A 143,305-nucleotide genomic window follows, 5' to 3' on the forward strand; every position below is an offset into this window, starting at 1 on the left:
CTGTGTAGGTAGGAGCCAATTTCTCAGTCCTCATGTGCTTCTGACAGAGTTCTAGCATGTGGTTGTATTACCCTTTGGACCCTGGTCCCTCAGGGAAGTTCAGATGTCCTCATATGTCACTTACATATGGGCCTGGAACTTCTGGAGCCTTAGGGAGCTGCCTTGTCCTGGTGTGGAGCCCCAGGGCTGTGGCTTTGTGGGGTGCCTTGAGAGCCGGCTCCTGGGCACCTGCGGCAGGGCCCCACCTGGGGTTTTATGTTTCTACCTTGTGCCTATAGCTTGCGGGCAGGCTGCCGCTGAGAGGTGTCACCGCCCTTCCCCGTTTCTAGTGTTTTCCTTGAGTGTAAGGACATGGACGAGCACTCCAGCTACAGGGTGACTAAAGCACATGGTCATTCCGGTCTCAGGACCTGTTGCCCTGCTCTTGAGTTACACTCATTCTGATTACCTTCCATCCTAAACCGTGGGCCCCTCACTGGGCTCTGAGCAGGCCATGCCCTCCCTCAGCCCCCAGCTCCCTTGAAAGAAGGCTTTTGGTTCATGTGAGCTTTCTGTTGTTCCCAGGTTGAGCCAGACCCCGAGCCGGGGACCGAGCAGGAGGTCTTTGCTCCTGTGGAGGAGGATCTGGGTACTGAGGAGACACCTTCAGACACAGATTCTCCAGAAGTCCTGGAAACGCAGCTTGATGCCCACCAGGGGCTGTTGGGGGTGAGCCACCAGGGTGACATGGTGGACTTCATGGTGGCTGAATGCCCCGAGGACCTGAAGGCTCTGAGCAGTGAGGAGGAGGAGGAAATGGGGCCAGCCCAGGAACCTGAGAGCCTCCTGCCACCGTCTGTGCTAGACCAGGCCAGCGTCATTGCTGAGAGGTTCGTCAGCAGCCTCTCTCGGCGGAGCAGCCTGGCACTGGAGGATGGCAAGTCCAGTGGCTTTGGGACGCCGCGGCTGGTCAGCCGGAGCAGCAGCGTGCTCAGCCTCGAGGGCAGTGAGAAGGGCCTGGCACGGTGGGCCAGCACCACGGACTCACTCAGCTCCCAGCCTGCCCCAGAAGCGGACATCAGCGCCAGCGTGGCCACAGAGAGTAGTCCTTCTGTCAATGGGACAGAACCCCCAAATGCAAGCTGCCCCGTGGAGCCTGATAGATTATCCTGCAAGAAGGAATCAGCTCTCTCTACCCGAGACCGGCTGTTGCTGGACAAAATTAAGAGCTACTATGAAAATGCAGAACACCATGATGCGGGCTTCAGCGTCCGGCGCCGGGAGAGTCTCTCCTACATCCCCAAAGGACTGGTGAGAAACTCTGTTACCAGGTTCAACAGCCTTCCCAGGCCAGACCCGGAGCCAGCAGCTCCGATGGGGTGCAAGAGGCAGGGGGGTTCCCGACCGGCCTCATGGACCCTGTTCAACCTCCCAGGACCCAGCCAGGCGGGCACTGGGGACCCAGCTCCTATCACAGATGCTGAGTTCCGCCCATCTTCCGAAATTGTGAAGGTGTGGGAGAAAATGGAATCTTCTGAGGGGAGCCCCCGGACGGGGCCAGGCCAGGGCCAGGCCAACGGCTTCGACTTTCAGGAGCCACTCTTCATCTTGGAGGAGCACGAGCTGGGTGCTATCACAGAGGAGTCGGCCACCGCCTCCCCAGAAAGCGCCTCCCCCACCGAGCGGCCCAGCCCGGCACACCTGGCCCGGGAGCTGAAGGAGCTGGTGAAGGAGCTGAGCAGCAGCGGGGCCCAGGGGGAGCTGGTCACCCCGCTGCACCCCCGCATCGTGCAGCTGTCCCATGTGATGGACAGCCACGTGAGCGAGCGCGTCAAGAACAAGGTCTACCAGCTGGCCCGCCAGTACAGCCTCCGGATTAAGAACATCAAGTCAGTGACCGCCAGGCCACCCCTACAGTGGGAAAAGGCAGCTCCCGAGAGGGACGGGCAGAGCCCTGGCATTCCCAGCCTGCGGGAGGAGGCTGGAGACCTATCAGGTGACAAAGGTATGTGGGTCTGGGGCCCAGGGGGTGGAAGTGGTAGGATCCAGTGCTCCCGGGGGTGGGGGAGTGACTTCTAAAGAGGCCATGCTGGAAAGCTGGGCGCGGTGGTGTACGCTTGTAATATCAGTACTTGGGAGGCTGAGACAAGAGGATCGCGTGGCCAGCCTCAGCTACTTAGTGAGGCCCTCCACAACTTAGTGAGATTCTGTTTCGAAATAAAGAATAAAAAATAGGGCTGGGGATGTAGTTCAGAGGTAGAATGCTCCTGGGTTCAATCCCCAGTCCTGCAAAAAAAAAAAAAGCTATGCTGGAGAGAGGGCTGGACCCGATAGTACGGGGATAGGATAAGCCATAGAAGCCTGTCTGATTCTTTGAGGCCAAGCTGCATTCCTGGTTGATGTGTTTGGTGCCCAGCACTCACTGTGGGGCAGAGGAGGCTGAAGGTCAAGGTGGGGCCCCTTCCCTACAACCCTACCAGGATGAGAACTCACTTTTTTGACTTCTGTCCCCTTCCCCCGTTGCCTGTCTTCATTCTTCCCATTACCCTTTGATAAAGGGAAAGTAGATGGCATGGGGTTTCTCTTCCACCACACCCCACATTCCCAGCGATCAGCCTCAACCACAAAGCCTCAACCACAAAACGAGCTAAGGCTGGTGGGGAGCCCTCCCCTCCTGGCCCCGCCTTCCTGCACAGAGTTCAGACAGCCCGCTCTCTCCTCACAGGGAAGAGGAGGCCCTTGCTTTCCCTCTTCAGCTACGAGCAGCCGGAGGCCCAGGAGCACAGCCCACCCAAGCCCTCCTCCACTGGGGAGACTTCGCCGCGGTGTTTCTCCTTCAGCCCTTCTGCTGGCAGCCCGAGGACCATGTCTCCTGGGGCCCGGCACTCCTCCCGGAGCCCCCTCAGCCCCTTCAACACTGAGACCTTCAACTGGCCCGATGTCCGCGAGCTGTGTTCCAGGTATGCCTCCCATGACGAGGCTGCCCAGGCCGAGGGAAGCCGGCCTCGAGGCCCGCCAGTCAACCGGAGCCACTCTGTGCCTGAGAACATAATGGAGCCTTCCATGTCGGGCAGGGTGGGCCGCTGCTGCAGCCTGAGCACCAAGAGGAGCCTGGGCGGTGGGGAGGCTGCCCACTCCCCACCTCCTGCACCAGCGCCCCAAAGTGGGCTGAATGGAGGCGAAGCCCTGTATGTCACCGCAGACCTCACCCTGGAGAACTACCGGCGGGTGATTGTCATGGAGAAGGGGCCCCTCCCCAGCCCCACTGCAGGACCAGAGGAGGGCAGCGGGCAGAGACCAAGCTACCCAGCAGTCACAGTGGGGCAGGGCCAACATTTCCAGGAGTCTGCAGAGTCCCGGCCGAAGGAAGAGGGTGCCAGGGACCCGGCGGACCCAAGCACGCAGAGCAGAGTGAGGAACCTGAGAGAGAGATTCCAGGCCTTGAACTCTGTGGGTTGACTCACTCCTGCGGGAGGGAGGAGCCATGTTGGGGTGGGGGAACGCCTGGCATACTTCCCCCAAGTCTGGGCTCCAGTGGGCCCAGGACCCTCCCAAATGCCACCTCTCTGGTCTCCTGGAGGAGTGTTCCAGCATGACGCAGGGACGCACCTGTGACCTGTCCTATGCACTGGTGGTCCCCTGGGGAGGAGGCCCAGATGAACCGATGTCTCCTCTGAGACTGGCATGGCCACCTCTTCCTCTTGTAAATAGTTCCTCTCTGGTGGGAAGCCACATATTTAAGCTCACCTCTGCCCAGGGAGAGCACATCTGCACAGGCCTCCTGCACCGGCCGGTCACTGCCCAGCCAAGGACCCAGCACGGGGAGACCCAGGAAGTGGCCTGGGCAGGCTTTGCTCTTTAACTGTGCCTTTTCTTAGCACCCAGGCAGGAATGAGACCAATAATTTATTGCTTTCCGTCCTGTGGTATGTGTGTGTGAGTGAGTGTGCACCCTGTCGTTTATTACCCTCCCGTGAAGAATGTAACTGACTGAGCGCAGGTACTTTTGGGGGTTGTCGCGCTGCCCTGTGGTTGTCGCTAATGTACACACATTTTATTATTTGCCAATGGTTCAATAACCACTGCTGACCAACCGACCTGTGTGCAGCCTCCTTACTGGGCCTGGCGGGGTGGGGAGGGTTGTTCGCCGGCCAGGGATGTCTTAGGGGAGGCAGGGACAGGGGGACGTTCCCTACACACACTCGTGAACCAGGGCAGGAAGCAGAAGGCACCAGGGTGCTCTTGGGGCTGGAGGGGACAGCAGGTTGTGCAGGAGGGAACTTGTTCTCCACTTTTATTTCCATGCACTTTTGTGTCTGGGGCAGGGGGCTCCACCTGCCGGCCTTCAGCTGGCTTTCTCAAGGGTTAAAGTTGTACTCAAAAAAGAAGAGTGGCCACCAGGTGTGGTAGGGTATACCTATAATCCCAGTTACTTAGAAGGCTGAGACAGGAGGATCACAGATTCAAAACCAGCCTCAGTAACTTAGTGAGATTCTCAGCAACCTAGTAAGACCCTGTTTCAGAATGAAAAATAAAAATGGAGGTCAGGTAGCTTGGAGGTAGAATGCCTAAGTTTAATCTCTAGGACTTCAACTTGGAGCATAGGGGATATTTTCCTTTTGCATTTTTTTTGTGTGCTTTTATTAGCACATTATAGTTTCACATCATAATGTAAATTATGTTGACAGTGACATACATGCACATATTCTTGGTGCCCCCCTTACCATTTCCTCCCTCCCAACAGAGTCCCCAGATTGACGTTTGTATATATTCACATGTATACACATAGTCTGTGGTAGTATTTCTATTAATGAACCTAAGTCTTCCTCCACCCCTACCCTTATAGCTCCTCCCTGGCTCTCCTGAGGTTTTTTCCTCATCATCTGGAGTCTCTCCTATATCCCAGTTACTCTCTATCCTGCACATATTAAAGAAACATATGACCCTTCACTTGCTGTGATTGGCTAATCTCACACAAATAAGATATTTTTCTAATAAGCAGATATTACCAATGTTTGGTGCCTTTTTTTTTTTTTTTTTTTTTTTTTTTGTACTAGGGATTGAACCCAGGGGCATTCTGCCTCCAAGAGATACCACCAGCCCTTTTTTTAATTTTTGGGTTTTTTTGTTTTTGTTTTGTTTTGGTTTTTTTTGGTGGTACTGGGGTTCCTGGAAGCCCTTCTACCTCCAGGCTACACTCCCAGACCTATTTTTATATTTTTATTTGGAAACAGGGTCTCCTAAGCCAGCACACGCTGTCTGCCTCCCAAGCGTGGGGATTACAAGCGTGCGCCACCACGCCCGGCCCTTTTTTTAATTTTTGAAACAGGGTCTCACAAAGCTGCTGAGGCTGGCCTCAAACCTGTGCTCCTTCTGTCTCTGCCTCTGAAGTACTGGGATTACAGGTGTGCGCCACCACCTTGTTGTCTGATGCTTTTTTATTGGTCTTTCCCTCTTTGGCTTCTAAACTCCAGCCCAGCAGTGTCCTGGAGTGGCTTGCCGCATGAGATGAGAAGCGCAAGTATACTTGGCTGGGATGGCTCCTCTGTTTTCATTGCATTATCAAGAGTCTTGATTCCAAAGGACCAGGAGTACCTCCCATTTCTAGCTAGGTTTTCTGCCTTTCTCCGTGGTGGACCATTCTTTTTTTTTGCCCAGTGTGTTCTGGCTGGGGCTGGGAAGAAGAGAACTGCAGGACCTGTATGGTAGTGGATCTGCAGGGTCAGGGCCGTGGGTCCTCTCACCTCGAGGGAAGCCCTCCACCTGAACATGGGTCTGCTGAGTCACATGTCCAAGGGACAGCCAGGTGAGTGAGAAGCAGGGCCGGGCAGTTAGCCCAGGTTCTGTCAACGGCCCTGCATCTTCTGCGGCCACTTCCACCATCACTGAGGGGAGAGCCAGCTCCTGCTAGGCCAGTCCCAGCATCTGATGCTGAGTAGCCTCGGTACACTGGACACTTGCTAGCTGGGTCACCCCAACGCTTGCCCTTCCCTCATCTGTAAATTGAAAGAGCTAGAAGAGCTCCTGCTTCTCGAACGCTCTGACTGGACTCTTGAGGGTGAGGGCTCTGGCACTTGTAACTAACCCTCCCCTGGGCAGTCCTTGCACCCTACCTGGGAACCTTGGGCTGGGGCAGTGGTTCCCCTTGGGTAGACTGAGAATCATCTAGGGCCTTTTGAAATCTGGCAGTGCCAATGTCTCATCCACCCAGACCAAGTAAAACTGCCTCTCTGGAGATGGATGGATCCCCGCACGGAGGTTGGAGACTCTGCCCTGAGCTCTGTGGTTAAAGGCCTGGATGGATCTTTGCTTAGAACTGATTTTGCCCTGCAGCAGGCCTTCCAGTTGATTGGATGCAGAGATAAACAAACTGGGTGGGGGGGATTGACTGCAGAGATGAACAAGCTGTGGGGGGTGGGCTCAGAGCCACAGTGTCATCAGACTCAGCCCATTAAGACTCCCAGGGATGAGCGAATCCTACGGTCTCCGCCTCCCCCCAACCACTGTGGTCCTTCTCCCCCCCCCCACCCCCGGTATTCTATCTCCCCCCACTGCTGTGAGATTGAACCCTGGGGCATTCTATCTCTGAGCCATACCCCAATCCTTTATTATTTTGAAGAAGGGCCACGCTGTTTCTGAGGGTTGCTGAGGCTGGCCTTGAACCTGTGACCCTCCTGCATCACTGTGTGTCTCCTGGGATTACAGGCATGTGCCACCACACCCGGCCTGGCCGTTCCTCTTTGTTTCCATGGTGCCAGCTCTCTGAGGCCCAGTTCAAAGGGGAACTGGGCTAGACCAATAAGAAACGGACAAATGTGGAGCATTGTTGATTTATTAGAAAAACTAGTAAATGGGTTTCCTCTGGTTGGTGGAAGCACGTTGAGCAGGTGGAGGACAAGGCCCAGCCGGCCCCAGGGCCAGCCCCAGATGGCATGGTCTGTACCCAGCAGGTCGCCTTCCTCTGCAGCCACCCCTCGCCTGCGTCCTCCCTGAGCTTGCTTGTCCAAGGGACCAAGCCGTGTGGCCTGCTGGCCTCTTCCTCCTCTGGATCGCTTTCACCTCCCACTGAGGGCGGAAGGGGATCCAGGACCAGCCTAGGGGACCTGATACCCTCCCATAGGCAGGAAAGAGGAATGGAGGGGAGGCCATGCCTAGCACAGGCCTCCTGTTCTGGGTGCTAGTGAGGGGTAGGGGAAGGACCCTCCATCCCTCTCTCAGCCAGGGACAAAGGGGAAGGAGAGAGGGAAGGAGGACGGGACCGCCCAACCGTGCCCAGAAGGAGCTTCCTCTGAACCGCTCTGGAGAACAAGCTTGTTATGCTGGTGTGGACCGGAGCTGTGTCGACCTAGTTCGAGAACACTGTCAAGGAAGACTGCAAAGTAGAAAATGTAAAGGGGGGAAAGAAGAGACTTCGCCAGGGCCTGGGAGAACTTGGCCCTGGATTGCCCAGGGGCTCCCAGAACTGGGCACCTGCAGTGTCAGTCCAGTCGGTGGAGAATTTGGGGGCCTGGCTGACGTGGGCGAGATGCGTGGGGAGCTGGCAGTAGGTGGTGGGTCACATGCAGCTGGCTGTCCTTGCCCGATCCCGGGGAACTGGGTGGTGAAATCCTAGCCCCTCCCTTGTGGCCCTTGCTTTCTGGGCTCTGTGGAGTTAGTTGCTGGAAATTCTTCACTTCAGGTGCTACTTGGACATGTGGGGAGGGGAGAGGATGGACCCTAGTCACCTGGCTCCCTAAAATCTTGGCCCAGGGAAACCGTTGAGAGATCGTCTTGCACTTTGCCCTTTGGCAAGGAGCCTGCTCTGTGCCCAGAGGTGGGTGCCCTAGACTGCTCAGAAGCTCCTTTATGGCTAGGTGGTTGGAGTCCCCTCCCCACCTCCTGCTTCAGATTCCTCACTTAGAGGCTGGTGAGTGCTGTACGCTACGCTCCCCATAGAAGCAGAGGGTTACAGGGCCCCCTGCACTGAAGCCAAATGACCCTCGCCACAGAGGCAAGACTCCTGGTCTGAGAATAGCAGGCTCTACTGTGTAACTTCCTCTGGCCCGAGTTCCTGTCTGCTGGAGTTGGCTTCACCCCAACATGATGTTGGGGCCACAGGGCAGAATTGCTCTCTGAGCTGTGCCTGCCCTGGTCAGCACTGGGGTTTCTGGAAAGGACTTGAAACTCTGGATACTCACCCCTCTGGGCTCCCAAGCCTCACTGTATTCACCCACTTAGCCAAGGCTCCTTCCCATGGGGAAGGCAATAGAAACAGTGGCTGTGGGCCCTGGGGCCTTTATGGCCTCTCTAGGAGAAAACAACTGCCACCCCTACTTGGCCTCTTCTTTTTGGCCTAATCCCAGTTACGATGCTGGGTTGGAGCTGTATTGCTTTTGGAGTGGATGGCAGGGGAAGTCCTGTAGGACTGGAGGGCTCTCCCCTCTGGAAGTGTGGGGAGGACTTCCTGGGGACAGGAGTTGCAGAGCCCCTTCTCATGCTTGGAGGTGGGTGTGGTAGAGGTTTGGCAATCTCTAGTTCTATGGGACCCCCCAAGCCTATGCCCAAGGCCAGGCCTTCAGAGGAAGCTGGTCAAGAGGGACTGTGAGTCTTTGTGGCTCTGGCCCCACAGTTCCTTCTGGCTATCCATGGAGAGTTGTGTCATGTGGTGCTAATACCTAGGCATGGCCACGTTTGCCGTGCCACGGAAAGCTTTGCCCTCATTCCAGTTGGCAGTCTGGAACGGCACCAGATGCAGACGGAACATGGTGGGCATTTGGCTTCGGCTGCTTTACTACAGGTTATGGGGTATCCCTCCTGTATCTGGGGGCCCACACTGGCTCCCCAAGGGGCCTGCAAATGTCAGATATTGCTGGCTTGGTTGCTACTGGGAGCAGGGGAAGGGTCCCAGCATGGAGCAGCGGAGCCTTAGGCAGTGTGGGGACCTGTCTGTCCCTCCAGGAATGAGCTCTAAGCTCTAGCTAGAGTGGGTGGTCTGCGAGCTGGTCCTTCACCTCTGCTGCTAGCAGAGGGTGCTGGGCAGCAGGAGGCTCCCTCAGGACCCACTCAACCTGGGGGCAGGGTGGGTTCTGGTGGGAGGAGGACAGAGGAAGGGACCAGCTGGCCCTGAGGAGGGAGTCCCAGTTCTGAGAAAGCCCAGTGGAGAGGAGGCTAGGGGTACCCGGGTCCTGGGTCCCTTCTCTCCCTATCAGTTCCCCAACAGCCCCTTGCCAGAGCTGGCCTGGATCCCAGCCTAGCTCCTTCCTGGTGCCCCTAAGGGGCAGGTCGGGCCTAGCCAGCGCCCTTCTTCCCTTTCTCTTTCCCTGGCAGGACTTGATGAGGGAGTGGGCAGCGCTGGAGGAACCTGGTGGGCTCTCTCCATCTTTTGTGGGGGTCAGGAAGAGGAGGACATGCGCCTCGGAGAAGGTTTTCCACCCCAGCGAAGTGGAGCCGAGCCTGGTGCCTGGTGCCTGGAGCCGCAGGGCGGCAGAGGGGCGTTGGCTGGCGAGGGGCGAAGGCAGCTGCTGCAGCGTGGCCAGGGCCGGCGCGGGCGGAGGCGGGGGCTGCGGTCCCGGCGTGACCCGGCCCCCACCCGCGGGGCCACCCGCCGCTACTTCTTCTTGGGGAAGAAGCTGAACCTCTTCTCCTTGTCCTTCTTGCCGAGGCTGGTGTCGGGGCCACTGAGGGAGGGCAGGGGCAGGCTCTGCGTCTTGACGCGGATGCTCTGGGACTCGTTGATGGCTGTGCTCACGCCTCGAAGCCAGGACAGCATCTCCTCCTGTGGGACGGGAGTATGCTGAAGAAGCCGTGCCACAATGGCCACCCTTTGGAGGGCTCGGGTCTCGCCACCTGCCCTTTTGGTAGCCACCTCTGTGCGGGGCCACCCTCCACTTACCTCATCCTTGCCATGGAAGAGCCACTCGCTGCCATTACTCAACCTGTGAGCGCAAAGGGTTTCTTGTCACGTGGTTGCCCCCCCCCCCAGACATCTTTACCTGCGCTGAGGGCTGGTTGGGATCCCACAGCCACCGAACCTAATATCCAGAACCGTGTCAGGCAGCACGGCACCTGGAAGGTCAAAGTCTAGACCATGACCCTCTGGATTTGAAAAACTCCCCCGGGAGTGGTCTGGGCTTGGAGCTGGTCCCAAGAGTGGGCCTCCGTGAGGCCGCTAGAGCCAAAGCCAGGGGGGCCTGCGGGGCCCAGGTGAGGGCCTGGCAGGAAGTCTGACCTCAGCTTGAAGACGTGTTTTTTCTTCTTGTAGTTGGCAGCAATCTCGCAGATAGCGTGGCGCAGGGCCAGGGGCTCCTCCCCATGGTAGGGCACCCCCAGGGCCAGGTTCTTGGCATCCTTGTAGAAGGTCAGCTCACTGTTCCTGAGCACACAGTACAGGTGGTTCCAGGACCTGCGGAGATACGGACGGGAGGTCACCCTGGGCCTCATGCACTATCCCCGGAATCAATTCCTACAGCAGTACTGACCCTTTAAACGCACCATTTGTTTGCCCTAATAAATAGGAACAATTTTGTTTTAAAAATGATGGGGGGGGGTTTAAAATCATCTGCATGTAATTCCACTACTGATAGCTGATTATTGTTCATATTTTGTATATTTCCTTCTAGTTTATTTTTGTGGAACTAGAGATTGAACCCAGGGGTGCTTTACCAATGAGCTACATCCCCAATCCCTCCGTGTGTGTGTGTGTGTGTGTGTGTGTGTGTGTGTGTGTGTGTGTGAGACAGACAGAGAGACACTAGGGATTAAACTAGAGCATTCTAACTCTGAATTATACTCACAGCCCTATTTTACTTTTTATTTTGAAACAGCATCTTACTAAATTCTTAAAGACCCCACTAAGTTTCTGAGGCTGGCCTTGAACCTGTGATCCTCCTGTCTCAGCCTTCCAAGTCCTAGGATTACAGGCATGAACCAACATGTCCAACCTCAGCCCTTTTTAATTTTTATTTTGAGACAAGATCTTGCTAAATTACTTCCCATCTTGCTGGGATTATATCATTTTAGAATTGCTCTTCTAGTCTTTCTAAATTCATATTATTTTCTAGATACACGGGTAGCTAAAATTAGATCATACTGTATATTACACACACACACACACACACACACACACACACACACACACACTTTTTTTTCGGTACTGGGGATGGAACCCAGAGGCATTCTACCTCTGAGTTACACCCCCAGCCCTATTATTTATTTTTTTGAAACAAGGTCTCACTGAGTTGCAAAGGGCCTAAGTAGCTGAAGCTGTCCTCAAACCACGATCCTCCTGTCTCAGCCTCCCAAGTACTGGGATTACAAACATGTGCCACCACGCCCAGCCAGGGCTTCATGCCTACTAGTCAAGTTCTCTATCAACTCTGTATCCACAGCCCTGTACATTCAGGTTTCTTTTTTTTTTTTTTTTTTTTTGGTGGTACTGGGGATGGAACCCTTTTACCTCTGAGCTATACTCCCAGAACTATTTTATATTTTATTTGGAAACAGAGTCTCTTAAACCAGCGAGGCTGGCTTCGAACCTGTGCAATCCTCCTGTCTCCACCTCCCAAGCCCAGGGATTACAAGCGTGCGCCACCATGCCCGGCTACATTCAGTTTTACATCCTGCTTTTAAGCTTAACAATATGACTATTTCTCCATAAACTTAAATATTTCTAATATTTCTTAAAACCCACACTTTTAATCCCAGTACTTGTGAAGCTGAGACAGGAGGATCACAGGTTCGTGGACAACCTCATCTACTTAGGCCTTTTTGAAATAAAGAATAAAATAGGTCTGGGAGTATAATCAGAGGTAGAATTCCCCTGGGTTCAAACCTCAGAACTATATATGCAAAAACAATAACAATTTTGAAAACTGCTTCACAATCATATTTATATACAATTCCTTTACTAGTAGACCTTTTAATACTGGAGAATTAATCCACAATTTAGATTGTGTGTGTGTGTGTGTGTGTGTGTGTGTATGTGTGTGTGTGTGTTATTGGGGATTGAACCTGGGGCATTCCACCACTAAGCTATACCCCCAGTCCTTTTTATTTTTTGTTTGGAAATAAGATCTTGGTAGGTTGTTACGAATCTAAGTTTTTGAGGCTGGTTTGAACCTGTGATCAACCTGTCTCAGCTTCCCAAGTACTGGGATTACAGGCATGCACCACCATGTCTGGCTTAAATAGTAATTTAATAAATATCCTTATGTATAAATCTTTACTTATAATCTGATCTTACTTTGAGATACATTTCTAGAAGTAAAATCATTGAGTCTCAAACCAGCAGTGTAAACTTAACTTTTCAAAGCATTTCCATATCATTAGTGTGAAGTGAATTAATTGGGGAAGGATTTTTTGGGGGGGGTTGTTTTTGTTTTTGGGGTTTTTTTTGTTGTTGTTGTTTATCTGGTGGTGCTAGAGATTGAAGCCAGGGACATTCTACTTCTGAGCTGTATCCCCAGCCCATTTTAATTTTTTATTTTGAAACAGGGTCTCACTAAGTTGCGGAGGGCCTCATAAGGTTGCTGAGGCTGACTGTAAACGCGAGATCCTCTTGTCTCAGCCTCCCAGGTACTGGAATTACAAAGCGTGCGCGATCACGCCTGGCTGGGAAGGGTTTTGATTTGGTGATTGTTTTTTTTTTTGTTTGTTTTGATGATCTATGTACAGTTTACTATCCTAGTACTTTTTATTTGGCGTGTGTGTGTGTGTGTGTGTGTGTGTGCGCGCCTGCAGGGGACTAAGAATTGAATTAAGCACCTCGTGCATGCTAGACAAATGCTCTACCACTGAGCCGTATATATCTCCTTTTTTGAGGGTAGGAAAGTGAAGAAATAGGAGAAAGAAAGTACCAACAGGTGAAAGAGGGAACTTGAAGTCAGGCGTGGCGGTGCCTGCCTATAATCCCAGTATTTAGGAGGTCGGGTCAGGAGGAAAGCATGTTTGAGGACAGCATGTGGTAATTTCATGAGTCCTTGTTTCAAAATAAAAAATAAAAAGGGCTATGAGTATAGCTCAGTGGTAATGCACCCTGGGGTTCAATCCCCAGTAACCCCCCCCCCACACACACACACAAGGGAACTTGATGTCTACAAAGAGGCTGCAGAGCCATCTTCGAAGCCCAGGTGTCTGACTTGCAGCTCAGGGTTTTTCCTCCAGCAGAAGAGCAGTTGCTGAGAAGGACCTGGGCCTTTGGTGTAAGGTGGAGCCCGCAGCAAGTGACTTCACTGCCGTGAGGCTGCTTCATCATGGAAATGGAAGCTTCAGTACCATGGGGCAGTCGTGAAGAGTTTATCAGTCCTAACATAACATCTGGCATATAATCGTGCTGGTAAATGTGAATTTTCCCTTTCCTGGTGGGCTGTCCATTTAAGCAATAAACTTCTTTAGGGCAGTTAGGTCCCCAATTTTGGAATTTGAGATAGCTTTGTTGAAGCCAGGCGTGGTGGCACACCTCTGTAATCCCCGTGCTCGGGAGGCTGAGACAGGAGAATTGCAGGTTTGAAGCCAGCCTTGGCAATTTAGCAAGGCTCTCAGCAACCTAGTGAGACCCTATTTCTGAATAAGGAATAAATTGGGCTGGTTTATTCCCCAGTACCAAAAAAACAAACAAAAAAAACTCCCAAGACAAGCTCTGTGTGCTTTCAGCTGTCCCTGGGAATATGGCTTTCATCAACCTCTCTATGCTACCAGTTTCCCTGCAGCCCCAGACTGCTGCTAGAGGAGGAGGCCCCCAGGGAGCCAGGCAGAGCAGCCCCATATAGACAAATCCAAGGTGAGGACCGGCTGGGCATCAGGAAAGGACACAGCCTTCGAGTCCATCTCTCAGGGCCATGGAGTCTCTGAATGGCAGCATTGGAGAGACCTCAGAAGGCAGCAGGGCTAGAGACTCAGTCATCTCTTTCCCATTTCACAGCTGAGAAAGCTAAGGCCCAGACCAGTGAAAGCAGGGAGTGGCAGAGCCTTGTCATTGGCACCAAGACCACCTGCTTGCTGCCCTGCGCTGGGATAACGAGCATCAGTGGCCAGTGTTCACTCTGTGCCAGGCACAGTGTCCCAACCATCATTATTGTCCCATTTTACAGATGGAAAACTAACTTAGGGAGCTTGGGTAGTAGGTATGAAGTCATAGAATTTGGACCCCCTGGCTTCTGGATCAGAACTCAGATAGGCTTTCCCATCAGGCCAAGTGGCCTAGGCTGGTCCCCAGGGGTGCCCAGACATCTGCTCTGCCCAACATATGCCAGGGTGGCCAGCGCTCTGCTGGGGACACCCCTGGAGGCACCCTGACTCCCACACACCTGTTGGACGCCTTCTTGTTGGGCCCCTCCAGGTCGTGCTTGCGGCCGAGGTAGCCCTCCATCTGCACGCTGTGCCCGTGGTCCCGCTGGGCCGGCAGTGTTGTGGGCTCGTCGCCCTCGCTCAGAGGTGTGTCCAGGACCTTGAACAGGGGCTCTGTGGCAGGCCCCTCGTTCCCACGGGGTTTCTCCTCCTGCCCCGGCAGGGGTGGCGGCTGCGGGTCAGGAGGCCACGGCCTCTCTTCTTCCCTCTGCTCAGGGGCACAGGAGGAGCATGCCGTTCTAGGGGTTCAGCTCTAAAAGCAGCCTTTCTCTACAGGGCCCCCACCTGAGCCTTCTTCCCTTCTGCTCTGAGCCACCAGGCCTGCCCAGCTGGCATCCCCACAACCTGCCATGGGTACCCACCCACATCTGCCCATACTGCTGGCTCTATCTTCAGCCTTACAGAGCAGTGCCCTCCCTCCCTGCACCTAACACAGAAACAGAAGGCTCTTGGAGGGGCCAGAGGAGTAACTGCATCCAGGGCAGCTTCAGGGCTGCTGCAGAGCTCTGTCCCTGTCCCTGACACTCCACCTGCATGACACATGGGCTCTGGCAAGAGTTCATTTGAAGAGAGGTTCTTCTGCTAGACAGATTTGCAAATCACTCGTATCAGGGAGTTGAATGGGAATGCTTCTGGTACCTTCAAGTTGTCATCAAAGCCCTAAAGCTAAGGGTACCAGGCCCTAAGTCTCCCCCTACCCCACTTCCTGGCCTTAATCAGGTCTAATACTCCCCTCCCCACACCCATCATTTAATGGGAATCTGTCAGGTAGGAAAGTGGTTCCCAGCACTGGCTGCCTTCAAAGTCACCTCTGGAGCTTTGCAAAAATACCCTCACGCCCCTTCTTAAAGATGCTGCATTAACTGGGCTGCAGAGGGTCCTTCCTTCCTTCCTTCCTTCACCAAGGGTATCCCAACTCTGAACTACACCCCCAGCCTTGTTTTATTATTTTTTTTATTATGAAACAGAGTCTTGCTAAGTTACCACAAGCTGGCCTTGATCCTGCAATTCTTCTGTCTCAGCCTCCCAAATACTGATATTAGGCAGGTGCCAATGTACTCAGCTAGCACATTAGCATTTTGTGGGGGTTTTTGGTGGTACTAGAAATTGAACCCAGAAACATTCTATCTCCCAGCTACACTTCTAGCTCTTTTTTAATTTTTTGTTTTAAAATAGGATCTTGCTAGGTTGCTGAGAGTGTTGCTATATTGCTGAGGCTGTCCTGGAACCTGCAATGCTCCTGTCTCAGTCTCCCAAGGGCTGGGATTATAGCTATGCACCACCACGCGTGGCTACACTGGTGTTTCTTAATAAGCATTTCATGACTCCGATGCACAACTAGGGTTGAGAATTGCCCACGTCATGAGTCGTTGCCTTGGGGACCTGCTGTGGTTTCTCTCTCCCTGTGGAGGCCTGGGGTGATCCCTAGCCCCTGCCTAAGCCAAGTCGAGGGCCACTGGTTGTATGGACAGGTGCTGTGAGCAGGGGAAGTGGCGCTCCTGCTCTGGGCTGGGCATCTCCTCATGCAGAGGCTTCCCGGATCTGCCTTTGTGCCTGATGAAGCAGAAGAAAGGGCAGGTCAGATTGCGCAGGGCAGCCGCCTCCCCTGCCAGGGGGAGCCGAGTGGGTGGGTCTCAAGGTGCCAAGAGAGCACCAAGGCCGCCAGCCTCTCTCAGGCCATCTGTCGACATGCTGTCCCGAGGCCTGGCCACCATGGACCTTATGACAGAAGAAGGGAAGGTTCCTCAAGCCACCATGTCTGGATGCCTGAAGGACAGCCCAGGAGGACTAGAGCCACCCTGAGCGGGGCCTGCAGGAGAGGGTCGGGTCGGGGGGAGGGTGTGGGCACCATGCCAGACACTGGATCAGCTCTGGGCAGCCTTTCTGACAGCTGAAGCGACCACGGTCTGCCTGAGGGGGCACTAGGGATGGGAGGGAGCTCAGTGGAGGAGAAAGCAGTAGCTGGGAGAAGGGTAAAGCTGATTGTGTATGCTGCCCATCAAATTAGGAGCATTCAATAAACAGGTTGCCAGTAGGGGTCCTGGTAAGATTTCTCTTAAAGAAAGGGCGATGTGGCTGGAAAAGTTTGAAAATCACAGACCTAGTCTAACACTTTCTATGCATGATCAGAAGACCAGCGCTCCGAGAGGATGAGGATTTGTTCAGATCACATAGCTAAGAGGCGTAGGGGCAGGTAGGAGTGTGCGCTCCAGAACTGGGCGGGTCTCATGCCATCTTGAGGGTGCTCATCTTCTTCCCCAGAATCCCTTGAGGGTTGGAGCTGGCCACTTTCATCTTGGCATTGTTTGTAGTATTTGTTTCTTAGTGTGTCTGCAATGAGCCTGCAATGGCCATGACATTCTGTAAGCCCCGAAGCTTTGCCTGATTCATCCTCTAACAGGAAGGAAGAGCAGGAGTAACAGATGGGACCTGCAGCCTGGATTTGGAGCCTTTCTGTGGCCCCAGTCGGGCCAACCCTCTGCCTGGATATAAAGCTCGGGAGTGGATTTTTGTGCCTATGTGTGGGACTAAGGATTGTGGTACTCAGGGGGCGCTACCACTAAGCTATATCTCTAGCCCTTTTTACATTTTCTTTTGAAACAGGGTCTGGCTAAATTGCCCAGGTTGGCCTCAGACTTGGATCCTCCTGCCTTAGCCTCCAAGAAGCTGGAATTTCAGGTGTGCACCACCACACCTGGCAGGAGTGGATTATTAAAGCAGAAAGAAGAACTTTGTTCTCTTCCTACCTCTTCCAGCCTCGCTGGGCCTGCCCTTCCTCCAGAGGACTGGGCACAGGCACACTCCACACCCCAGCCCTGGGCTCTGGGAGAAGACGCTTAGCAGCTAGGGAGGGAAGTCACCGGCCTTCACAGCAGTGTCGGCCTCTCTTACTAGCCTCTTCCCTACTGGGACTGGTTTTGCTGGGGACCTCTGTAGCCATGTTTGCTTTTTATACTTTTAACTCTAGCCCCCTCCCTTTATGGTATTGGCCTCTGAAAATGATGATGTATTAGCTAAGACTGACTCCCAGTATAGCCCGCCTCCTCCTAATGAGTGCCGGCCCTCACGCTCCAGCCCCTCACTCGTGACTGTCGCCGATGTGTTCAAACGTAACATGACCAGATCACGGGCTGGCTTTGACGATGGGGGTCTCCCAACCTATGCAAAGATTTCTTCTGTGTTCCTGTGTATGTGGAGATGATTGAACAGATTCCTGCCTCACACCCTACCCAAAAGTCAAGACCTGAGGAGGGGGAGTCAAGAATGAGGGTGGGGATGGGGGCTTTGCTTCTGCAGGGCTTCCTCCTTCCTGGGCTGGGGGAGGGACTTGGATGAGGAAGACAGTGGTGGAATGAAGGTGGGTGCAGGAGCCTCTGTGGAGGGGGAAGAAGATCAGGGAGGAGGAGGACCAGCACTATCCCCAGGCTAAAGCCCCGGTGTCGGATTGGACAGGCCTAGAGTGCAGTCCTTGGGTATCCGTAAGGGAAGGGAGAGTGTTTAGCAAGTCACCAAACCTTCCTGAGGCTGTGGTGGTGGCAGTCGCACCAATACCTCCATCCCAGATGGTTTGGAGAACTTCTGAATGTGACAGTGCCTGCAGCTGTCGGCTGTTACAATCTGTCTCCTCTCCTGACCTACCCCCTCCCTCTGTGGCTTTGCTGAGTGATTGTGCCCCCTTCCCTGTGTGGCCAGCGTGACCAGCTCAAACACTCATTTGCCTGCAGTGTGGGATACTCAGGACTGAGAAACGGGGCCTCTCTCCCTCCTTCCTCTGCCATTTTCTATTGGAACATTCTGAGACTCCGGGGACAAGAACAGGTGAATGCTGTGAACAAGCAGGCCCTGTGGGGCTGGACAGCGGTACCCACAGCCCCACCCAGCCTCGGGGAGGTACCCATGTAAAGAAGAAGTTCACAGACTGGGTTGAGGCCAGCCAGGTACTGCTTAGGGGAAGGTTCTGGTAATTCAGAATTAGATTTTTTTACAAAGAGCTCACATCTTTGTAAAGGAAAGACTTTGAGGAAGACTATACCTAGACATATACTCAGGTGGTCAAATCTTTTTTAGAAACAAGACCAGTTTTGTCAGATGTGGTGATATATGCTTGTAATCCCAGCATTCGGGAGGCTGAGACAGGAGGATCATGGTTCGCGGACAACCTCAGCTACTTAGTGAGGCCCTTTGCAACTCAGTGAGACCCTGTTTCAAATAAAGAATAAAATAATTGGGCAGGGAGTGTAGCTCAGAGGTAGAATGCCCCTGGGTTTTGTCCCTGGTACCACAAAAAAGAAAGAAAGAAAGAAAGAAAGAAAGAAAGAAAGAAAGAAAGAGAAAGATGACCAGTTTTACAAAATTACTCTTGGGGTTCTGATCTGCAGGAAGAAAGTTCACAAGACAGTGGATAATGAGCCCAGACAAAGGGGCCTGCTTCCCTTCTCCCCTAGGGAAATCCTGTACAAGGCCTCCAGGGAGCAGGAGCCTTATAGGCATCTCTATTTTGAAATTCTTAAGAAATAAGAGATTTCCCAGGGCCCTTTATTTGTAAGAGGACCATATGGGTAGGACCAGTAATAGGGACCTTATTTCGGAAGCAGGTCCCCTGGGGGAAGGCTGGGGATGACATCTGATATAAAGAGGGGTGGAAGAAGCTCAGGCAGGAAGAGATTCTGGAGCTGGAAAAAGGCCCAGGGATCACTGATACAGCCTCTCCTATTATAGATGGGAGAATCTGGTTGCGGAAGCCCAGGCACTGGCTGGGATCTTTCAGCAGGAGGTAGTGAAACCAAAGTTTCAGCTTCTGGTCCACGCAGTACCTTTTGAATCTGGAGGGGATGTAGCCCGAGACTGCTGGCTGGTGCCGGCATGCAGGGTGGTTGGGAAACAGGGAGCCCGGGGTCTGGGCAGAGACTACCTATACCCTAGGCTGCTTGCAGAGGCCTCTTTCTAGGTGGGGTCCATCAATGGCTTCCCAGCTGTGATGGCCCATCCCTGGGAAAGGGGGAGCAGGATTGGGCTAGCAGGTGGGAGCTTGCCAGGGGCTGAGCGGAGCTTTGCTTCACCTGAAGGAATCTGTGGTTGGAGAGTGCCTGCCGAGGGGTCCGCACGCGGGTGAGGGGTGGTCGCAGGGACAGACAGGTTTTGCTGACAGGGTCTGGCCAGGAGAGGTGACCTGAGTCCCCTTTCACCCTCTGCACTCTGGGATAGAGGGTCTCTAGGTGCTGGGAAATTAATGGCTGGTGGGGCCAGATCCTAGGAGGGCAGGGGACAGGTGGAGGGGTTACTGGCTGAGGGACAGGAGAGCTTTGTAGGACCTCATGGGATTGAGATCAAATGGGGAAAGGGGATAATGGCCTCAAAGTCTTGGTGGAGACTTGCAAAGTCACACAGGGGTCATATAAGCTTGGCTTTTAAGGATCCTTCCTTTTAGGAGCTGGCTTGAGTGAAGGAAGCAGGTGGAGGGTGCGGGTGGGGGACTCCTCTGCAGACAATGTTCAAAATGGGGAGAGGGAGGTGGGCTGGAAAGGTAAAAATTTCAGACTAAGGAGTGTATTTCCATGGTCAGCCAGCAGGTGGCGCAGGGGACTGCACAGACGGCTACCTCTCCAGGCCCTAATGACCCAGCTCACAAGCAGAGTCCCAAAGCTGCTCAGTGAACCCAGCTACATTCAGAAGCAAAGAAACATGGGCAACAGGGTCTCCTCTCTAAAAGTACTGCTGGTAATAAACCAGGACACTGGGCTGCACCTCAGAAACAGACGGTTCAAACCTAGCCGTGCAATGAATTAGGTGACATGAGCTCAGAGGTCACTAGAGGGGTCTCAGGGAGGGGGGGCTCTGGCAAGCCGGCGTGGGAGGGACCACTAATGTCAGAAATCCTACAGGGGATGGTTCTTTTAAGAGCTGGGGGCAGAGGTGGGGTTGGAGAACAAATGGAGGGACTTAATGGTCTCCTGCTAAGTGCCAGATGGTCTGCCCACATTCTCTCTTCCCGTCCCCAGTCTATGCACAGCAGGCACTGTCGCTACCTCTGTTTTCAGATGAGGGGAAGTGGGGGTCAGAGGAATGAGTGACTTGCTCACATCCACACCCAGTGACAGAGGAGAGGATGGGGATCCGTGCCCCAAGTCCTGCTGCAGCAGGAGAGCACCTGTCCAATGGGGCTCGCGGTCTAGATGTGATGTGTCCTGCTTATGTAACACATGTGGCTGCTCCGCGGAGGCTGCATGACCATGTCAGGGCCACACGGGAAGGGGCTGGGAGAGGGGTTCGGGCCGGACAAGGCTTCAGGCAGTGGCTGACGCCTGGTGACAGTGAGGTGGGCAGAGCCGGTGCCCTGAGCCCAGAATGTTTACCCACCTCAGCGTCTGATGTCTTGGCTTCTGAGCTCTGAATGAGAAGAGCCGTCTAGATGAGTTAGGAAGCCTGTTCAGAAAACAGTTGTTTGCAAGAGAAGAAGAAAAGGAAATGGTTTGCTGAGTTGGAACCAGCCAAAGATGAAGAGCTGACAACCTGAGGTGGGCAGAGACAAGTACCCAGTCGAAAAAGCAGAGACTGAAGAGGAAGCAGAGCCAGGAGGAGCAGGGGCTGGGGCAGGTGGATTATGTGCTGGGGGATGGTGAGGGGCTTGCGTAAAAAGCGAGATAGGGGGAGCAGAGCAATTTAGTATGGCCCCCCAGGGTCCAGATATGGCCACTGGGAGCTTGGGCAAGATGAGAAGAGGGGTGTAGGGCAGAAGGTGACAAGGTCAAGGAAGAAAAGAGGAGGGGCACTGTAGTCCGCAGGCTTCCCTCACTGGCAGAAGGGAGACCTGGTCCTCTGCCACCAGTGCCCAGAGAGCGAGGCTCATCAGGCGCTGTCTCCACCATGCCCGCCCTGTGTGGACTCTCGTGGGTCCCTGTCCTGGAGAAGCTGGTGGCCGCCCAATCTCTAGGGGATCTTGAGCAGACACTTAACATTAAAAAGATTAGAGAGAGAAGACATCATCTCTTGCATCTAGATCTGCCACCCAGGGGCCAAGTTCCCAGCTTCAAACCTATTTCTGAGATGCTTCCAGTGTTCACTGTTAACTGAGTTTTCTCCTGAGTCCATCAGTGTCTGGGATGCTCTGAAATACACAGCTTGAAAGAAAGGACTTAGGATGAGCATAAGAACGTCCTAAACAGAGAGGCTAGGAAGATCACACCATAGCAGAGAGCTGGGCACACCCAGCAGTGGGCAGATGTCCAGAGAGAACCTAGAGCGGGTTTCTCCAGGGAGCCGGCTTGGTGCCAGACTGCAGGCAGCCACACCCTGCCAGGCTGACTCGGCCATCCTGGGGAGACAGGGACACACCCAGGTTTGGGGGAAAGCTGACGTGCTTTTCCAGCTGGGTCTGCCCATTGCCAACAAACATAGGATTTGCATTTGCTGCAAAATGTCTGGGGGAAAAAAAAAAGACTGCTGTTATGGGGGAGGGCAAAAGGACTGGGGAAGCTTGTTCAGGCATGAAGAAACACAGATGCTGTTTCCACACCCACATTGCTCCCTTCCGAGACGTCACAGCCCCACCACTGGCTGCAGATTAAAGCTCCCAGCTGCCAGAGGCTGCTGTGTGTGTGTATGTCGTGAGGGTGGGGGGAGTGCCCAGGTTGCTAAGGGGATGACGGCAGCTGGAGCCAGCCATGATCTGGATGAAAGGTGAAAGCCCAGTGCCCACACAGCCCCTGGGTGCTGCCTCTCACATTTCCTGGGGCTGGCAACTTTCCCAAAGCCACACAACCTCTGAGATGGTGAAAGGAAGAGGCAAGGGACCCAGGAGTGCTGAGCCCCCATGTTGGGCTCTAAGGAGCTGCTAAGGCCCCTCTCCTGGGAGCTGGCTGTGCAGGCGATGCCCTTGGCTGAGAGTTTGTCCTGCCGACCTGCTGAAGGCTGGTCATGAGTGGCACTCAGGCAGCTGCTCTTGGGAGTGGCACAGGGTCCCCCTGCACTGTTGACTGGATCTAGCCTAGGGGCTTAGAAGCAGACAGGGTGTGTGTCCAAAACAGAGATTCTTGCTGTCACAGCTCGTGAGAGCATCAATCAATCCCTTTGAGGGACTCATGTTGTCACTGCAGCCCTGTTGGGTGAAATCCTAGAGAGGCCATGCCTCCCACCCCAAAGCCAGCACACAGGCCCAGTGTGTGGGTATGTGTCCTGCGGCTACAATCCTCTTCCATTCTGTAGGGATCCGCCTCCTTCCCACTCAGAAGAAAAGGACATCTCACTATAATGCTGCCTCGGGGAGCTGAGGCATCCCAAGCCTGGAAGACGAGGGGCACGCAGCAGAACCCTGGCTCTTCTTCGAGCCAGTCACCCAGGTGAAGGGAGGTGCATGGTGTAAGGTGCTGGGTGGGGGCAAGGCTGCCCTTGGCCAGGATTCCTCATGCACTGGGCTCTGGGCAGGTCTGTCTGTCCTCTGCTGCCACAGGCACAGAGAAGAAGCCAGCAGGTCCCTGCGGGGCACTGTCCTTGGCAGCAGCAGAGGCCCAACCTGGCCTTCCTTCCCCTAACAGGGAGTAAGACAAACATTCAACGCTTTACCTCTTCTCCCCCACCCCAGGGTTGGCAAACCAGCGGGTCCCTGAGACCAGAGGAAGTAAGAAAACCACCTCATCCAGCCCCTCCCTCAAAGTGCTACACTGCCAACATACAGGAATGTCCTGGACTGTCAGTAATGCCAGAGAGAGAGGCCTTTATAAGGGCAAATGACTCCAGGAGATTATCTCAAACCACGTGGAAACTTCCAACAAAGCAAAGGACTAGCGCCCAGACGTCCTGATGGCCACCCTTTGCGGTATGGGCCACACCTGGTCCCTTTTGTTTGGCCTTCTCTGTACTTACCTGGAGGAAGGGGTCGATTTTTACCAGAACACTCTCTGATGGGGGGGTCAGAGGGCGGGAAGGCAGCGGTGTTGCACAACCACGGATGGCAGCCAGTCAGCACACGTGCATGTGTGCAAATGCACACATAGGGGAGGGCTGCCCCGTGGCACACAGCTGTCTGGGGGGCCAGGGCGCCTGGTCCCCTCCCATCTGCCCCAGGCAGGAAGCGACATGCACTAGTACAGGGTTTTACATGAAGCAACACAGCATATTTCTATTCTACAGGCGCCAACACCAGACAGGACCAGCAGGAGAGCCCGGGGCCCCAGGCCCATCCTAAACAGCGGTGGCCAGGCCTTCCTGGGATGGGCCAGGGGTGCCGGCAAGGCGCAGGCTGGAGGGGTCAGCAGCTGGCTCTGCAAGGAGCTTCCAAAGCCGGGTTGCTCTTTCTCCAGCCTCCCGTCTTTCATATCGGAGTCTGATTAGGGAGCAGGACCCCCCTCGGTGTTTCACGGATCCTCATGAAAACTTAAAGGCTCAGAAAGGAGAAGCAGCAGGAAGTCTGTTTCCAGGAGGCCCTGGGCCTGGCGTTCGTTTGATTAGCCATCTGGTTTCTTTCTGGTAGCAGGCACAGGCCCGTGTGTTTCCATCTGGTGGGATGGCCAGCTCCCTGGAAGGGTCTCAGATGCAGGCCCACTCCTCCTCACCCAGAGAGACACTCAGGTCCAAGCAGGCTTTATTCCCCCCAGCCCGATGACGTTCAGGTGTTGGATGGAGGCGGCTCTGATGCACATGGAAGTACACTCGCACGGACGTACACGACACGTAGTGGTAGAGTGGCTCAGGAGCACCAGGGAGCCCGCACACCAGGACACCATGGCATGCAGACACACAGGGGTGCAGGGCACAAGCGCAGGTGGGAGCAGGAGGTGGCGAGTCTCAGGCCATGTCCACAGTCCGCCTCAGCCCCCAGAGTTGTCTCTCCCCCCAATGGGGGCTGTGCTGGGAAAAAGGGCCGGACACAGGCCACCACTGACCGGGATGATGGGAACTTCAGGGAGAGGCCCTCCAGCGCCCTCTGCTGGGGATGATGGGCTGGTACCGCTCAGAAAGGGAACCAGAGGGAGCTCCAGGAGTGTGTGTGTGTCTGCTGGCGGGTGTCTTTGGGGATAGGGTGGGCTAAAATCTGAGCCTAAGAGGGATTCCACTCAGAAAGGGGTGATTTCATATGTCCTTTCTTTTTTCTTGTAGTACTGGGAATTGAACTTAGGGCTTCATGCATGCCAGGCAAGTTGTATATGCAAGTTTTTTTGTGTGTGTGTGTCTATGTGTGTATGTGTACTGAACCTATGAGCATTCTACCTCTGGGCTACACCCTCAGTCATTTTATTTTTTATTTGTGTCTTGCTAAGTTGCTGAGGTTGGCTTGGAACCCATGATCCTCCTGTCTCAGCTTCCCAAATCCTGGGATTATAAGCACCATGCCTGGCCTTGTGTGTGCATTTTTTTTTTCCTGGAGTGGTGTATATACCAGAAATTTCCAGATAGGATACTAATATTTCTAAACCCCCACTCAGAAGTCAGAACAGACTCCCCTGGGCACCTGGAGAGGCGGGCACAGTAGGCTGCGTTGCTCGTTGACCCCAGAGCTGCCCCTGGAGGCCCGTGCAGTGGTGGGGCCATGCGAGCTGCGTGCTGAGGCTGGTCTCTCCTTGGTTTACTGCTCGCCAGGGTGTTTCCTCAACATGGTGGCTCCACCAGCAAGGTCAGAAGCCTCATGCCCCAGACCTCTGGCAGCCAGTCTCTCTGGGGCCTTCCAGCCCCTCCTCTTAGTCCTCCGGCATACCCACCGTCTCTACACGTTGGGGGCTAGACCCTGATACCCAAAGCCCTGAGGTTCCCCCTCACTCCTTGGGACTCCTTCAAGTCTGTTCTTGCCTCAGAACCAGCTGCATATCTCAAACTTGCCCACAGTAGGTTGGTAGAAAGGGGAGAGGGGTCCACCTAGGAGAGAGAACCTACTGGAACCTACTCAAAAGGTGGTAGCTCTACTTCACTGCTGAAAATGCCTGTGGGCGGGGCGGGCAGGGTGGGGCAGTCTATTGGTGTGTGTGTGTGTGTGTGTGTGTGTGTGTGTGTGTGTGTGTAGCAGGTGCGCTGTTGAAGATGGAGTTTGGAAGGAAATTGGGAAAAGGGCAGTGTATAAACATGCCCCTCTCTGTATACAGTGCTTCCCTGGATGTAAATGGTGGTGATATTCGTACAATAAAATTTATTAGACTAGATAAAAAACCAACTAATAGAGCCATGCCAGTGGGCTGGCATGTCAGTTTCTTCTGGGTTGAAAGAAGAAAGGGAATTATTTTAAGAATTAAGAAAACCCAAGTAAAAAAGTAGCCTTCTCTGGATGCGGTCTCTGGGGGAGGGTGGGGAGCAGGCAGGTGCGCCCCGGCAAGCCTAGTAGGGATGCGCAGGCTCTGGCAGCAACGACTCCCAGGAACTAGACAAATGGGACAGGAAACTGACCGGGGACGTTCTCTCTGTGGCTGCACGGTGGGGGACTCGGGGAGCCTCCCCTGCTGTCTCGCCTTCCTCCTCTTGAGGCCTAAGGAAGATAGGGGCTCTCTTTAATGACAGGCACCTTGCTCCAGGGCCTGGCTTGCACCTGCTCTGCATACAGGGAGCATGTGCACCGGTGTCTCCCCGCAGTCCTGGCAGGTGCTCAGTGAGGAGCCGCCAAGAGGCTTGACTAGAAACATGAAGGTGGATGCCGCAGGAGTCGACAAGCTCCATGTAAGAGGGGCTGGGGAGCAGTGTTCAGGGGGTCCCCAAGGGATGGCCCCAGCTCAGGGGCAGTCCCTGCTGGCCACCCCTTCCTGGGCAGGGCTTCAGGCCACCCACGACAAAATTCTCTGCCTCAAGCTCCATGTACTCTGCTTTTCACTGACAAGGGGCTTGGGGGTGAGAGGTCAAGGTGTCTTGTTTAGATGACCAGTTTTTATGGGATGCCGCCTCTTCTTCCTCCTCCTCCTCCTCCTCCTCCTCCCCCTCCTCCTCCTCCTCCTCTTCCCCCTCCCCACCCCTCAGCCACAGGCCACACTCACCCAGGCTCCTCTGCGGGTCTCTCTGGGGTCTGGCGTTCTTTCAGCTCAAGCTGAGGGAGGGAAAGGCCGAGGGTCAGGCCATCACGGAGGAGAGCTGCATTCTCAGCTGAACACACCAGCATCCCAGCATGCTCTAGTGCCCCCACCCCGTCGCCCCTTTTCATCTTTAGTGTTCGGGGTCAGAACTTCCTACTGCGGTCCTTCCTCCTCGCTCTCACTTGGGCCTCAGCGCCACCCCGGGCGCAGCCGCCGCCCGCCTGGCCTCGCCGCCGCCCCCAGCTCACCGTGGTGGGCTTCTCCAGAGCAGCAAAGCGCTCCGCCCAGGTGGCCGTTGACTTCTCAAAAGCCTCGTGCCTCTTGATCAGCTTCTCCACGCTGTCCACCGTGTGTCCAAAGTCCCGGCTGGCCAGGTAGGGCTCCTGGGCGATGAGCCATGCCTCGGCTACAGAAGCATCCCTGGAGAACTGGCACACCTCCAGCACTGCCACGAGAACAAGCCACAGACTGTGAGCACTCAGCAGCCGCCTCCTGCAGGGCGCTGGGGCCGCTCAGCAGGTGTACTTGTGAGCCAGTGGCCAGCGGCCAGCAGGAGGGCCACACATGTGTCCCTAACCTGCACAGACATGTAGCTCAGTGGGGGTCTTTTGCCCAAGGCTGTTTTATCCCACACTGGGGTCCTACTCCATCTCCTTCAGTATGGCTAATATTTTAAAAACATACTCACTGGAACAAATTCCAATTTGAAAACAAAATGCAGTTTACATGCCTTTTTTTGTGTGGTTGGGGTACTAAGGATGGAACCTAAGGCATTCTACCTCCAAGCTATACCCCCAACCCTATTTTATTCTTCATTTTGAAACAAGGTCTCACTAAGTTGCGGAAAGCCTCACAAATACCTGAGGCTGACCTCGAACCTGTGATCCTCTTGTCTCAGCCTCCCAAGCACTGGGATTACAAGTGTGTGCCACCACGCCTGGCTAGGTGCCTCTCTTTGAGGACAGCTGTGCCCTGAATTCTCCTCCCAGCCCTTGTCTGTCCCATGTAAGCATGGACAAACAGCCATGGGAATGGCTAGACCTCCCTTCTTGGCTTCTAGCGCCTATCTGAAAGGTGAGATTTTCCCCGCCTCTCCCCAACCTCCAGCCGCTGAAGGACAGAGCTCCCGACCCTCTTGGAGTGAACATCCAGGGCACACTAGAGCATAGGGGGTACCAGCTCCCCTGAGGCACGAAGGGCAAGCAGGGTGTGGGGGTACCCTGGCTGACGAAGGGGGGCTTCCAGAGTATGTCCACTTGTTTTGCTCAAACCCCCGAGCTTTGCTGATGAGAGGTGTTATGGGGAGGGGGTCTTTCTGGCAGTGGTGGAAAGCTGGCCGATTGTAGCATCCCCTCCCCTCCCCTGGTCCAGGGGTCTGGCCATGCCCCCAGGTCCCCTGGCCCCTGCGCGGCACTCACGCATGTGGAGCCTGTCGAAGCGGGCCTCCCACTTATCATCCATCTCCTTCCTCCTGGACATCACCTGCTTCAGCTTCTCCCGGATCTGCAGGGAGAAAAGCTCGGGCTTGGGTAACCCTTCCCTCGGTTTGAGGCAGTGCACAGCTGGTTGTGGAGAATGCCAGGCGTGGTCACAGAGGCCTGGCCTCAGATCTTGGCCCTGCTATTGGTCAGCTGTGCAGCTTTGGGCAAATTAATTAACTTCTCTCGGGCATCTATTGATGCCTCCACCTATGAGATGGTATTACCAGGTCCTAAGCAGGCACAAATGTTGGGTAGATAATGTGCCTGCTTTCCTTTAATAAGCAGCCAATTCCTTAGGGCAGGGAATGTTGGCTTGGTGTGGCTCTGATTCTTGGCCTGCTTGCTGACAGCCCTGATATCCCAGAAATAAAATATAAGCTCCCCAGAAGCTCCCACCACCCGCTAGGAGGCTGCCTGGCCTGCAAGAGCAGGGATGAGGTCACGGAAGGGCCCACCTCCTCCGAGGCCTGGTGCTGCCGCTGCAGCAGCGACTCCCCGAGCTCCAGGCAGGTGCTGAAGTTCTTGTCCCGGGTGCTGATCTCTGCCTTGATGCCCTGGTGGTACTTCAAGAGCAGTTCCACAGAGGAGACATCCCTGGGACAGGAGGACAGGGCAGTTGGGAAGAAGGTAACCCTGGTTCACTGGCAGAAGGGGCTGCCTCCCCCCTGGCTCTGGCCATCCAGGAGGTCCTCTGCTGGCCCAGCCCCAGCACGAACACTGACACCCTGGTGTCATTCATTGGCCAGTGGCCGGGACATGGGCAAGGGGTGCAGCGACAGGGACACCAAAAGAGGCCTGGGAATATTACTCCACAATGAAAAAGGGAATGACCTATATTCAAGATATAACATGGATGAGCTCTGAAAACAGACTAAGTTAAAGAAGCCATTCATAAAACAATATATCAGATTTCATTTATATAAAATTTCCAGAATAGGCAAATCTAGAGAGCAAGTAGAGTAATGGTTCCAGGGGTTAGGGGCGACAGGCCCAGGGAGCAACAGCTAATGAAGATGTTTTCTTTTTCTTTTGGTAGAGGGTGATGAAAATTTTCTAAACTTAGATTGTAGTGATGGCTGTATAACTAGGAATATATAAAAATCATGGACTGGTACACTTTAAGCATGTAAAGTCTGGTATGTGAATTATATCTCAATGAAGAAATTAAAGACAAATAAATGTGTGGTCATCAAGGTAGGCACTTTGGGGGCAGAGGGACAGAGATGGGACACCAACAATCACTTAACAGATACAAACTGGGTCTTGCTTATGCACATGACCCTGCCTCTCATGGACAATAAGCTCCATCCTGAATTTGGGAGAATGCCCCTCCCCATATTCTAGTGCTGGAGGAAGAGTGAGCAGCCTTGGACCTGCTCAACTTTGAATGTGTGAATTGCTTATTTTTACTAACAGTAAAATAAGTCACTGTGCCCGTCTGGAGTATCTCAGTGATTTCCCCCCTTACTCTGAAAGAGTGGGTTCTCTTTCAGAAGATGAGCTACTTAGGGCTGAGACACCCTTCAGGGATCCCCCTACAAACCAAGACTGTCTCTCCAAGGAGGAGTTTAGTGCAGCACCCTCGTCTGCCATCCCGTCCTGGCATGGCATGGTGCTGTCCTGAGGAAGCCCCCTCACCTGGGCCTCTCCTGGGTCTCAATCTGCCGGATGATGCTCTCCATCCAGGAGAGGAGGTCCCGGACCATGCTGAAGAAGCGGAATTTGTCTGCCGTGTCCACAAGCTGGGTCCGGCGCCCAGCACAGGCGTCGAGCAGCGCCTGCCAGGCCGCAGACACCTCCTGCTCCTTGCTCTGGATAGCATCTGCCTTCTCCCCTGCATACGCCATCTGCAGGCGGGTGGCCACATCCTGAAACTGCTGAACCTGAGGTCAGACAAAAGCAGACATAGTTCCTGGGACAGAGGCACCTGGGGCTTGGTACTGGAAGGGCATCTGTCTCCTGCCACCCCCTCCTGGCACGACTGAGTGGCTCCAGTCTCCTGTAGTGGATGTGGTAGGAGAAGCCCCCTGCTTGGCCTCCTCTGTCTGCTGAGGGACCCCTTAGGATTGAGGATTTGGGAGTGAGAGGGACTCAGTAGTCTTTGAGCTCCTCAGAAGTAAGTACAAGGAGAGTAACTGTGGGCCACGCACTGTTCTAGACAGTTTATATTAACATTCCCCATCTTTAAGCCCCATGGAAGAGGTGCTGTTATAACTCCTGCTGTTGAGGTTAGGCAGGGAGGCACAGCGAGCAGCTGGCCCAGGTCCCTCACACTAGTCAAGGGGAGAGCTGGAGTGAGAACTGTGCTCCTGGGCTCTTACCCACCCTGCAAGCCACATCTTCGAGGACGCAGCTGGTCCCAGGGACAATGACGCCCCAGTTGTGAGGCCTCCAGTGGGGTCACACCTATCTCAGGGGCTCTGAAGCCCCAAGCACAGTAGCTGCACACCAGGCCCCACCTTTGGCTGGAGGATACACCCTTAAAATGTCCACTTCTTGGTGAACCAGGGCCCAGCCTGAGTCCCCTGAGCTGGCCTGGACTGCACAGCCAGCCCACCTGTCTCTATTTCATTGGAAGCCTGGAAATCCCCAGCAGCTGGAGTTCCTTATCCTTGTCCTTTCTATCATAACAAGCTCTGGGGAACCATAGGGATCTGCAGATGTGCTTCAGTGGGGGGTCTGGGCAGCAGATCTTGGGGACCCCCAGCTCCCACTGGAAAGGCTGGGCTGCCTAGGGGCCTGCATGTGGGTTTACTACAGCCAGACCACCAGTGTCTGAATCCTGGCTCCCCTACATATCTGCTACTTCGCAGACAACCTATTATTTGCAGGAGTGGGGATAGATAGAACCCAGGGTGCTCTACCATGAAGCTACATCCCTAGTCCTTTTTATTTTGAGACAGGTTTTTTTTTTGGGGGGGGTACTGGGGATTGCATTCTGCCTTGGACCTATACCTCCAGCCCTTTTTATTTTTTTCTTTTGTAACAGTCTAAGTTGCTAAGGATCTTGTTAAACTGCTGAGGCTGGCCTCAAACCTGTAATCCTCATCTCAGCCTCCCAAGTGCTGGGATTACAGGCCTGTGCCACTGCACGTAGACCAGGCCACTTACTGACTCTCTGTGCCTCGCTCTCCTCACATCCAAAATGCAAACAACGTGAGTACCTGTCTCAGAGGATGGCAATGAGGACCCAGTGACCTGGCGCTAGAAAAGTGCCCTACATTAGCTAATAATATTGTCCAAGCAGAGAAATTAGACTAAGGTATTTCATGCATTGACTTTTTGTGGGGATTCAGTTTATACAAGTATTTTGAAATTTAAAGAATATCTGAAAGCCACTGCTCCCTGCTCTGAGCTGTTGATTCTCTAAGAGACATCTCCTGGGCTTCTCTGCAGAAGTCAGGCGGGGCCCGGGCACCCAGGGACCCCAGGAAGGTGGTCGTGGTTGTGGCGCTCGGCGCACCTGAACGCCCAACAGGTGCAGCTCCCGCTCGAAGGCCGTGTGCACCCGGTGGAAGGACTCGGCCGTGCTGGCGTCCAGCCCTACGTCCTCAGGCAGCTCGCGGTGCTTCTCGTCAATGAGGCCCAGGATCTCGGTGCCGGTGTAGAAGTAGCGGTGCAGGTCATAGGAGGCAGCCAGCAGCTGCATTCTTGTGTCAATGAGCTCTAGCAGGTCCGCCCACAGGTCATTCAGGCCATCCTTCCACTCAGCAATGGTGGCCGCCTCGCTGTGGCCGGCATCGATGAGCTGCTCAATGATGGCGTTCACGTTGTCCACCCGCTCCTGTCCAACGGCTCCAGTCTCCCGGGCAAAGTCCCGGAACTTGTCCCGGAGCATCTGGACGTGGGGCGGACAGAAAGGTGGTTAGCGGGGCTCAGGGACAGGTGGGTGTCAACATACTCTAAGCTGCAGAGTTCCCGGGCAGCCACACGACCACCTGGAGCTGGCCCCCATGTTCCCCCAGGAGAGGCTGGCCGCTGGCTGCACCTCACATGGGTGTGACTGCACCTACGAGTAACACTGCAAACTGGCAGGGCGTCGTGTGGGTCTGGAATGAAGGCAACCGTGTCTACTGCATTCGAGGTAGGCAAAGCCAGAGCTGAGGCTACTCACAGTCACGTGGTCAAAGTCTTGCCCCATTTCTTGGGAGGAGGCCACCACCTCCTTCTCTGTAATCCACTGCTCCAGGTCGTCGGCCTCCCTCTTCAGCTGGAACAGGTGGTACATGTTCTCCAGCTTGCGCCTGCGCTCCTCGGCCATGTCTTTCAGCCCTGCGTACTGCTTGTCCACTTGCCCCTGAAGTCTGATGATCTGTTCCCTGGAATTCAGGCCGAGAAATCCTTTAAAGATGGCGATTAAGAACCCAGAGCAGCTGAGCTACTCCTCCCCAGGACCTCAGCAAGGACAGGTAGGGGAGTGAAGTACAGGGGAAATGACAGTGGCTTCTCCTGGGAAAGGAGGGATGAGCCCTTAGGCCATGATGCTGAGAAGGACGGCAGGATGGTGTCCTGGAGCTCAGTCCTGGTGCTGCCTCCTGAACGGCCTCCAGAGGAAGCTCCTGGAGGCAGTGAGGAGGGCAAACTCCACCACCCCCTCCCTGGAGGCTGGGGCAGGGCTCTGAGTGGGGCGTCAGCAGAGAAACCCTGCTTAGCTCTTCAGGGAGGGTGAGAACTGGGGCTCAGTCCTTGGAGCTCTCTAGGGGACGTGTGGGGTGACTGCTGAGAGCCTATGGTGGCGGGCGCCCTGAGGGCAGCTCAGGACAGGGCCATGCATGGGGGATCCTGGGGGGAGTCTGGCCACTGGGCTTCCATTTAGGTAGAATCCGGGCAGCTCAATGGTTCAGATGGCTATAGCTTTTCTACATGAGGATTTTACGGAGGATTTTATGAGTTCCCAAAGAACCTTCTGACCCATAAAAAGAAAAGTGAAATTAGCCGTCAGTACCTCTTAGCATATTCTAACACTTCAAAAGACTGGAGCTCTAAGTTTACCAGGAGGATGGTTTTGTGATCTTTTTGCAAACCAAGCCTCAGGTGGCACACTTGGGAGCTCCTCACACAAAACCGAGGCATAAAATGGCCTTGGGTTGACAGTCCAGAAGGTCCTATTTTGGTGGAAAACTGTCGCCATCTCCCCTTCTCAGACCTGAAGGGTCTGATGCCGAGTCCCCCTGGAGGCACACGCACCCCTCAGGGTGGCCTGCGGACAGCAGGTTCTGGGCCCGGCTGGCCAGCTGCTTCATGTTCCTCCCGTACTCCTCCACCGTGCGTTGCTGCCGCAGGTGCCGCTTGAGCATCACGATGGCGCCCTCTTCATCCTGGAAGGCAGCAGAGGTCAGCCCAGAGCCTGCCTGCACGCGCTCCCTTCCCTGGTGAGTTTCCCCAGCCCCTGGGGTGCCGTGTTGGAAGGAGAGCTACACACTCGGCTATCCCAAGTTCCCGGTGACACCTGTGCCCTCCCTCCCTCCCTCCCTCTCTCCTGTCATGAGCTTAACCTGCTCCCTGCTCTTCGTTGTAGACCCACCACCAACCTTCTGTCTCCATCACAACTTCCTAGGTCACGCCGGCTTTGTAAGACTCCCTCACCCCACCCCTTACAGAAACCTGGCTGCGGTAGCTGCACTGTAGGTGTGTTCTCAAAGAGGTGGGGTGTCCTAAGGATGAGGCATCATGGAGAGCAGGGAGATTCTGTGGGCTCCCCATTCCCCGCCCCACCTCACTCCCCACACGCCTGGACTTCCACGGCTCCATCCTGATGCCGCCCCAGCTCCGCCCATCCACCTGGGCACCCTGGCTGGCAGCCCTGCCCCGGCACACCTTGGGGGGCTCGTCAGAGAAGACGTAGAGCTCCTGTTCACCGATCCAGGCCTCCGCCTCCCCCGCGTCCAGGTAGTACTGCTGGGCCTCGTGGGCGTCCCGCAGGCGCTGCAGCCGCCCAGCTGCCGCCTCCCGCAGCTTGTCCCACGAGCTCTGCAGGTGGCCCAGGCGCTCCTCAACGTCCTGGCACTCGATCTCCGCCGCCTCCACCAGCTGCTGCCCCCGCCGCAGCACGTCCTCTACCCGCGGCGCATGGCCCACGATCTCATTCTGCAGTGTCTGTGACCAGAGAGAGGGCTCAGGGCAGGGCCTTCCAGCCATGTAGGGAGCCTGCTTCCGCAGGGGCGGGGCGCATCTGGCACCCTTGGTCTCTTTCTCCCCATCCTGCTATGGCAGAGCAGGCAATGGAGAGAAAATCTGCCAATGACCGCTGACCTTTAACCCTCAGGCAGGCTCTGAGCCACCTGAGGACTGGCACAGCAGCGAGGGACTTGAGCACAGCTCTACCTGATTTCAAAGCCTGAGCTCTTGACTCAGCCCAGTTCTATCTACGCACTGACGGAGTTTGATCTCAGAAGTATGGACTGAAGAAAAGGAAAAAAATTATAAATGACCATCTGAGATCTTATTTTAGCAGGTATTGCTCCAGATAAAAGAAGAGTTGCCAGCTGCCCCTTATGTAAAGTTTGGGGCTTGTTTTTGTTTCTCCCCATTTTTATTTCTCAAATTCTTTATGAGCTGTGCATTATTTTCTGCTTGTGCCTCTGGTTTCCAAAATGACCTTTTTGTTGCCTCTGGAGACTGGGTCACCTTTGTCTTCAGGAGGCCTGGCAGATGAACAGGATTCTTTCTGAGTCCTCCAGGCCAAAGCAGCCGAGTGTGGACTCATGGGCTTCTCCTACCTCAAGTCCTCCCTCTCTACAATTTCCCCGTGGTCTTTACAACCATCCAGAAGGCAGAGGCAAGACTGTGTACACAAAGCCAGCCATGGTGGTGCACCCTTGTAATCCCAGCATTCGGGAGGATCGCGGTTTGCGGCCAGCCTCAGCTACTTAGTGAGGCCCTCTGCAACTTAGTGATACCCTATTTCAAAATAAAGAATAAAAAATAGGGCAGGAGGTGTAGCTCGAAGGTCAAATGCCCCTGCGTTTCATCCCCAGACCCGCAAAAAGAGAAAAGAAAAAAAGATTGCATACACAGAAAAGTGACTGCCAGGACTTAAAATACTTATGAATAGTACCATTTATGAGGCACATAACCTGCCAAAATGCATTTTGTACTTTATACCTAAAATCTTGATTTAAACAATTTTCTTTTCTTTTCTTTTTTTTTTTTTTTGTGGTACTGGGGTGGAACCCAGGGGCATTCTACCTCTGAACTACACCTTCAGCTCTATTTTTTATTCTTTATTTGGAAACAGGGTCTCACTGCATTGCAAAGAGCCTCACTAAGTAGCTGAGGCTGTCTGAAAACCATGATCCTCCTGTCTCAAGCTCCTAAATGCTGGGATTACAAGCATGCATCACCACACCCTGCTTGATTTTGACAATTTTCTATGACATCTACAATTTTATTCAAACAGCTCATGTTGTAAGATTTCTTCCACCTCTTTACTTTTCATGAGATCTTCTGACCTCTACATGGTACCCTAAAAACATACTTTCCCCTCTTTGTGGTACTGGAAATTGAACCCAGGGACATTCTACCTCTGAGGTCCATCCCAGCCCAATTTTTTTATTCTTTATTTTGAAGCAGTGTCTCACTAAGTTGAAGGGGGTCTCACAAGTTGCTGAGGCTAATAGCGAACCTATGATCCTCCTGTTTCAACCTCCCAAGTACTAGGATTATAAGCATGCGCCACTATGCCTCTCCCTCTCCCTTCTCTCGCTCTCTCTTTCTTTTGGGGTACTGAGGATAAAATTCAGGAGCATTCTACTTCTGAGAGACACCCAGCCCTAATTTTTTATTCTTTTTATTTTTGAAACCGGGTCTCACTGAGTGTGAAGGACCTCGCTAAGTAGCTAAGGCTGTACACAAACTGTGATCCTCCGCTCTCTGCCTCCTGAATGCTGGGATTACAAACGTGCACCACCACGCCTGGCTTCTCTTCTCTCTTTTTAAGCCATTATTTTCTAGTCTCCTGTGGAAAGTGTTTCTCTATAATGTTGCCATTTAATTAAGGTATCATCTACATACAAGTATCTGGTTCTAGATACCAGAGACAAAAGGGAAACAAGATAAAGAAAGCCCCTTCCCCATCAAGCTAACAGTCTAGTCGAGAAAGAGGTGGTAAGCATGGCAACAGATGAAGGCTGGGCTGTCTTGCCTGGGTACCAGAAGGAAAGTGTACAGTGGCATAAAGAATGTCGGTCAATGCGTGGTACTGGATATTTTAGCTAGGAAAGTCAGAAAGGGCTTTGCTTGCCTGCCTTCTCCCTCTCCTCTCCTCTCCTCTCCTCTCCTCTCCTCTCCTCTCCTCTCCTCTTCTCTTCTTTTCTATCTCTCTTTAGTGGTATTGGGTATTGAACCCAGAGGTACTCTTCCACTAAACTACATTCAAGCTCTTTTAAATTTTTATTTTGAGCCCAGGCTGGCCTCATACTTGTGATCCTTCTGCCTCAGCCATCTGAGTTGCTGAGTAGTTGGGCTTGGAATGATCTTCCTGGGAAGATGACATTGGAATGAGATGCGACAATGAGCAGGTCCTCATGGGATCTGGAGTGAGTGAGTGTTCCCGGCATAAGGGAAAAGCACATGCAAAGGCCCTGTAGTATGTGAAAGAGAGAAGGCCTTACGAGCTGGAGAACAGCTAGTAAAGAAAGCTTAAAATGCTAGGGTATGGCTTAGAGGTGGGCAGGAGCCACATCAGGCTAGGCAGTGGATCTTAACCCTGACTGCACATCAACTAATTCAGGAAAACAGGCACCTCAGGGTCCCTCTTTCAGAGCTCCTAATTAATTAATCTGAGGTGAGACCTGGGCATCTGTGTGCTAAAAGTTCCCCAGTGATTTTAAAGTGTGGCCAGCGGTGAAAACCAGTCACACAGCACCTTGCAGGATTTCTTCTAATTGTGACGGACAGTCACTGGAGCAGAGGTTCTCAAAGCAGCAGCCCTAATGGGCAGCCTTTGGGGTCTCGCAAGAAATTCAAATTATCAGGCTCCACCCCAGAGTCTGAATCAGGAAATCTGGGGCAGAGCCGGGCAACTGTGTTTAACAAGCCCTCTGGGTAAATGTGCGCTCAAGTTAGAGCTGCTGAGATAGAGGGCTTTCAGGGAGGAACCGATATAGTTGGATGTATGCATTAGCCCCATTAGCCTAAAATAGCCTCTACCAGGAGCCATGCTCTCCCAGGAGGTTGTCTTTCTCTTCTAGGTTAGGGGAACCCCATCCATATTTGTCTTGCCCTTCTCCTGAAATAGTAACTGCCAGCCAAGGGGTTGGGCACTCCTACTTACTAAGGCTCCATAGACTCAAAAGTTCAGTGCTGGAAAGACTAGGGTGGGGCATTTTACAGTTGAGGCATCTGAGGCCCCAAGGATACTGTCTCCCACCAGCCTTCCTCCTTTAGCTGAGGCTTCTGGCCTTCCCTGAGCCCAAATCTCTATCATCATATGACGAGGTCCCTGCAGGAGGCCTCTGTAGCCTCTGTGACTAGATCATGTCAACTGGAAGCACAAGGTCCAAGGAAGCTTGGAAGAAGCCTCTTTGAATAGAGACCAGCCTCTGCACAGCTCCTGGCCCCCACAGTCCTATGGGCAGATATCAGCTACAATCATCCTGGGGCCAAGACTTTCCTTCCCCAAAGAGTAGCACTGACATGGCACTCTGGGGCACACTGCTCTTCTCTGGTAGCTAAGTTCCTGGGCTCTCTTTGTTGACCCTGAGAGCTGACCGGAAGGAGGACTCTCTGTCCAAGAGAGAGGCTGAGGCCAGCTTCTGGCCTAGCGTGAAGCCACTGTGACCCCACACAGCTGACTTCCTTGAGGATTCAGGATCCCCCTACAGCCTTGACACAGAGGAAAAATTTGGCATCAGCCATGTCCAGGATTCTGACCAGGGCCACAAGAGCTCACATGCTGGCCCAAGAGCGAGCCGAACAGCAGATGGATGTTGACTTCTAGGGCTGAGAGTCCAAGTTCAGTTAGTTTCTGGGATTTGAGCCCCACAAGGATCCTCACATATACACAGAAATGGGGCCAGTGTGTCCCGAGGATAGCATACATGAGGATAGCTCAGCCCTAGAAGGGGGGCAAGGTGAGAAATGAGGAAAGAAACACGACGTTACCAGCTTCTTTTCAAAAGGAGGTGGCTGGCTACTGTACTGTGAAAGCACATTAAAGCCAGGTCAGCACCTTTGGGGTCCTGCACTCACCTGAGCCTGATGGAGAATGAATGGCTTCAAGTCCCCAAGTCCCACAATTCCTCCCTCCTCTGGGATCCTGCCAGAATTCACCAATGCCTGCTCTTCATGCAGAGACTTCAAATACAGTTTTTGTTTTTTGGTGTGTGTGTGTGTGTGTGTGTGTGTGTGTGTGTGTGTGTGTTACTGGGGATGGAACCCAGGGGCATTCTACTTCTGAGCTACACCCCCAGCCCTATATTTTGTTCTTTATTTTGAAACAGAGTCTCACTGAGTTGCAATGGGCCTCACTAAGTAGCTGAGGCTGTCCGTGAACCTTGATCCTCCTGACTTAGCCTCCCAAGTGCTGGGATTACATGGGTGTGCCACCACGTCTGGCTTTAAATACAGTTTGGAGACTCCAAAGCTACCAACAGGAACAAGGCTTGGCGGTCGCTGGCGTTTGTGACCCGGGATGGTGGGAGGGGGGCTTACCTGGTTCTTCTTCATGAACAGCTGCACAGTTTGCAGATTGGTGCCATAGTCGGCAGACTGGGCCAGTGGCAGCCTTTCCTCCACCCAGAGCTGCAGAGACCAGAAGGCAGAGAGACAGCTGATGACAACCACAGCCACTCTTTCCCAAGTGGCCACCAAGGGCCAGCCAGAGCATTGCCAGTAGTGTCTCCCTGTTGCGTCCACCACCCATTTTACAGATGGGCCTATTTTGAACTGAGGTTCCAAATAACCCGCTCCTGGACACACCTTGGGAAAGTATAGCTGGATCTGGAACCCAGGGTGTGTCTGGCCCCAAAGTCCATGCTCCTCACCGTCAGTACCAGCAAGTGACCAGTGAGGCAGCACTGCTTGGCTTTCCTATTTAATGCACTCATCGTGGCAACCTCACGAGATAAGTGGGTGAGATGACCAGTCATTCGCTGTCAAGAATTGCTCTGGACAGCGGCCAGTTATCCCGATGGCAGCTGGCGGCTGAGCCCTGGGGGTGCAGAGGGCACAGCCCACGCACCGTCTCATCCTCTAAGTCCCGGCTGATCTGCAGCTTGGCTCTGGATAATTCCAGCTGCTTCCTCCTCTGCCCCAGGGGCTCCAGGAGGTCCAGGAACCTCTTCTCGATGCTCAGGTCTGTGTCTCCTCCCTCTTCTTCTAGCGAGGGCACCTGGGCAAACAGGTCCTCCAGCTCCTTCTTCCGCACATTCACTTGGTCCTCCACTCGCTGAAACACAGGGGACAGCATCAGCACGAGCCTGGGCACCTGGGCAGCTGTCCATCCATTTCCCAGCCATCCTTTAAGGGCCTGTTTGAACCCAGCCTCCTACGGGAAGTCTCCCTGGGTCCTCCCACTCATCCTTCCCTCCTCAGAGTGCCTGTCCTGTATTTCTCTTGCATTCTTTTATTGGATTATTTTCCTACCCACTGAAAAAGGGGTAGGAGATAGATCGTGAACCAGGAAGGTTTTTTTTTGTGGGGGGGGTCTAGGGATGTAACCCAGGGGCATTTGACCTCTGAGCTACACCCCCTGCCCTATTTTTTATTCTTTAATTTTGAAACAGAGTCTCATTAAGTTGAGGAAGGCCTCACTAAGTAGCTGAGGCTGTCCTCGAACTGCGATCCTCCTGTCTCAGCCTCCCGAATGCTGGGATTACAAGTGTGCGCCACCATGTCCTCCGCCATGAGGCATTTTTGCATGATAAAAGCAAGTCCACTAAGAGAAACAGAATTTCTTACTTTCAGGTTTTGGGTTTTCTTCCCAAACAAAGTCCCCTCTAGTTTAACCCTCTGAGTCTATAATGGGCTCACGTGCCTTCAGCTTTGCCAGCATCCGGTTGACACTGGTCAGGTCCTTGCCAGGGTCATCTGACCGCAGCTGGTCCTCCATGGCGCTGATCCACTTGTTAAGGTCAGCGTGGGTCTGCAAGCGCAGGTCAGAGCTCCTAGCTGCTGAGAGCTGTTGGGTCTTCTCCTTGGTGGTGGCCTGTAGCTCATCCCAAAGCCGGTGCAAGGCGTCCAGCCGCTGGGACACCACAGCCTCAAACTGAGGCTTCTCCTCCTTCAGCTGTCTTCCTTCCTGTGGAGGAAGGGGAGAGCTCACCCTGTGAGGTCTCAGATCCTTAGAAGCCTGTTTTCAGGTTGTTGTAAGACAGGAACTCAGGAGAGTCAGCACAGAACTTGGGCGATGCACTGCCCCAAACAGGCCCTACTTAATTTTTTTTTTCTAATACTGGAATTGAACTTGGCCTCGTGTGTGCTAGGCAATCATTCTACCACTGAGCCAGGTTCCCAGCCCTTCTGTTTTAATTATTTTTTTCAGACTCGGAACTCCTAGAGTTATTTGCAGGGGAGGGCAGGGCATGGAGAGCAGTGTTTGAGACAAATGACTCAGGGAGACCACGGCATTCAGGGCTGCAGACAGGGGTGGGCTGGTACTAAAAAATTCAAGATTTGAGATCCATCTAGGTATGAGCAGCAGAGAAACCTCCCTGTGAGTGCCAGAGGTTGTGCACTAAGAATAGTTACCTCCTTGGTTGCTTTGTCTGGTTTTTATCTGTAAATATACAGCTTTTGGGTATAAAGAATGTGAAAGGACTTGGGCCTAGGAATATATGCTACTAACAGTAGCTGGTGTTTATTGAGGACCTTATAATTGTCGAATACTATCCCTTATCTGTCTTCAAGTATTCAGGGCTCACAACTTCACTGGGTAAGTGCTATTAGTTACCCTGATATTGGAAAGGAAGAGGCTGAGGCCCAGGGAAGTTCTGGAGTCAGTCTGGCTCTGGCGGCTGCAGCCTTAGCCACTATGCAGCATGGCTTTATGTGGACACTGGGCCTGCTTCTTCTTGGACAGCCAGGAGAGCAAAGGGATGTGATTCTCAGATCTAATCCCTGCTAATTTCTCCTCACCCTCCTCCTCTTCTTCCTTTTTCTCCTCCTTCCTCCTCCTTCTCCTCCTCCTCCTCCTAGCCCCCCTGCCACATTTTGACCTGTGCTACTGGGAAAGCCCATTACAGAGGGGTCCCCTGGCTCCCCATCTACAAGAACTGTGAGTGATTGCTTCTGGGCAGTGTTGTCCATCAAAATGATGAGGGAGAATGGCTTCCCTGGACCACTCTGGTCATCTCATGTATTCCCCTGGCCCTGGGCAGGGCAGTGCTGGGTTCCCGGTATGGATTATAGAAGTCAAACAAAACTGCTATCCTGCTACTGGGTGCAAAAGCTGTCATTGGGATGTCCTCAATATCCTGGACTATCCCCAGGCTCAGATGAACCAGAAGAGGTACTAAGTCTGATCAAGTTTAACAAGACTGGCTGTATCAGGAACCCAACGACTACTTAGAGAAGTTTTTTCACTTCCAAGTCCTATACTGTCTAGCAAGCTTCCAGACAACGTATGCCACAGGTAAAGCCTCTTTCACAGATGCACAGCTGAGCAGAGATCTGCCCACCACCCCACTGCTCTACTTACTGCATCAATGTTCTCCAGCCACCCTTGGTGGGACGCCAGCTCTGCCAGAAATGCTTGGTGCTTCAGCCATTTGTTGTGAAGGTTGCGTGCTTCATCAAAGGAGACGTCTGGAGCTGTCAGCAACTTGTCGTTGATCCAGAGAGTAAGCTATGGGCACAAAGAATGAGTCTGATGGCAGCTGAGTGTACCCCTCTGGCAGGCCAGGATCTGCTGCCCATCCCAGCGGCAGAAGGAGGTGGCCAAGAGGAGGAAGTATGAGCACAGAAGAGAACTAATCTCCAATTCTGAGTCCTTGGGTGCCAGCATCATGCCAGGGCTACAATGTAGGCACAGGGGTGTGTCTTCCCCACTTTAGTGTGTGTGGTGTGAGATTAGGGATGGTTTATTCTTCTCTTCGTACTTCCAGGAGGACCTAGGACAGAGCCTGGTATAGTGTAAGAACTCAACAAGCTTTCATTGGGTAGATGGTTAAATCTATTATTTGGCAATGGGGTAAGAAATAATTAATAAACACAGAAAATGTTATTGGAGGAAGAGGACAAGGGTAGATCCTATAATTAACAAAGATGGAAGAACCGTGATGAGCATCTGATGTTTCTAAGATGTCCCGGCACCATACCAGGCCCAACTTGTGCCAAGGGCAGAGGTAGATGAAAAACAAAATTGTCTGGGCTGAGAGAAAAGGGGTAAAAAGAGAAGAGTGGGAAGAAGTCAGAGAAAGCCCCATTCCACATGGGAATTCCGCTGGCAGGAACCAGGTGGGCAGATTAAAGACCTTCCTTTTTCAGTGGGCCCCAGATGAGCAGGGAACTTCTGAGCCAGTAGTTCTCCAACTGAGAGGTGTGTTTAAAACACTTCTCTATTTGCACATGCTCAAAGTTCTGAGTCATCCATGCCCAAGACGGGCTTTGGAGTCTGCCTTAACTAAGGCCAAGTCTATTTCTTCAATTTGCAGGGTTCAGGGCAAAATGAAGATGTTCAAAAGTATTATGCATTTCAAGATGACAACATCGGGGCATTAACCCAGGTACAGGGCTCTCTGTGGACGGATGCACAGGTCATACACACTTGAAGCCAGCCCTGTTCAGGTCCCAAGTAATTACAATATTGAGGGTTCTCAGACTACTCTTTGAGAAACTGTTCTAGACCTGGAAAATCAAAGGATGACTTTTCAGAGTGTGTGTGTGTGAGGGTGTAGAACCAAAGATGTAGAGGATGACCCAAGCTGCTGCGTATCCCACTCATGAAACCCTGTGACCTCCGACTTCTAGGGCACTTTACTGCTAGACAGGAATCTGCTGGAAAGCGACCCCTGGCCGCTGGCCTCACCTCCTGGCAGTTCTGGAGAAAGTTCTGTAGCTCCAGGTTGTCTCTCAGAAGGACCGAGGCCTCCTGGGCCTTCTCATTGTTCTTCCTGTGCCTGGAAGGGGAGACAAAGCCATGTCACAAGAGCATGGAGCCTGAGGCCCTGGCCGGCAGCCCCAGCCCCTCATGGTGGTATAGGGCCGTGACCCTAGGGGCAGGAGCACCTGTCTTCGATCAGCTGCACCTTCTCCTTGATCTTGTCTGAGTACAGGTTCCCCTCAGCCACCAGCTTGTTTCCAGAGTCCACAGGACTCAAGACCTTATCCCGGTTGTTCTCCATAGACACCAAGAAATCCTCAAACTTGCGGATCCCGGCCTCCGCAGCCCCTAGGGAGTCTGGGGGCTCCAAGTGAGCCAGAGTATATTCCTGTTGAAGAGAGTTTCCAGACAAAGCGTGAAGACAAGCGGAGGAGGCAGCGAGAGCACCTGCTCTGCAGGAGTGCCGCACAGCCACACAGGCGTGGTGTAAATGGCGCCGCCTTGAGGGAACGCCACAAATAGTCTAAAGCCACGTGGAAGGGGGGGCAGGGCAAGAGTCACTTCCCTAGCCTCTGACTGACCCAAGAATGGGACGAAGTTTGGAACACAGGACTGGAAAAAAGCATATGAGAAGAATAAGAGACCCCCACCCCCACATTAGTGGCTACAAAGAGTTTGAGTCTGAGGACTCGCCACTAGTGCCACTGCCCAGAGAGACCCTGTACCCCATCCCTGCATGTGTCTACCTGGTTGCTGAGGATGGCTTCGGCCTGCTTGGCATCCTTCTGGAACTCCTGGAAACCAAGGCACTGGGCGAGGGAGCGGCCGCGGCTCTCCCACATCCTGCACAGGGCATCCCAGCCGGTGTCCAGGCCCTCCAGCCGCTGGCCCAGAAGCAAGTACTCCGGGTCTGTCTGGCCTTGGATCACCTTCTCCCCAGAGGCCTTGACCTGCTGGTAGCTCCCTTGATGTCCGTCGATCTCATCCTTGATGGCCGTGTGCTGCTTCAGGAGCTGCTCGGCCTCTGGGACTGACTCGGGCATGTCCTCAGAGGCCACGGCCTTCTGTGCCATGGACAGCCAGGCCTGGAAGTCATCCAGATCCTGCAGGAAGGCCTGCAGCTGGCTGGCTTCACCCAGGGAGGCCTCCTGGCCCTTCAGGGCTTCTTGTAGACCCTTCCACAGCTCCTCAACGTATGCCTGCCGCTGACCAATGTCCTCCTTCAGCTCGGGGTGTGACTCCATCAGCCGCTGCGACTCACGCTCCAGGGCACCCACGCGGGCCTGGATGGCAGCCACATCACGCTCCAGCCCTGACAACTTCCGCTGGATGGCGATGACACCTGCCAGGTCCCGCCCCAGGTCCTTTGTAGACTCCACCACCTTCGTCTTGTCCGTGATCCACTTGCTGGTCTCCTCACAGTCCACGCAGTAGTTGTGCACCCGGAGGGCCGAGTCCACCGCCTCCCGCCGCTCTGACACCATAGTCTGGAATTTCTGCCATCTGCAAAGAGGGAGATGTGGCCCCAGGGCAAACAGAGACCTTATTCCTTGACTCTCCCCATAGGGCACCCCTTCCCACGTTTCCCACACGTGTCTCCATAGACCTTGTATGCTGAAAAAAATGATAGCCCTAACAAACAAAATTTGTGGGCGAGCAAAATTTACTTTTCCAATTTTACTCAAGACAATCTGATCTCTCAGTCAGCAGGAGGCAAGTGGTGATATAATCCCAAACACAAGCAAGGGAGCAGGCAAGTAAAGGCTGCATGTGTAGCTGACCTCAGGGAAATGTGAACAGCTTCAGGTTTATGATAGTCCACCTTTTCAGTGGTGCATACAGTATGCACTGAATATAAACCATACTTTCTTTGGCATGGGGGATTGAACCCAGGGGCATTTTACCTCTGAGATATACTTCCAGTACTTCCTGTCCCCCCCCCCTTATTTTTGTTTTTGAAATGATGAGGTTTTGAATGATGAGGTCTGATGAGGTTTCTGAGAGTCTTACTACATTGCTTAGGATGTCCTTGGAATTGCAACCATCCTGTCTCAGCCTTCTAAGTACTGAGATTACAGGTGTGCACCATGGTGCTCGGCTGAACCCATATTTGAATGTGATCTTTTCCTGGGCTAACAATAGGTGGTGAGAAGCAGCAGCTATGGGCTGTGTCTCCCAGTCAGCCATGAGACCACAAGGGGAAACAGATGCTCTGCAGGGAGCTGCGTTGCTAAGTCAGGATGTTGGGTAGGTTAGGTGTAGAAACTCATATCTCTCTCTCTCTCTCTCTCTCTCTCTCTCTCTCTCTCTCTCTCTCTCTCTCTCTGTGTGTGTGTGTGTGTGTGTGTGTGTGTGTGTGTGTGTGTATCTTTGTGCATCTTTCCTCTTCATTTGAGACAAAGTCTCAGTATGTTACCCAGGTTGGTCTTGAATTCTTAGGTTCGATGGATCCTCTCACTTCAACCTCCCAAGTAGCTGGAACTAGAGCCACCATGTCCAGCTGTAAATGCATTTTCTATTTATGCCAGCTTACAAAGGGCTTATCAAGATGAATAGTATATAGTTTCTCCATCAAGAAGAAGCTGTATACTATTCCCCAGAATTTTTAAAATGTCAAAAATAATTAGAAAACTTACATGGTTAACTTCAAGAACACTGGACATAGACTCTGCAACTGCCCTAGAGGAATCTTATAAATTCTTAAGGCCAAGTACCCTAGAGCCTGAACAAATTTACCTTGGGTAGAAAATAAGAGGCCTGGTGGGGCAGGGGGAGGAGGAAGAGATAGAGGAGAGAGAGGAAACATCAGCTGAGATTATAATTAAAATGGGTAACATAATCTTAACCTCTAAGTGCAGTGTTGCTATGAAAAAAAATATACTAAGGTCTGGACAGATGTCCCAGGAGCCTGGGGTTGGTCCATAGTTGTACAATCAGCCTTTTTTAGAGCTACGCATGCTAGGTGTGGTGGTACACACTTGTAATTCTAGTACTTGGGAGGTTGAGACAGGAGGATGGCAGGTTCAAGGCCATCTTAGAAACTTAATGAGACCTTATTTCAAAAATAAATTAAGGCTGGGGTTGTGGCTTGGAGATAGAACCCCCTGGGTTCAATCTCTAGTATCAAAAAGTTGCCCATCAACCAGGCTAGACCACCAGAGACCCCCCCACACCCCAAACGTATTCATTCTGCATCGTTGTAATAAATAAGCACACAAGAATATGTTGAATATTCGTGCACTAATTGAACCTTATATAGACCTTGGGAGAAAACTGACAAAACCAGATCTTGCCCTATGGAGTATATTATTTAGGGAGAGATTAAGTCAAGGTCACAAAATAACTCTGATATAAAGTACTTTGCACACAGAGCACAACGGCAGAGAGGACTAAGGCAGCTGTGCGGTGTAATCCCCGACGCTAGTTGGCTTTGAAAGACAGGTCTGCAGAGAGAAGCAGGAGGGATGGGAAAGACCATGAGAGGGAAGAGGGAGGGCTTGAGGATTTCTTAGCTCTCCACCTATATTGTGAAGTCCCAGCACTCTGGGGAATTCTGAGCCCAGCATGCAGATGCTGCTCAGAAGCTGGGAAGTCAGGAGAAAGGAGCTGAGGGCTTTCTGGACTTTCTCCAAGTTGGCCCGAAACCATGGTGAGCTGACAGTGAGGTATTCTGGCAAGAGAAGCTGGCTGTGCCCCTAGGCAAGAGGCCCCAGGGTGACTTTCCAAGTCTTTCCTGTGTGGCCTCAATGCAGCCACCAAGTGGAGGTCATGCCAGGAGATGGGCTGAGGTTGGGTCTAGTCTTCCTCCCAACCCCACACTTTCATCCTACACTGCTCCGTCTCTAAGAAGGAGGAGTTGTTGGAGCCAGTCTAGTTAGCACCATAAGGCAACATTGGGAGCCCACATTTGGTCCTGGGCCCAAGATTTTTAGAAAAAAGTTGGTTAAGTAGAATTCATTAAGTCAAAGATGATCACACATTCCATAAGCATTTGAATGACTCATATGTGCCGAGTTGGCAGGATAATTTCCATTTTGTCCCTGTTCACTCATTCATGAAGCATTTGTCCTACAAATATCAAGTGTCTTGTGTTGGACACCAACCTGGGCACTGGGGATATGACAAAGAATAGAGAAAAATGCACTTCTACTCAAGTGGGCAGAGACAAATAAATGCATCTATAATCCATCAAGTGGTGACAAGTACAAAGAAAAAAATTAGGCAAGATTATGCAACAGAAGCTGAGTGGGTGAGAGGGAGGGAACTGCTTCTTCCAGTGGGGTGGTTAGTGAGCTGGCATGTGAGTGGGACCTGGATAGAGTAAGGGAGTGAGCCAAGCGGGCACTTGGGAAAAGAAGATTCCAAACAGAGGGAACCTCAGACCACAACATGCTTTGTGCAAAGCAGGTGGGGAGTAGAGAGAGAGAGCTCTTCATTTGCTTATAGGAAAAGTAAGAAAGTCCTTCAGCTCAAAGGTACAGTCATGCACACATAATAAGGTTTCAAAAAATGATGGACTGCACATAGGGCTGTAGCCCCATCAAGATTATCATGGACCTGGGAAAAATTGCTGTCACCTAGAGATGCTGTGGCCATCATGAAGACACAGTGCAAAATGTTTTTCACACATTTGTGGTGGTGATGCTGGTGTTTTAACCCATTGCACTGACAACTGTATACAAGTATAACACAGACAGGCATGGTGGCACACGCCTGGAATCTCAATACTTGGGAGGCAGAGACAGAGGGATTACAAGACCAGCCTCAGCAACTTAGCAAGGCTCTCAGCAACCCAGTGAAATCCTGTTTCAAAATAAAAAGGGCTGAAGGTATAGTTTGGAGGTAGAATGCTTCTGGGTTCAATCTCCAATACCACACACACACACACACACACACACACACACACACTCTCTCTCTCTCTCTCTCTCTCTCTCTCTCTCTCTCTTTCTCTCTCAAAAAAGTATAGCATATGTAAAGTATGTACAGTACATAATTGATAATGATCAATGACTATGTGTGTGTGTGTGTGTGTGTGTGTCTGTGTGTGTGTGTGTGTGTGTGTGTGCGCGTGTGTATCTGCTGGGGATGAACCCAGGGTCTTGTGCTCTACCACTGAGATACAGCCCAGACCTATGTAACGGACTTATATATTTACTACATATACTTCTTACAGCTATTTTAGAGTCTACTCCTTCTACTTATAAAAAAAAAGAGTTTACTGTAAACAGTGCTATTAACCAGTAGCAGCCTCAAACATCTCATGTTTACCATCTATTTGACTGAATAATTTTCCCTCATGCTTGATTTAATCTCATAGCTCTAGAAACAACAGACCATAATATACACAGGCACACACATACATACACCGTGGTCCTACAGCCTAGATGTGTGGTTGGCTATACCATTTAGGTTTATGTAAGTATACTCTGTGATGTTAAAAAATAACAAAATAGCCTAATGATTCATTTCTCAGAATGGATTCCTGTCGTTAAGTGATGTGTGACTATAATTCTAATCCAATGTAGGATGTGAGGCTTGAAACCAGTACAAAAAGAGAGAAAGGTTGGTAAGCAATTGGCTGCACCAAGATGAAGCTGCATATCTCCTTCCAAGCCAGTGGCTGCCAGAAACTCGTTGAAGTGGATGATGAATGCAAACTTCCTGCTTTTCACGAGAAGTGTGTGGCCACAGAAGTTGCTGCTGACACTCTCGGAAGGGTTATGTGGTCCAAATTAGTGGTAGAAACGACAAACAAGATTTCCCCATGAAGCAGGGTGACTTGGCCCAAGGCCATGTTCACCTACTACTGAGTAAGGGGCATTCCTGTTATAGACCAAGAAGAACCAGAGGGAGAAAGCGTAAGTTTGTTTGGGTTGCATTGTGGATGTCGATCTGAACATTCTCAATTTGGTTAGTGTAAAAAAAATGGAAAGAATGATATTCATGGGCTGATAGATACCACCATGTCTCCTTGCCTGGGGCCCCAAAGAGCCAGCAGAATCTGCAAACTTTTCAGTCTCTCCAAAGAAGACAAATGCCGGCCAGTAGGTCCCCTCAAACAAGAAAGGTAAGAGACCCAGGACCAAAGCACCCAAGATTCATGGTCTTGTTACTCCATGTGTCCTGCAACACAAATGCCAGCATATTGCTCTGAAGAAACAACATACTAAGAAGAACGAGGAAGAGGCTGTAGAGTATGCTAAACTTTTGGTCAAGAGAATGAAAGAAGCCAAAGAAAACTCCAAGAGACTCAGGCCATCTTCCCTGAGAGATTCTAGTTCTAAGTCTGAGTCCAGTCAAAACTAAGAATTTTGCTGGGTGTGGTACCGCACGCTTGTAATCCCCGCGCTTGGGAGGTGGAGACAGGAGGATCACGCAGGTTTGAAGCCAGCCATGCTGGCTTAAGAGACCCTGTTTCCAAAAATAAAAAAGTATAAAAATAGGTCTGGGAGTGTAGCCCAGAGGTAGAAGGGTTTCCAGGAACCCCAGTACCACCAAAAAACAAAAACAAAACAAAAAAACCCTAAACTGGGCGTGGTGACGCACGCTTGTAATCCCCGCGGTTGGGAGGCGGAGACAAGAGGATTGCGCAGGTTCAAAGCCAGCCTCCCAAGCACGGGGATTACAAGCGTGCGCTACCAAACCCGGATAAAACTAAGAATTTTTAAGTGTCACAAATAAATAAGATCAGACCTAAAAAAAAGAGGGAAAGATTATTTTTCACCTGGGAAAATGAGAAGGAGTTGAACCTGGCTTGACCTAAAGGATGAACAGAATTTGGAATATATTGGAGGAGAAGCACTTTGATAGAGAAGAGCAGAGGCAGGAACTAGGAGCAGGATGGAGATACATAAAAAGAGCTATATATGAAAGATGAATTAGGATAAATTTTCATATCTCTAAGAAGCAGAGCCAGAACCCATGTGTACAAATTCCAAGGAAGCAGATTTCTATACATATGGGGTCAAACATTCTAACCAAGGAGTCGACCCAAATGGGATGAGCTACACGGTGAGGGGTGGGCTCCCCATCTCTGGTAGACTTGATGACTTCTTAGGTCTCTCTCAACTCTCAGACTTAATGAAGATTCATCTTTCCATTTCATGCCTGGCTTTCTCTCACCCAACAATGGTTGGTACCTTGATGCTTTTCACTTGGGATCGGGGTCTATAAAGATCAATATTCCCAGCTGGGCATGGTGGTGCATGCCTGTAATCCCAGTACTTGGGAGGCTGAGACCGGAGGATCACAGGTTTGAAGCCAACTTCAGCAACTAAGCAAGACCCTGTTTCAAAATAAAAAGGGCTGGGGTGTTGCTCAGGGGCAGAATGCTTCTGAGTTCAATCTCTAGTACCCCTCCTTACCCCTAAAAGATCAATATTTTCTGTAGCTTATTGTATAGCTGTATTGTATAGGTGACAAGTTCTTCTTGTCTGAGAGTTTTTCTGATTTAGATTACTCTTAGTTCTTCAATTAAGCAACCACTTTGATAATCAATCTCTCCTCTCTCTCTCTCTCTCTCTCTCTCTCTCTCTCTCTCTCTCTCACACACACACACACACACACACACACACACACACACACCATTACCTAACAAGGTTGATGAAGAGTGAAGTGGCATCTTCCCTCTCTGTATAAACCTCAGACTTATAAAGGAACCCCCTGAACTACAGTCCTGTCCTTGGAGGCTGAGACTGACAGTGCGACTCTCGTGACTCCACAGCACCCATCCCTTTCATCCTTGCTCAGGTGCTCAGTGGAGCCTCTACTGCGCTGCTCCATTTCTTTACCACAGAGTCTTCTTCACACCTTCCTCCCAGATGACCTGAGACAGAGCAGGGCGCAGGCCTGGGTGAGGGGAGGGCTGGGGTACTGAGGTGGTGAACGTGTGGTACTATGTGTTCAGGGCCTAGGGTAAAAACAGGGGATGCAGGCATTTGCTTTGTCCTCAAAGATCCTCCAGGAGCCAATGGGCAACTGGGCCATGCACTGAAAGTACCCCATCTAAAAATTCCTCCAGGCCTGTTTTTTGTTCTAATCACGAAACTTGCTCAAGGGTCCCTGCTAATTCTCCCCTTCATTCAATCTGACCTTTGTATCAGTGCTGCATTTTGGCACAGGCAGGAGTATCCTTTTATAGACCATACTTAAGAGTTCTTGGAAAGCAATTTTCCCTGCCCAAGACTGTCCAGGGAAATCTGGCCTGCATGCATACAGCCTGATCTAACGACACTCAGAATGCCCCCTTCACCACACGTGCATACACACCCCCTCCTCCCAGACACAGCATTGCAAGCTCTGTGAACACGCCCTCCTGAGTGGTTGCCCGCTCTGCTGCTCACCACAGATTTTCCTCTTTGCTACTACAGCCTCTGTACTAGGAATAAGACTGTGGCTGGGAAAGGCAGAAACACTGGAGGGGCAAATGTGGCGGTGCAGAGCAGGTGGCCTGAATTTTGGGCCATTTTCCCAGGGGCATGCCAGGTGTTGGAAGAAAACGGCCCCAGCCTCAGCCCTACCCATACTGCACCTGGCGTTCAGGTGGTCCTGGTACCGCTGCACTTCTCCGCTACGTGGGTGGCCACTCTCCACCAGGCTGTTGGCAGCAAGGTTCACGCCATCAATTTGACCCTTCAAAGTCTTCATCTCCTGGTCCAGGATGTCAAACCTGATATGAACAGAGAAATTGAGGAGTGGTGAGGCAGCAGAGGCTTCATCGCCAGTGGCCCCCAGGACCCAAAAAGCACAGGTCTTGTTTCCTCCTTCCACCTGCATCTGTCCAGGTGGGAGCAGATATCCTGGCACACCCTGTTTTCTAGTTCATGGATTCAATTAGATGTTTCAGCATTTCCTGGAGCAGGCTGGGAGAGGGCTGGCTACTTACTACATAGGCTTCTGGCTCCACAGAGAAGTGTGAGGGGGAGGGAGGGTTCTAAAGAGAATATAGCATGTGTTTCAGTGGGGGAGCTGCTCATTTCAGTGACCACCAGCCATATCTTCACTATCCTAGTCCTTGCTCTTAGACCCTGATTTCATTATTCTGATACTTTGATCCAAAGGATACCTTCCTTCCATAGCCAGCTGCTCCATTCCTGGGTAGGTTCAGGAAGAGCTGCCATGGGGCGGGAGGGTGTGTGTGTGTGTGTGTGTGTGTGTGTGTGTGTGTGTGTTATGAAAGGTGACCCTTTTTGGGTAAGAGTCCAAGACCCTCTAGCATCAATGCAGGCCAGCCTGCTTTGCTCCAGGGAGCAGCCTCTGTCTTCCTTGACCCCTGGGTTCTGTGCTTAGGTTGCTAAGATGCCACCTCTCCATCCACAGACGGAGCATGGCTCCCCATCCAGATGTACCAGAAGTGAGAGTGGCCTTGCAGACTGGTAGATTAAAAACTGGTCTCTGTGGCCCCTTGGAGATATGTGGCTTAGGGACTGCACAGACAGCTAGAGCTGGCAGGGTCCTAGCCTCTGAGCCCCTTAATTCAGAACAGCCTTACTTTTTGTGTGTTACATGAGGGTTCCACATAGAGTTCATTGAGCAAAGGCTGCTGTAGCTGAGAAGCAATTCAATAACTAGACTAGAACATCCCCTTTGCTTGAGGAATGCAATGCCCTGGTGGGGGAAGTGCCCAAGCCACAGGGCCAGAGTGGGACTCATGACTCCTGGAGCTGAGATTTTGCAACAAAGGACATCTCTTGGCCTTCAAAGAGATCCCTGGTGATCTACAGGTGGGAGATGATGGCTGGGCCTTGGGTGGTGAGGAGGACAGAGGCTGAGCCACCCTGACCTGTGCTGCACAACCTCCAGGTCCTCCAGGGTGTCTGGGATTTCCATCTCTTCCAGCCACTTCTCCTTCTCGCCCATCCACAGCTCACAGGCATCCGTCTCCCCGAACACTGTGTATAGGTCCAGGGCATCCTGCAGCCTCTGTCCACGCAAGTCTGCCTGGGCCACCACCTGCTTGTAGAGCTCCCGGAGGGCCTGTAGGCGATTGGTCACATCTGGGGAATCCCGGAACTCCTGTGGGAAGCCCTGGGCCTGCTGTTCCAGGTGATCCATCACCCCGCGGCTCTCCTCCAGCTCCTCCAGGAAGTCCTTGTGCTTCTTCCCCAGGGCCCGCGTGGCCCCTTCATCCTGTCCCACATCTTCACCCGAAAGCAGCCGGTGGGCATCTTGCAGCCAGGCCTTCAGATCATCTGCGTCGCCTTGGAACTGGAAGAAGTTCTCAGCGTCCTGGAGATTCTTCTTGCGAAAGGCAGCCAGCTCCTTCAGCTGGTCCCATTGGGCCGACACCTCCTTGACGCGGGCCTCGATCTGCGGGTGCCCAAACTGCTTGCGTGCGATCATTCCCTCAGCCTCTTGGAAGATCTGCTCCAGGTGGGTGTCCAGCCCACGGAGCTCATCCTCAAAGGCCTTGTGTTTGCGCTGTAGGATGAGCACACTAGTCAGGTCCTTGCCATAGTCCAGGGAAGAATAGATCTGCTCCTTCTCCTTGATCCAGCTTTCAGCCTCATCCATCTCCCAGAAGAACTTCCAGAGCCGCTTGGACTGCTCCAGCTGGGCCTTGCGTCCGGCAGCCATGTCGCTCAGCTCCCCAAAACACTGTTCCAGATGGCTGACACGGTCCTGGATGATCTGGGGGTCACAAGGTTGGTATCCTGGAGGAATAGAAGAAGGGAGGACACAGAAAGGGACAGGCTTCACTTATGGGCAAATTAGAATCAGGTTAGAATCATCCAATCTCAAAAGCTGTCATCCCACTGGGACTTTGGGATTAAATGTGGGATTTCTTGGTTACTCAGAGGTCAGGCAAGATTCTTTATGATTGGTCCCCACCAGACATCAGGAAAAAGGGAGATGAAAAGTTAAATCAGATAAGCCAGGCATGGTGGCGCACGCTCGTAATCCCAGCTTTCAGGAGGCTGAGACTGGAGGATCAAGGCTCACGGACAGCCTCAGCTACTTAGTGAGGCCCTCTGTAACTCAGTGAGACCCGGCTTCAAAATAAAGAATAAAAAGTAGGGCAGGGGCTATAGTTTGAAGGTCAAATGCCCCTGGGTTCCATCCCCAGACCCACACACACCAAAAAAAATTAAACCAGGCCGGGTGTAGTGGCGCACGCCTGTAATCCCAGTACTTTGGAGGCTGAGACAAGGAGGATCACAGTTTTGAGAAGAGTCGCAGCAAGTAGTGAGACTCTCAGCAACTTAGTGAGACCCTATTTCAAAATAAAATAGGGCTGGGAGTGTAGCTCAGAGGCAGAATACCCTCAGGTTCAATCTCCAGTACAAAAAAAAAAAGTTAAGTCAGAGCCAGGTGTGATGGCACACACTTTTAATCCCAGTAATTAGGAAGCTGAGACAAGAGAATTGCAGGTTTGCGGCCAGCATCCACAACTCAGTGAGTCCCTGTTTCAAAATAAAAGAATAAAATAGGGATAGGGATGAAAGTCAGAAAGACTGAGATCCACCCCCAGTACCACGGGGGGGGAAAAAAAAAAAAACAAGTCAGAGCCGGGCATGGTGACACATTCCTATAATTCCAGTACTTGGGAGACTAAGACATGAGCATCTCAGATTTGAGACCAGCCTCAGCAACTTTGCGAGATCCTGTTTCAAAATAAAAAATAGTCTTGGATTCAGCCAGGCGTGGTAGTGCACGCTTGTAATCCCAACATTCAGGAAGCGGAGACAGGAGGATTGAGGTTTGTGGACAGCCTCAGCTACTTAATAAAGCCCTTTGCAATTCAGTGAGACCCTGTTTCAAAATAAAGAATAAAAAAATAGGGCTGGGGGTGTAGCTGAAGGGTAGAATGCCCCTGGGTTCCAACCCCAATACCACAAAAATATTTATATACATAGTCTTGGGTTCAATTCTCAGTATCACACACACAAAAAAAGAAGTCAATTCTCAGTAGAAAATGCACAATATGACATTATTAACTAAAAAAGCTCTTATCCCAGTACTTGGGAGGCTGACACAGGAGGACCACAGGTTTGCAGCCAGCCTCAGCTACTTAGTGAGGCCCTCCACAACTTAGTGAGACTGTTTTGAAATAAAAAAAAAAAATAGGGCTGGGGGAATAGCTCAGAGGTGGAATGCCCCAGGGTTCAACCCCCAGTACCATAGGGAAAAAAAGAGCTCATGTATAAACTTCGAGGAGGAAGCAAGGGTTTTCCTTTAAGACCAAAATCTAGAAAATTAAATGGTCCTGGCCATAATAAACTAGCAAAAGGAATGAAAAGTGGATGGTGTCTTACTGACGCTTATAAACCCTTTCTGATTGTGGATTACTAAAGCAGCTGCCTGCTCTCTGGAGAGCTTTTCTATCGCTCAAGCTTTGCACACCATTACTTGATGAAAGAAGCCGATTCTAAATGTGGTTCTGGGAGGTTTATCCAAGTTGGGATGCTGGGTCGGAGGATGGGGCTGCGGTACCAGAGGCCTCAACAGGGAGACGCCCTCGCCTCACCTTTCCCCTCCGTGAACTGCAGTGTGGCTGCCGTGATAGCTTTCACTTTGTCCCCCTGGATGGCAATGTCGGCCTCCATCAGCTTGTGCTTCTGCAGCAAGTCCTCAACCTCCAACAAGTGCTTCCCAAACTCGGCAGACAGAAGGTGAGCCTGGCAAAGGACATGGCAGAGGGAGCAAGACGTGAGGAGAAGGGACCTTCCAAAGGTGTCCAGGAATCTGTGCAAGGGGAGACTCAGATGCAGGGAAACAGCTTCTGCTCAGGACTGAAGAAGCTAGAGAGCAGGAGATCCTCCCGGGGCCCATCAGCATCCTTCCTGGAAGGCCCTACAGACTCATCTACCACAGGTGTCTCGAAGCTTGGGGCCTGAGCATGTGCGTCTTTGGAAAGTTCTACAGTCAGTCTAATGTGTATCCTTAGTTGACACCCACTGCAGTAGAGCAGAATTCAGACTTCTCTGGTTGGCCCTAGGCTGGAAGGTCTGACTTCAAACCAGGGTCAGATTATAATCACTCAGGGCCTATTTCTCCAGGCTCCTAATTAATATCTGTCTCTTCTAGGCCCTGTAGGTTGTTCCCTGTGTGACCATGAACACAAGATTTCTTAGTCACTGGAGATACTGTGGAACTGGGCTAGTGACATCTGCCTGGATAGAGCAGAATGCGCCGAGGCAGATGCTGTCAGACACTCAGTTGCCTCAGTCTCTCCACTTTAGCCCAGGGCCGTGATTGGCCAGGAGGTACCTAAGGAAGCATGCTAACTGAGGCCCTGCGTGGATGCCACTGGCAGTTCTGAGGGGCAGGGCAGGCAGCCCCCAGGCCCACCTTGATCTCATCCATCCAATCGATGCTGTGCAGCATGTCCTGGAAGAGCTTCTGCAGCGCCAGGGTGGTCTCGAGCCTCTGGCGCCGGGAGCGCAGCAGCTCCTGCAGGTAGCTCCACAGGCGCAGGATGTTGTCCTTGCGGGCCATGATGCGCTTCTGGTCGTGGTAGTTCTCCTTCTCTAGCTCCTGGGCCAGGTCCTCCAGGGCTTTCACCCGCTCTTCGTAGGCAGCCGTGTCGGTCTCGATGGCCTCGTGCTTCTTCTTGGCGGCCTCCACGGCTGCCAGGTCGTACCCGAAGTTATCCTGCCCGCCAGGGACAGAAAAGGCAACTCAGTCAGGCTCCAAATGCAGAGACACACAGCAGGCCCCTTCAGCACAACTGCTCGGTGGGAAGGCGCATTCCCGAGAAGACAGTTCTGCTGTCTTTTGGCAGCCTGTCTTATCAGCCAAGTTCCCAAAACTGAATGTCTCACAAGAATCTCTAAAAGCAGCCCCTGACTTTATTCCCTGCGCCACACATGTGGGTGACACTACGAGTGTCTTTCTAGCAGAGCCCTCTGGTGGCGCGCTGGCACTCCTCACCCTGCCTCCTGGGGACCTGTCTGATTCTGGGTAGGAGGGGCCCCTTGCCCTTGGAAGCCACACAGCTGCGAACAGATGGTTTCCCCGTGCACTATCTGGGGCGCACGTACATTCTCCATTGCTCTGGTACACTTGCTACCCCCTTTCTGGACAGAATTTAATTTGATTCCAAAGCTCTAAGTGGGAGGAAACAGATGCTCTCATGGAAAATCAGCCCTGGGATCCATTCTTAGCTGGTGAGATATGTGCCAGGCCTAGAGGCCACAGTCAAAAAGGCACATCTGATATAGACAGGTACACTGACTTCACCTATTCCCAGAGACCCATCATTTAATATCAACTCTGACCCCCATGGTTGTTGATGTGATGATATACATAAGAGGACTTCAGGGGCCAGTTCCAGACTGTGAGGATCTTTACTAAAAAGGGGACCTAATATGTGCTGGAGGTATAGCTCAGTGGTAGAGTGATTGCCTAGCATGCATGAGGCCCTGGGTTCCAATCCCAGCACACACACACACACACACACACACACACACACACACACACACACACAGAGAGAGAGAGAGAGAGAGAGAGAGAGAGAGAGAGAGAGAGAGAGGGGTGAGCCGAGCATGGTGGTACACGCTTGTAATCGTAATCCCAGCATTTGGGAGGCTGAGACAGGAGGATCGGAGGATTTCAGTTTGTAGACAGCCTCAGCTACTTAGTGAGGACCTTTACAACTCAGTGAAAGTTTAAAAATAAAGAATAAAAATTAGGGCTGGGAGTGTCACTCGGAAGTAGAATGTCCCTGGGTTCCATCCCCAGTACAGAGCGAGAGTGAGAGAAGAGAGAGGGGAGAAAGATTGATTTAATAAATTGCAAAGAGTTCTTCCTCAGATACAATCTTGGTCCAGAAGATCTTTGCAGCAAGGATTGAGGAGTAGCTTATCCAGCTGCTGCTGAGAGCTGGCTCAGGCTCCCGTCTGGTTGAGAGCCGGGGCTCTACACACTTCCTCTCTCCTGCCATCCCCAAGCGTGTCCCCCTTACCTGGGTCACGAGGCGCTGGTTTTCACTGAGCCACGTCTCTCTCATGGCGGCCTTCCGGTCAAAGCGCCTGGCCAGCTGTTCCAGCTTCTCCTGCCGGATGAGCTCACTCCTCAGGGCCAGCTCCCGCTGATACTCAGCTTCTTCCAGGCTTTCCCAGGCCTGCACGGGTAGAGGGAGAATTCTTGGGGCACAGGAGAAACAGGAAGGCTTGGGGTTTTTTCTCTTCCCAGACACAGAGTGATTTCAAAAATCTAGGTGGAGCCTGATGCTCTTGGGTGATGCTCTTGGGGCCTGAGCAGGCACGTTTTAGCATACCCAGGTTGTAGCAGGTTAAAGTTCAGTGACGGCTCTCTGGCTTCATGTCTGAGCCAACGAAAAAGAAAAGGAACACAGGCCATAATCTTCCTGTTCCCTTTTCCCCTAAACCTGCCTCAGATTCTTGGCCTAAAATAATGTTTTCTACCTCTCGGGAGGCTCAGTAAATTCTTGTTGACTAAATGGCTACCTCCAATTTATTAGAACTCACAGATGGTGTTAAGTCTCCAATCCTCAGAAACATCATAAGGCATTTCCCTTCTGCTATAAGTGATTAACATTCCCTATTCAAAGACAAATTCAAGGTTCTATAGAGGACAGGCTGAGCAGCTGGCTCCAAAGAACTGACTCTGGGAGTCTGAACATGGAGCTGAAGGATAGTTGTTAGAGTTTGGCCACTCAGACCACCTTCTGATAACTCCCCCAAATAGCCAGGATGCAATTAATAACAGCTTGGTTTAAGCTTATCCAGTGACCATTCCCTGTCCCCTCACAGTAGGAACTCAGCCAACCCATGGGCAAAGCGTAATGGAAAACACCAGGTACCCGGTTGATGTCAGAAACTAGTTTTCCATCATGGGGCGTATACACTTTCTGATTGTTGGCTCTCATCCGGGACTGGATGGTAAAAAGCAGGACTTCTAGATTCCCCTTCTCCTGAAACCTGTTGAGAAAACAGAGGTAGAGACATTAATCAAATAGCTGGCTGAAGTCAACAGGAGCCCTGGCATCTTGGGTCTTAGACAGCAAAGTATTATTTCCTTTAAAAAAAAGAAAGTAAAGGGAAGTCATAGGTCTACTTACCTGTTAACATGTCTATCTTTCTCACCAATGGAAATCTAATAGGAGTTTGAATCTTTATAACACAAATGAGAAAACACAATGGCTACCACAGCATTTATCAATAGCTTCCATAGCTACCAAGAGTATTCTGGTAACTCATAAATATCAAGTTTTACCTGCTGATACAGAGAAGCCTCTCTCTGCTCTGCCAGGGATGAAGGTTTCTGACTAACTCTTCAGACAGAAAGTCAATAAACCTAAGAAGCAGCACTAGCCACAGGGGACACACTGCACTGACAGCAACTGCACCCCACTCTCAAGGAGCGAGCCCCCAAGAGGTCCTATGGGCCAGATGTTCCCAAGGATCAGGAAAGGCTGGGCTCCTGGAGGATTTAGGTAGAGGAGATAAGAACTAGCAGCAGGACAGATATCTACCACATGGGGTCCAAGCTCCAGCTGACCGGGTCCTCTCACATCTCTTCATGAACCCAAGGATCTAAGCAACTCTACATCCCTGACATGGTCATCAGTACTGGCTATTTGCAAGGTCTTCTCCTTAAGCCCAGCCCAACAGATGTCAGTGCTCACAGGCACTGACAGGTTGAGTCCCTAAAGCACTGTCTACACAGCCAAGAGGTAACACGTCTGTGTGCGGTGCCTGGTAGACTTGCAGGGGATGGCATCTGAACTGAACCTAGAACTTTAAAAGTGGGTTGGTGTCAGGCTGGAAACCAGACACTTGTTTATAGTACATCCTAGACTCTGTCTCACCTTTCCTTGTTTGAGAGTCTTGAATGAAGAGCGTGGGAGATGGGAGGGAGAGGAACAAAGCAGAGGATGCTACCAATGAACTAGAAACCTCCAGGGGGCTAATGGCTGATGAGCTTGAGTGCCTGTGTGAGTGTGTGTGTGATTGTGAGTACATGCATGCATCTGTGTATATATGGTTGTGAGTAATATGGGCTTGCATTATTCTATGTATATTCTATGCATACATAATTCTATGTATATTCTGATATATAATTCTGTGTAATTATATGTATATAGCCCATGCATGTGTGTGGTTGTTTTGTACGAGTTCATGTGTTGTGTTTGTGCATGGTTATGGATGTGTGCATGCATATGTGTATGTGGTTGTATGTGAATGTGTTTGCATAAATGTGTGTGCAAACACATGTGTGTGGGCGTACATGCATTCACTGAGTGTGTGTGCATGTGTGTGCACACATGTACCTTGTGATTGTGTGTGTATGTGTGTGCCTGAGAGTACACAATGAAGCTGGGCGGTGCAGAGACTCTGAGAGCAGGCTTAGTGCGCGGCTGATGAGCAGCGACAGATGGGAGAGAAAAAGACGGATGTATTTGATCACAAGGCCCCACGCAGAGAGCTCAGGGGCTGAGATTCAGAGGTCATCACCAGTAAACAAACCAGCAGCTCAGGACATAGACAAAAGAGGAGCTCTCCAGCACCAGCTCTCCAAACAGACTCAGAAGCCTGAAATTCCCCTCCTGTTCCCCATCAGGGGGCTAGGAAAGCACTTTCTCTGACGATGAGTTGGGGTTTCTCAGCAGCGCCTGTTCCCTGTAAGCTGAGAGCCCGAGAGCAAGGTGACCAAGAGGGGCATGAAACAGGTGACAAGTGTGTAACTCTCGAACCTGGAGGATGTGGCTCGGAGCCCAGCTCTACCTTTGGGCAGTCGGGGTCTCAGCCCCTGGTGACCACCCTCCCCAGCCAGGGCCCTCACTTGGGTGGCTTCTCCACGGTGCGGTAGGTGCTGAAGGCCTGCAGCTGCTGTTGGACGCCCGCCAGCGAGTTGGCAAACTTGCGGCTGTTCAGGACGCTAATGGTCTGCTCGATCCAGGTGAGCAGGTCCGAGGCTAGCCCACTGTACTTTTCGATCATCTTCTCGGTCTCGATGGCATGGTCAATGACCTAAGGAACGGCCTTGTTACTCATTCTCATCAGAAGGGCGACACCACGGTGGGGCTGCCGATTAGAACCACAGCTGAGGTGCCTGAAGGGGCTTCCACCTCATAAGCCCTGGAGCTTATTCAGGCTGGGTTTGTCCCTGAGGCCCAGACTGCTGCTAAGGCAGAGGCATGGACTGAAAGCAGGTGAATCCCTCCTCTTGCACTGGCAAAATCAGCAGGGAGCTGGTCCCCACCAACCCGGGGCTTGGGAGCATCTGCCCCCACTAACCCTACACAAGACAGGTAAGCTCCCTGCACCCTGGGCCCCCGTAAGAGCTGGCATCACTCATTTACTTTTCCAGTGTGTGTTAGGAATCAAGGGCTGCTTTTGCTGATTACCAGGCACGCGAAGATGAACTGGTCCCCTTTCTTGAGGAACTAACAACCCAGGGGGGGAGGGATGAGGCGATGAGGCTCTACACAGTGTGGTTCTTGGTATAATGTGGGGGCCTGAGAGGTCTGAAGTCACAACACACTTATCAGATAAGAGCCTGTGGTGGTTCCTGTGGGGATGCCCATGACACAGGAGTCTCCAGCTCAGAGCTAGAGGCTGCAGCCTTTTAGGACAGACACAGACCTGCTTTGGAAGAAACTGGGGAATTTTATGGGAAACTTTAGAGGAAGTTAGAGGTAGCTGTTCTGCACCTCCCACTGTAGCTGAGGCCCAGAGCCCTTAGGAGGGGCAGGGAGACAGTCAGCCTGGGGTGGCAAACAGGGAAACCTCACGGCCGTGCTGGCGACAGAGCTCCATACCTTGCCCACGCGCTTGCCCTCCACTGCCAGCACCTTCATCTTGGAGAAGTAGTGGTAAAACGCCACCACGTAGGTGATGATGGATTTCTCATCAGGGTTTTCTGTAAAGACATCTGCAAGGGGGAAAGGGGGCCCTCTTAGCACCAAACTGAAAGCCACGAGGGTCAGGCTCTGAGGGTTTGGCCGTGTTCCTCCAAGTTCAACTGCAGGCATCAAGGGATGACTAATGCACCTGGGTCTGCAGTTTTAGATGATGCTGGGATGCATATTAGGACCATAAGCTCCAAAAGCAAAAGGAAAAGGGCTCCAAAGTCCACAACAGACCTCTGCACAGGCCAGAGGAGGTGCTGGGAAGCCACTTGGAGCTGAGGTGCAGAGCCAGGCCTTCCCGCGTTCCCTCACCATGCCCGCACCCGGCCAGCCTCCAGGAGTCCCATCAGCTGGCTCCATCCTGAACAGTAAAGTGGGTTTGGCTCACCTTCGGGGTCGAGGAGCGGGATAATTCCGAGCTGGCGTTCCGCCACATCAAATGCGTGTTCTAGGTTATGCCGGGCATTGGAGTCCTTCAACTTGTCAAAGTCGATCAGGTCGGGCCTGGGGATGAAGCCTGACTGCTTAAAGGGAGTGGCTACGGCAGCCACGATTATAGGCAGCCCTAGCACACGGCGAGGACACCCGGCAGGCGCAGGGAGCTGGGCCGTACAGGAACAGGGGAGAGGGGCAGCTATGCACACCAGCTTGTTGGGAGAGTGAGCAGCAGGTGTGACTGGCACTTCAGGGAAGCAGGCACATCGGGGTGAGAGGAGAAATAGGGGTGGAGGCAAGAGTCCTGTGGCCTCTGCGCACGTCCAAGTCCCACACCTGCCCCCGGGCCCTCTCCTCCCTCCTACCGGTGCTTATGTATCAGGGCATTAAAGGCCAGGCCATCCTTCCAGCTGGAGGTGAAGTTGGTAACGTTGACGTGGGGATAGCTGCATTAAAGACAAACATTGACACTTCAAAAACAGATTCTTTTTGTGTCCCCAAACAGATGGGCTGAGGGTGAAAACACCGGAGAGGAATGGACCTTCTTGGGCTGCTTCAACACGAGAGCACAGCTAAGCCACACAATGGTGCCCTCCCATAGACTGTGCCCTCTACACAGACTCCACCTCAGACCAGAGGCGACTCCCCCTCCCCTTCTTTTTGTGGTGCTGGGGGCTGAACCTAGGGGAGCTCTACCTCTGAGCTACACTCTCAGCCCTTTTTATTTTGGAATAGGGTCTTGCTAAGTTGCCGAGGCTGGCCTTGAACCTGCGATACTCCTCTCTCAGCATCCCAAACACTGGAATCAAGGCATGTGCCACCATGCCTGGCATCAGAGGCAGCTTTGGAAAAGAATCCTGCATCCCAGGCCCTGGGTCAGGATAGACGGCATCGATAATGTCAAAGCTGCTATAGTTCTAGGTGATGATTTCTAGTGTCCCTTGGAGATGGCAGCACCTGGGGGGCAGTGGAGGATGTGGTAAGGGTAGGGTGCCAAGGCACACATACCCTGCTGTCTTCATCTGACACCATAACAGCAGTGCATCCTTGGCTGAGCGTGTCTCACGACCTTCCTGAGTCTGGACAACAATGTCCTGAATCTGAGGGTGGCAGAGAAGAGGAGAGGAGAGAGGAGAGAGAGGGTGAGGGAGGGAGAGGGAGAGGGAGAGGGAGAGAGAGGGAGAGGGAGAGGGAGAGGGGGAGAGGGGAGAGAGAGAGAGAGAGAGAGAGAGAGAGAGAGAGAGAGAGAGAGAGAGAGAGATCGATCTGCATTCAGCTCTGAGCCTTCCTGCTTTCCCTGGAGAGCCTCCCACCCTCCGTCTTCTCTATAGCCGTCCAACTCCAATCCTGGGCCTGTAGCAACACCACCCAGAGGCCCTCAGTCCCAGTCGTCCATCTCCCTGCCTCAGTCAGCCGGAAGCACAGGGACAACTTCCTCATGCCAGAGGAGACAACTCATGAAAAACTAAGGGGACACTGAGAATCAGCAAGAAGCCCCGACTCCTCCACTGAGGGTGCAACACCCTGCAAAGTGGTGGAACAGCACAGACCCTGGACGGTGTGCCCTGGACGGTGTGCCCTGGACGGTGTGCTTTTCTCATTGGCATTTCCTCCTGCTGCTTCATCCTTCCCGATGCTGCAGTTATTATCATTTAATCTTACACACTCTTGGGGAGTGAGATCAGACACCAGGACAGCTAGGACGAGGAGTCAGGCCATGGGTTGTGTGCTCCTCTTCCTCCCGCCTTGCCTCCCAGAGCTCCATCCTCCTGTCCTAACCAGCACGTGTGAGGCCCCCACTCCTTCTAAATTTCCTTAGGGATAATCTTGACCTTGAGCTTCAGAGTGAGAAAAGTTTCTGACCAAAGTGCCTGAGAGAAGATTTGGTGCACTTTTTTTTTTTTTTTGCAATTTCCAAATTAAACTTAAAAAAAAAAAAACGGAAAAGTCATACACAAGGAGGGAAGGGATAAAAAGTAGATCCTTCTGCAGACCATCATCCAGCTGCTAACTGACTTCTACCTTTTCCCTCAAGAGACTTCTTGCTCTACAGCTGGGGAGCGCTCCCCGAGCCTCAGCACTCTGGGGAGACACTGGAGATGGGTTCTGCTTCCAACAAGCACGGCGTCCACAAACACTCATGCTCCATCCACCGCTTTGTAAGATTGCTGAGCCCCGGCCGGCCTCGAGAGGCCTCCCTGAGTTCCTCTGCCCCTCGCACTCACCTGAAAGCGGAGGATGATGGTCCAGATGAGGCCCAGGACCAGGCGATGGTTGCCATCCACGATGTCGTGGGAGCCCATGTTTTCCAGGTGCACACGCTGCTCCTTGAGGAACTGCAGGGCCTTGTCCACATTCTCTAGGCAGTGGATGCGCATCTTCCCCTTGGTGGGCCTTGGCTGGGGGGCAGCAATGGCCCCAGTGGGCACAGAGGGCCTACAGGTCACCCAGAGGTGGGTGCAGCCCGGACCAGCCCTTGTCCTCACCCCCATTCTCCACTCTCCTGGCCAAACTTTTGAGTTTTACAATTGTGCTGGATACTTTTCAACCCCTTCTTTTCAGCAAACTTTGGAGACTCCCTGTCCCGAGCACCCAGGATGGATAACCAGGATGCTAGGCGACCTTCCGGGTCTGAACACAGCCTTCCGAGTGGGTGTGTTCAAACACAGTATCGCAATGCACAGTTGACTGGGCACTTACTCTGCCAGACACAGTTTTAAGAAGCAATTACTCCAGATCAGTGAGGACTTTTAATTTCATAATTGATAATGGACCCACCCCGGCCAACCAACCTCTGCCTTCCACTAAATGCCTCCTGCTCAAATACATGATGCTAACAGTGTCATGTGAAAGGATCCCAAAGGAATCCCAGGGTAGCCCCCTTGAGAGGACTTTCAACACAGGGGAAGAGCAGAACTTCAGCCTGGAGCTGAAAAGGAGACAGAAAAACCTGGTACACTGATTCAAACCTTGAGCATCTCAGACCGCATCCTCAGCTATAGGGATCAGCGCCCTTGCTCTACACATGGTAGAAATGGAGGCAAAGAGGGTCCTGCTTGACGGGCCCAGGGTCACCAAGAAATAACTGAGGAAGAACGCGTGTCATCACCAACTTCCCCTTCAGAGGCAACTGTATTGCCGAGTGGGCACAATGAGAGGGCCTCTTACAGAATTCCACTGTGTGCCACAAGGCACACAGCAAACTCTCTTCTACACTTGTCTCTTGCTTCCAAGAGGGATGTACATTTCTCCAGCACTCCCTACACCTCAGCCCGTTCCAGGGAGCTCCAGACGCCCAGACCCCGGGGAGGGCGACAGAGCTCTGTGTGGCTTCTGGGAGGAGTGTGAAGGGTTGGGCGTGAATGGTCAGATGGGCCAGGATTTCTGGGGCTAGTCAGGGAACCCAGTCAGTCACATGGACACTTGGCATTGTAAGTAATGGAAATCCTCAGAGAAACCCCAGCAGGCCATGAGAATCTGAGATGCTCCTAACCATGTCTTTCCTGAGGGGGCTGATGGCATCAGCCTCAGGCCAGCGGAGGGGACAGCACAGGAAGGGGCTTTACCAGCATCTCTCCTGAGAGCACCTCCAGCAGCTTGATGAGCATCCGCCCATCCCGCAGGTCCTTGTAGAGGTCGCTGATACGGCAGGACACGCGGGCCAGGTGGGAGTTCACCCATTTTGTGAAGGTCTTCTTTTGAACCACTTCCCGCTCGTCTGGGTGGGGAGAAGAGCCGTGGGTGAGCTGCCTGGCTGGCAGGGCCAAGGCAGCGTGGGGCAGAGGGGCTTCCCCTTAATCCCAGGTCCCCCGCGCCTGACAGGGAAGGCAGATGTATTCGCTCCATCCCCTTCCCAGAGCACATGTGGTCTCTGAAAACCTGGGTCCAGCAGGACCAAGGCCACAGAGACATGACTTCCGCCACCACATGCAAGACACCCTGATTCAGTCTGTTTCCCACCACCAGTAAGAATATTCTAGACTGTTGTGTCACTGAATTCAGATTTCAATGTTAAATCTATCCATCCATCCATCTATCCATCCATCCATCATCCATCCATCCATCCATCCATCCATCCATCCATCCATCCATCCAATATTCCTTCTGCCTAGAATGCTTCTTCTTGTCTCCCTCCACTCCTTCCCATCCCCTTCACCTAATTCCTATTCATCCTTTTAAGATTCCGTGTAAGCCAAGCACTGCTGTAATCACAGTACTTGGGAATCTAAGAAAGAAGGACCACAAGCCAGGTGTGTTGGCGCACGCTTGTAATCCCCATGCTTGGGAGGCTGAGACAGGAGGATCGCACAGGTTTGAAGCCAGCCTCAGCTACTTAGTGAGGCTCTCAGCAACTTAGTGAGACCCTGTTTCCAAATAAAATATAAAAAAGTAGGTCTGAGAGTATAGCCTGGAGGTAGAAAGCCTCTGGGTTCCACCCCTAGTACCACCAAAAAAAAAAGAAGAAGAAGAAGGAGGAGGAGGAGGAGGAGGAAGAGGAGGAGGAGGAGGATTACAGGTTCAAGACGAGCCTCAGCAACATTGTGAGACTCTTGGCAACCTCGCCAGATCCTGCCTCAAAACAAAACTAACTAACTAACTAAATAAATAAATAAGGGCTAGGTTGTAATTAAGTGGTAGAATGTCCCTGATTTCAGTCCTCAGTAACCCGCCGCCACCCAAGATTCAGTGTGAATGGACTTGTTCAGAGAGCTTCTGACCCCCTTGCTGGGGTGAGTCTCTCTATATGTCCTGACTCATGCATTTTCAAGTTGTAGGTATGACTCTCCTGCAAGACTGTGGCCTCCCAGGGAAGTCTGTCTTGATTGCTTCTCCAGGCTCCATGGGGCCTGGAGCCTGGCACATAGATGGTGCTTCCTAGCTATATGGTGGGTAACTGTACAAATTTTTATTTGGTTCTTAATGTGTTGCAGGCCTGTGCTAGGCCTGATAACATGTAAAGGCAAAACCAATTGCCTGCTTACAAGGAGTTCCGGGGAGGTCGAGAAGGGTGAGCACAGGAAGAGCTAGGGTTTGCAGAGCTAGGGTCCATGCAGGGTCAAGGGGTGTGAATGCTGGGGCAGGGGCGGTACACTGTGTCATGCTTTCTCAGCCCCATCATGGCAGGCAGGGGTTCTTGATCCTCACTCAGCCTTGTGACCCCAAGTCACCACCAGCCCAAATGGAGCTCCTGGCCCATGCTGTCCCAGTTTGCGTGGGTAATTCGTGTGTGTGTGTGTGTGTGTGTGTGTGTGTGTGTGTGTGTGTGCGCGCAGGGGGGTATTGGGGATTGAATCCAGGGGCAGGGGCATTCTGCCTCTGAGCTACACCCCTAGCCCTATTTTATTTTTTATTTTGAAACAGGGTCTCACCAAATTGCTGACGGCCTTGCTAAATTTCTGGGGCTGGCCAAGAACCTGTGATACTCCTGTCTCAGCCTCCAAGTGCTGGGATTACAGGTGTGTGCCACCACACTCAGCTTCAAGTGAGTAATTCTTGGTAAAAAAAAAAAAAAAAAAAAAATGCTAGTTGATTCATCTAGATTAGGACTAGAGAGGAAACCAAAGACTCAGTATAAAGAAAGAGGGGAAAGTGGTAGAGGGGAGAAAGAGAAAAAGGGAGAAAAGAGTGGCAGAAACAAAGAAACAAAATTGAAACAACAGGAGAGAAACAAGAAGGCGGAGTGAACCCTCGCTCTGTCTGGCTTTGTGAACAGTTCGTGGCGATTGGCTCCTGGCCACTCGAGTTTGAAATTTCAGGGCAGGAGCAGAACTGGCAGTGTGGCTGTGCCTCCGCCCCTTGCAGGGCCCCTGGGGTGGGCCCCGGAGGATGCAGAGCGGCCAGCCCGGAGGGAACCGTGCGGGTCTGTGGGAGCAGGCTAGATGCGCGCTCTACTGAGCCCAAACCGTGGAAGGGTTGGCTTTTTAAATTATTAAATATCCGGCTTAACAACAACAACAACAACAGGAGCCCAGCCAGGACTGCCTCAAGGGTATACTGCTGGCAGTTCCTGAGGCTCGCAGCATCAAATTCCTTCCTACTTCATGGCTATTTTCGTGTTAGGAACTCAGCCTCTTTATTCATCTGTTCATTCATTCAGCAAATGTTTACTGTACAACCATCAGGTGCCAGGCTCTGGGTGGAGGCAGGGAATTCAAGGACAAGACTGTCGCCATCCCTGAGGCAGACAGCCTTTGTTATCAACATAACGGGTGTTTGAGTCATAGGTGGGAAATCCTATGGCAGTCACCTAAATCACATTTCCAAGAAGAGGAAAAATACTAGCCCAGGCCAGTGGAAACCTACACAAATATAAAATTAAAATGGCATTCACTTTGGGCCTTTGGGCAAAGTTTCATGGGGAGACCCTTATGCTACCTTTTTGTCCAAAGCAAATTAAAATGTTTTCCTGGTTGCTTCAGCAACATGTAACTAACATTTTGATGATGTGCGGGATGAAAAGCAATAGCATTTATTCTGGGGCATTTTTGGATTCAACGGAGTCAGCTAGAGTCCCCAGGGCTTTCCCTAGAAACCAGCTCTGTCCTTTAAGTGTCTCGCCCTTTCCAATCAAACATGCGACTTTTGATAAAGGGACTGGGATTTTTAGCCCCTTTAGAGGTGAGTGTCCCCAAAAGCTAAGTCCTTTTTTCCTTCCTCATTTTCCTGTCTCTAAGAATCCCCAAATTTTGTAACCTGGGTGTTAAGACCTGTTTATTTGGGTCTGCCTGAAAGGCAAGGAATTGCTTTTAGCTGGGGACACAGAATTTAATTTCAGGCTGCTAGGCTGGCAGAAGTCTCACAAAACATCCTTAGACCTCCCTAGTTTCCAACACAGAATGATGCCGCCTGGACCTCAAAGTGCTAGAGCTGCATATTTGGAGCCCAGCCGTGGCCTCCTGGCTGCCTTCACTTAAAGGCTGGGGTGAAATTACCCAGCATCCCCAGCATCCTGAACCACTTTGCAGTGTTGAGATTCCAGAGGCTAATGATGATCAAAAGGAGAGAAAAGGCCCAGGGGTGGGGATTAATTTCCATTAGCTCACTCGCTCGGCTGCTCTACATCGCCACGCTCAGCACATTCACTCCTGCACAGCCCAGACACTCCTCTGGAGCCTCCTGGGCACGGGAGAGGCGGGTGGCCCACAGCCAGCGGGTTGGGCGCCCTGGTAATGTGGACAGGAGGGGAAGCGGCCACGCACCAGCCTGATGTCCCCAGGGGCCCAGGATATCTTGCTGGGGACTTGTGGGAAGGAAGCCTCAGCAAGGCCCTGCCTTGTTTCCAGAGCCCGAGCCCGAGCCCTGCCCATGCAGGAAAGCATGGGTGAGCCAGGCCTCTGCTGCCTTCAGACCTGGGGCCTCTCCATTCCTTTCTGCCCCTCTGCCTTTCCCCTCCAGTGGCCAGCCTCACTCTCCCCTTAGGACCACCTCTAGAAAACTCATCTTCCTCACTGACCAGCTCTAACAGAATTATCACTTGGGTGTCATGATAGGTGACCTCTTTCATATAACTCCCTTCAAAGGTTTAGTTTGAGGCCAAATAGACCCTTGAAACCAAAATCTTCCAATATTTATCCACTGATAAGCGAGTTCATGCACAGAACGTGCTGGCACACAGCAGACATGCCATCGTGTTTCTCATTATTCCCCACCACTGTCCCTCTGTGCCACATGACCCCAGGCTGGAGGCCATGCGGGCACACCACAGTGCACGCGCCCAGAGGCCTCGGGACCTATGGAGGAGACAAGACACAAACTCCCTGAGTTATTTTGCAGCCACACAAGAAATAAATGGCGATTAATTTTAATAACATAATGCTGGCCAGGCATGGTGGCACATGCCTTTAATCTCAATATTGGGAGGCTGAGAAAGGAAGACCACAGGTTCAAGGCTGACCTCAGCAATATAGAAGGATCCTCAGCAACTTAGTGAGACCCTCTTTCAAAATACAAAAATGCAATAGGCTTGGGGATATATAGCTTGCAGGTAAAATGCCCCTCATTTCACTCCCCAACACCACCACTTACCACAATCACCACCACTAAGAAAAAGGAGAAGGAGAAGGAGAAGGAGAAGGAGAAAAAGGAGGAGGAGGAGGAGGAGGAGGAGGAGGAGGAGGAGAAAGCTGGGCGTGGTGGTGCATGCTTGTAATCCCAGCATTTGGGAGGCTAAGACAGAAGGACTGAGGTTCACAGACAGCCTCAGCTACTTAGTGAGGCCCTCCGCAACTCAGTGAGACCCTGTTTCAAAATAAAGACTAAAAATAGAGCTGGGGGAATAGCTCCATCCCCAGTACTGCTAAAAAGAAAAAGAAGGAGGAAGAGGAGGAGGAGGAGAAGAGGAGGAGGAGGAGGGGGAGCAGCAGCAGCAGCATCGGAGGAAGAAGGATAAACAAATGCTGCCACAAGGTAATATTGGATTAGTTACCAGATAAATGGCCTATATAATGAATGTTTGAGGGGTCAAGAAGACAGAGCTCTTTTTTTGTGTGTAGTACTGGTGTTTGAACTCAGGGGCATTCTACCTCTGAGCTACACCCCCAGCACTATTTTTTATTCTTTATTTTAAAACAGGGTCTCACTGAGTTGCAAAGGGCCTCACTAAGTAGCTGAGGCTGTCTGTGAACTGCGATCCTCTTGTCTCAGCCTCCCAAGTACTAAGATTACAAGCATGCACCACCACGCCCAGCTCTGAGAAGCTCATTTCTGACTGGAGTCATGGAGGGGTGCTTGTGAAGAGAAGCACACTGAATATATAGAGGGGGAGGGAGACAGGGAGACTGAATGAGCCTTAGAAGACAGAACGAAAGGACAGCACAGATTCACAGGCCCCTGAGAGCTACAGGTTAGAAAATAGGTTTATTCTTTTCTTTTTTTGGTGTGTGTGTGTGTGTGTGTGTGTGTGTGTGTGTGTGTGTGTGGTACTGAGGGTGGAAACCAGAGGCTTTCTACCTCCGGGCTATACTCTCAGACCTTTTTTTTTTATATTTTATTTGGAAACAGGGTCTCACTAAGTTGCTGAAAGCCTCACTAAGTAGCTGAGGCTGGCTTTGAACCTGTGCGATCCTCCTGTCTCAGCCTCCCAAGCGCGGGGATTACAAGCGTGCGCCACCACGCCAGGCAGAAAATAGGTTTCAAACATGATGTGGAAGTACTAGAAAGAGAGGCTAAGAAGTTTAGATTTAATCCTAGAGGCAAACAGAACCACAGAAGATTTGGCAGGGTCATTTCCTGAAATATTAATTTGTAAGGCTCCCAAAGGTAATAAAAAAAACAAAATGTTTTAGATTATATTTCAAAAGAAATGTGCAAAATCGATACAGAGAAAATCTTAAAAGTCTCCTGATGCAAACAAAAGAAAATATGAACAAATAGAAAGGCATATTGAGTTTTGTTTTGTTTTGTGGAACTGAGGATTGAACCCAAGGGTGTTTATCTCCAAGATATACCCTGAGCCCTATTTATTTTTTATATAAAATCAGGGTCTCATTGAGTTTCTGAGGCTAGCATTGAACTTGCAATCCTCCTGTCTCAGCCTCCCAAGTACTGGAATTACAGGTGTGCACCACCACAACTGGCCCACACTGAGTTATTAAATAAGAAAACTCAATATCATTAATATGTCAATTTACTCTAAATTAGTATATATTTAATAGCATTTAAATATATTTACATTATGTAACTTGAATTTGGGAGAAACTAAACAAATGATTTTAAGAATTCATTGGAAAAATAAGCAAAAAAATCTAGGAAAATTAAAAAAAATAAAAGTAGTAATAGGCAACTAACCTCAGATATTTGTCTTATCAAAGAAGAAAGTATACTTGTAGTGAAACTGTGTGGTATTAGCATATGAAAGATGGTCAGGTCAATAGAACAGAAATAATCCCAAGAACATATGAACATTTAATATCTGACAAAGATGCATTTCACATATAAAGGGGAAAGAACGAATATTTGCTATATGGTGTTTCCAAAACTACATGGCCATCTAGGAAAAGTTAAATTTATACCGAATATTTCAGGATAAGTCAATTGTATCATGAGCTGAAATATATAAATGAAACACAAAAATACCAAAAATCAATTATGCTAGAATTTAAAAAAAATTAATAATGTTAGTGAGCCAGGTGTGGTGGCACACACATTTAATCCCAGTACTTGGGAGGCTGAGACAAGAGGATCACAGGTTCAAGTCTAGCCTCAGCAGCTTAGCAAGATCTTGTTTTGAAATATAAACTAAAAAGGGCTGGAGGTATAGCTCAGAGGTAAAATGCCCCTGAGTTCAATCCACAGTACAAATAATAATAATAATAATAATAATAATAATAATAATAATAAAATAATTATTTTAGTATAGGAAAAGGTTTTCTCAATATGACACAAATTCCAAAAGCCATAAAATAAAACATTGAAAGTTCAACTACATTAAAAATTTTGTGTGTGTGTGGGATAAAATGCCACAAGCAAAGCCAAACTGATCAGGAAAGCGTTTGTGACATACATCTTTCTTTCTTCCTTGCACCTCAGCCATGAGGTGGGCAGCTTTTGCTCCACTGTGCGCTTCCTGCCATCATGAGGGGCCTTACCCCAGGCCCAAAGCAATGGAGCCCATCAACCATGGACCAAACCTCTTGTGAGCCAAAATAAACCTTTGTTCTTTATAAATTGATTATATCAGGCATTTGTTACAGTGACAGAAAGCTAATAACACAAACACCTACAGGTTGATAAGGAAAAAGCCCAACGCTGTCAACAATTAAGAGGGGAAAAAATTACAAAAGTTTCTTAAATATGTAAAAAGTTGGGCCGGGTGTGGTGGCACACACTTGTAATCCCCCCATTCAGGAGGCTGAGACAGGAGGATTGCAATTCACGAACAGCCTCAGCTACTTAGTGAGGCCCTCTGCAACTTAGTGAGACCCTGTTTCAAAATAAAGAATAAAGCCGGGCGTGAGGGCCCACGCTTGTAATCTCAGCATTTGGGAGTCTGAGACAGGAGGATCGTGGTTCGTGGACAGCTTCAGTTACTTAGTGAGGCCCTCTGTAACTCGGTGAGACCCTGTTTCAAAATAAAGAATAAAAAATAGGGTTGAGGATGTAGCTCAGAGGTAGAATGCCTCTGGGTTCCATCCCCAGACCTGCCAAAGGAAAAAAAAAAATAAAAAGTTGTTTGAACTATTAGCAATACAAGTACAAATTAAAAGCACACGTACACACATACACAAAAGCTCATGCATGCTCCCTAATTAATTTGAATAAACTAATCATAAAAGACATTTGTGAGTCAAGTGAGAAAATTTGAATAACAAGTGGGTACTAGATTGTATTAGGGGTTATTATTAATTTATTAGATATAATAATAATTTTATGGTTAAGTGAGAAATGTACTTGTTTTCCAGAGATATATACTAAACTAATTAGAGATAAAATGTCATAATGATCTTTAATTAATTAGCTAATTTTGTGGTACTGGAGATTAAACCCAGGAGTATTCTACCTCTGAGCTACACTTGCAGCCCGTTTTACTTTTTATTTTGAAACAGGGTCTGGCTAAGTTACTGAGCACTGGTCTCAAACCTGCAATCCTCCTGTCTCAGCCTCACAGGTACCACTATGTAGTTTATTTTTTAAATGCTCCAACCCCCCCAAATAGATAAACAAATATGGCAACATATTAACAAGTATTAAATTTGGGTGATGGTTTATTTGGTGTGTGAGTGTGTGTGTGTGTGTGTGTGTGTGTGAGTGTGTTACTGGGGATGGAACCCAGGGGGCATTCTAACTCTGAGCTAAATAAGGCCTATTTTATTTTTTTTATTTCAAAACAGGGTCTCATTAAATTGCAGAGGGCCTCACTAACCTGCTGAGGCTGGCCACAAACCTGTAATCCTCCTGTCTCAGCCTCCCAAGTACTGGATTACAAGCGCGCACCGCCACAACCTGTCAAGTGATGGTTAATTGCCTTTGCCTTTACTTTTTGGGATGTTTTAAATTTTTCCCACTGAGTGTCAAAGAATAAGCTGGTGGCACATATATGTAATACCAGGGACTCTGGAGGCTGAGACAGGAGGATCACAAGTTTGAAGTCAGCCTGGGCAACTTAATAAGGTCCTTCCTCAAAAAAGAAAGGGCTGGGCAGGTAGCTCACTGGTAGAGCACCCCTGAGTTCAATACCCAGTACTTAAAAAAAGTAAGAAGTAAAATGAAAGTATACCAAGATACTGTATTTCACTTATCAGATGGGCAAAATCAAAGAATCTGATAAAATATGGTGTTGGCAAGGATAAATGGAACAGGGCATTCATATGTTATCGGAGAGAGCATACAGGGGGCAACCACTATGGAAGGCAATTTGGCAAGACCGTGAGAACTACAAAGGCACGTGCTTTTGGACACAGTGATTCTACTTCTAGGAATTGATCCTACAGATATACTTATTTAAAATTATGATATACTTATTAGTAAAATAATCTACATACAAGTTTATTTATTGCATTTTTTTTTTTTGGTGGTACTGGGGTTCCTGGAAGCCCTGCTACCTCCGGGCTACACTCCCAGACCTATTTTTACATTTTTATTTGGAAACAGGGTCTCCTAAGCCAGCGCGCGCGGCTGGCTTCGAACCTGCGCGATCCTCCTGTCTCTGCCTCCCAAGCGCGGGGATTACAAGCGTGCGCCACCACGCCCGGCTATTTATTGCATTTTTGAAGTAGCTAAAGACTGGAAACAACTACCGATAGGGGACTAGTTAAATTAAAATTAAATGTCCACACAATGGAACACTATACAACTGTGAAAAGGATGAGATGGCTGCCTTCCTGCTTTCTTTTCTCCCTCTCTGTCTTTCTCCCTCTCTTTCTTTTCTTGAGTCTTGCTACATTGCTGAAGGCTGTCCTCAAATCTGTGATCCTCCTGTCTCAGCCTCCCAGGTAATGGGATTATAGGAGTGTGTCATCATGCCCCCAGTATTTATATATTACTATGGAACAATTTCAAGATATATTGGATAAAAAAATTACAAAATGGTGTATAGTGTTTTTAAAGGCAGAATAAAACAATATAGATAATTTGTTTAGACATCCTTAAAAAATTCTTGGAAAGACACATAAGAAATAGTGAATACAGGTTGTATTAATATAGATTGTGAGAGTAAAACTTATTATTTGCCCTTGTATAGCTTTTAAGTTTCCCACCAAGTAGGTATATTACTTCTTCAAAACAGAAATACATTTTCCTCTTTTAAAGAGAATATTATAATATTTTTTCTCTCTCTTTGCAAGATAACGTAGCTCCTTTAGTGTTTCCTTGTCTTAGAGGTTTTTCACCAGGCAAACCCACAAGCACCTGAACCCTCTGAGCGCGGGAGGGGCGCGGGAGGGAGCGAGGGCGGAGGGCGCCTGCTCTCCCTGCACGTAGTGGGGTGGGGTGGGGGAGTGACGTCTGCAGGAGGGCAGGCGAGCGGGCGGCACCGCAGCCTCTGCCCACCAGCAGCCCCCTCAGTCTTGCTCCTTCCACACTCCCTGAGGGAGTTTAAAGCATAAACAAGCGGGGCATGGTGGGGCACACTTGGAATCCCAGTGCTTGGGAGGCTGAGACAGGAGGATCTCAGTACATGGACAACCTCAGCTACTTAGTGAGACCCTGATTCAAAATAACAATAGAGCTGGGGGGGGGTGAGTTGGCCCGGACCACCCTCCCCCCATGCCATTTTGGCATGGGGCTATAACTATTTTCTGTATTTCTATCTTTTTAATAAACTTCTTTAAATCTTCAATAATAATAATAATAGAGCTGGTGTTGTAGCTCAGAGTTCAATCCCTAGTCACACTCACACACACACACACACCACACACACACACACGATAGGGAGTAGTAGCCTAAATAATCAACAACAAGATGGTTTAATATTTCGGGTACATTAGTGAGGCCATCAAGAAGGTAAGGGAAGAATTGCAATGACGAGAAACAATATTATGATGCACTGTAAGCAAAAATCCAGGTTATCAAACCACAGGCATAATTTGATCCTAGTTTATAGACATAAGAACATAAAAAGCTAAAACCGGGTAGTAGGACTTATAGGTAACATTTGTTTTCATTTTGCTTTGCTATGTTTTCTAAAATTTCTGCAATGAGCATGTATTTTTTTTCAGAAACAAGATACAACAGATGCCATAAATAATAGGATGTAAAGTTCATAAACCCTGAGGAATAAATGACCAAACTAAGAAAAGCTAACCTCCTTGAGGAAGTCTTTTTTTTTTGGTGCCGAGGACTGAACCCAGGAGCATTCTACCTCTGAGCTACACTCCCAGCCCTTCTTATCTATTTATTAAAATCACTTAATCAATCTATCAATTTTTTGGAAACAGGGTCTCTCTAAGTTGCTGAGGCTGGACTCCAGCCTACCATCCTCCTGTCTAGCCTCCAGGTGCTGGGATTACACGTGCACCCTGCACCCTGCGGCAAGCCTGCATTTCGCACAGGCTCCTAGTGTGAAACTTTGGGTAAAACTAGAGACGAGCGGGGAAAACTGCTCCGTAGGAAATCCGTGGGGCATTAGCCTGGGCCTGGCCTGGGATCGGTCATCGCACCCGAGCCCTCTGCAGGTCCACAACTCGATATTTCTTGCCTCTTCATCCATGAAGCCAAGAGATTTGGGAATCAGAGTGAGCCATACTTTGGCTCCCATGAACTTGTGACGCACCTCAGTGACACAGAGACCAATCCGTTACAAACCTAGTAGAGGGAGAGGCCCTTGGGCCACATCACAAATGACGCTGGCAGCACAGAGGCCGCTGGTCCTGTATAACTAGTTTGGGGAGGAATTTCTCTTTCATCCAGTTAATTCCATCGCACTGAGATGCTCCCCTGTCCTGATGGTTTTATAAGCTAGAACTGCTTACTACAGATCTGAAAATACAAAATGCAGGAATAAAGCACATAAGACTGACTTGGAAAGTGATCAGAGTAACACCAGGAAGCCGGCGACTAGCTTGGGGTATATTCATGTAAAAGAAGACTAGAAAGCCATTAAAATGATAATTTGCTTCTGCATTGATGTGAAAATATATTTATAGTACATTGTGATAAATCCTAAAATTATAATGTTGTAGGTAACATTTTGCTGTTTATACCTATATTTTCATATATATATAAGCATTAAAATATCTATATGACAGATTAACAATGTCTCCAGCTTTTCTTTTTCTAATTTTTTCTATACTAAACATAGTTTTATTAATAAAAAATTAAAAGATATAAAAGTAATCCAGGTATGGTGGCACATACTTGTAATCCCAGTACTTGGGAGGCAGAGAGAATCTCAGATTCAAGGTCAGCCTTGGAAATTAAGTGAGACACAGCAATTTAGTGACACCCTGTCTCAAAATAAAAAAATAAAATAAAATAAAATAGGGCTGGGTTATCACTCAGAAGTAGAATGCCCCTGGATTTAGCCTCCAGTATCCCCCCAAAAAGACAAAAAAGTAATCATGTTATTTTTTTAATTAAATAGGGTCTTTATACATCACAGTAAAAGAAAACAGGCTATCATAGACTAGTTTAAATCAAATAGCTTGCCGGGTGTAGTGGCACATGCTTGTAATCCCAGTACTTGGGAGGCAGAGACAGGAGGATTGCAGGTTCACAGCCATCCTCAGCAAGTTAGTGAGTCTCTCAGAAGCTTAGTGAGGCCCTCCCCAACTTAGTGAGATCCAGTTTCCAAATAAAAAAATAAAATAGGGCTGCAGGTGTAGCTCAGAGGTAGAATGCCTCTGGCCTCTGGGTTCAATTCCCGGCACCCCTCCCACACACACAATAAGATTTAAAAATAAATCAAATAGCTTTTTTTTTGTACTGGGGATTGAACTCAGAGGCACTCTACCTCCAAGATATATCTCCAGCCCTAATTTATTCTTTATTTTGAAACAGTGTCTCACTAAGTTTCAGAAGTCCTCACAACTGCCAGCGAATCTTAGATCCTCCTGTCTCAGCCTCCCAAGCACCAGGATTACAAGTGTGCACCACCACACCCAGCTTTGGCTTTTATGTTTATAGAAGGCTAGTTTTGATCTGAGGTTTGAAGATGATAATGACTTTGAAACTGAAGAGAAGAAAGCAGAAGGGGTCTTGTTTAAAGCCTCGCAGGTGGCAACTGGCAAGTGTGTGTGCGTGTCTGCACGGGCGCGCACAGGGGCATGCGTGTTTCAGGGTGGGGATGAGAAACAGTTAACTGGTCGAGAGAAAAGGTGCTGGAGACAGTCTGGAAACTTGAACTTCATACTCCAAGTACAGAAGAGCCTGGTGGTTCTTGGGTAAAGCAGCACCTCCTAAGAGCCCTGGGTAAATGGGACTGGACAGGAGAAGCCAGGGAAACCAGCACAGAGGCAGCTGCAAAGGCCTCTGCTTGAGGCGACATATTGACTCCAGAAATGCAACGACAGGAGCTGATCTGAAAACACTGCAGAGCCAAGATCTGTTGGCCCCGGCAGGTGACAGTGCTGGAGGACGTAAGAGACAGGTGCAAAATCAAGGCTTTGATCAGAAAGGCTGACCAGGCTGGTGGTAGAAGGAAGAATAGGAATGGGTATCTTGGGTGAGGCACAAAGGAGGAGATAATGTAGAACTCGGGGTCATTCGGGTGGGCTGGAGCTGTACCCCAAACAGCACAGTGATGATTTCAAAACCCTGGGCCTGCGGTCCTGCCCAGCACTGCCTGATCACGTAGCCCTCCTCCTACATACAGGGAATGGACACCCCTCAGCCTGCTCATTTCACAGGTGGCCAGAAGGTCAACCAACACAGGTAGAACACCTGGAACACAGAGCCGCATAGAAACCCAGGCACTATCAGCACACTTGCTGACGAGAGAACACAGTCACTGGGTATGTGAGGCTTGGAAGCCAAGACGGCCCAGGATTCAGCCTCAGCTTGGGCAAGAATTTCTGGAGAGTCCACTGATTCACTAAAAAGGATCAATTCCCTTCGGTCTAGTCAGGACCAAAGTGCCACTGTTCGGGGTGAAGTGGCGCCTCACCGGCACTGTCCCATAGGTGGCTTCTTCTCAAGCTGTCAGAGCTGCAAGGCCTTGGGCATCATCTAGTTCAAGCCCCTGGTGTGCAGGGAGGAAGCAGAGGTCTCAAAGAACAGAAAAGTGGCTTGGCAGAGGTCACCCAACCCCAGCAGCAAAAGAAAAGAAGGATTCTCCTGCTGGATGGACCCACCCCACTACCCGGCTGGCCCAAGCCACCACCTCCTCTCTCCCAGACTTCTGTGCAGCCCCCTCATCTGCTGTCCCCATCAGAGTCAGAGTGATCATCAGAAACCCAGATCTACTCCATCACCTCCCTGCTAACTGCAGGCTTGGGAGCAGTTCCAGCCATCCAAGCCTCTCCTGATGGCTCCAGTCCTAAGCTTCAAGAACTCTCGGGGCATCAGCTCCTGCCCTCTGATCCTTCGACCTGCCAGTCTTTTGCAAATAGTTTCCTCAGCTCCCCCTTCGAGTTAGCTGAGGCTTCCTGCCAAGTCTTCAGACCATTTCCCACAGCCTTGCCAGCCTGTGCCCCTGGGACGGGCCTCCTGCCCATCCCTCTTCTCTCCACCACTGACCGAAGCTCTGACTCATCCTTTGGATGAAGTATACACCATAGCTTATGTTATAAAATCATATGGCTCCCAGGAAATCTAACACACATGTCATAGTATTATTGTGTGTGTGTGTGTGTGTGTGACAGACATGTGTGTAGTTATTTGATCTACCCCGCTTTCCCTAGAATGTAACGTGAGAGTCCCTGGATGATCTCGTTTCCAGTGTCTGAAGACCAAAGGCTGTGAAGGCAGAATGCGCCCAGAGACTCAGCTGCTACCAGCCTCCCTGTCACTCTCTCTCAGCGACACAATAAAAAGGAAAAAATGAACAAAGTGAACAGATGCTCTGAAAGCAACAGCCTTGGCTCCTCTTCAGCCAAGCAGCATGCAAGGGGCCCACAGGGAGCAGGAGGGTGTCGGCGCTCCCAGGAAGTCGGGTGGCAGAGCGCGTGTGCCCTTGGGAACGGAGCTGACAGCCCACAGGACTGTCCCAAAGATGGAGGAGCCATTAGCGTGGCTCACTCAGACTGTACGCCATGGGGAGGGAACAGAGCCTTATTATTAACCTTGGTGTATTAATATTTGATAAAGCATCTTCACGATGATAGATAACAGTCACCACTAGAAGGGGAAGAGCCTGGCTCTGCAGAGAGTTCTCAGAGAGAGAAAAACAGCTTTCCTCATCAGGAAGAGGGGACAACCGAAGAAGGTGCTATGTCCCAGACAGGGAGACTTGGCCTGGACCACAAAGCTTGGGCAGCCTGCTGGCCTCTCTTTGGGTTTACCTGCACAAGTAACAAGCAGGTTTGTCTATGCAGTGGCTTGTGTGGGGTGGGGGTGGGAACTATCTCATAACAGCTGACCTCTAAGAGAAAGCTGCTGATCCAAATTTTTATTTCTGACAAAATTCTTTTCATGTTAGAATGATTGCTGCTGCTGAGAGAGATACTTCCTTGAATAATTTATCTTTCTAATATACAGTCTCTAAACAAAACTCGAGTTTACAGTTTGAAATTTGAGGGAAAAAATTTTTTTGTGGTACTGGGGATCGAACCCAGGGGCATTCTATCTCCAAGCTGCATTTTCAGCCCTATTTTTTTATTCTTTATTTTGAAACAGGTCTCACTAAATTGTGGATGGTCTCATTAAGTAGCTGACGCTGGCTGCGAACCTGCGATCCTCCTGTCTCAGCCTCCCAAGTACTGGGATTACAAGCATGCACCATCACACCTGGCTTAGGAAAAAACATTTTTATCCTTCATTAATGACACTATTTCCGTGCTTACAGGTAGCTGGAGAGAGATGTGGGGCCATGAAGACCTGATGCCCTGGCGTCCAGCAGCTGCCTCTGAATCCACTGACTTAATAGGCTTCCAAGAAGCAGTGGGTTCTTGACTACTGCGGTGAAATCCTGCTCCCTGGAGGAAATCATTTCCCTCTGAACACAAAGTCCTTCCTAGGTCGCAGAGCCCCTGGGGTGAGGATGATCACGCAGGCACAGAGGAGGTAAGTGGCCCAAGGTGAGGCCAGGCATCTCTTGGGCTCTTTGACCTCCAAAGTCAGGGAGGGGCTGGTGCCTCCCTCTCTGGGGAGCTCCTGGGCAGCCAAGGAGGGTAGCCAGGGAGCAGTGGGCCTGAGGGCCACCATTCTGAAGCTCCAGTGGAATGCCTGCTGGCCACAGACCGAGGCACAGCAGGTCAGGAAGATGGTCAAGGTTCAAAGTGGCCGCAACTATGTGCTTCGGAGCTTGGGGCCGCAGATTGCAGAGACCTGCCTCCCTGTCGCGGTCTTTGGAATAAGGCTCCAGGAGATTGTGCAGTCAGGAAGCATGCCTCACACTTGAAGCATCCCCGGATCCTACTCTAAAGGCAAAATGCAGCAGGCCGTGCACTTGGTTTACAAGAAGGGCTCTGTCTAGCTTCTCCTTCAGTAACTGCTTAGTCAGACAATGAACAGGAGGAAGACTGGACAGAACCTGCCGCCCTCCTCCTCGCCTGGCCGTGCTCAGGAGGCTCTGGGCTGCTCTCTGCCCTGCAACCTTCGAGATGCCTCTGTGCACGGAGGAGCCGTAAATCACACAGCAGGCGGCACATGGGAGCTGTGTGTGCGGCAGCAGGCTGGGAGCCCAGAAGGGTGTGGGAGGCGAGAGAGGGGAGGGAGGCGAAGGCACAGGGATTCTCTTTGGGAGCATCTTTCTGTGGAACCCCAATGCCTCTCTCCCAGCTGGGCCACATCTGCTCCAAGGTGTCACTGGGGTACATAACCAGGCTCAGGAAGGGGTGCACAGGCAGGCAGGCACTTCCTGTGATGAGGAGAGAGTCTGGAGAGGCAGGCGTTGTGGCTGGCAAATCCCTGCAGCTTGCAGCACTCCACCCCTCATCTGGGCAGTCGCACTTGTCCATGGAGTGCCTCCCAGTACAAAACGGGGAAGGAGAGGAAATGGGCTTTGAGCCCCAGTGAGGGTGGCCCTGTGAGCCACTGGGAGCCATCCTATTCAAACAGGAAGGCTAGAACCTTCTGGAGGGATAGGACCTTGAACTTTTCTGCTGCTGACCTTCCTCTAATCCCTCAAAGCAGGTCCAAAATGCAGAAAGGAGCCAGAGGCAGGCTTGGATATAGAGTGGGAGGGCCCCCTGTCCAGGAGGAAGCTTTGGGGCCACCCACCACTCAACCGCAGCCAGAACCTGGTGTTAAGAAACGGAACCTGCTCGGGGATGTAAGGAAACTATCCTCACGGACCCTGGCACTCCCTTGCCATCGTAGATGGCAGATCCAGCCCCTCTGCACGTTTCTCCTCATCTCCTTCTTTGTATCAGGCAGGCAGTCCCTGTTTCAAATCGGGGTTATTCATTCTGGAGAGAGGTCAGGTTTTTATATGAGGGTGGAATAACCAGATGGTTTACTTGCTTAGGTCCAGGGAACAGTATGAAAGATTAAAAAGAGTATTTCCTTTAGAACTGAGAGGAAGTTGACTTTAGAAGCAGAAAAAATAAGAGTTCAGTTAGTGCAGTGGTCTTAGAAGATCACAGGTGATTGAGTGGAGGAAGAGTCAGAAGAGTTGTCAAGTCAGGAAGAACTTCTGACGAGGTCCAGCCTCCTCTGGTTTCTTGGGCCCCCTGTATCACCCAGATAGTTGATGGACACTAGCTAAGGTCCTGGGCTGGACGGCTCAAGACAGAGAGATAGAGATGCCTATCATGGAGCTTCATCCTCATGGGTGTAAGGTCTAGGGGTAATCTCCCTGATGCCTGCCTTTTTCTTCCAACCCAAGCCTCCCCAGGTGAAGGAGGAGAGGACGTTAAAAAGGAAGAAACGAGTCCTAGAACAGGGCAAGGTAACCAGGACAGACCAGCCTAGCGTGCTGACAGGAAGGGACCAAAGGTAGCGTCCACTTCCTAAAGCCTGGCTGGAAAGGCTGGCCCCACCTAGACTGCTCAGGCAGCCATGAAGACTGAAGAAACAGATATCAACAAGTGAACATTGGGAAACCGGGTGTGGCGGTGCACGCCTGTAATCCCAGTACTTGGGAGGCTGAGACAATAGGATTGCAGGTTTGTGGCCAGCCTCAGCAATTTAGTGAGACTCTCCTCCACTTAGTGAGATTCTGTTTCCTAGTAAAATAGGGCTGGGAGTATAGCTCAGAGGTAGAACATCCCTGAGTACAATCCCTTAGCAGAGGTCATGCTGAATGGACTTCCAGGAGAAAAAACAACTGCTTAGTATGTTTGTAAAAATCTTGAAACGGCCGGGCATGGTGGCGCACACTTGTAATCCCCATGCTTGGGAGGCAGAGACAGGAGGATCGTGCAGGTTCAAAGCCAGCTGCTCTGGCTTAAGAGACCCTGTTTCCAAATAAAAATATAAAAATAGGTCTGGGAGTGTAGCCCGGAGGTAGAAGGGCTTCCAGGAACCCCAGTACCACCAAAAAAAAAAAAAAAAAAAATCTTGAAAGGGGCCCAAACGAACATGTTCCCTTCTTAGCCACGCGTTCTTAAGCATAAGGGCAGGCAGGAGACTCCACGTTCTGCGGGAGTCCTCTCTCCAGGGCGGGACTAAGGTCCTTTGGTAGGGAAAATGCACCTTCGCTTTTGGTGAGGAATAGGTTCAGCCAGGCCCAGCCACAGCTGGTGGCGGCTCTTTCCTGATCCACCCAGGCTGATCATTACGGTTCTTGTGTGGTGCGCTCTTGCGCTTGCCTCTTCAATCCATCTCCGCCAGTTCCCCAGAGCTGGCTTCCACACCTACTGACCTGCTGGAGAGTCTCTGAGCCCTTGTGCCTGCCCGAATCACAGGCACACTCCCTTCCCAGCTCAGTGCTGCCTCCGCCACAGACCTTCCTACTCACCCCACATCTTCTCCCTTGCTCCCTTGCTGCTATTTAATTTAGGTGCCTTTCCCACACTTCTCTAATTCTACTCATGCTAATTAATTGTGAGCATAGTTCATTTTCCCCTAATAGATGATAAACTCCTTAGAGACAGCTGCTATATTGAATCCATCTCTGTAGTTCCCCCCTCTCCTTTCATGCCTGGCTAGGACTTTAGCTTTAAATTTAGTAGGAACATAATAAATAATTGTTAAAAATGGAATTTACCTTGGTTTCCTAAAAAAAAAAAGGAACAATATTTGTGAAGCAGACCAAACAGTGTTCGCACAGGACAGTATTACTCTTCATTCTATTTATTGCAACCTTGTGGAACATGGTACCCTCTCCATCTGTATCAACAGGGTCACCATAGCCAAATCCAGCCAGCGCACAGAAATAAAACAGACTGATGAAGCCAAGAGTTTCGGTTTAATTTGGTTATTTAAAGAGGTTAAAATTACATAAGTAAAAGCAAAGGCCCACTGCTATTACTTGTCCCCAAGAAAAGTCAACAAAGGATTTTGTGGGGTCAGGAAAGGAGGAGGTGATAAGAAGAAAGGGAGTTTCCTGTAAAGATCAGAACAAAAAAGGGTGATGGTGGGACTGGAGTGAGTTCCCTGTCAGGACAAGAGACATGAGACACTGCATTCCTTTGATGGAACAGGAAGCCCACATACTCCTGAGGTACAAGGAGGTTCCAGAGGGCCCTGGGGTCCTGGCCATGCCTGAGGTCAGCCAAAACACTGTTGTTCCTGAGAATGGAGTAGAGGGAGGCGAGGAGGAAGAAGAACCTCAAGTTAGGACTATAAAAGAAAGTAGGAGAATCACTCCAGAAGATGCTACTGAGAAAGGCTGTGCTCTTCTAACAAGGTAGAAGATGGGAAGGGTCAGTGATGGGGAATCATGTCCAATCACCTGGGCTCTTATTGGTGGAAACCCCCCTCCACACCACAACCTGTTTAACTCAAATTCTTTCTAATGGCTAAGGTCTTAGGGCCAGAATATAGTTACCCCTAGTCAAGTTCCAAGGAGAATAGTAACAAGGATTGGTGGGGAGAAAAAAAATTCCAAGAAACAGATCTCAGCCAGCAGGGGAAGGAGAAGCCATTTCTGATAGAGATGTAAGATATGCCCCCCCCACACACACACACACCACAGAGAGAAATCTATTATGAACCTGCTAAGTACAAATTTAATTCCAGTTTAAGAATAAGAGGTTGCAGAAAATCCTCCTTTCTGAGGCCCTGTGGGGAGGACATTATCTGGTCTCAATTTCCTATTGAATCGCTCTTTTCTTCTGGGACCATAGAGAGGACCACCATAATTCTGCTCTCCAAGCCCAGGCAGAAATTGATATGCATAGGAAGCCCCCGTACCTGCCCGGCCGTCTAGCCCTCAGACGCTCCTTGGCCCAGACTTTCTTATGCTCCTGACTTTGGCTGCAGGTCACTCCGGACAGAGGCAGAGGACAGAGCCTACCTGGCACCAACTCCAGCTCCCCCCTGCGGCTCAGAGGTGTCTGGGAGGAGGTGAGCTGCTGGGGGCAAGGTTTCTGGGACCTGTGCTCCCTCCCCAGCTGCACTGTCTCTCGGTCACTGACACTCTAGGGCTCGCCAGATACACACAGAGGCTTCACAGTAGTGGGGAGGGTGTGGACCCTGGGATGGGGAGCACCTCCTGTTAACCCTTGTGGCCCCGAGCAATACCTGCCAAGGCCTTGATCCGGGACCTCTCAAAGAGCCTGGCTGAGCTGTTGTCATTATCCAGCTCGTCGTCCGGGGCATCCCAGCGGGCGTTGATCCGGCTGTACGGTGGCTGGTTGCCCACGTTTTCAAACTCCGTGGCTGATGTCATGTCAGCAGGCTCTTCTCCGCGGCTATGCCTGCCTCAGTCTTCATGGAAGGGTCCCTAGGGGACAGCGACACAGTCAGGGTTAGCTCCCCATCCCCTCACACTTTTTCTCAGGGGAAACTTATTCGGAGCATCCAACAGGAATGCGTCCTGGCGGAAGCAGCGCACCATATCGTCTGCTGGGGCATGCTTCCTACCCGGGGTCTCTGGATCGTGCGTATGTTGTAAAATATTGCAGCAGCAAGCAGCAGCAGCAACAGTACCAGCGGCGGTGGCGGGGACGGAGACACAGAGCTGCATGCAGCAAGGGACAGGTTGGCCAGCAGGTGGAGACGTCAGTCACAGAGAGCCTGCTTCCTCCAAACCGCTGTCACCGCCCCAGCAAGCAGTGGGAGAGAGGGGCAGCTCTCTTAGGGGCCCAAGCCAGTGGGGGACAAGCTGGGAGGAGCAGCCCTTGTGGACTGAGGCCAGGAGCTAGCCTGGTGGAGCAGACATGGAAGCCGAGCAGAGGGGAGAAGCTGGAAGTTGGCTGAGGAATTAGGGCAGGCTGTGAGCCTTAAGCTGCGCTGATACCACAGCTGCCTGCGCCGGGGGTGGCTCCCCTCTCTGAGGATGCCCAAGCACCCTGAGCTCTTGCCCAGAAGCCAACAGTCAGAAAGCTGGGCTCTTGGTTTTGCCCTCTTTGAAGTTTTCCCGGCTGCTGGAACAAGGTCTCCTGTTGAATCCCCAGCCAGACAGCAGCCCAGAGTAGCCTGTGGTCCATCAAAGCCATCCTCACAAGGCGCCGAGGTGTGTGGAGAGGGAATCCCACAGACAGTGGAGCTGTGTGTCAGTGATCCATGCAGTGCGCCGGGCATCAAGAGCCCTCCCATGCCTGTCACTTACTGCGATCACTCATTCATTCATTCACAGTTAACTCAGATATGTACCAAGTCCAAAAGAGGAGGGGAACACTGTGCTAGGCAATTTTAAGACAAGAAGGGCCATGTCCTTATGGAGCTTATATTCTGGCAGGGCAAAGGGGCAATTCAATGAGCAATTACAAAGGTGTGCTGCCTGCCACGACTGGGGACACGGGGAGCTGGATGTCAGTAATCATTAAGGGAAGCTTGGAGGTGCCCAGAAGGGGCAAGCAGAAAGGGACAGGAGAGCCTTTAATCCCCAAAGGGAATAAATAGCAGGTGTAGAGTGGTGAAAGCGAGGTGAACAGGACGCCAAAGAACCTAGGAAGTAAACTCCTAGGGGAGTTTTAGCATGTGGGGTGACAGGGAGGGCCAGGGAGAAAAGCGAGGCAGGAGGCTGGGGGCCAGCTCGGTCTTGAACACGCTGGGCCTCTGGGGAGTGACTAGCTTCCTCCATCTGTAACTGCCATCTAGGCATCTCCCTGGGAGCTTATGGGACTCTGAGACCCCATAGGAGAGAAAAGGGGGCCGGGGTCTTCACATACAAGTGAGCACGGGGTGAGTGGCTGGGGAGGGGGACAGAGTGGCAGGCAATGACAAGGGTCAGAACCAGAGGGCTGTGAGTAAAGCACACACGTCACATTCTCACGCACACACAGGCTCACATCACAGACACAGCGACGGCCCACATGCAGAAGAGACGCAGCACCCTCGCCAGCCCGATAGGCGCTGCCACGCTGCAGCCCTTAATGTCCAGACTTTGGACTCTTTGCCCCTCAGCCTGATTAATCAATCCCACCACATCCCTTTGAGGTGAGACAGGAGCCAGAATTATCCCTCCTAATTGCACCAGACAGAAAATGGAGCTAACACAGGATGAGCCCTCCCCACGCCCAAGGTCATCTAGGGAATTATTGCTCTGGCTTAGACCGAAGGCCCAACTGCAGCCCAGCCTATCTCCTTTGGCTGGACAGGCTTTAGGGCAGCAGGTGAGGAAAGATGATGGCCCATGGGGACCAGGGCTGGGCAAAGGTGTTTGCCACTTGGGGGAAAGGAAAGAGTAAAGTGGGGGAGCCAGTCATCACCCGGGACACAGTATGTGCTACCGTGCCAGGCCTGTGCCCGGGACCACCTTGTCCCCATGAACAGCCTGTCCTCCACACATGGACATACTGCTTCCAGGGCTGAGATTTCCCATTCAACTGGCTGAACAAAGGCAGCTGGGGAGGACTCTTCACTCCCCAGCTTCCCCCAGTTCCCTTAAGGGGAACTACCACTGGCCTGGAGGGAAACCCTCAGGCTGACCACCTCTGCAGGGCCACACTCCAGCCCAGCAGCCCCTGGAAGGGCCAAGCTGCCAGACACAGGAGGCGAGAGATCAGCCCCTGAGCACAGGAGGTAACCAGACCCTGGCTCGCTCTCTCTCTCTCTTCATCCTGGGCTATTTTTAAGAGTGTCCGAGAGAGGCCCAGGCTCTGGGGCCAGGGAGTGAGATTACCTTAGCCATGGCTCCGTAAATAAGTCTGCCCCAGAAAGATGAGCCCGAGCCGGCAGACCAGCAGAACCGGCGTTCAAGGCAAGATTGATGGCCCCGGGTGCAGAAAAGCCGCGACTCTACCGCAATTCATCCTGCTTAAAAACGCCATCCTTCCTGCGACTGCGGCTCGGGGGAGGCACAGCCAGCAGCCGCTCCGCCAGGACCGTGAAAAAACATGTGTGTGTTTAAATACACGAATCTACTTGGTCTGTTTCTTTGTTTTTGAAAGGGTCAGTCCTGAAGACAAGCACCAAGGAGAGAAGAGTCAGAATTGAAATGGGGAGGGGGGTTCTTCTCCTCTGCCCCCCCCCCATGGCCCCTGCTCAGATGGCATTTCACCAGAGTCAGGTATGTGTGGGGTGGGGGGCAGTGTACTCTGGCAAGGAAGCTCCCGGATGAGCAGGTATGAGAGGCAGAAGGAAAGAATAATAAGAAAATAGGAAAGTTACAGCTAGTCATTCCAGAAAGCAAACCTCCAAAATGTGCCTGAAACCAGATTCAACCCAGTGCTCCCTCGGTGTCACCTGCATCCATTTCCATTACTGTCACAATGGCCCTTCAAAGGCCTGACTCTAAAGAAACCACTGGGACTAAAGAAGTTGTAGGGGAACACCCGCTTAAATGAGGAGCCCTGGAAATGACATTCGAGTTGATACCTGGGGGGAACTTGGAGATGAGGTGATCTGGTCACAATTTTAAGGAAATAAGTGACCGGTGGCTCTTGAGAGGCCCTCCACGAGTCACGGAGGAACGCAAGTACACAGCTAAAATTAGACCTCATGCCCCTGTCAAGCTCAAGAGAAAATGGGATATAAGTCGTTCCTGGTCTATTCATGCCTCCAATTTAGAAGTCCTCTTCTTAAGCCTTTGACCCTTTGTCAAAGTGTAGGTGAGTCTGCCCTGGTCCGTGTGACTCTGGGCCCAGAACAGTCTGCCTGCGCCGCCCATCAGCCGGCCTGGCTAGCAGCTGGGCAGTGCCGTGTTCAGTCACCATTACCTGTGAGTTCCTGTCAGCCCCTGTCCCCAGGTTATATTTTGAGAGAGATGGGTCACTAGAAACACTGCTCAGTACTGAAAATCTAGGGACGCCTACTTGGTAAAACGCCTACTTGCATGAATGATGCAACCCACAGCTCCGCCTTCACATACACCCGGGATCCTACCTGCCACTAGACTGGCAGTAGTGTCCGGCTTTGGAATCTCAACTGAATGTGCGGCGTCCAGTTCAGCCCAATGTGCTCAGCGAATGTGTGACCACAGGGTGGCAGCGAGAAGAGGAAGTGGGGGGCGCCCCCTGCAGTGATCCACTTCTGGGCTCAACTAGGTCTAGGTCAATCCTGCCCAGAGCCCTAGAAATGAGATGCTCTTCTCTTCTCTCCCAGCTCTGCTTCACCCCCCAAAGTAATCAGCATCCCTTTCTCTTCCCTGGGCCACACAAAAGTGACAAGCAGCAAAGCACAGATCTGCATCAGGCCCGGGAAGTGAGAGCCATTCTGCCATGCCACTGCCCCTTGGTGGGCCCAGGGGAGGGCCAATGCAACAGGTGCACACTGACTTCCTTCAACAGAATTCAAACCGGTTCTCTCCCTCCCTTTCTTCCTTTCTCTTCAAAATAAAATTTTAAAAGCTGGGCATAGTGGTCCACGCTTATAATCACCGCGCCTGGGAGGCGGAGACAGGAGGATCGCATGGGTTCGAAGCTAGCCTCGCTGGCTTAAGAGACCCTGTTTCCAAAAATATATTTAAATAGGTCTGGGAGTGTAGCCCAGAGGTAGAGGGGTTTCCAGGAACCGCAGTACCACCAAAAATAAATAAATAAATAAATAAATAAATAAATAAATATGATCGGTGGCTCTCAAGCGGCCCTCCATGACCTCACACCCCCACTGAGTTGTGGAGGACCTTGCTAAGTTGCTGAGGCTGGCCTTGAGCCCATGATCCTCCTGTCTCAGCATCCCAAGTACTGGGGTTACTAGTGTGTGCCACCACACCTGGCTGTTTACTTTCTATCTGGGGGCTCTCCCCTCTCGCTCTCTTTTCTAGGTTACCCTGCTACTTATCCTACCCTGACCTGGCTTTTAAGCTGGTTTGTTACTATGGCAACCCAAGTCAGGACCTTCAATCCTGAAGTTCCCATGGTGGCTTTCCTGCCAGTGCATCACAAATGAGGAAACATCCCCCTCCACTTCCTCTAGTCATAGTGTGATTGCATATTCACAGACACAAGAAAGAGCAGTCAGATACATAAACACACACACGCTCACTAAAACAGAATGAGAACCAATGAGATGTCCCCAATCTGTCTGCAGCCCTAACCCCCTTCCCACCCTAAGCTCTAGTGTGATGCCTTCATCCATCGACCAGACATCTACACCTAGAAATTACAGCTCAGTCTTAACGTGGCTAGGACTGAGCATATGGCTTTCAGGATGGGAGAACAGGGGAGTTTTAGCACGTGGGGTGACAGGGAGGCCCAGGTAAGCATGCCACCTGTGGCCTTTCCAGCTGTTGGACACTGCCAACTGAGCCTGGACAGCTGTTCCTCCTCCCCAGAGCACACTCTGCTCCTCTGCATCCTGTGGCTCCCCTCCCAACTCAGCCCGGCTATTAGTCCATCAGCGACAAGGTGTCCTCTAGGATTCTTCCAGCCCTGAGATTCCTGTCTATGGTTCCACCATCAAAGATCCCCGTGCAATTGCAATATCCTGGTCATTCTCGCCCGCTGCTGTTTGGTGAGGCCTTTCCCACACCCTTCTGCTCCCGTTTCCATCACCAGGCAGGGCAGGGGCTTTGGGCCCACATGCCCCAGCTTGTCCACTTGTATCATGGAAAAATCCCCTACTAAGAGCTGGCTCCAGTTATGCTGCAGCTGCTGGCTGGGGTGGGGAGGCTGAGAGCATGGCTCCAACAGTTCTTACAGGGATCTGGCTGGGAGCAGGTGCTGCTTATCTCTGGTAGAGGGATGGGCTCATCAGTCCTTTTTTTTTTTTTTTGGTACTAGAGATGGAACCCAGGGACTTTCTGCCTCCGGGCTACACTCCTTTATATTTTATTTGGAAACAGAGTCCCACTAAGTTGCTGAAAGCCTCACTAAGTAGCTGAGGCTGGCTTCGAACTTGTGCGATCCTCCGGTCTCAGCCTCCCAGTTTCTCACTTGGAATTACAAGCGTGAGCCACCACGTCCAGCTCCAGCCTTCTGTCTTAACAGCAGCCTCTCTCAGCACCTCACATCCTGCTCAGAGGCAAATGCCCACCGGAAATAATAAAAGTCAGGAGGAGAGATGCTATTCCTACATATGGGTTGAGTATCCCTAATCCGAAAATTCAAAATCTTAATTGTTCCAAAATCTGAATCTTTTTGAGTGCTGACATGGTACCACAGGTGACCTCATGTGATGGGTCATGGTCACAACTCAGGCCCCCAAGAACATTGTATAAAATTATCTTTAGGCTTTGTGCATAAAATATATAGCATAAATGAATTTCATGTTTAGACTTGGGTCCTATTCCTAAGGTAAGTCATTATGTATGTACAAATATTCCAAAATCTGGGGAAAAAGAATCCAGAACACTTCCAGTCCTAAATATCTTGGATAAGGGATACACAGCCTATATTTAGCTTTCGGAGACTATCCTCTGTTGAGATTCCTGGGATCCATGTTTACATTTACAGAAATCTATCACTACCCGGTCCTACTTCTTATCTCTCCTCACTCACTTCTTGTAAGATAAACACAGGACTCCTCTCCCACAATAAGCAACATTTTATGGTAGTTGAATTGCAAAGTAGAATGCCCTCTCTCTCTTCTTCCATGAGGACTTTCCCTCATCCCCATACTGACTTCTCTGTTCTGTGCAAGATAGTAAAATCTTTATATTGTAGTGAGATCTCAACACTATAAGTGATCTAGAATAGGCTGAAACAGTTAAATTTTTTTTTCCAATACTGGGGATTGAACCCAGGGGCATTCTACTTCCAAGCTACACCCCCAGCCCTATTTTTTATTCTTTATTTTGAAACAGGGTCTCACTAAGTTGCAGGGGGCCTTACTAAGGCTGGCCTTACTGAGGCTGGCCGAGAACCCGGATCCTCCTGTCTCAGCCTTCCAAGTACTGGGATTACAAGCACACGCCACCATGCCCAGCTCTGAAACAGTTAATTTGAAACACTCATTGAAATGATATTTCTAATGAAAGAACTGATTCAGAAAAAAAAATCATCAAAAAATAAAACCATTAGCTAGCACACTGGTGGGGATACTGTACAAGGGAAGGATCAAGTTTTCAACGCCTGAATTCACTAAAGAATCTTAGCATCTCCCAAAACAGGACAACCGGGCTCTGTGTGCCTTCTGATATGACGCAACATGAAGGACATTATGACCCATGACATTCCTGCCCCAAATGTGGGACCTCAATAGGATTTAGTCTTTAAAACTCTAACCATTTTCAGGAACTATAAGAAATGCAAAGACAAGCCGGATGTGGCGAGGCACACCTATAGTCCTAGTACTAGGGAGAATGAGACAGGAGGGTCGTAGGTTCAAGGCCAGCCTCAGCAACCTAATAAGACTCTGTTTCCAAATAAAAAGTAAAAAGAGCTGGAGCTCAGAGGTAGAATGTGCCTAGATTCAATCCCCAGCACCAAAAAAAAAAAAAAAAAAAAAAAGGAAAAGCAATGGAGAGACAAGTTAAATGACAACATCAGGGAGCAAAGAGACAAACCCAGAATATAAGGCATTCTGTAGACACCCAGCTCAGTTTCTTCAAGTCAATGATACTAAAACAAATGGATGAAACAGAGGCCGGGAACGGACGTCTGTACACTGTGAGACAGACACTCAGGAGCTGTGGTGACAGAATGTAATGTGTACCTTCTTTGGCTCTTGATTTAAAAGCGACTCAAGACACATTTTTGAGATAATGAGGGATATCTGAATGATAGACTCAGTACTGGATGGTAATCAGGAATTATAGTCAGTTGTGTTGGGTGTGATAATTTCATTATGATTATGGAAGAAAAATGAGCACAGTATATTTCTTTAATGATGCTGAAGAGTATAGTGGTGGGTGTGACATGATGTCTCAGATTTGCTTACGTGTCCTTCAGCAAAGTAGGAAGCAGATAAAATAAATGAAACATCCCTAACAGATGACCTGGGGAGCGATATATGGGGGTTAATGATAGTATCCTACTTATGCTTGAAATTTGTATAAGACAACTTTTGATAAAGTTTACACTTAATAATAAATTAAGTTCACAAAACACGCACAACTATAATAGCAGTATTTGGGAGGGCAGCCTCCAAAACTTAGCGAGGCTCACGGTGACTTAGTGAGACTGTTTCCAAACAAAAAATAAAATAGGGCTTTGCATGTAGCTCCGAGGTAGAATGCCCTTGGGTTCAATCCCCAACACTGTGAATGAATTAATTAAAAAAACACATTATTTGACTCTTATCCATGAAGGATACATTCTAAGATTCTTAATGGATGCTTAAAACTGCAGATAGTCCAAACCCTATGTATATTCCCAAAACATACCTACCTACAATAAAGTTTAATTTACAAATTAATATAGTAATAAATCAATATAACAGAGAATAAAACTATCATAGCCATATGCCGTCATAAAATCACCAGCATCATTGCTCCTGTGCTTTGGTGCCACTAAGCAAAATAAGGGTTACTTAAAAACAGCACTGTGGCCGGGCGTGGTGGCACACGCTTTTAATCCCCTGCTTGGGAGGCAGAGACAGGAGGATCGCGCAGGTTTGAAGCCAGCCACACATGCTGGCTTAGGAGACCCTGTTTCCAAATAAAAATGTAAAAATAGGTCTGGGAGTGTAGCCCGGAGGTAGAAAGGCTTCCAGGAACCACCAAAAAAAAAAAAAAAAACCAGTACTGTGATGTCACAAGGGCCAGTTTTATAACTGAGTCACTACCAAATGACTAATGTGTGGGTAGCATATAGAGTGTGGACACACTATATCAAGGATGATTGCTATCCAAGATGGGTTAGAGCAAGAAGGTGCAAAATTTCATCATGCTTTTCAAAATGGTGTGAAATTTAAAAATTATGAATTGTTCATTTCTGAAAGTCTCCATTTAACATTTTCAGACTGAGCTGAGCATGGTGGCACACTCTTGTAATCCCAGTACTTAGGGAGGATAAGACTGGAAATCAAGATCTGAGGCCAGCCTCAGGAACTTAGTGAGAACCCCAGCAACTTAACAAGACCCTGTTTCAAAATTTAAAGCATTTAAAAAGAGGATGGGGGCATAGTTTGGAGGTGGATTAACCCTGAGTTCAATCCCCAGCACCTACACATTTTTTTTTCAGACTGTGGTATCCATGGGTCACTAAAACCATGAGAAGTGATACCATGGATAAGGGGGACTATGAACAGCCAGCCATATGCTCTGGCTACAGGTGAAACTTAGAATAAAAGTCAGTTCCTTACCATGGCCCTAACACCCAGCATGGTCTGGCTTCTGCCTCCCTTTCCAAGCTCATCTTCCCACCCTCGTGACATGCAACCTGCAAGTTTTCTTTAAGTTTTTCAAATTTGTCATTTCTTTCTCCATCCAGGGGATGAGTGTGCCCTCTGCTTCCAAGAGGGGACGTCCTGGAGCATCCTTGTGTGTCTGGCTCCTTCTCACTCCTCCGCTCTTGAGATAGCACTTCCTGTCCTCCCTGGGCTTCCTCCCCAAGGCAGGTCCCCTTGTATCCTTGGTCTCAGCACTCTGCTCAGCTCCACAGCCCTTAACATAACTGTACTTGTTCATGCCTCTGTTGGCTTACTTTCTCCCCCCTTTTCCTCTTCTTGACTATGGTATAGGCTCTTTGTAGGCAGTAGCCATGCTCATCTTATTCATGACTATATCATAAATACAATAATGCTATATTGTGCCTAGGACATAGCAGATGTTTAATAAATATCCTCCTCCTAGAGACTTAATCTCAAACTCTGGGTCCTCTTTAAATTTTTTTTTAATTGGTACATTGTAGTCATACAACTTAATGAGGTACCAGATGGTAGAGGTATACACGCACACATCACTCATTTAGCTCTTCTTGCGCCTCTTTAAGCCCGGTTCCCACAATGTTCCTGGACCAACACACTCACTTCTCCAGTTATCCCATTATGTGAACCTAGCGCTCCCTCAGAATCTACTCGTCACCAAGGCCAGTCATTATTCCTCTGGAAAGCATCTTTTATCATCTTTTATCACCACTCTCTGCCTAGCCTTGTGCAACGGTCCGCTGGGTCCCATGCTGAGCCCTTTTAATCACCCCTGCATAACCCTCGTCTGTAAGCTTCCAGCAACGCAGTCTAACCTGAAGCTACCCTACCCAGAGATGAACTCATACTCTCCTTTATGCTGTATTATTCTTTACTGCATCGTGGATACAAGACTGTTGTGCTGTGCCTAGGACATATACATGCTCAATTAATGTCATCTTTCTCGTAGATATCTGATCTTAGATTCTGGAGCCAGGGTGTCCATACCGTGGTCCTCATCATGTGTCATATGCTTGCACAACTTTATTTGTGCCATATCCCATACACTGAAAATTTGCCATCTCTCCCTCCTCTCCCACTTTAAAACAAATACAATTTTCAACATTTAGAAACACAATTTTTTCAGAATCTGATAAGGCAACCTTTTCCCTCCTATCCCACTCCATGGATCCCCTTCTGCCTCTATGTCCAAATGGAGGGTACAGTCAAGATGGGGTCAGAGAAAGCTGGTGAGGCCCATGCACCAGCTCCCCGGAACCCCAGCCTTGTTACCAGGTGAGGCCAGGTCTCCCCAGTCTTTCCTCTGCCCATCCCTTAAATCCTGGGAAGAAGATGAATGTTTAGGCTTTTCTCCCTTTTGTCTTCATTTGAATCTGCTTAAATTCTATCTAAAATAAATCTCCTTGTGATCGTCTCTCTCCTCCCTCTAAGAGCCAAGCATTTTGTTATTGTTGTATTTTTTGTGGTTTTTTTTTTTGTGTGTGGGTATATATGTGTGTGTGTGTGTGTGGAGGGGGTATTGGAGATGGAACCCAGGGTCATTCTATCTCCAAGCTACACCCCCCGGCCCTATTTTTTATTTTTATTTTGAAACAGGGTCTCACTGAGTTGCAAAGAGCCTCACTAAGTAGCTGAGGCTGTCTGGGAAACAATCCCCCTGTCTCAGCCTTCCAAATGCTGGGATTACAAGCGTGTGCCAACATACCCGGCTTCAGAGCCAAGCTTCTTGACAAAGTTGCCATGGACATAAACAGGGAATTTACAGAAGAGGAAAACCAAATGGCTAAAATCCTAGGAAAAAAACATTTAAGCTTGTTAGTGACCTGATAAAGGTGGTTCAAAATAGAGAGATGTTGCAGGCATGCCTTCCAAGCTGGAGAATGCCGGATGTAGATGGTGGTGAGGAGAGAGTGCACTTCGTGTCCTAGGGCGCTGGTGCGGACTGGCCTTGTGTGGTGCCAGCTGCCTGAAATGGGGCTTAAAATTGTGTGCTGAAAAAATGGATGAGAACTGAGAAATGCAAAGCTCTGTTCTATAAGAGCGGCGTCTACCAAGAGCTTTTAGAGGCTAGTCTGCAGATTGACGTACCAAGGTGGCTGGAAATGGGACAAGTGGTGGTGGGGCCAAGGCTTCCTCATCAGTGCCCTGACATTATTACCGTTGCCTCGGCTGCCTCGACCACACACTCCCAGCCTCCTCCTCCTTGTGGCTGGACTGTGTGAGAGAAGGGACGGGCAGTGGCATCGGGGGCCCCCACTCCTATGAATCTCTACGCATCCTGACAACCCTCACAGCAGCTCTGACTCAACCCCCGCCTCGACATCCGCACCCACGAATCCGACGATCACAGCAGCCTCGAAGCCCGGACTCTTTGCCGAGAAGTCTTTCATGTTTCTTTTCTCGCATCGCAGACATGTCAGTCCCAGATAGGTTTCTAGCCCGACATCGCTGACACACAAACGAAAAGAGCTATTTTTAAAAGCCTAACCTATAAATAATATATAAGTTAAGGGTGCCAATTTAGTTATTCATTCATGTTGGAGCTTTTATAATAATGAAAGTTCATTTTTTAAAAGTTGTTTGGCCTTCAAGGACTCCTAAGGGAACAGGCGCTGGCCAAGGGATTTTCCCATCACCGGCCAGGGAGCAGAGCCTGACTGCGTGGGGCATCCTCTGCGGACGCCTGGGAGGGTGCCCACAAGGAACAGCGGCTCCAGCCCTGGGCAGAGGCGAGCGCAGCCTCCTCAGGCCTGGCAGAGTCAAGGCCGGCTGGGCCTGTCTCCCGGCCAGCTGGTACCCTGCAGGGAGGGCACCGCTTGGCCACTGGGGTCTACGCAGCCCCTTTCCCAGGCACCACTAATGGGGAAGCTCCAGCTGCTGTCTCATGCAGTCACGCAGCTGCCCAGTCTGCAGGAGAGCCTCTCGGCCCTTGTGGGAAGGGAGCCTAGAATGTATTAAGACCTTTATTCATATTGCCCTATTTAAAGCACACCCATACTTGCAAATTGTTATATATCACTAGTGCTGTTATTGCTTTTATGGTTATCTCAGCCTGTCAAAGAGAAGACCCAGGTTGTGCTGGGTGGTATGCCCACCTGATACTTGAGAGACTGAGAGAAATACAAGTCTGAGGCCAGTCTGGGCTACTTTGTGATATCCTGTCTCAAAAATAAATAAATAAACAAATAAATAAATAAGTAAAAGGTTAAGGGTATAGCTCAGTGGTAAAGTACTCCTAGTTCAATCCCCTGTACCAAAAAAAACCCCAAAAAAACCTAGGTTACAATCTTGACTCACATAGTCAGTAGCTGTTTATCCTTCTATAGGTCACTTGACCACCCTGTACCTCAGTTTCCCTGTGCTTCTGTGGCAGAGATGGCTTGGCCTATTGTATGCACACGTACTCTTCCTGCACTCACAGCTCTGATACATTTTTCATTTTCCCTGTGGGTGAGGCTGCATGAGCAGTGACATGTACCACTTCAAAGCTGCAGCCATAAAAACCCTCCCCATCATCCTCTATTCTTTCCCTTGAGTTCCTAAAACCTAAAGGGCCTGGCCACAGGACAGAAGGAATGACTTCCCAATGACTATGGGTAGCAGAGCTTCCCCCTCAGTTCACTTGTCCATGATGTGAGCAAGATATTTCATTTTTCAGCTCTCTATTAGAGTAGGTAGGGCACCTAATTAGTTCAGTCTCCACCTACCATATAAAGTTGCTATAAAGATGACATGATGTGTACCGTACTATTATTTACAAATAGCATACAGTATCTCTTGGTATCAAGTTTCTGAGTTTGGTCAATGGACTCTAATGGCAAGAAAGAAATAATATCGTAGAAGGAGCTTGTTGTCATTACCCATTATCCCTCCATGGCCCTCCTTCCCGTCCACCCTTTCCTCAAGCATCCATCTTCTCCTAACCTACCTGGATGCAGGTTCCTTTCCTAACTGGAGCAACCCAAGAAGCTCCTTTCTCAGACCTTCCAGCCTTCCCCACTTCCAAGCAAAATTGACTTTGACAACCTAATTCTCTCATTGTAAGCTCCTCAAATGGAAGGAGGCCATTTTCATCTTGGAGATCCAGCAGTGCCTTCCACCTGGTAGGTGCTCAATTAGTACATGTTAATTAGGAGAAATAGATACAAGTACCTACGTCCCCCATGGGACACATGAACAAGACCTTGTAGATATAGAGTACCCTACTCCAAGGACTGAACAGAGGGATGCAGTAGGGGCAGGTGTGGAGCCACACCAGGCTGGTGGGTGGGAAACAGTTGGACGGGCTACTGAGAATCTTCAAATCATGCAAAAGCAGCAATTACCCATGGCATCTACAGAGAAGGACATTTCTGCTCTCTGAAAGGTATAGATATCTCAGTGTACAACCTGTTCTGGGAGACCGACTCTGGTAATAAAGAATGTGGACAGAATTATACTTACACCTCGGCCTCACTACTGACCTGTCAATAACCAAAAGCTCTTATGAATTTTCCAACCCTATTCTAGCATCTTGTATTTGAGTTCATAGCCAAGACAGGCACAAGTAGGTTGTCACTGTTTATTCATGAATTTGACAAATGTTTACTGAACAATAGCACCCCCAAAACCCACAAAATACTTGGCTACACTGATGAAATAGGTCAAAGATCTAAATAAATAGATACGCCATGCCTAGGGATTGGAAGATTCAAAATTGTTGAGATGTTAATTCTCCCAGACTGATCTATAAATCCAATGTGATGTGCCAATCAAAATTCTGATAGGATTTTTGGTAGAAATCAATAACCTGATTTTTAAATTTCCATAAAAATTTTAAAAAAGAATAACAAAAAATGTTTTGAAAAAAAAAAAAAGCCTGTCTCATTGGCACACACCTATAAACCCAGGGAGGGGAGGCTGAGACAAAAAAGGATTGCAGGTTTGAGTTCAGCAGCACATAGTAATTTATCAAGACCCTGTTTCAAAATTAAACATAAAAATAGGGCTGGGTTATAGCTCAGAGGTAGAACACTCTGGGCTCAATCCCCAGTATCCTCCACAACCCCCACGTACATACAAAAGAGAGACAGAAAGAAGAAAACTGGAGGACTCATGTTACCTGATTTCAAAACATACCACAGAGCTACAGTCCTTATTATGATGGAGTTGACAAAAGGGCACAGATGCACACAAATGGAATAGAACAGAATCTAGACATGGACTGATGTATGTGCTCAACTGATTTCCAACAGAGGTACAAAAGCTGCTGAATGGAGAAAGGATAGTTAAAATAGTGCTGGAGAGACTGAGCATCTATATGCAAAACCAGGAAAAACTGGCCCAAACCTCACGCTGTACACAAAAATTAACTCAAAATAAATTACAGATTCAGCCGGGCGTGGTAGCGCACACTTGTCATCCCCGCGCTTGGGAGGCGGAGACAGGAGGATCGTGCAGGTTCGAAGCCAGCCGCGCTGGCTTACAAGACTTTTTTCCAAATAAAAAAGTATAAAAAATAATAGGACCGGGAGTGTAACCTGAGGCAGAAGGGTTTCCAGGAACTCCAGTACCATAAATAAATAAATAAATAAATAAATAAATAAATAAATAGATTTAAATGTGAAATCTATAACTATAAACCTTCTAAAAAAGAAAGGGAAAAATGAGAGGTTTTGAGTTAAGCAAATATTTTAGACAAACACCAAAAGCACAATCCATACAAGATGATAGTTCACAAAAGAAAACTTTTTTTTTTTTGCGATACTGGGGATGCAACCCAGAGGCATTCTACCTCCAGGTACACACCCAGCCTATCTTTTTATTCTTTGTTTTGAAACAGAGTCTCACTGAGTTGCAAAGGGCCTCACTGAGGCTGTCCTCGAACTGTAATTCTCTCGTCTCAGCCTCCCAAATGCTGGGATTACAAGCGTGCGCCACCACACCCAGCTAGAAAACTTTAATAAGTTGGACCTCCAAAACTAAACACATATGCTCTTCAAAAGACATTGCTAAGAGAATGAAAATACAAGTGGTAGACTAGGAGAAATATTTGCAAAACATGTATCTGATAAAGGACTTGTATCTGGAGTGCAAAAAACTCTAAAAACTCATTAACATGACAACAAAACCTCAATTTAAAATGCGTAACAGATTTATACAGATGCTTCACCAAAAAAGCAAATAAGCATCTAAAAAGATAATCAACAGCCGGGCGTGGTGGCGCACGCCTATAATCCCAGCATTCAGAGGCTAAGACCAGAGGATCACAGTTCATGGACAGCCTCAGCAACTTAGTGAGGCCCTCTGCAACTTAGTGAGACCCTGTTTCAAAATAAAGAATAAAAAAATAGGGCAGAGGGTGTAGCTCGGAGGTCGAATGCCCCTGGGTTCCATCCCCAAACTTACAAAAAATAAAATAAAATAAAATAAAAAGATAATCATTTGTCATTAGAGACTTGCAAATTAAAAACACAATGAAATACCACTATATACCTTTAAAAATCCTGACAATTTAACGAGTATTGATCAGGTTACCAAGAAACTGGAACTCCCATACAGTGCTTGTGGAAATACAAAATAGGCCACTTTGGAAAACAGTCTGGCAATTTCTTATAAAATTAAACTTATAAAATTATAAAATTAATGTTTACTATATGGCCCAACAATCCACTTCTACATGTTTACACAAGAGAAATGAAGACATATATTCATACAAAAACCTCTAAGGAAAGACAGGCATGGCGGCCCATGCCTGTCATCCCATTTCTTGAGAGACTGAGACAAGAGGATCACAGGTTCATGGACAGCCTCAGAAACTTAGGGAGGCCCTCTGCAACTTAGTGAGACCCTGTTTCCAAATAATAAAATAAAAAGGGCTGAGGACGTAGCTCAGAGGTAGAATGCCCCTGGGTTCAACCCCCAGTACCAAAACAAACAAACAAAAAAACAAACAAACAGCTTCTATGCAAATATTTATAGTGGCTTTCTTTATACTGACCTAAAATTGGAAACAACCTAAATAAATGTTCAACTGGTGAATAAATAAACCAATTGTGATATATCCAGAAAATGGAACATTACTCAACGATCAAAAGGAAAGACTTGATATATAACATCATGGATGAGGTGACTCAATTTATATGACGTTCTGGAAAAGGCAAAATGATAGGGACAGAAAACAGGGCAGTGGTTGTCAAGGGGTGGGCTTGCAGAAAGGGGCTGACAAGGAAGCATGAGGGAGTTCTGAGGAGCGATTGGGTGGGGATTATGCAACAACACATATTTATTAAAATCTAAAGAAATGTACACTGAGAAGGATGAATTTTATTGCATATAAATCATACAAAAGATCTACAAATAAAATAATAAAACTAAAAATATAAGTAAAAAACTAAAAATAACTTATGGAACACCCACTACCTGGCAGGCCCATTGTTACTATCTGCTCTGAGAATAATAATGCAGAATAATTACAATTAGTTTTTCAGTAAGGTGAGGGTTTTCTCAGGTGAGGTTCTGAAATTAAGGATATAATTATGGTATAGAAATGAATTCGGCTGTCAGGCTGCCTAAGACATAGTATAAATGATGATAGAATAAGACAGAACTGTGCCAGCGTCCAAGGAGAGGCATTAAGTGCCATGGGATCGCAGAGGCAGAAAAGAACACTTAAAGCTAGAGAAGTCTTTGTGGAAGGAACAGTTGATAACAGGGAGTGATGGTTTTTTATTATGCAGTGTAAACAATGTCTAACGTCTTAGAAAGTTTTCTCATGCTATTTCTTTGGTCCTTCTGTGAGACAGGCAGGAAAGGTACCATTAACCTTGATTGCAGTTAAGGAGCTTAAAGATCAAGTTCTTGGGCGGGTGAAGTGAATGCTTGAACAAAGGCCCCTCCCTCCTCCTCCTCTCCTCCTCCTCACCTCCTCCTTCTTCTCTTGTGGTAGTAGGAATTGAACCCTAGGAAGGGGGAGGGGTTCTATCTCAGAGGTATACCCTCAACCCTATTTTATTTTTTACTTTATTTAAAAACAAGTTTTCGGTGGTATTGGGGATGGAACCCAGCGGAATTCTACCTCTGAGCTATACTCCTAGCCTGATTTTATTTTTTATTTTGAAACAGGGTCTTGCCAAATTGCTGAGGCTGACTGCAAAGCTGTGATCCTCCTGTCTTAGCCTCCCAACAGTGTGTCACCATGCCCGGCTTATTATTTTGCTTGTTTGTTTTGAAACAGGGTCTCAATAAGTTCCTGATAACTCACTAAGTTGCTGAGGCTGGCTGTGAACCTGCGATCCTCCCATCTCAGCCTCCCAAGTACTGGGATTATAGGCATGTGCCACCACACCCAGCTGAGCCAAGGTCTTCTAAGACCATGGTTTGTACCCTGTTCCATGGCACACCCTCTCCAGAAACAAAGCTCCACCTTCTCAAGAGACAGAGGCTGCTACTGGTCCACTTCCACCCTGGCGTCCCTCCAAGTGAACGGCTGCTCCTAGCCTTTCTGGCATTGAGGATACTCCCTTCCCCCGAGATGAACATACTTATTGGAGTCTTTCCTGCATAGACGTGAGAGTCAACAGCAAGGAGGCTTTGCGTCATTTGTTTAGATTCATGGTTTGAAGACCTCAAGGCATTTATAAATACTAACAGAGCAAAACCCTTGAAAGTAACGAGGATAATATTGACTTCCTCCAATGCATGGTCACCCCCAAATTGCTGAAGATATAACCCCAGACCTTGTAGAGTAAATTCAGAAACCTGCACTCACTCTTGGAGGGGGCCAGTTCTCCTAAAGAACCCTGAGGCATCCCAAGGAAGCGCCCCATGACCCAAAGGAGAACACGTGTTCCCTTGCCTCTCCTGGCCAAGCAGCAGCCACACAGCCCTTTCTGCACAGTCGCTTTACACGTGAGCACACACAGATGGAGGCCTTGCTTCTGGAGCCTGTCCACGTGCCAAACGCTGGACTAAAGGGAAAGCAGGGACAGAGATGTCCTTCCCAGAGAAGGGACCACAGTGCACAGAAGGGGGCTGTCCGTGGCCTGTACGTGTTGCCGCCATCTCCATTCTTTCCTCCCACTGCAGTGTGAGCAGCAGTTACGTTTCCCGAGTGAGTGCTCTGCCTTTGCTCATAAGAAGCTGGTCTGTCTCTGTCCTCAAGAAGTTTTCAACCAGGCAGGTAATTAAACCTTCCTCTCTGGCACAGCTGGAAAACCTGCCTCCTCCTCTCTGTGCTCTAGTTTTCTCACCTGGCTCACAGGGAGTGAAGTTCTCTAGCTATGAAGCTGTTGTCATCAAATATTTACTGGCAGCTTACCTTGCGCCAGCACAAAGCATCACACCAAGTCCTCGGGACAGCCCCGAGAGGCTGCCACTCTCATCAACCCCATTCGGTAGACCAGCAAGCTGAGGCTCTAAGCTCAGTGGGTTCAGTGTCAAAGCCTGGCAGTCTGGCTCAAGGCCCTAGCCCCTAACCACTGCAGTTCCTGCCCCACTGGCCCAGCCTGACCTGAGCCCTCTGCAGGAAGGAATGTGGAGATCAAAGGAGCGGGAAGGTTATAAACAGTTTTTAAATCATCTGAGACGAATTCTTCCACAACCAGCTCAACACCAGGCAACAACAGCATCAAGAAAGGCAACAGGAAAGAAAGATGATCTTCGCTGGGAGGCCCAAGGGGCCCTTTAGGGTCACAGCTAATCCACACCCTGGGATTTCAGAACACAAACACACTGAGGCTCTAGCCTGCAGCTGATCCACATTTCTTGAGAGGGTCACCAAGCGCCTTTATACCCCCACGTTGTCACAGACAACAACAACCTCAAGACAAAAAAGAGACAATGTCTAGATCCAATCCCCAGCATCCCTCTTGAATCCCACCTCTATATTTTTAGGATCTTCCTTTAACACAGCATACATCTCACCTATTTGTAAAAAGAAAACCCCAGTGCATGAAGCTAGAAAAGGGTTTCTAGAAGGTCTCCCAAGGTGCTGTGGTTGGATAAGGCTCTTCTTCATATCTGTTAAAGAGCGCGGCAAATGTTATCATTGGGAAGCAGCTGGAACAAGGGTACCCCTAATTCTGATGACTGAAAATAGACTACCCAGAAACTCCCAACTGGACAGGACGTCACGCCTCACCCGGAATCAGGCTGAGCTGCTGGCAAAGTAACTGAGACCACATTCCTCTCTTACAGCAGCCTGATTCCAAAGAGCTTGCATACAGCAAGAGCCGCTAAGGGTGTTCCTGGGAAGGCATGCATGTGGGGCCAGCATGGTGGACACATAAGCCAGGGTAGGTCATTTGAAAGGTGCAGAGAAATGAGTGATCATTGCTAAAATAGACTGCAATCAACTCCAAAGTGCCTGCCACGCCTCAAACTTCCCTAGTACATGGTAGCAACACTCCTTCATTAAGCAAGGGTTTGTGCCAGTTTCCAGAAAGAAACATGCACGGGGATTTAGTGCCAGAAATAGTAGGCTGCGGCGACTTTGATCCTGGGAAGTACAGCAGGCAGTGTGGCATAATGGTCAGGCACATCTGGGGTTCGAATGCCTGAGGATAACCCTAGACTTTGCTGCTTACTAACTATGTGGCCTCGGGCTACTTAATGAAACCCTTTAAGCCTCTATTTTTTCATCTATAAAGTGGAGTTAATAATAGTCATCATCTTCCAGCACTGCTGTTTAGATCAAATGAGATAATACGTCTTCAGTCCTTGAGAGAGCACCTGGCAAGAGAGGCCCTGGATACGGGCAGGCTGGTAACACTACTCCAAGTCTCAGAAGAACAAATTATTAGCTTCTCTTTGTGCCTCGGTTTCTCTAGCTATCAAATAGCAAACATTTCCCCTTGGCTTGCAGTACTTAAAAGAGGTCACATCAGAAGTCAAGATTTTCATTACCAGAAATACATTATGCAATGATCACAGGCCACATACAGAGGTACTGGCCATCCCATCCTGCCCGATCTGGACATCTGTGTAGAGCCCCTGAAGCTGGGTGACAGACTTCTGATTAAACAAGCAGCCTATACCTCTACTCCGCTCAAGGCCTTTATGATGCTGGAGCAGACACCAGGCATCTATCTCCCCATGATGTTCCAGATAGGTCTGTAGAAAGAAGCTCTGATGCTAAGGGGAAAGGCACAAGGGTGACATTCAGTTAAGAGTTAGTTTGAGCTTCAGACTTGCTCCAGTGGCTGCCTTCTGTGGACAAAGGCCACCAAAGCTGCCAAGTCCACCTGAGGACCTGGGCTCTGGGAGAAGCGTGGGTTTTCAAAGAGGGGAATACTGCCCAGCTCGCCCCGGCAACATGCTTCCTCAGGCAGCCAACCTCAGCCTCCCGTTCTGGAAAGCCAACCTCAGCCTCCTGTTCTTGGCATTAGCTTGTGGGCCTGGACCCAAACTATTCAGAACTTGATGACTTTTATTTTTTTTTTTTTCTGGTACTAGGGATTGAACCCAGGGGAATTCTACCTCTAAGCTACACTTCTAGCCCAATTTTTTTTTTTTTTAAACAGAGTCTTGCTAGGTTTATGAGAGTCTCACAACTTGCTGAGGCTGGTCATGAACCTGCGATCCTCCTGGTCTCAGCTTCCCAAGTACTGGGATTACAAGCATGTACCATCACACCCAGCTTGCCCATTCTTTTGAGTGGACCCTGTAAGCAGCCATCACTGCCAGCAGCCTGCTATACCAGAAAAAAGCTGAGTTCTGGCCTGCATGTAGATAGGACCATTAGTAATTTGGTTTATTTCTTGTTTACCAACCTGGTTTATTAGAATGTTTCTGGTTTTGCTACCAGGGATTGAACTCAGGGGTGCTCTGCCACAGAGTTGTATCCTCAGCCCTCTTTTTAAATTTTATTTTGAGATAGGGTCTTGCTAAGTCTCTGTGGCTAGCCTTAAACTTGTGATCTTCCTGTTTCAACCTCCTAAGTAGCTAGGATTAGGAGTATGTACCACCATGCCTGGCTCTATTGGATTATTTTTAATTATAAAAGTGATGTATGCCAGGATTTTAGGGAATGCTAACATGAAAGGCTCCAATAGAGATTCAACAATAGTGGAGCCTACCCATCCTCAAAAATCCAGCTGAGCTGAGCATCCTCATGCGGTGGCCTTCCTCTCAGAGAGTGGCTTAGGAGGAGATACAGCATAAGAATGATAAGTGAGAAAACCCACCCTGTCTTTGTTTTTACAGTTATCCTTGACTGTCAGTGACTTAATGCCTCTGCTGTGAATTATCGATACACACGTGCAGGGATCAGGTCCCAACATAGAATAGGAATTTGTATCTCCTACATCAGACATTTGTAGAGGATACCATTGACAAATACAGTAACAATCATGAGGCACTATGCTGAGTGCCTGATGTACACACCTCCTTTCATTTATCAGTGTACTCCTATGAGTGAGCCTCTCTCCCTCTCTCTCTCTCTCTCTCTCTCTCTCTCTCTCTATATATATATATATATATATATATATATATATATATATTGCAGTACTGGAATGGAACCCAGGGGCATTCCACCTCTGAGCTACACTCTTAGCCCCCCCCCCTTTTTTTTTTTTTTTTGGTGGTACTGGGGATGGAGCCCAGGGGCCTTCTACCTCTGGGCTCCACTCCCAGACCTATTTTATAATTTATTTAGAAACAGGGTCTCTTAAGCCAGCACAGCTGGCTTCAAACCTGCGTGGTCCTCCGGTCTCCACCTCCCAAGGGTGGGGATTACAAGCATACGCCACCACGCCCGGCTCCTATTTTTTATTCTTTATTTTGAAACAGGGTCTCACTGACTTGCAAAGGGCCTCACTAAGTACCTGAGGCTGTCCACGAACCGTGATCCTCCTGTCTCGGCCTCCTGAATGCTGGGATTATAAGCGTGCGCCACCATGCCAGGCCCACCTTCTCCATATTATAGATCTGAGGCTTACAGAAGTTAAGGAGCTTGCCCAAGGTAGTGCGGCCCTGAGAAGCAGAGTGAGGTGTGACCTCCACCTGCCTAACACTAGTGTGACAGCATAATTTTGGATGAATTGCCTCTAAAAATAACATGAAAAAGATGTTGGGGCTTCCCAGAAATACCTCTTATTTGTAAAAGTCAGATTTAATATTTTCCTACCCTACTTCCCACCCCATTTCTCTAAAAAATAAACATTTCCAAAATACATCCAAATCACATTCCGGGAATGAGCTCTGTTTGGAAAGATCTCTGGCTCCTATTCCTTTTATCCAGGATGCGGCTTTAGAACCAGAGAGGAAGCTGCTGTCCCTAAAAGGCCTGGTGTTTCAGGTCACTCACCCAACCAGAAAAGAGGAGCAGAGTTCTGTGTCCTCGAACCACTGCTCTCATTTACAACACAGGGCACGCTCTTGTTCAAGAGACAGTCATGGAAAACAAACCACATGCTGGGAAATGGAAGATCCAAAGAAATCCATAACCAAACCAGGCTGGGACCAACCATAAGTAATAAGCTCTTTCTAAGCCCTGCCCCATTATCTAGGCCTGGCAGAACCTTCCCGCTCCTCTTACTTATCTCTTTGTGCCCCACACAGCTTGCTACACCCTTTGCATGGGGACAACCTTATCAGAAAATATCCACTTAGCAAGCTTGTGCCATTGAACGGAGTAGCTGTGTAGCCCGCCCAAAGACTGATAATTCTGTGGGTGCCTATTGGAACGTACATTACAAACACAGACACAAAACTCAGACATACAACAGACACTGACTGCGCAGCACCAGTGGCCATGTGTCTTTGGAAACTGCAAGCCTATTCACAAGCTAGCCTGTTCATTTAGATATCCACTAATCTCCTCTTCCTCGTTGACTAGAAAATGAGAAGAAAACTTTCTGGACTAGGACTGATGATTAATTCAGTCCACAAATATCTTCTGAGCACAGTGCTGTCCTCTTGAATATGAACCTCTACCAAACTAGAATTCTAGAGATGAATTAATTAATTAACTTGGCTTGTAGAGAAGCCAAAGGTTGTCCTGTGGCCCTTTTGTGACACTAGTATTAGAAGACAGCAAACCATCCGGCTAACAGACTTGCCAAGCTGTAGCCGCCTTTGACAACACGAAATTACTTCTGAGGGAGCAGGAGTTTCTGTGTGTGCCTCTGACATTGTGAAGTGAGGCGCTCGGCCACAGGCTCACCTACTTTCTTCATTTTTGAATCAAACTATTTTTGACTCTTAAAAATTTTATTTTACTAGGAATGGGGTACATGCCTGTAATCCCAGTACTTGGGAGGCTGAGACTTGAATCTGTCCCTGCAGATTCAAGAACAGCCTCAGCAACTTAGCAAGACCTTCAGCAACCTAGCAAGACCCTGCTTGAAAATTCAAAATAAATGGGGTTGATGGTGTAGCTCAGAGGTGGAATATCACTAGGTTAAATCCCCAGTAACTAACATATACACACACACACCAAAAAAATAAAAAATAAATTAGGGCTGAGATGTAGGTCAGTGATGGCATGCTTGCCTAGCACACATGAGGCCCTAGGTTCAATCCCCAGTATCATGAAAAAAAGAAAACAAAATCAGTTCTTCATAAAACTTTATTATTTTGATTTTTTTTTTTTTTTTTGTGGTTCTGGGGATTGAACCCAGGGGCATTCTACCTCTTAGCCACACTCCCAGCACTTCAATTTTTTATCATGAAACAGGGTCTAAGTTACTGGGATGCTAGCCTTGAACTTATGATCCTCTATCTCAGCCACCCAACTATTATTTTGAATTTTTTTGGGGGGGTGGTAATGGGGGTGGAACCCAGGGGCTTTCTACCTCTGGGCTATATTCCCAGACCTATTTTTTATATTTTATTTCAAAACAGGGTCTCACTAAGTTGCCGAGAGCCTCACTAAGTAGCTGAGGCTGGCTTCCGAACCTGTGCGATCCTCCTGTCTCAGCCTCCCAAGTGCAGGAATTACAAGTGGACGCCACCACGCCCGGTTTATTTTGATTTTTAATGTGTGCAAATTATTTATTAAAGGTAGTTCATTGTCAGGCATTTGGGGCCAATATTAATTTTTTAAAAAATCTATTCACATTTTATGCATGAAGTGGATAGACCATAGAGTTTAGATAAAATTTATAATAGCTTCATGCTCCTTAAAAGATTCAAAGCCACCACCGTAAAGTACTGTTGCAACCACAGCCTAAAGAGCCTAGCGAAACACTAGATGCTACGTCCCAGTATCACCCTGTGATCAGAATGAAAGCAGAGAACTGTTACTCCTGACTCACGGTAAGTAACTTGATTATAATGCATCAGGATGACTGGAATTCCCTTCTCCCTACACAGAGAAGCCTGATCTCAACCACAGAACAAAGACTACACGGTAATTAAACACCCTGTCCCAGAAGTGGAGGGGGGGAAAGGACCTCATTCTCCCTGAACCCTTTGAAAGGATCAGGAAACATCAAGGGGGAGGTGGAAGACCCTCCAAACTGGGTTATGTAATTTTAGGCTGTGTGTGCAAAGCTAATGGAAACTCATACTTTGTAAAGGATGTTTGGTTGAAAGGGTCTAGATAGCACGCAGCTGCAGAAAGCCTGTGCCACGTCAGAGAGAGGCAAAACCAGGTTCTTGCAAGTGCAGCTGAATTCACATGTGGTCAGTATTCAGAGCTAGATGAAAAGCACATGAGTGCATCTGTGTTATAACACCTGACTAATTCAATTAGTATTTACTGAGAACCTATGGGGCTCAGGGTCACATGCTGTGGGCAAAGAAAGCACCTCCCGTCTCCAAGGAACTCCTGATCTTGTTACAGTAAGACCATGGCAGAGAGATGATGTGACTTGAGCATCTTCAGGTACCGTATGGACCAAACACATTCATGCCTCGTGTAAGTGGGATCTAAACATGTGTCAGAAGTGGCCTTAGTCTCACTGATCCTTCACATTCTTGGATGCTGACAGCAGAAAGAAGTCAACTCAACCAGCAGATTCCAATCTGCTCTGGAGCTCTGCTAATAAGGTCAGAGGCAATGTCAGGAGCTCCCTCTGCAGCCCCAGACCAGAGGAGCATTGGGTGTTGCAAAGGCAAGTACTCACCCATGGCATGCCTGTCAAGGTCAAGAGTGGCCTCGAGCTGGCCCACTGAGCTATCAGGAGCCAATCGCCCACCTGCAGTGCCTCCATCTTCCTATTTCGTAACTTGTCTCTGTGTAGAGACACTGCAGGAAGTGACTTCTCCAGTTTTCACAAGTTTAGCAGCATCAAGCCTGGTCAGTTCTTGGTTGGGTATCTAATTCTCAAAACCCCAGAAAATTATACTGGAATTTCAGTAGGAGAACGTGATCCAACAAGCTGGTGCTGAGAACCCAATTAGGTTGCTGGTCTTCTCTGCTAAAAACATCAATGGCCAAATCCCCTGCCACATGAGAACATGTTTTCCACCCACAAGAAGAGTGGGTAGCTCTTTTTCCCATAGCCCTCTTCCGAGTACAGTATGAAGTCTCAGGCTGAGAGGCCCCTGATGCTGGCATCCTGGGGAGGGAATTTTCTAACCTATGTCCAGTGAGATTTGGAAGATGGGTAGACAGAGAAAAGTCTATTCAATGCTCCATCTTTCAGGTACCTTCCAAGGTTGGCTATAGCTCTTCTCAAGCTACACTGGCTTTGTATCAGAACATCAACTCAGAAGTGGAAATCTAGGGCCTGGGAGGAACCACCAAACTCCTGGGCCACCGCGGCAGGCGGGACTCAAGAGTTCTGAGATGAGAGCATTGACTGGCACGAGACGCCAAGCCAGCTGGTGGGAAATGCTGACCTGTTATATTCCTTTCTTTTTCCGGCCAGATTCTAAATAAACCATTCAAAACTCACTGCAGAGTCCATATCTAGCAGAACATCCACCCTCTGCTGTGGTTCCAGCCAGCATAGATCAGCCCGTGGCAAGTGTGCCATGTTCCCTCAGCTCCCTCAGCACACCTGGCCCAGGTGAGGCCAGGGAGGTGCCACATCCCTGCTTCCTCCACCATCCACGGCCAGATGAGTGCAGGCATCCTTCACCTCTGACGAGCTCTCCTCCCTCTGTCCCTGTCCTCATGTCAATACTGATCAATCACCCGGGGTTGCTGTTAAATGTCTCCCGGGAATAGAGGAGTCTGTGATCCCCTTTGAAAATCTCTTCTAGTGACTGTTTTATGTTTTGCTTTCATTCCTTGACTTCCATTCAAGAAGAACCAAGAATTTCTGGAGGTGAGTCTCCCTGAACTCTCTGAGGTCCCCTGAGTCTCTGTGGAGTAATGGGGGAGGACACCCAAAGAGGATTTCAAAGAGGGTGTACCTACACTTGCGGAGAGTGCAGCACACTCAACAATGCAAGTGGTAGAATCTCTGGCCAGGGAAGGCCTGTCTCTTCACAGCGACTGGTTTCCTACAGTCACTATCCAAAGCCCTTTTTATTGGCTTTTTATTGTGGGTCTTTTTTGGGGGGGGTACTGGGGATGAAACCCAGGGACATTCTACCTCCGAGCTACACCCCCTACCCTATTTTTTTTTATTCTTTATCTTGAAACAGGGTCTCACTGAGTTGCAAAGGGCCTCAGTAAGTAGCTGATTCTGTGCATGAACCATGATCCTTCTGTCTCAGCCTCCCAAATGCCAGGATTACAAGCGTGCACCACCACGCCTGGCTCAGTGGGTCCCATTTTAAAAATCCCCCCCCCTTTTTTTTTTTTTTGCTCTTGTTAATATCCCTAATTCTCCTCATTCCTCTCCAACAAGAAGTTCCCAAATGAGAGTCCACCCTGTGAAGGGAGTGGGTGGCCTCACTGTCCCACTGCTGCTGATTGGCACCATTTTCAATATTGTTATTACATCACTTAGCCGTTTTTAGTTCAGGGATAAAATAAGTAGACTAAGGTATAGTAATCTTTCTCAGATATTTGATTTTCCTCCATATTTTTAAGTCAATTGTTATACATATTACAGTTACAGAACTAGAAAGCCGCAAGACACCTCTGCACATTAACTAGTCCTTCACCCACACACCCACCGACACAGAGTCCAGTTGCTTTGATTATATTTGCTACTTTCCAACCTGTGATACATTAAAGTCATTTCTGGTTTAATTATGGTGTATAAAGTAGCCCCAAGATTTTCAAAAATACACTTTTGAATTAGAAAAATAGAAAGGTAAGTCGGATGTGGTGTTGCACGCTTGTAATCCCCGCACTTGGGAGGCTGAGACAGGAGGAAAGCGCAGGTTCGAAGCCAGCCTCAGCTACTTAGTGAGGCTCTCGGCAACTTAGTGAGACCTTGTTCCAAAATATAAAATAGGTATGAGAGTATGATAGAAGGCACCTGGATTTCATCCCCAGCACCACAAAAAAAAATGAAAGGTAAATAAGGGTTAATGGTTTAATATCACATAACACCCTTGACCTATGCCATCATATTTATGTTAATAAAATACAACTGCCTTTCAATGAGCACCTACTACATGTCTATGGACATAATATGCATATAGTATACTGTATGCACTATGCTAGGATCTGTGGGAGCGACATCCTCTATAGTCACAGAGCTTCCTGTCTAGGGTAGCAGACATCGGGTGGACCATCATCCCTTATTTGCAATAATTCTGAAATTCAAAAAGCTTTAAAAGCAGAATGTATTTGTAATTTATTTGGTAGAAAAATCCGCCCTGAAATAGGCTCATTTATAATTTGTATTTATCCTTATCTGTACATATATTCAAAGGTTCTGCTGCAAACATATGTCTAAATATGAGATGCCTCAAACACTGTATCATGCTTCTAAATCTAAAAAATTCAGAATTCCCAAGCACATATCCCCTAATGACTTCAAATATGGGACCATGAACCTGAAAATCAACATGAAAAGGGAAACAGGCTGGGCTCAGGCTTCCCCATGGACTGGACCGCAGCCGGGGTAAAAGGCAGGTCAGCCCTATTACCCTCTTATTTCTCAATTATCATGTCTTAAAAACAAGCTATAGGTAACAAATAAGTTCACTTCAATCTTTAAATTTACCTAATTCCTTTGATAAAAAAAATAGGAACAATGACAACAATGTAATCAGAAACTCTGGCTTCATTTTTATGAGAACATAAGTTCTTAATAAGATACTTGAATCTAACTTAGTCCAGACAAGCAGTATCTGTGCCTCCCAGCCTCCCCTCTTTCAAAGCAGAACTCTGTGTGTGTGTGTGTGTGTGTGTGTGTGTGTGTGTGTGTGTGTGTGTGTAGCTCAGAGGTAGAATGTCCCTGGGTTCAATCTTCAGTGTCTGTCTGTCTCTCTCTCTCTCTCTCTCTCTCTCTCTCTCTCTCTCTCTCTCTCACACACACACACACACACACACACACACACACACACAGACTGGGGATTGAATCCAGGGATGCTCTGTCTCTAAGCTACAACTACAGCACTATCTTATTATTTATTTTGAAGCAGGGTCTCACTAAGATGCTGAAGGCCTTGCTTAAGTGTCTGAGCCTGGCCTTGAACCTGTGGTTCTCCTGTCTCAGCCTTCTCAGCATGTACCACCATGCCTAGCTAGAACTTTGTCTTTTAACCTCCTGAATGGATTCTTCCCCATTTCAGGTCATTTTTCCAAATCCACTGCAAGGGACTCTCATGTTAGTAGTCACTGAGATGAAAGTTATTCTAAGTGTGAAGTCACCTTCACAGAAAAGTAAGGGCATTTTCTGTTTTCATTAGCTAAAAGTCACCTTTGTGGCCACCATAAGCAGGAGGCACAGAAGAGGGGCTATGTTCATAGCATTCTGCTCATAGGAAGCAATAACAAGAAGCCCCTGAGTTTTAGATCTGACCCACAATGCCATAGCCTGCAGACCTCTGGTCTAGAGTATGACCTACCTCGTGCCACATGGGCTCTGCTTTTAGACAAAGTTTAGCATAACCTGAGTCTTTAGTTCACTCACTATGTAGCAGGACCTGAAACTACAGATGAGTATTTCCTTCGGACCAGAAGTGACCAGATGACAGCCCCCAGCCTGGTTTTCCAGCCCTTTAGCTAAGAGTGAATTCTACATTTGTTGTTGTTTTGTTGTTTTTGATGCTGGGGACTAAACCTAGGGGCATTCTACCTCTGAGTTACAACCCAGGCTTATTTATTTATTTATTTATTTATTTATTTATTTATTTATTGGTGCAGTGTAGTCATACATCTTAATGGAATAAAAAAAACTTAATGGAATAAAAAAAATAAGTATACATCACCCAATTAGCCCTTATCCAATCCCCATCCCATTCCCTCCCCCTCCCTCCTTCCCATGCTTGATTTAGTGATTGATTTTGATATGTTTGCTTAAGAACATTATGTGCTTTAAAGAGTTTCCATCTTCCCCACTCCCTTCCCCTCAGATAGGTCACCTTAATTGTAGATACTCGTGCATTGGTTTGGTAGTTTGGTTTTCATTCTTTTGGGTAGATACCCATAAGTGGTGTTGCTGGATCTTATGGCAAATTCGTTTTCATTCTTCTGAGGATCTTCCATACTGTTTTTTAAAGTGGTTGCATTAATTTGCAATCCCACCAATAATGTGTTAGAGTTTCTACTTCTCCACATCCAATCAATTACAGTTTATCTCTTCCTTGGAAGTTCTTTTATTTTCCACACCGATTCCCATTTGCTGAAATCCTGACCGCCAGAAGGTGAGTGACTTTGACAAGATGATCCACTCACACCCAATTTTTTAAGAGAGGTCACTTGGATCTGGAAATCTGCTGAGAGATGGAGTGAGGCAGCAGCAGCCTCAAGTGCTTCCTGACTGCACGATTGTAGGGACCCACTGGCCCTTTGCTGTGCAGCAGACCCCGGCACCGCCCTTGCCGCTCGGGAGGACCTGGCACCAATATTTTTATTTTTTATTTTGAAACAAGGCCTCACTAAGTTGCAGAGAGCCTCACTAAGTAGCTTAGGCTGTCCTGGAACCCACATCCTCCTGTCTCAGCCCCTCAAGTACTGGGATTACAAGCGTGCGCCACCATACCTGGCCAAATTCTACAGTTTTAAAGGATTGTAAACCGGGCGTGGTGGCGCATGCTCATAATCCCCGCGCTTGGGAGGCGGAGACAGGAGGATCACGCAGGTTCGAAGCCAGCCGTGCTGGCTTAAGAGACCCTGTTTCCAAATAAAAATATAAAATAGGTCTGGGAGTGTAGCCCGGATGTAGAAGGGCTTCCAGGAACCCCAGTACCACCAAAAAACAAAACAAAACAAAGCCAGCCTCAGCTACTTAGTGAGGCACTCAGCAACTTAGTGAGACCCTGTTTCCAAATAAAATATAAAATAGGTCTGGGAGTATAGCCCAGAGATAGAAAAGCCCCTGGGTTCCACCCCCGGTACCACCAAAAAAATAAAAATTAATAAAAAAATAAAAAATAAAGGATTGTAAAACAAACAAGAATATATGACAGAGACTCTATGTGACCTATGAAGTTGAAAGGAGGTACTATCCAACCCTTTACAGAAGAAGTTTTCTGACTCCTGCATTCTCACCTGTGGGGAGAGAAGGATTTACTGTTCAAATGCCTACAGATGGTCAAGTGCTCGGCATAACTGCTCACCAGGCTCAATGGGACATAGGAGAAGAGACACCAGGAGGGTTGATGGACAACTTCCAAAGCACTGGCAGAATAAAAACCTTCCCAGACCCTATCCACACACACCTATGGATGGCTTCTTTAGAATTCCACCTTGGAACCCCCTGGCAAGAATTTAGGACTAGCTGATTCAACCTCAGACTGATTTTAAAAAGCAGCCCACTTTTCCTTATAGTGCCTTTCCCCCTTTACATCATCAACACAGGCACATGAGCAAACAGCTTTGAGCTCCAGGCCCCTTTTTTTCGGGCCCCAGCTGTGTTGTCACTGTGGCGTGGGTAAGGCACTGTCTCATACATACCCATTCCATACCCATTCCAAGAAGATTCCAATTCTTGGAAGAAACCAAGTAGTAGTACATCAATACTGCGTATTTTCTTCCCATTCTTTAGGTATTATGCGAGTGTAAAAATCACACTAAAGTTTTTGGAGTTGATCAGGTTATTTTTATGGGGACCTGAGCTTTCCCTTCTTCTTAGTGGCCTCCTTTCCCAATGATTCCATAATTCTTTCTTCTTCCTTCTCTCTTCTTTTCCTTCTGTCAAATTCTGTTCTTTGGAGGTGCCCATGGTGGCCAGAGTTGGATTGTTCCCATCTTTATTCAACAGGGGACAATTGAAAGACCAGATCATTAAGTGAGGTCTTTGCATAGAGAATATTAAACATAGGACTAAGTTGACCCAACCTGACTCTCCTTCCTGTCCTCCCATGTCATTCTTTATGAACCTGATGTAAGTTCCTAGGTAATAGCCACTTTGTGTGTGTATGTGCGTGTAGTACTAGGAACTGAACCCAGGGGCACTTTACCTCTGAGCCACACCTCCAGCACTATTTTATCTTTATTTTGAAATAAGATCTCACTAAATTTCCAAGGCTGGCTTTGAACCTGCAATCCTTTTGTCTCAACAGCCTTCCTAGCATTGAGTTTATAGACATAAACCACTGTGCCTGGCTCAGGTAATAACCACTTTTTTATAGAAATATCCAGAGAGACCCTATTGCTTCCCCTGATAGCAGTTACTTTTTGATCCTTCTTAACCTTCAAAGGACAAAAAACTTTGATCAGACTCACTAAGCAACACCCACACAAAATGTTGGAGCAATAGTTTTTAAAATTCACATGGGCCAGCATGGTGGCACATACTTGTAACCCCAGTACTTGGAAGGTTGAGACAGGAGGATTGCATGTTTGCGGCCAGCCTCGGCAATTTATGAGGCCCTCTGCAACTTGGTGAGACCCTGTTTCAAAATAAAAACTAAAATAGGGACTGGGCATGGTGGCGCATGCTTGTAATCCAGCATTCAGCATTTGGGAGGCAGAGACTGGAGGATCACAGTTCGCAGCCAGCCTCAGCTACTGAGCGAGGCCCTTTGCAACTCAGTAAGACCCTTTTTCAAAAATAAAAATACTAAGTAGGGCTGGTGGTTTAACTCAGAGGTAAAATGCCCCTGGGTTCCATAACTAGTATCAAAAAATTTATAATAAATAATAAATAATAATAATAAATAAATCAAATAAGGCTGGGGGTGTAGCTTGGAAGTAAAATGCCCCTGGATTCAATCCCCAGTACAAAAAAAGTGTAAAATTCATAGATGTTATCTCTGCTAATGGAAAAACAGTACAGAACTAAAAGGCAGTGCTCTAGAGCAGACTGTTGGGTTCAAATCCCAACTCTGCTACATTATTAGTATTAGTATTTGTATTCATATTAGTATTATTACTGATGCTAGAAATTGAACCCAAGGGCACCCTAGCTATACTTACAATCTATTTTAATTTTTATTTTGAGACAGGGTCTTGCTAAGTTGCTGAGGCTGCTCTTAAACCTGTGATCCTCCCAAGCGCGGGGATTACAAGCGTGCGCCACCATGCCCGGCTTCTCTAGCCAATTTTATTATAGCTTAGAAGAAGACGGGGAGCGTCTGAGGACTCAGACATATTACCAAAAAAATTTATCTTCCACGAAATCAGTTTTACCTGTTCCTACAGTCTTGATTCCGGGACCTCGTCCTACATCACCGGAGCCATGTTTATAAAAAGTTAATAAAATCATTACCAAAAAGACAATAGCTACAAAAAAAATCCAAAAACAGAGAGTACTCTGACCAAGAACCATTTTTCCTCAGGACAGCTTCCTTGAAGCTTGTGCCACGTCATGTGTGCAGGGTCACGCAGACTCCAAGAGAGACAAGGTCGTGACATAGGTTTGCCTTTTGGAAAGGTTTCTTTGGCAGATGGATAAAGAGATCGATTTAAGAAGAGACAAGATTATAGGCATAGAAAAACACTAGGATGTTACTGTAGTCATTGAGATAAGGGATGACGTGGACATGAACTAAGGTTTTGGTAGCCAAGACAGTGAGGAGAGGTCAGGTTACAAAACTATTTAAGATATTGGTGGGTAAGTGGAAATGGCAGTCAGAGGAAGGCAGGAGTCAAGAATGACTCGCCTACCTGGGGCAGGGGCTCTATCAGCCAGTTTGGAGATTATAAGAAAAGGAGAAAGTGTGTAGAAAGGAATGAGGAGTTCAATAGGGCAAGAATATGTATCCAACTGAGGATGCAGCTCATTGGTAAAGCACTTGCCTAGCATTTATAAGGCTCTGGTATTATCCCAGCACCAGAAAACAACAAAAAAGTAATGAATTTTTTTTGTGTGTGTGGTACTGGGGATGGAACCCAGGGTTCCTTCTACCTCCAGGCTATACTCCCAGACCTATTTTATATATTTTATTTGGAAACAGGGTCTCTTAAGCCAGCAGAAGCTGGCTTCGAACCTGCGCAATCCTCCTGTCTCAGCCTCCCAAGCATGGGGATTACAAGCATGCGCCACCATGCCCAGCTGTAATGAAATTTTTTAAAGAACACCTATCCATCCCTGACTCTGTGCTCCATGGTGTCAGGTTGCCAGGTGCTGGGATATAAGAATGATGCGAAACAGAGAAACTCTTGGCTTTTTGGTGCTTTTAGTCCAGTGAGGAAGACAAACAGCCAAGAAATTATCATAAATAATTCATTTATAATTTGCAAATTGAGGAGTGCTGCAGAGGAGAAATGCAGGTATCAGGCAAATGTTAACAGAGAGGCCTTGCCTATCTGGGGGAAATGGGAGGCTTCCCCAAGGAAGAAGCCTTAAATAGATACCTATAGGACAAATCAAGGTTACACAGGCAAAGAACTGGGGAGAGCAGGTGCAGGGTTCACAGTAGGCGTCTTGGGCAACCTGTGGGACATATGGATTGAAATGCTTAGCCTAAAGCTCGGCACTCAAGTCCTGGGTCCTGGGGAAATGGCTCCAGGCAGGAGATAATTAGAGCCATCTACAGAAAAAAACACCAGAAGTGGGAAAGATCATCCCCCAAAAGGGCATAAGATGCCAGAATGGGAGCTAAAAACAGTCCTTGGGAACCCCTCATCTTGAGGTGTGCCATCAAAGAACAAGGCAAGTCAGTAGATGACCGCATAGAAAAATCTCAGTGGAGAAACTTCCAGAAGCACAGAGCAAACAACAGTGTCTGCTACTCCCAGAAAGATTTAGTTACCACAACTGGTGAGCACAGAAGGAATAGTTTCACTAGAGTCGCGGGGTCAGAAGCCCAATGGCAGCAGGAGTAGAATAAATGAGAGTAAAACAATCATCAGAGCCCAGTCCCTCAAAACATTTGTTGGGAAGAGGTATGGATGTTTGAGGATGGGTGGACAGCGATGCAGAGCCTCGGGATAGTTTTATTCGGTGGAAGAAACCTGACCTTGTCTACAGGCTAGAGAAATACAACAAGGGCAGGGAAAGGACTGAAGATTCAGATGCTATGCCCCAAGCCTGAAGAGTACGGAAATGTTTCTTCTGTTTACTGAGCTAGGACCTCACACACAGTGGGAGCTTAGTAAAATTTAATAATTGGGCAAGAACACTGAATAGCCTTCCAGACCTTTGATTGGACGTGGCTCTCTCCATCAGAGCACACAACTCTGGACCACCTATATCAGTTTTGCTTCCACTGGTCTTATACAATTAACTTGCGGGGCCAGGCAGGGCCCTGAAGGCCACATGGGTGAAGCTAGCTCCTCAGATTACTCCCAGCCCAACCTCCAGGGTGCCGGGAGTCTCAACCCTACTCCAGGCCAAGGCCTTGCCCTTCATTAAGGGGAAAACTGAGAAACATGGTATTATTTCCTGGTGAAAAGAATAGTAGTGCTACCTCACCCCAGAAACTCTCCTACAAATGGGCCTCTGTGCCCAGCGAGGCTGGCTTAGGAGGGCGGCTGATGCCCCTCAGATGGGCCTGGCGCAGCGATCACCCCTTTCAGGAAGTGGCGCCTGAATGAGATCATTCTCGGGGCCCTTGCCCTTGGTTTAAGGCAGCTCGCCAGAAAGCAGGTGCCTTTTACAACCGCTCTGTAGTCAAATGACAGCAGGGACGCCCGGAACCAGTTGGCTTGGGGAACAGAAGAGGGCCTCTGACTTTCCACTAACCAGGCAAAGGCTCTCCAACCAGCAGAAGAAAGTTTGAGGAACAATTTAAAAAAAAAAAAAAGGCAGCAAAATCCTAAAAAAGCAAACAGAGGGAGATAGGAAGAGAGAGAGGGACAGACAGAAGACAGCCAACAAGAAACCCATGAGAAGAAAAACCAAATAAGAATGACTGTTGGCACCACAAGGTGGATCTGCAGGGAGTGCCAGGAGGCAGAGCCTGGCCCGTGACCAGGAGAACTTATTCCTAGTACTTTTCCTTGTGCAATGTGAAAAGAACACTCTTAACTAGTTATTCTTTATGGTTTGGGAGTTGAATAAAGAGAGACAGATTATATTGGCTAAAATATTTCTGTCATGAGATACCTAATGGCATCGGCCCTCACGGTCTACACAACACAGTTGGAACAAGAACTCTGCTGAGTAAGTGGCCTCCAGACTAGGATTTTCCACACAATTCTTCTTGCAACTTCTGGGACCATGAAACTCATAAAAAACCAAATACTCAACAAAGAAAGCGACCAGGGAGTAGAGGGGCCTTAGGGGGACCTGCTGGAGCCCCCCAGAGCCTCCTAAAGGGCTGCAGCAGGGGCCAGCTTTGGGGCCTGCTCTGTGCTGCTGAGAGGCTCGTAGGACTGGGGCGCAGGGCAGAGCTGCAGAAGCACTGGCCGAAGCCCAGGCGCGGGCTTGAGGAGCCAGGGCTGGCAGATGGCAAGGACACACACTGCCCAGCTGGCCTCAGAGCCTCCTTGCCTGCTTCAGAGGAGGGAAAAGTGAGGGAGAAAAGAGGTTAAGAAAAAAGCCAGGCACAGTGGCACATGCCTGTTATCCTAGTACTTGGGAAGCTGAGATAGGAGGATAGCATGTTCAAGGTTAGCCTCAGCAACTTAGACCCTGTTTCAATATAAATAGAAAAAGGGCTGGGAGTCCCTGGGTTCAACCTCCAATACCCCCTACCACAAAGAGGTTAAGAAAAACGGAGGTTTCAAAAAAGAAAGCAACAAAATAATACTGGAGTCTGTAGCTCCTGCTGGCACACACTAAAAACTCAGTAAAGAGCGGGTGTGGTGGCGCACACTTATAATCCCGGTACTTGAAAGGCTGAGACAGGTGGATCGCAGGTTCAAAGCCAGCCTCAGCAGCTTAGTGAGGCTCTCAGCAACTTAGTAAGACCCTGTTTCCAAGTAAAATATAAAATAGGTCTGGGGGTATAGTCTGGAGGTAGAAGGCCCCAGTAACACACACACACACACACACACACACACACCCTCAGTAAAGCCCCGAAGGCAGAATCTTCAGAAGCAGACAGGACTGCTGTTGTTTTACCAAGCTCCTTACCTCCTGGGAACAGAGCTTCCTGACGCTCACATTACAAGGTCTGCAAAAGCCCTTCCTGACTCTCCCTCACCAGGACTCTTTACAGCTGCCACCTGAGAGGGAACATCCGGCTGGCGGGAGGAGGGAGCCCACCATCAAGCTCCCTCCCTCATATCAGAGCGTCCAACGTTCACAGCACCTGCCTCGGACCATCAGCATGATACCCCCCAAGAGGCTTAGCCAAGTTCAGCGAGGAAGCAAGAGTTCCAAGGTTTTGAAGGGAAAACTCAGACCTGCTACTAACTTTGGGATTCTCTTGGTAAGTCATTTCTCTTACTCACAAAGCCTTCTTCCATTTGAAAAGGAAGGGATCATACGACTTTACCTGCCCCCAAAGGATTAGCAAGAACAAACTTTGCAAACCCTACACTTTAAGTTCACTAATGCACCCTGGGCAGAAGGCATCCTCTGTGCAAGGCCATCAACTATTCCCAGGGCTTATGAAATGTCCACCCATACAGGGGTGCATGATAACCTCTCGGGAGATGGGCTCTGTTAAAGGCAGGAGTCCTCAAGAACTCTCCCTGACTGGCATCGGAGGAGGGTAAACTCAGCCCCAAGTGTAGGAGTGCTTCTGGACCACGAGGGTCAGTGATTCTGTTGGTGATTCTGAACCATGAGAGTCAGTGGTTCAAGAGTGAGCTGTAAGGCTGGGCGTGGTGGCGCACATTTGTAATCCCAGTACTTGGGAGGCTGAGACAGGAGGGTCGCAGGTTCGTGGCCAGTCTCAGCAACTTATTAAGGCCCTCCTCAACTTAAGTGAGACCTGTTCAAAATAAAGAATAAAAATAGGGCTGGACATATGGCTCAGAGGTAAAATACCCCTGGGTTCAATTCCTAGTACCACAAGTAAAAAAAAAAAAAGCAAACTATAGCTATTGTTGATCTGCTATGAGACCCTGGACAAGTTCTCTGCCTCTGTGATCAGGGACCAGAGTTCTTGGTTTTCCCTTGGGGTTCTAAGAAAATGTCAATTCCATGATGTAATTTCTTTATTTCTCCATGTGGTCCAGTGAAACCCTTATTGGAATAAGGGAAACCAGTAAACAAAGACTCTACCTCCGGCCAAGTAACTCCAGGACTCTGTATTAAACGCCCAAATGCAGCATGCCCTCTGCAAGCAACAGGGCACACAGAGTCGGTAGTGAGGGTGCCTGCAAACCACTGCCATTAATCTATGACAAACCCTCAAGCAAAATGAGGAAGTTTTTATTAGAAACCCTGGAGTGCTCATTTGTATCAATAATTACACCACATTGAACAACACAATTGCTGGACCTCAGAGCAAAAAACAAACAAAATACTCAGACTCTGGGAACCACATGGGATAAACAGGAACAGCTATTCTCTAGAAAATACAATTTTGTTTTAATAGCACAAGGGATGTCAATGAGATATCTAAATCCTCATTCCAAAAATTTAGCTCATCAGCTATTTTATTTCCAACTGCCAGAAATAAGAGTTTGTCGAAATATTTATGCTCAAAAATTATTATAGGATCCATTTCTAATAGGCCTTTAATGTGTTGATTCTTTGATTCCTGAGATCAGCTACACACTGAAGAGTCGGCTAAAGAGAAACCAAACTGAAATTACAGCAGCAGCCAGCATTTTGGTCACTTCCCATGTGCCAGGCACCTGACACATATTTTTACCCACACGGTAGCTCAATCCTACCTGCAGGGTGGGTACTATTATTCCCCATTTTACTGAGGAGAAAAACAAAGCTCAGAAAGATTAGATTCCCTGCCGCGGCATCCACTCTGCCAGTGAGTGTTGGAACCTGGATTCAAAGCCGGGTCAGACGGTAGCCAAAGCATGTGTAGTCTCTCTGCCACACCACACGGCAGGAGTTTCTACCAGGAATTAAGTCGCTTCCCAAGGAGTGGAAATTTACTCCTCACTGTGCAGCAGGCTGAGGGTGAGGAGGAGTGCTAGGTGACATCCGGCAAAGAGGCTGCTGGGGCAGCTGTTGGTGAGCTTGATTTTTATTTAAATCCTTAAAGGGCAGGTAGGGCAAGTGACAGGGAATCAGTAGGTTGAAAATAGTTTACAGAGGAGACCACAGGAAAAGCCAGCAGGTGCTCACAAGGGCACCAAGGAGAGAAACTGGAAATTCGAGCAGGGATAAAAATGCGATTGGTAGGGCAGCAGGAGGACCCGCTGGGGTGGTACCAGAGCCCAGACAACCACGGGTGTCTGGGAGATGAGAGGACAGTTGGAGAGGGAGCTGTGATGGGATACTGAGTCAGTGAGAGAGCGGAAAGAGGGAGAACAGGAGGGAGGAAAGCGGAAAAGTCCACCAAAGGCAATGTCACTTGGTCTAAGAAGCTCCATGACACATAAGGCCCCGCCTGGGAGGAGGGGAAGGGACTCCCCAGGCCACCGGAAGCATCTTTCCCTACCCCATCAGCTCATCCATCTCCATCGGGAGAGAATGGGGGAGGCTGAGAGCTCAGCCCCAGACCACCCACCCCTAGCAGTTTAAAACCCGCTCCATCTTATTGGTTAGAGTAAACATAGGACAAAACATGAAAACAAAAACAACCTAACTAGCCATCACTCAACATTGGTTCTTCCATACAAAGCAATACTATGGAACTTTTTTTTTTTTTTTTTTTTTTTTGCGGGTCTGGGGGTGGAACCCAGAGAATTTCGACCTCCGAGCTACAGCCTCTGCCCTATTTTCTATTCTTTGTTTTGAAGCTGGGTCTCACTGAGTTGCAGAGGGCCTCACTAAGTAGCGGAGACTGTCCGGGAACCGCGATCCTCCTGTCTCAGCCTCCCAAATGCTGGGATTACAAGCGTGCACCACCACGCCCGGCTTTTTTTTTTTTTTTTTTTTTTTTTTTTTTGTGTGTGTGTGTGTGTGTAGTACCGGGGTTCCTGGAGACCCTTCTACTTCCAGGCTACATTCCCAGAACTATTTTTTTTTTAACTTGGAAACAGGGTCTCCTAAGCCAGCAAGGCTGGCTTCAAACCTGCGCAATCCTCCTGTCTCACCTCCCAAGTGCAGGGATTACAAGCGAGCGCCACCACACCCGGCCAATGGAACAATTTTGAATGAGGTAGATCTACAGGTATACATAGGTAGAAAGATGACCATAAGGTATTGATGAATAAAGCAACGTATCTGGTAAGTATATAAAATGTAAATGTTTTCTGTAAAAATAAGTCATAATAATATTTTATTAGTATACGTATTAATCCAGGTGTGGTGGCACACACCTGTAGTCCTAGTAGGAGGTTGAGAGAGAAGGATTGCAGGTTCAAGGCCAGCTGTGGCACTTTATTGACACCTTCAGTAACTTGGTGAGGCTCTGTTTCTATATAAACAAACAAGCCAGGTATGGTGGTGCATGCTTGGGAGGCGGAGACAGGAGGATTGCGCAGGTATGAAGCCAGCCTCGCTGGCATAAGAGACCCTGTTTCCAGCTGGATGTGGTGGCACACGCTTGTAATCCCCACGCTTGGGAGGCAGAGACAGGAGGATCGCACTGGTTCAAAGCCAGCCCTGAAGGCTTAAGAGACCCTGTTTCCAAAAATTTAAAAAGTATAAAATAGGTCTGGGAGTGTAGCCTGGAGGTAGAAGGGCTTCCAGGAACCCCAGTACCACCAAAAAAAAAAAAAAAAAAGAGAGAGAGAGAGAGAGAGAGACCCTGTTTCCAAATATAAAATAGGTCTGGGAGTGTAGCCCAAAGAAGGGTTCCATCCCCAGTACCACCAAAACCAAACAAACAAGCAAACAAGGTGTGGCAATCTCCAGTGCCAAAAAAAAAGTATATGTACTTTAAAAATCAGGAGAATAGCTAAGTGTGGTGGCACACACCTGTAATCAATCCTAGGACTTGGGAAGCTGAGATAGGAGGATTACAGTTTCAAGGCCAGCAGTACACAGTAACTTAGTGAGACCCTGTTTCAAAATAAAATATTAAAAAAATAGGACCGGGGTTATAGCTCAAAAATAGAATGTTTAGGAGGATAGCTCAAAAGTAGATTGTCTCTGGGTTTAATCCCCAGTACAACAATAACAATAATAATAACAATAAAATTATTATAAAAACTAGAGGAATGGGCATCAAAGTATAGCCAATGATTTTCAAGGGGATAAGGAACATAGATGATAGAGAACTTCCATTTTCTATGGTCTATATTTCTGCAACATTTTACAAGGTAAAACTTTGTATTACATCTGTAATCAGAAAGAAAATATAAGGGTCCCTGAAAAGACCATGAGTAAAAAGTTGCCTCCCACCTGTCTCAATGAAAAAAGGTAAAACTTAAAGAAATTAGATACTTCCCACTGGATGAAACACTTTAATGTCCTAGAAGCTAAGAGAATTATATCACATATGGCCTGAGTCTTGGGCTTCCGCCTTTCCCCAAATAGAATTTGGGATGGCAGGAGCTGGACTTCTTAGTAAAGAGCCCTCCTGCTTACTGGGAGGGAGGAAATCCCCCAGTGACACGAACCAAGCAAAGACAGTGCGTTCACACCCAGAGAGCTTTCAGGAAACAAGATCCTCTCTTATCACCACCAACCAGGAGACTCATCTTTCACCAACTCATTGAATGAGCCCCTTTGTTTCCCCTAAAGGATCGTCATATATTCACTCCTGCTTCTACAGAACACCCAGGCACACCAGAATTCCACACTGAGAGGGACAAGAGGAGTCACAGCAAATGCTGTGCAGACCTGGTAGGGCAGGACCTTGGGAAAAGCAGGGAGCACCTAAGTGGGTACAAAAGCATAGCCGGAAGATGATTTGCTTTATGTTTTGGAACTTGCATGCATTTCTTGTATTCTTTTGCATATGATATTATTTCCCACAACTGAATGTTTAAAAAGGATGGGGCCTGCCCCAGGATGTCACATAACAGGTACAGAGTCCATCGGTCTGTTGACAGGTATATCCTCCAGCCCTAAAGAACAAGCGATGAACGAAGTCTCTTTCTTTGAGAGTGTGAAGTCAACTCGTAGTCTCATGTTGGCGTTGGCAGCCACTGTGCCGTCGACCACATAATACCACTGCACCTCCTCCCACATGGCAGGGGCTTGGCAGGTCTTGAATCCACACTGTTCATCTACAGCAGAGCACAGGTATGGTTGTGCTGATGGACTTCCCTACCCCTTGATGCTTCCCGGCCTCCTAGAGCCTTCCGCCCTCCCTGGCTGCCTTCTCACCTCCCCTCCCTTTCCCACCCGTCTCCTCACCCTCTCCTGGGCGCCACTGCACAGAACCTCCCTCGGCCCCTCCCAAACCATCCTGTTTCCATCAAGGTCTCAGAAAGGCAGTCCAAATTCACTGTGGCTTCACTCTGTAATTCCTGACAACGGAGCTTTGATCCTGCACTGAACTAACTGCCTTCTTGAGGGTCACGTGAGCCTCTTTCAAGGCTAAATGGCCGCCTCTCGTCCCATTCCAAGGTGGTCCCTCACCGGCACGAGATGTGATGAACCAACCTTTTATAGAAGCTGGATTTCTATGACTATGGGTTCTCCTGGCTCTTCATTCGTAGTATGTTGCTACATCACAATTGCATTTACTAGGCCCTCTTCCTCCATCCGTGCCATGCTAAGTGAGGCATTACCCAAAGTTAAGGCCTCTGTTCTTCTCTCTCAGGTGAGCCCATCCCCTTCCGTGCTGACAGACTGTTAAATTGACACCCCAGGCCCCAGCCTCTCCTGTGCTCCAGGTTCACGACAGCAGCTCCACAGAAACCTGCCACTGAGACTCCCCACTTAACATGGTGAATGCCGCATTCTTCCTTGGTCTCTCCTCCCCACCCCTAGAGCTGCTCTCTCCTGTAAGACTTAAACCTGCCTGGTGTGGCGGTGCACGCCTGTAATCCCAGTACTTAGAAGGCTGAGACAGGAGGATCGCAGTTTCAAGATCAGTCTCAGCAACTTAGTGAGACTCTCAGCAACCTAACAAGACCTTATTTCAAAACAAAAAATAATAATAATTTTAAAAGAGGGTTGGGAGTACAGCCTGGAAGTAGAATGCCCCTGCTTTCAATCCCCAATAGTGTACACGCATGTGAATTTGCACATATGTACACACACACACACACACACACACACACACACACACGTCTTAAATCTCCAGTAAACAGCAATACCAATCTCCCAGATACCTGAGCTAGACAGATCTAGCCACATTCAGCAGCTCTCTCCCTTCGCGTCAGTGCCAGTGGGCATTATGCACCTGGCAGTTTTTGAAAGATCTACGAAGCTGCTTGTAAAGTTTAAAAAGAATTGACTGTCTTCAATCTACAAGATGAAGACTGTAAAGTAAAAATTCAAGTACAAGATGAAGATTGTAAAATAAAAATTAAGAATAACTCTAAAATCCCTTCAAATATTTTTGAGGGCAAAACATATTTATATGAGACACTGGTAAGCTGTGAATATCTTTGATCCTTAATGTGGTAGGGTCTAGAAAGATCAATAACACTTCCTACCTCCAATAAAAGTTCAGACACTGACTTCTCTGAAGCATCTGTGTTCAACTCCTCCGCTCCATTCCTGACCCCCCCCCATTTATACCTCTCGCACCCTTTGCTATGTTTCTACAGGGTGTCCTAATACCCAATGAGAATATGTCGCAACCCTGTTCAAAATTCTGATGACAGCCCCAGGATTTACAATAGGAACTATAAGCTCTTTTGTGGCATTTAAGGACTTCTACAATTTAGCCTCAACCTACCTTTTGGGTCCCTCCATCACTACATCCTCCCACTCATCCTCTGCCGAAGTCATTCCAGACTCACCATACCCCATCAAATGCCATCTCCCCTACTTGGACAATAGAAAACTTGCTCTTGTTTCACAGTCCAGTTCAAAGGAAGAGGCTGCCTCTCCTGGATCCCTTGTCCAAATCAGTCTTGGCCTCCTGGAGGCCCTGGAGCACTTTGGAGTCCAACAGCGGTACTAGCCTGACTCTGCTTTGTGCAATCTCAGTCTCACCCGTATCTGTCCCCATTGAAAAACCATAGTGGTTCAAGAGCAGAGAATGTGCCTCAGCTGATCACCTCTCTGTTCCCCACAGCCAAGCACACACCAGATGATCACGGACCCTGAAGAGCAGCCTCTTCTTGTCCCCACCTCCCTGTGTCATTTCTATCTCTGCTCCACTGCTACTTGGTCCCCATGCCATTGCTGTGTGTACTGTGAACACACAGTTGGGTATAAGCCAAACAAACCTGGAAGCTTTAAAACGTCCAAGTTTCAAATGATTTGAAATGCTTTTTTTTTTTTTCCCAAAGCTGGATTCTAGCACTCAGTTGACTGTGAGACTTCAAGTAAACTTCATCAGAAAAAAACTTTATCAGAAAAATAGAAATCGTGTGGAGCACGGTGGTCACAACTGTCCGTAATCCCAGTACTTGAATGACTGAAACAGGAGAGTTACAGATTCGTGGCCTGCCTCAACAATTTAGCCAGACCCTCAGTAACTCTGCCAGACCCTGTTTCAAAATAAAAAATAAAATTGGACTGGGGTCTTAGCTCAAGGTAAAATGCCCCGAGGTTCAATTTCTAATACCCCAAAAAAGGACAAGAAAAATGGGAATTATAATATCTTACTCAAAGGACCATTGTGAGAATCAAAGGAATCATAGCATTTAAAGTCCCTGGCACTGGGCGTGGTGGCGCCCATTGTAATCCCCACACTTGGGAGGCTGAGACAGGAAGATCGCACAGGTTCAAAGCCAGCCTCAGCTACTTAGTGAAGCTCTCAGCAACTTAGTGAGATGGTTCCAAATAAAGTATAAAATAGGTCTGGGAGTATAGCCCGGAGGTAGAAAGCCTCTGGGTTCCACCCCCAGTACCACCAAATAAATAAATAAATAAAGTCCCTGGCTACCATGGCTACCATGGCTTCAGGCACATGACAGGGATGCAAAATAAGAACTAGCAGCGAATAGAAGCAAAGTCTCAGATTTCTCAAACCATGTGGGCCTTGTGACCTTGTCAGAAGCATCTTTCCTAGATAGTCATAAGATAGAGACTCACTTCACCATCATGAATTCAGGACTCAAATTCCATGGTGCTGCTTACAATTCTGAAAGTCATTATAAAGAAAGAGAAGGAATAGAAGATGTTCTGCAGCTGTTAAGAATGAAAGAGGTTGATCTCTGTGGCCCTATCCAGAAACATGTCCAAGGTCTTTCATCATTAAGCAAGAAGAACAAGTTGCAGTACAGGATGAAATCCAAACAACCACAACGTACGTAAGTGTACAGGAATGTATGTGTGCACAAATACACACAAGTCTATGTAAATACATCTAGAAAATCTCTAGAGAGATATATAAGAAATTAACAGTGGCTACTCCAGTAAAGAGTCTGAGTGTCATTTATACTCTTCTGTACTTTTTTACTTCTTTACCACAGGCATATATGCATGGTATAATTTCTAAAAACTAGTCTTTAAAAGTTGTAGAAGATGAAGAAGGAGAAGGAGCAGGGGAGCCAGGGAGGGAGGGAGATGTAGGCCACAGAACATGAGACCTGGGTTCCACTTGGAGTCCTGCACCTAATACACATGGCAATTTCAGGCAAGCCACATCCCTTCTGTGGCTTTTCCTGCTGGTAAAATGAAGGAGCAGAACCAGATGTTCTCCAGCGATGGCTTTTAGTTTATTAGATGGTATCTGCAAGGTGCTTTGAGTACATTTAATCCGAAGAATATCTCTCTTTGAGGAGCTGAGGCTTTAAGCATCCGGTTTTTAAAAAAGAAAAGGCATACATGATTTCATTTTGACCCCCTTGGCAATTCAGTGAGAAAGCATTCCCACTGTTTTTACTGACAGGGAAACCAAGTGTAGACTGTAATGATCAGTTGCCAACCAAATGCACTGCTCACTAGACTCTGCTGTTTGCAAAGAATTATGACTGCCAGGAGTTTTTAGCTCCCAATTCATTCTGTGCCTCTTCTGCAGAGGAGGCGCAAGGCTTATGCAAAACAAGCAGAAGGCACTCTTTGCTGGTAGAAACAGAGTGAGATGTAAAGTGACTTCCTCTGGGTCACAGCATAAACAAAGCTCACTCCCAGCACAGTCAGGAAGTATTGAACCCTTGGGATCCACTGCGCAGCCCTCCCCCACCCGGACTTCACCTTGAAGATGAGCGCTTCACTGCAGTCATTTTCTGGGCGTTTTCTGGGTCAGAAGCAGTGAGAGCAGCCGAACCAAGGCTGCCAACGGAATTGCTACATGGAGAGCGTGGCACTGAGTTAACAGCTCTACTACGCACCCCGAGCTCACCCAGCCACCGTGATGAGAAGGGCCTAGCTGGACTGGACCAGCCAAGTATTTTTCCAGTAAGCTGGGCAAAGTGACTTCACAAAGCCTTGCAATGCAAACACCTGGGATGTCCTTACTGATATGGGTACTGACTTTCTCTCCCAGAGCCCTTTGCTTCGATTCTACCATAGTACCTCACTCCCTACACCCACAAACACCTCCATTCTTCTTAGAACTTCACATGGTGAAGGACCCTCTGTTTCAGACCTTAAGACTTTCCAACAGTCGCAGGAAGCTCATACAGAATGCACGCACCCACCTTGTAGAGAGAAAGCCTCATCAACCTACTCTTAAAGGAGTGGCCTAGAGTTTAAATGAGAAAAACAGAGTCCAGAGCATGGCTCAAACACTACAAAGTAAACCATCTCTGAACATAAAAATATATGTTCATTCAAAAAGCACACAGCCTGGCCCCTAACTAGTAGTCAGCTACCAGTGGCCTCTGCGACGGCGCCTGGTAATCCTTGAGATGAGATGGGCACCGGACTTACAGCAACCCAGAGTTTCTAGATGCTGCGAGGGGTATTCCAGTCTCACCGTCACCTCTGGATCAAGTTTGCTGACTGCTGATTGCTGGCCTCATTCTCTGCCTCTGAATTCACAGAGGCCGCTCAGCTGTCTGGGCTGAGTCCTCTCTTTGCTTCCCTGCCCCCAAGCCCGCCTCACGAGGCCTAACTTCATCCTCTGCCCCTCTTTATCCTGGGTACATCTCCGCGAGGCCTTTGAGGGACTTTTGTTAATCGCGTCATCTCCCACCCCACACACAAGGCCTCTTAGCTCCACTCACCGCCTTTGGCAGTTAAACACCAGCTCCTATCAGTCACTGGTCACAGAGCTGGGCGCAAGAGAGCGGCCGGATTGCAGTGGGAGTGTGTCCATGACAGAGAGTTTTGTTGAAAGAAACAAAACACGCTCAAAGGCCTGAGCTGGCAGAATTCTAGCGAGTCCAGCCATTGGTGAAACTCACTTTTTGTCTGGGTAAGGCAGAAAAGAGGGCAGGATGAACCAAGTAAGTACAATACTGTTTTACAAGGCAGTTTCCACTTTGACATGCCTGAAGGATGAACAACCAACCAGAAAAGTTAAATGTGTCCAGGAAGTCAAAACCTCCATGCAAGAATGCTCATCATCTCTTTTCTAAAAGGTTTTTCTTGACTCTCTGCAAATCTTGTGGGTATGTGTCCGAACACCCACTCAAAGAGCCTATCAAAGCTGCATTCTGAGGGGCAGCCTCAAACATTCCCTGAAAAATGAGGTGGGAGTGCTGGATGCTGGATGAGTAGATTTTTCCAGCAATAGATGTATCCTGATGATGTAAGTCAAAATCGGCTGTTACTTTTTCCTCCGATGAATGGAAAGCAGCTGGAAGAGATAGAGATGGGAAGACAACCTCACTGGGGTCTCAGGTCTTTTCACTCGCTCCCACCCCAGCCACCGGGAGAGTCTTCCACTAATCCTTCTTCTGAATCTTCCATAGATCATCAATTTTTGGATTATGTACAGTGCTAAATATCCCTGAAACCTCCCCCTTTGCCCAATTCCACCAGCATATCTATAGCATCACACACCAAGATGGGCACTAAGGTCTCCATGGGCACCAAACACTGTCCTTTCTTCAAGGAAATCATAACCCAGTAGAGAGACCTAGACATGAGCAACCAGTGTGAAAAGTGACAGCAGAGAGAACTCGAGTCCTCCCAGGGTAGGGAAGAGGGAAAGAGGTTTTAGAAGTGTCGCAGAGGGATTCTGTCTGCATGGGGTCTTAAGACATTTCAGGTATAAATAACAGTGGAAGCAAAGTCATGAAGGCATGAAACTGGGCCTCACATTTAGCAAGTCAGAGCATCCACGGTGGGAGAAATAGAGGGCATGAAGCTGAGACAGGAGGCCTGTACAGACTGTGATGGTCCCTGCCTGCCCGCTAGAATTTTATTTTGAGGCACTGGGGAACCATAGAAGGTTTTAAAGCAGCAAGGTGACTTGGTCGGACATATATTTTTAAGAATAATTCTGAGGTCAGACTTATTTGGGATGGGTTAGAAAAGTAAAAACCAAGGACATGAAGGTCAGTTATACAAACATAAGAATAGTGACAGCAGAGATGGCAAGGGAACTAATTTGAAAATGTTAGAGTTGAAATGAACAGGAGTTAGCAGCCAAGTGGACACGGAAGTTTGAGAAGAAGAAACACCAAAAATGTCACCGAGGTTCTTATTTGGGTGAGTGGTGACAACATGGACCTAGCTATGAGAAAAAAGAAAAAAGAAAAAAAGGCAGGTGAGACATCTGGATAAAGCCAAAAGACAACAGTCAGAAGAAAGCTGTAAGGCAGATCTGGAACTGAAGAGGGAGGCTGGGGCTAGAGGCCAGGATCCAGGTCACTGGAAACCCCAGCTGGTAGAGAAGAAGGAACCCGTCCCCTCAAAAGCTTCGTAGCAGTGATAAGCAAGCAAGGCAAGGGGAGATAAGTTGGGTCACAGAAGCCAAGGCAGGGCCGACATTCAAAGTAAGAGTAGCCAAAGGTTGTAGAAAAGTCAGGAAACGGATGTGAAGGGAGGCCATCACATTTGACTCTAATTCAGACCTTTCCTAAGCAGTTTTGAGGCAGCTCTGCCTTATGACAGGGGGCACATAGCAGTACTAATTAGCATCTCCATCCTCGGATGTCGAAGAACTATGTTGGAGTAGGAGTCAAAACATTAATTATTTATTAAAAGCTAATAAGGAGATTCAAGTCTATTAAGTTAAATCATTGCAAATATAAAACAATACATAGAGGTATACAACTAACTACTTCTTTAGTTTCAGACTATGAAGGATGCAGGATAGAGGCTGAGAATAGAGCTCAGTGGCAGAGTGCTTGTCCTGGATTAGATTTCCAGCACCCCGCAAAACACACACACATACACACACACACACACACACACACACACACACAAGCAAAAGAAAAAAAGGAGGAGGAGAAAGAGGAAGAGGAGGAGGAGGACTGATTTCCAAGTAAAAATATATATCAACTTGGTTACATATAAATTCAAACACTCGTTCTTGCCGGGCGTGGTGGCGCACGCTTGTAATCCCCGCGCTTGGGAGGCGGAGACAGGAGGATCGCGCAGGTTCGAAGCCAGCTTCACTGGCTTAGGAGACCCTGTTTCCAAAAAATAAAAAAAAAATAGGTCTGGGAGTGTAGCCCGGAGGTAGAAGGGCTTCCAGGAACCCCAGTACCACCAAAAAAAAAACAAAAACAAACACTCGTTCTTTAATTGCTTAATCAATAAATATTTTGGGACATTCCCTTCCATGTACCAAGTATGGTTCTAGGCACTGGGAATATTTTTTAAAAGAAAGGGAAATAAAGAATAAGACATAGTTCTCCAACATAAGTAGCTTGCGCAAATGGTGTAGAAGGCAAATTGACAGTTACAAATGATCCATCCTATAACAAAGAATGAGAAAGGTGCCCTAAAAATATGAAGGAGGAAGCGGTCAGCGCTACAGGAGGACCTGGTGAGGGAAGAGGATAACAGGACTGGCAACAGAGATGAGGCAGCACTCAAGCTACAGGGAAATCTGCAAGGATTTGTGTGTGTGCACCTGTGGTACTGGGGATTGAGTCCAAGGGCATTCTACCTCTGAGCTGCACCCCCACCCTATTTTTTATTCTTTATTGTGAAACGGTGTCACTAAGTTGTAGAGGACCTCACTAAGTAGCTGAGGCTAGCCATGAACCTAAGATCTTCCTGTCTCAGGTTCTTAATACTAGGATTAAAGCATACAACATCATGCCCAGCTGCAAGGCAATTTTTGAGGCTGATAATAGATACTAAGATACCATCCCACACATACACACACACACACACACACACACACACACACACACACACACCACAAAAAAACCTGGGGAAAATATGTCAAGAGAGAGGAAGTTCTTTGCCCAAGGGCAAACAGCAAGAGAAAAGGAGCTGGAAGCAACCCAGACTCATCCAGCTCAAGGAGACATTTGGCTGAAATACAGCATCACGTAATATTGACACCTTCCCCACCTGAGCGTGGGCTGCGCGCTCTACAAAGCATAGTAAACATTGGCCTGTCCTCTAAAAGTCTACAATCTAAAAATAGGTAAACTAATCTATGGACACTTTCAAGAACTTTGATGACAAACATTCCCCAAAGACAGTGTTCTCAAACGCTTCTCAAGTTCAGTGTGGCCCCAAAGGTGAGGATATTAATACATTTTTTTTGCTCTTTCTTTTGGAGATGTTAAATATCAGGGGGAAATATTAAAGTTGATGGACAGGTTCCTTGCAAAATTAAAAATAGAACATATGATGATCCAGCAATTCCACTCCTAGGTATATATCCAAAAGAAGTGAAAGCTAGGCTTTTTTTCCATACTGAGGATTGAACCTAGGGTGTTCTACCTCTGTGTTACACCCCAGTCTTATTTTTTGTTGTTTGTTTGTGGTACTGGGGGTTAAACCCAGGGACATTCTACCTCCAAGCTATACTCCCAGCTCTATTTTTTATTCTTTATTTTGAAAATGGGTCTCACTAAGTTGCAGAGAGTTTAACCATGCTGAGGCTGGCTGCGAACCTGCAATCCCCCTGTCTCAGCCTCCCGATACTGGGATTACAAGCAGCATGCATCACCATGCCTGGATTTTTTTTGAAAGAGGGTCTCACTAAGTTGCTGAAGCTGACCTTGAACTCGTGATCCTCCTGTCTCAGCCACTGAAGTACAGGGCTTACAGGTGTGTGCCACCACACCTGGCTTAAAGCTAGGTCTTGTAGAGATATTTATTTGCACAACTGTGCTCAGAGCAGCACTATTCCCAATAGGCCAGGGGTGGAAGCAAGCCAAGTGTCCATCAACTGATGGGGAGAAGTGGGGATGGGAGTGAGCATTTAACAGATAGTGTTTGCATTTGGGAAGTTGAAAAAGTTCTGGAGGTGGATAATGGTGGTAGCTACAGAGCAATGTGAATGTAATTATGCCACTGAACTGTACACTTAAGGGTTACAAGTGGTTAAAATGATAAATTTTATGTTAAATATATTTATCACAATTTTAAAAATTTTTGAATTGCAGCCAACCTGGGTGGTGCACGCTTGTAATCCAAGTACTTGGGAGGCTGAGACAGGAGCATTTGTAGGTTCGCAGCCAGCCTCAGCAACTTAGTGAGGCCCTCCACAACTTAGTGAGACCTTGTTTCAAAATAAACAATAAAAAATAGGGCTGGGGGCATAGCTCGGAGGTAGAATGCCCCTGGGTTCAATCCTCAGTACCACAAATAATTAATTAATTTTTAATTGCATGGTTGTCATGTCCATTAAATAACTATTCTTCCTCATTTAAGGGCAAATGAAAACAATTGTTTCTGGCAACTAAATGCAATGCCATCTGAGTCCATGAGTCCAGACATGTCAAAGTTTTTTATCCAAAGGAGAGGTATCCAGTGGCCATTCCGTAGAAATAGACACCTTCATAACCCACTAAGAAGACGGTCTTAAAGAGAGCCATTTCCTGGCGATTTTCAGTTAACATAATCCTTTGGACCAGTACCATTTCATTAAGGGATAATTGTCAATGTGCACACTTTAAAAAATTACTAGTAAGAAAGTATAAAAATGATCCCTGAAAGTACTAGTAAGTATAAGTATTATGTCAATGGAAAGTTATTAAATAATTCTTAAATTACTCGTTGAATTTCTATTTCTATGAGCTTTACATAAGACCCAGAACTGTAATTCATATATTAGTTCTTGCCCTTAATAGCTTATTGTTTAGTTGAGCAAATAATACATAGATATAAGAAAAGTTTTAAAAAATTAAAACAATAAAAGAAATCTGTAATTATGTTCAAATACGTGGTACATGTAACTGGCCCTTTAAGAAGGTTGGAGGAGGAGATCATGGAATGGTGTGTTCCAGGAAGACTGCCCAGGCTTTACCCTGGGTTCTGAGGGAAACCGCTCCAGATCCGGGCGACATGTTTAGGACTCAGCAGGTAGAGGCAGACAAAGCTGGTTTAAGCCGAAAGTTTGCAATTGGAAAAGGTAAGAAATAAGGGTAGAAAGAGAGATTAGAGTCAAAAGAACGTCAGCTTGATGGGTTTAGGTTTCTACCTCTATCCATGGAGCAATGGAGACTTTTGAAAATAGTGGTAACGTGACGTGGTGTCTCAGATTGGTTTGGAGAGAGAGAGACCCTTCCTTGATAGAAAGCTGGACTCTAGGCCACCCTGGCTATTTCTGAGAGCTACTCAGTCACACAAAAAGATGACACCAAATAGATGCTATTGCTAGATTAAAGATATGGCTTTAATACAGGCCAGGCCAATGCTTAGATATGCATGGGATTTTTCTTAAAAGATTCAAAGAAACCGTTGACAGTGCTAACTTCTTAGCGCAGGACTGGAGGTAGAGAAAGACTCATTTTTTTTTATTGAAACCATCAAAAACTGTTTGGGGTCTAACTGGCAAATTCAAAATACTTCTAATCATAAAATACTTTCAATTTTGTTCCCATCCTATCTTAATCTTTATCACGTACTAGAGGTGTTGTGAGAATGATCTAAAAGAAATAGTACAAAGTACACAGCCCATCTAGGGCTTTACTTCAAAACAAACAGACGTCATGAATCATCCACAATAAAACATCTCCTTTTTGGTCGTTTTAAATGAAATGTCTGCTTGAGACTATTCCAAGTCAGGTCCTCAATGAAAATAATAGCCCACAGTACGTTTGATAAAATATACCACCATCTCAGTGATGTGGCCTTTTTTTTCCCAGTTGTTCATGCCAAAAACAATTAAGGCATCCTTGACTTGTTTTTCTCTAATTCTCTATATCCATATCTCATCATCTCTACTTTCAAAAGCTGCCCAGAATCCAACTGCCTATCACTACCACCATCACCCTGACCCATCATTTCTCACCTGGACCAGCCCCACTCCCATTGTTGTTCCAGGTTAGTCCCCCTCAGTGCTGCCACAGAGGTTCCCTTAAACACAAATCTGAACAAGTCACTCCCCTACCCACAACTTCCAGTGGCTTTCTATTTCACTCAGATTAAAATTCAAGCCTAAGTCACTCCCCTACCCACAACTTCCAGTGGCTTTCTATTTCACTCAGATTAAAATTCAAACCTAAATCTCTTCTCTCATTCCATCTCAGATAGAAGAACCACCCATTGTTCCCTTCATGCTGCTCTATTACTTCTTTTCTTTTTATTTCATTTTTCTTTTTGATGCCGGGGATCCAACTCAGATATCTTTTACCTCTGAGGTACACTCCCAGCCCTTTTATTTTTCATTTTGAAACAGGGTCTCACTAAGTTGCTGAGGCTGGCCTTGAACTTGTGATCCTCCTGTCTCAGGTTTCCAAATTCTGGGATTACAGGTGCATACCACAGCACCCAGTTGTTGTTGTTTTTTTAACTCTGGGGTGCTCTGCCACTCAGCTATATCCCCAGTCCTTCTTATTTTTTATTTTGGAACAGAATCTCATGACATTGCCCAGGCTGACCTTGAACTTACAATCCTCCTGCTTCAACCTCCCAAGTAGCTAGGATTACAGGTGTGTGCCACTATACCTGGCTATTTTTCTTTAAAACACCTAAAATTATATATCTATCTGTTGTCTCTTGTTGTTTAGTGCCTGTCTTGCCCAACTAGAATATGGGCTCCATGATGTCAGACTTAATACTGTTATATTCCCCAGGCCTAGATTATATCTGGCAAATAAATGAGAGCCCAATAAATATTTGTTAAAGATCGAAGTGAGCACAAATCAAGGAACTTGAGATCACTAGACAAAAAGAGGTTCTGAAGTCCAAAATGAGGCATAAGCATAATGAGGCTCAGTAAACTCGGGATAAGGGATTGAAAAAGGCAAACCACCAACTGACAGTCATATAAACCCATTATTCATCTACCACATGCTACTGGGAATCCATTATTTAATTATTTGCAACATCATCAGCATATACTCCGGAGGGCCATTCTTGAGGTTTTGTGGCTATGTAAGAGGATAAATCCTGCAACAGGTTTCCCTCTCCCTCTCTCCAAAACCAAAAAAATTTAGATGAGAAGTTCTGCTAAAGGAAGAAAGCAATCACTGTCTCAAACAGAAGGCCCAGAATATTCAGTTACACAGAGAGAAAAAGAACTGCAAACAGCCTCAGCTAAGGAACTGGGAAACTGGGTGAAAGTCAGGTTCTGCCACAAAGTACTAGTGGGACCTTTGGCAAATCAGTGTAGATTTTTAATCCTGTTTCCCCAACTGTAACACAGGAATAATGAGATCTCTTCACATGATCATTCTGAGATAAAATGAGGTGATACACAAAGGCAGGCATCCTGGAAACCGAGTAGACTCTGTGTTGCCCGTGGCCCTCGCCTTGTACCAGTGCAGGTCCATGATGTACTGGACTCTAGTTTCCAGTTACTTCACCACCACCAGGGAGCTTTGTCTAAACAGAGAACTGGATTAGGTCTCCACTCCACCCCCATCTCCACTTAAAAACCTGCACTAATTTCAACGTGAACTTCCAAACTTCTTCATAAACTGACCTGAAACCATCTCCATCTCTGGTCACGCTCCATGCACAAGGCACAGCTCCTCATTCTCTTATCATGCTCTGTGCACGTCTTGCACGTCTGTGCTGGGCCATAAACCTAGACTCCATACTGTCTCCTATCCATCTTCCTCTCTCCTATTAGGAAAATCCCAGACAATTTAAAAAGCCTTCCAGGACTCTCAGCCTGAATTAGACGGTCCTCCTGTAGCCTCTCCCGGAACATCCTTTCTCTCAAGCATGCTGTTAAATTGTTGCCTGTTGGAGCGCTCACCTCCTCACCAGATCAGTGGGTCTCCACCTGACCCCTTTTTGTATTCTTAGCACATACCCATGTAAGGCACAGATTAGACACCCAACATCCAGTGTTTGCCCCCCCCCTTTTTTTTTTCTTTTGCAAAACTGAGGATGGAAACCTAGGGGCATTCTACCTTTGAGCTACACCCAGTCCTATTTTTTATTCTTTATTTTGAAACAGGATCTCACTGAGTTGCAGAGGGCCTCACTAAGTAGCTGAGGCTGTCCGCAAACTTCGATCCTCTTGTCTCAGCCTCCCAAATGCTGGGATTACAAGCGCGTGCCACCAAGCCTGGCTTGCCCGTTTTGAAATCTATCTTGATTGCTTTCTTAGGCCTTTCCAGTTTTAATGCTCTGTGACTCTCGGCTCAGAGCCAACGTGTATGAAAGGCCTTTTCTTACTTTTGCATTCCTGAGGAAGATACATACTGAAAGATAAAGATGATTCCCTTCTTCTGAGGGTCTTCTGGAAAAGGCAAGAACTCAGCATGGGGACAGCCTGAGGCCCCAGCTGTCCTCATAAGTGATGTCCTTAAGTGGTGCCTTGTTTTATTTGATGTTCTATTAATGCTCAAATGAGATACACTCATATTTGGGTCTGGTACAAATAGAAATTATTTTCAGCTTATTCATTTTCAGGATTATCCAAGTTTCTACTCCCTTTCACAATAGTGGAAACTCTTGCACTGACTATAATTTCGAGCAATTATTGTTCTTTGACTGTCAAGGTGCCCTGTTATTCTTTTCACAAATATTCTGGATGATCTGAGCCCAGTTCAATGCAAAGTCTCGTTTTTTATAGTCTTGTGACTTCTCCTTTGCTAAATTTATAGCTTTCAAATGAAAGGAAGAAAGGAAGCCCGCTCTTGCCCCCACCCTGCTGACATGATATATGTCTGCGTTTTAATTGCCCTTTAATTATACCCTCAGCCAGGTCTACACAGGTAGAGTGGAAATAAAACATTATGGCAAAGCCCTAGAAGGCCTTGCTGAGATAGGAAGAAGACAGCTTTATAATATTTCCTGTGACCTGGGGAAGGAAAGAGCAATGAGAGGCGGTATGGGCATGTCCGCAGCTAGCCAAACAATTCATTGAGGAAGCATTTTCTGTCTAGGACTGCCTTTAAACTCTGCAAGCTGCAAGGCTGGCGATCCCCTGGTGGCCTGCTGTTCTGCTAAGGCTGGCTGCAAATGGAAGGACTTGGATCACTTGGCTGTGAATTAAGAAATAAGCGCAGCAACAAAGGGAAACACGCGATGACATTTTCTAAATATTTACCAAGGGGAGTTGACTATTCCGCAAGTGGAGTCAGAGCTGACAGTGAATTCTCCTGACCGCCTCTGACATTCTCCCTTGATCTCCATCTCCAAAGCCAAGAGACCTTCACCTGCTGGGGCTGTCAAAGGAAAGAGACTCTTCCTCCCCAGGCAACTTCTCTAAAATAGAGAAGTCACCAAAGATCTGTCCATAAAGACCAACTGAGTCAATATAAACTACTTTGAAGATAAAATGCCTCTTTGCAAGTATCCTCTGCCCTACAATTTGGGCTTACAGTATTAGCATGGTTTCAGAGTCCAGTATCCATTGACTTCCCTGCTAACCCTCATTACAAAATCAAATTTCTCATCAGCCTACACACCCCAGTTATCTTCACTTCTGCTCCTCCTAAGTCAATTGGTAAATAATAACCTGCAGGACTACGGTTACAAAAAAAAAAAAAAACAACATTATGGATAAGAAAAAAATGTATCATACTAATTCAAACCTCCCACTGGTCATGTTTCCTACCTTTTCAAGGTCTTGGGCAGAGTAAAATTCTATGTTTAATTTTGTGATTTCAAACAACACTCTTCAAGAGTGATTTGGTGATTGATTATTTTTAGATGAAAACAGGTATCAGATAGTCCCAAGAGTTCCCTAAAGTCTTAGCCGGGTGTGGTGGCGCACACTTGCAATCCCCACGCTTGGGAGGCTGAGACAGGAGGATCGCACAGGTTCAAAGCCAGCCTCAGCTACTTAGTGAGGCTCTCAGCAACTTAGTGAGACCCTGTCTCCAAATAAAATATAAAAAATAGGTCAGGGGCGTATCCTGGAGATAGAGGCCCCTGGGTTCCATCCCCAGGACCACACACACACACACACACACACACACACACACACACACACAGATTTGCAGTCTCTAGATAGCATTGCATATACCTTTCACCTAAAATGGATATACCTGTACATCTAGCAAGCAATAGGGAGATTAGAGAATAGTTTAGCATTTAATGCTTCACCGTGTCTTGTGTCCTATCCATCACCAATACCTTTTTTTGGATTTCACCTAAGTTGAAACCGTTAGATATTAAAATATGTGATCCCATAATCTTCCCAAAAGAAAAGAAACCTCGGTGGTTTGGTTAGGCAAAACTTCAGGAAATAAACCACACTGTGTGTGTTGGGGGCACATGCACATGCAGAGGGAGACGGGGCAGACACACATGAACCGTCTAGGATGATAAGGACAGAAGACATATAAGTGACCTGGTAAACTGCAGCTAGGTCTCACCTTTAGGCAAGTAACTACACAAACAGAAGGCTAGACTTACTGATCTCCAAGGTCCCTTCTAATTCCAAGAGTGTTTGCCTCATGAATTTTTTATACTCATCTTCTGTCCTATCACGCTGTCCCTATGCATCATCGAGCCTTCCTGGCCACTTCCAGGACTGGAAAGGAAATCTGTTTTGTTTTTAAAAAAAAAAAAATCCATGCTTTGACTACTGCCAAAATTACAATTCTGTCCTTGAAACAATGACCTGAAAATAATTGTCAAGGCTAAAAACCTCTGAGCAAATAAATGTCCAATACTGTCTTTAGGCAATATTTTTTTAAGGTTCTCTGATATAAGAATTACTACTCAAGGTCCTGG

General features: G+C 48.7%; 2 protein-coding genes and 1 pseudogene across 6 annotated transcripts in view; 2 read left to right on the forward strand and 1 right to left on the reverse strand.

The window, feature by feature from the left end:
- PLEKHG3 (pleckstrin homology and RhoGEF domain containing G3) overlaps positions 1-3,438 on the forward strand; it is a gene marked incomplete at both ends in the record, with an annotated part of 16,505 nt that extends 13,067 nt beyond the window's left edge. For all 4 annotated transcript variants that reach the window (XM_080707523.1, XM_080707524.1, XM_080707522.1 and 1 more), the window contains 2 exons: positions 565-1,984; positions 2,705-3,438. In XM_080707523.1, the coding sequence (XP_080563649.1) occupies positions 565-1,984; positions 2,705-3,438 (2,154 nt within the window). The remainder of the gene's footprint in view (positions 1-564; positions 1,985-2,704) is intronic.
- Positions 3,439-9,564: 6,126 nt separating this feature from the next.
- Positions 9,565-85,806, reverse strand: SPTB (spectrin beta, erythrocytic; the record flags this gene model as incomplete). Its single annotated transcript, XM_080707615.1, has 35 exons — positions 9,565-9,732; positions 9,850-9,892; positions 10,186-10,359; positions 14,261-14,508; positions 25,668-25,746; positions 26,246-26,295; positions 26,530-26,726; positions 27,700-27,784; positions 28,218-28,356; positions 29,401-29,645; positions 31,226-31,600; positions 31,877-32,081; positions 32,950-33,080; positions 33,580-33,858; positions 38,416-38,505; positions 38,945-39,151; positions 39,740-40,003; positions 41,402-41,548; positions 42,731-42,821; positions 42,931-43,133; positions 43,492-44,248; positions 51,276-51,413; positions 52,527-53,397; positions 55,212-55,362; positions 56,036-56,338; positions 57,651-57,809; positions 58,512-58,629; positions 60,494-60,681; positions 61,473-61,585; positions 61,951-62,066; positions 62,363-62,443; positions 63,006-63,097; positions 64,223-64,396; positions 65,564-65,715; positions 85,659-85,806. The coding sequence occupies 35 exons, from the start codon at positions 85,804-85,806 to the stop codon at positions 9,565-9,567; spliced, it is 6,981 nt and encodes a 2,326-aa protein (XP_080563741.1).
- Positions 48,334-49,051, forward strand: LOC308271516 (small ribosomal subunit protein eS6-like; annotated as a pseudogene). Its single transcript has one exon. The product of its transcript is annotated as a small ribosomal subunit protein eS6-like (transcript).
- Positions 85,807-143,305: the final 57,499 nt, after the last annotated feature.

Source organism: Muscardinus avellanarius, assembly GCF_963383645.1.
Source record: "Muscardinus avellanarius genome assembly, chromosome: 12".
Taxonomy (NCBI): Eukaryota; Metazoa; Chordata; class Mammalia; order Rodentia; family Gliridae; genus Muscardinus; species Muscardinus avellanarius.